Source organism: Pipistrellus hanaki (genome assembly GCF_964339955.1).
Source record: "Pipistrellus hanaki genome assembly, chromosome: 3".
NCBI lineage: Eukaryota > Metazoa > Chordata > Mammalia > Chiroptera > Vespertilionidae > Pipistrellus > Pipistrellus hanaki.
The window spans coordinates 170,787,732-170,901,558 of NC_140505.1; the positions used below are offsets into that span (position 1 = coordinate 170,787,732).

General features: G+C 48.2%; 4 protein-coding genes across 8 annotated transcripts; 2 read left to right on the plus strand and 2 right to left on the minus strand.

Annotated features, from left to right (window-relative positions):
• Positions 1-26,601: 26,601 nt before the first annotated feature.
• Positions 26,602-33,549, minus strand: LTBR (lymphotoxin beta receptor). 2 transcript variants are annotated; one of them, XM_084879276.1, is made up of 10 exons: positions 33,255-33,549; positions 33,032-33,128; positions 32,655-32,780; positions 32,416-32,568; positions 31,984-32,080; positions 31,743-31,834; positions 29,355-29,462; positions 29,006-29,031; positions 27,930-28,158; positions 26,602-27,602 (listed from the first exon to the last, which is right to left on the minus strand). In XM_084879276.1, exons 1-10 carry the CDS (start codon positions 33,345-33,347, stop codon positions 27,361-27,363), a joined length of 1,263 nt encoding a protein of 420 aa, XP_084735402.1. In that variant the 5' UTR covers positions 33,348-33,549; the 3' UTR covers positions 26,602-27,360. The 2 variants fall into 2 exon arrangements, with proteins under 2 accessions (XP_084735402.1, XP_084735403.1); XM_084879277.1 differs by having other exon boundaries at positions 33,235-33,531.
• Positions 33,550-40,874: 7,325 nt separating this feature from the next.
• SCNN1A (sodium channel epithelial 1 subunit alpha) lies at positions 40,875-63,992 on the plus strand. 3 transcript variants are annotated; one of them, XM_084879274.1, is made up of 14 exons: positions 40,983-41,428; positions 41,591-41,951; positions 50,421-50,688; positions 51,605-51,795; positions 56,902-57,005; positions 57,404-57,567; positions 58,039-58,137; positions 58,358-58,475; positions 61,531-61,609; positions 61,740-61,797; positions 61,917-61,972; positions 62,132-62,207; positions 62,567-62,986; positions 63,058-63,992. In XM_084879274.1, the coding sequence occupies exons 1-13, from the start codon at positions 41,308-41,310 to the stop codon at positions 62,945-62,947; spliced, it is 2,076 nt and encodes a 691-aa protein (XP_084735400.1). In that variant the 5' UTR covers positions 40,983-41,307; the 3' UTR covers positions 62,948-62,986; positions 63,058-63,992. The 3 variants fall into 3 exon arrangements, with proteins under 3 accessions (XP_084735401.1, XP_084735400.1, XP_084735399.1); XM_084879275.1 differs by lacking the exon at positions 40,983-41,428 and adding an exon at positions 40,875-40,921 and having other exon boundaries at positions 62,567-63,992; XM_084879273.1 differs by having other exon boundaries at positions 62,567-63,992.
• A 4,472-nt stretch (positions 63,993-68,464) lies between these two features.
• Positions 68,465-82,804, plus strand: TNFRSF1A (TNF receptor superfamily member 1A). 2 transcript variants are annotated; one of them, XM_084878030.1, is made up of 10 exons: positions 68,465-68,813; positions 77,152-77,305; positions 77,510-77,638; positions 77,821-77,970; positions 78,190-78,268; positions 80,584-80,663; positions 80,752-80,883; positions 81,185-81,213; positions 81,515-81,755; positions 81,888-82,804. In XM_084878030.1, the coding sequence occupies exons 1-10, from the start codon at positions 68,775-68,777 to the stop codon at positions 82,193-82,195; spliced, it is 1,341 nt and encodes a 446-aa protein (XP_084734156.1). In that variant the 5' UTR covers positions 68,465-68,774; the 3' UTR covers positions 82,196-82,804. The 2 variants fall into 2 exon arrangements, with proteins under 2 accessions (XP_084734156.1, XP_084734157.1); XM_084878031.1 differs by having other exon boundaries at positions 80,779-80,883.
• A 128-nt stretch (positions 82,805-82,932) lies between these two features.
• PLEKHG6 (pleckstrin homology and RhoGEF domain containing G6) lies at positions 82,933-102,130 on the minus strand. Its single transcript, XM_084877973.1, has 16 exons — positions 102,020-102,130; positions 100,658-100,863; positions 99,172-99,327; positions 98,485-98,649; positions 97,102-97,197; positions 96,777-96,827; positions 96,328-96,477; positions 95,331-95,441; positions 95,028-95,177; positions 94,447-94,584; positions 94,014-94,133; positions 93,463-93,595; positions 93,229-93,344; positions 84,978-85,123; positions 83,413-84,096; positions 82,933-83,221 (listed from the first exon to the last, which is right to left on the minus strand). The coding sequence occupies exons 2-16, from the start codon at positions 100,793-100,795 to the stop codon at positions 83,212-83,214; spliced, it is 2,364 nt and encodes a 787-aa protein (XP_084734099.1). The 5' UTR covers positions 100,796-100,863; positions 102,020-102,130; the 3' UTR covers positions 82,933-83,211.
• Positions 102,131-113,827: the final 11,697 nt, after the last annotated feature.

Here is a 113,827-nt window from a genome sequence, read left to right on the forward strand (position 1 = left end):
TGTACCATCCTTGCATTACCCTAATATCAAAACCAGATAAAGACAACACAATGAAAGAGAATTACAGGCCAATATCCCTTATGAACATAGATGCCAAAATCCTCAACAAAATTCTAGCAAATCGGATCCAGCAGTACATCAGAAAGATAATACACCATGACCAAGTAGGATTCATCCTGGGGATGCAAGGATGGTACAATATTCGCAAGTCAATATTGTACATACCACACATAAACAAATTGAGAGATAAAAGCCACATAGTTATATCAATTGATGCAGATTCTCTGCTTGCATATTCTTGTTCTTAACGGTCCTTTTCACCCCCGAGATTGATCCTCAAAGACAAATGTAAAGTTATTAGTAAAGGTCATAATTCAGCATTTTACCCTACAAAGCAGTAAAGGCACTGACCATCTTGCTGACATCTCTCTCTTCTTCTTCCTTCTTTTTTTTTTTTTGTCCCAGACTAATTTTCAGAAATCTGTCAGGTATCTCATCTCTCTTCAGCCCCTAATCCCAAAATCAATCTTGGCTCTTTATAAATCTATAGCCAGAATCAAAATACTCCACGGAACTAAACTCTCTTAAAGATTTTTTCTTAGAAGGAAATTCTGTTATATTACATAGATGTTAGAAATCACTGTTTGAGATCCTTATCAAACAAACCCTTTAGTTTTTCTAGCTTTCTTTGTCTCTCACTCCCATTTCTTATTTCTCCATTCCTACTTTCTTTTATGACCCCCCAGCCTCTCCCCTACTGCTTTAGATCCTTCTTCCCAGATACCCTTTAGAGAACAGCTGGACAGGAAAGTTGGGTGGACTGATTAACAAGAGTCTGGTTACTCACATCCCCATTCTGTAATTTGCATTCCTGGGACTCCCCAGTCTGGGTCTCAGCTGTGGGCATTTCTTTCCATCTCTGATCACTTTTCAGCCCTAGCTCCTAGTATCTCCTAGCATGTAAGGCACTCATTATATATTGGATGGTCTAGTCTTAGTCTTGTTCCTAAACAGTTCTATCCATATTATAAAATTGAAATTTCAGGGATCCCAGGGCCACATTGACCTCCTAAATTCTACTTCTCATTCACTTGACAAGTATTTGTTGCACATCCATTCTGTACTAGGTGCCAATTAAGTAATAGGACACAAAGGTGAAAAAAAACAAAACACGTGATTTCTGTCCTCATGGAGTTGAGACAACAATGAGAGAGTCAAACACTGATAAAATAATCTCAAAGACAAATGTAAAGTTATTAGTAATGGTCATTATTTAGCACCATGAAGGGGAGAATCAGGGTGCAATATATGTCCATTAACAGGGGGTTCAGTGCTTCAACCAGGAAGCAAAGTTTAGCTCAGAGATATTTATTATTTATTTATTTATTTTTTAATATATATTTTATTGATTTTTTACAGAGAGGAAGGGAGAGAGCTAGAGAGCTAGAAATGTCGATGAGAGAGAAACATCAACCAGCCGCCTCTTGCACACCCCCTACCGGGGATGTGCCTGCAACCAAGGTACATGCCCTTGACTGGAATCGAACCCGGGACCCTTCAGTCCGCAGACCAACGCTCTACCACTGAGCCAAACCGGTTTCGGCAGCTCAGAGATATTTAGATCTGACAGCTCTCACCTTCTGGAAAATTGTTTCTTCCTTTGGTTTCTAGATATCACCCTATTCTTCCTTTGACCACTTCTATTTTTTGATCAATGATAATTTTTCTCATATACAGATTTCACAAAATAGGGATGATCTCTTCCTTCAAGGCCTGGTATGTGTGTGTGTGTGTGTGTGTGTGTGTGTGTGAGTATTTTGAGTGTAGATTTTTTCACTGCTGATTATTCTAGAGTCAGTTTTGGTAGGTTATATTTTACCAGGAAACTGTCCATTAAATTTGTTTCATATTTATGGGCATAAATGTTTAAAGATATCACAAGATCTGCAGTTATTTCCTCCTTTTCACTTCCAATATTACTCTATAATAAAAGGGTAATATGCAAATTGACTGAATGGCGGAACCACCTGAATACCCGTGGCCCCTCACTCCAGCTAGCCCCACCCGAGGTCCCTTGCCTCAACTGGCCCACTCCTGATGGTCCCCATTGGGGTGGGCTGGTTGGACTCCACCAGTGCACGAATTTGTGCACCAGACCTCAAGTTTATTTATAATTTTCTCATTTTTACTTGATACATTTTCCCAGAAATATGAATAATTTATTAATTGCTTCAAAGAACCACCTTTTGATTTTGTGTTTCCCTATTATTTCCTTCTTTTCTGTATTATTTTACACTTTGATCTAATTTTTAAATTATTTTCTTCCTTTTACTGCCTTAGATTTATCTGCATTCTTTTTCTAACTTTCTTTTAAAAATACATTTTATTGATTTTTTACAGAGAGGAAGGGAAAAGGATAGAGAGTTAGAAACATTGATGAGAGAGAAACATCAGTCAGCTGCCTTCTGCACACTCCCTACTGGTTATGTGCCTGCAAACAAGATACATGCCCTTGACTGGAATCTAATCTGGGACCCTTAAGTCCGCAGGTCGACACTCTAGCTACTGAGCCAAACCAGTGAAGGCCTTTTTCTAACTTCTTGAATTGGATGCTTGGTTCATTAATTAAATTTTTTCTTTTGAATATATACATTTAAGGCCATAAACTTCCCTCTAAGAACTACTTTAGTTATATCTCATAAGTTTTGCTATATTGTGTTTTTATTATTTTCCTTTTATCTTTTTTCCCATTATATTATTATTATTTTAAGTATTCTTTTAAAATATATGTTTTTATTCATTTGAGAGAGAGAGGGAAAGGGAGAGGGAGATAGAAAGAGAAACATCAATCAACTATCTCCTGCATGCCCCCTCCTGGGGATTGAGTCTGCAACCCAGGCATGTACCCATGACCAGGAATCAAATCGGAGACCTCTGGTTACATGGGACAATGCTCAATTTATAGTCAGCGCTTTCTTCAAAATGCAGAAAAGTGATTTTTGTAAGGGGTATGGGATGTTTTCTCTTACAGTGGACTCCTGGGCCCTAGCATTTCCTACTTGCTCTTTTCCTGAGTGATTCTTTTTGCCCACCCAAATTAGTAAAGACTGTATACAGGGACATTCCCTGCAGGGGGGAGAAAACTCTGATTTCTCCAAATTTACCCTGAGTCTAAAGCACTGTGACTCCTGTGAGTAATTTGCCTTTATTTCCCCTTCTGGCCTCTGAGGGTGTCATTTGAACTCTAACTCTCTTTTTTAAAACATTTTATTGATTTCAGAGAGGAAGGGAGAGACAGAAACATCAATGAGAGAGAATCATTGATCGGTTGCCTCCTGCATGCCCCACACTGGAGATGGAGCCTGCAACCTGGGCATATGCCCTGACCGGGAATGGAACCATGACCTCCTGGTTCATAGGTGGACACTCAATCACTGAGCCACAGCTGCTGGGCTTACCCACCTCTTTTATACCTAAGATGATTGACAGCAAGAACATTTATTTATTTATTTATTTATTTATTTATTTACTTACTTATTTATTTATTTATTTATTTTTGACAGCAAGAATATTTAACTTAACTTTCCCTTTCTTATTTGGGACATGGTAAGTTGCTTATGTTCTCCAAAAGAAATATTAACACAGGTCTGCAGTGATCTAACACAAAGCAAGAAGTAAAGCCTAGGGAACAAATGATGCATTGGCTCTCTCTGCTTGTTAAAAAATTAGCCTTTGGCCCTAGCAGGTTTGACTCAGTGCATGGAGTGTCGGTCTGTGGACAGAAGGATCCTGGTTCGATTCATGTCAAGGGCATGAACCTCAGTTGCAGGCTCCTCCCTGATGGGGCCCTGATTGGGGCATGTGCAGAAGGCAACCAATCTATGTGTTTCTCTCATATCGATATTTCTCTCTGTCTTTCTCTCTCTCTTCCATTCTCTTTAAAAATTAATGGAAAAATATCCTTGGGTGAGGATGAAAAAAATTATCTTTTGGAAATGGCAATTCCATGTTTTTTTCCTCCTTTAATTTTACTTTTTTAAATTGATTTGACAAAGAGAGATTTGTTATTTCACTTATTTATGCATTCATTGGTTGATTCTTGTATGTGCCCTAACCTGGGATCAAACCTGCAATCTTAGTATACCCGGACAATGTTCTAACCAACCGAGAATTCTCCACGGGCCCCAGCACATTTGTATTTTCCCCCCCATAAATGATATACGTATATATAGTATACTACTATATCCTTTTAGAATTTGCTTTTTGCTTTTTAAATCCAACAATATGTCTTTGGAGATTATTTTATGTTATACAGATAGAACTGCTCATTTTGTTAAATAGAGAATGGGTGAACGTAGGCTTTTTAGCCATTCTCCTATTCATGAATTCATGAATAATTAGGTTTTCCCCAACGTTTCATTATTACAAACAGTGTCACATACAAAACTTAGATTTCCCTGTGCATGTGGGAGCGTCGCTTTAGAGTAAATAGTAGGCCTTGGGATCGCTGAGTCATAGGGTATGCACATTTTAAATTTTATTAGATGCTGGCAAGTTGCCCTCCAAAGTGGCTCTCCACTTGACAGAGCGGTGGAACAAGAGCACATATTTTCTCACATCCTGCCAACCACTCACATTAGCTAACCAGTTTTGACAAGCTACATGAAGAAAGATGCTGCCTCATTGTTTCAGGGTACATTCCTCTGACGACCTGTAAGGCTGAGCATCTTTCCGTGATCACTGGTGGTTTGTATTTTCTCCTTTGTGACAAATGTCTTTTCACCCTTGTGCACCACCAGTGAGCTAAGTCTACTCTTGTCTCTTCTCTATGAAATTCCTCTGTCTTGTGACTCAGCCTGCAGGGCCTCTGCCCAGCCTGTGGGTCCCAGCCTGTGGCCATCGGCTCCAGGGGCTGGGGAAAGCCTCCTGTGGCAGGGGAGGCATTCCTGTCGCCTTTCTGCAGACTCAGAAGACCTCAGACCTGTCCCTCACCTCATTGTGAAATGGCATTTGGGACTTGAGTGTCCTCTAGACTCCTCTGCTTCAGCACTGAATGCTCAAGACTACACTGGCCTCCAGCCCAGACTGAAGGGGCTCTGTGGTGCCTGTGGACTTTTAAAATTGAGATAAGATTCAACATTTTAGCCATTTTATAATGTACAATTCAGTGGCTTTTAGTATTTTCACAAAATTGTGCAAATATCAGCCACCATCTATTATAATACCAGAACATTATGATCTTCTCTAAAAGAAACCTCATACCTAAAAGTTATCACACCCCTCCCCCGCCCCTCCCCCAACCCCGCTAATCTATTTTCTGTCTTTGTAAAGTGGCCTATTCTTGGTATTTCATATAAATGGAGTCATATAATATGTGACTATTTTCGTCTGGCTTCTTTCAATTCAGCATAGTATCTTTAAGGTTTATCAATATTATAGCATGTATTATCAGTATTTCAATCCTTTATGTGGCTGAATAATATTGTATGGATATATCACATCTGGTTATCTGGTTATCAACTGATAGATGTTTGGGTTGTTTCCACTTTTTGGCTGTTATGAATAATGTTGCTATTAACACTCCTATACAAGTTTTGTGTGAACCTATGTTTAGAATTCTCTTCAGTATGTGCCAACCAGTGGAATTGCTGGGTCATATGAAAACTATGTGTTTAACTTATTGAGGAACTGAGAAACTGTTCCATTTTGCCATCAAAGGTATATAAAGGTTCTAGATTGTCTGTGTGATTAACCAACACACATTAATTTTTATAAAAAATTGTAGCCAACCAAGTTGGTATGAAGTGGTATTTCCTTGTGCTTTTGATTTGCATTTCCCAAAGACCAATGGTGCTGAGCAGCTATGTTTATTTAAAATTGACATTTGAGAGAGAGAAAGAAACATCGATTTGTTCCACATATTTATGCATTTATTGGTAGATTCTTATATGTGCCCTGACTGGGGATGGAACCCATATCCTGGCATATTGGGATGATGCTCCAACCAACTGAGCTACCACCTGCCCAGGACCTAAGCATCTATCTTTCCAAGTATGTAGTGTCCATTTATATATCTTCTTTGAGAAATGTCTGTTCAAATCACTTGCCCATATTTAAATGGGATTATTTGTTCCCCCTTCCCCCCTTATTTTGAATTGTAAGAGTTCTTTATATATTCTGGATACTAAATCCTTATCAGAAACATGATTTGCAAACATTTCCCTATTCTATGGGCTATTTTTTCATTTTCTTTTTTTATCTTTTGGTTAATCCTCAGCTAAGGATATTTTCCATTGATTTTTAGAGAACGGAAGGGGAAGGGACAGACAGAGAGAAACATTCATGTGAGAGAGACACATCGATTGGTTGCCTCCTACACACACCCCAGCCAGGGCCAGAAGCCTGCAACTGAAATTTGTGTCCTTGACTGGAATCGAACCCAGGCCCCTTCAGTCCACAAACCAACAACTCTATTCACTGAGCTAAACCAGCTAGGGCTGTTTTTTAATTTTTTAATTTTTTTAATTGATTTTCAGAGAGGAAGGGAGAGGGAAGTGGGATAGAAACATCAATGATGCGAGAGAATTATTGATTATCTGCCTCCTGCATGCCCCCTACTAGGGATCGATCCTCAACCTAGGCATATGACCTTGATTGGAATCAATCCAGGGATCTTTCAGTTCACAGGTCGACACTATTCACTGAGCCAAACGGGTTAGGACAACTTTTTCATTTTCTTGATAATGTCCTTCGATATACAAAGTTTTAAATTTTAATAAAATCTAATTTTTTAATATTTTTTTGCTGCTTGTGATTTTGATGTCGTAATAAATTGTTGCTTAATCCAAGGTTACATAGATTTATTTCTGTTCTTTTTTAACAATTTTATAATGTTAGCTCTTAGATTTCTTTTGAGTTACTTTTTTGTATATAATTTGAGTCGGGATCTAATATCATTAATACCAGTACCACAATATTTTTTTTTAAATATAAATTTTATTGATTTTTAGAGAAAGATGAAGGGAGAGGGATAGAGAGAGAAACATTGATATGAGAGAGAAATATCAATTGGTTGCCTGCTACACACTCCCTGACCGGAACCCGGACTGGGGAATCAAAATCTGTGACTCTTCGGTGCATGAGACTATGCTCAACCAACTGAGCCACACTGGCCAGGACAGTACTACACTGTTTTAAAAAAATGTTTTTATTGATTTTAGAAAGAGGAAGGGAGAGCGGGAGAGATATAGAAACATCAGTGATGAGAGAGAATCATTGATCGGCTGCCTCCTCATGCTCCACATGGGGATTGAGCCTGCAACCTGGGAATGTGCCCTGACCGGGAATTGAAGTGTGACCTCCTGATTCACAGGTCGATGCTCAACCACTGAGCCATGAGGGTCAGGCTGCATTTTATTCTTTTTGATGGTTATAAATGGAATTGTTTTCTCAGTTTCATTTCAAAGTGTTCATTGTTCATCTAACACAGTGATTCCCAAAGTGGTCTATATCGACCCCCAGGGGTCTATGACAACCTGCAAGGGGTCTACGTCAGCGAAAAAAAAATTTGGGGGTCCAAGAAATGAAAATGGGGGTCCACGATAGTGGATCTCAACATACACTGATAGTACCTATTTACTTACATCATATTATCTTATAATATAAAAACATATAAATTATTTATAAAAGTACCTATGAAGTAAAAAATTTATTATATATGTTTATAAAATTGTGTAAGTTGTAGGATAAAAACCTGCACATAATGATATACCAGTATCATCTTGTTACAAGCATACGCGCAGTAAACATTCTTGCCAATTTTTGTCTCAAAGCTTCGCGAACTTGCACCGACTTGTTCAATTCGTCACTCTATAAATATGAATGTGAGAAAAATACGTTCATTCGTTTCCTGAATCTTGAATAGGAATGTGCTGAGAAAATATTTAAAAAAATATAAACTGGTAGTTTATCATACAAATTATAGTGAATCAGTGTTATTTTGTTTGAGAATGCCGGAGAAAAGTAGGTACATTATTTTTTATTAAATTTTAACACTAAACTTCACTACAGTTAGAAATTTACAAAAAAATCAATATCAGGTAAGTAGGGGGTCTACCCAAAACCGAAAAACATGGCAAGGGGTCTACGATACAAACAAGTTTGGGAACCTCTGATCTAACACGTTGGCTTTTGAAGGAGGCAGTTGTTTACTCCTTAGAGTTGGAAGGTGATGCCGTTGGGTGTAGGTGTGTTGCTGTCACATCCTGTGGGCCATCGCTTAAGCTTACCTGGGACTTCTCTGAAGTCACAGATATAGAGTTTGACTCAATGGCACAAAGGGAAACATGTCTGACTCATCTTTCCCATGCTCACTTTACTTCTGATGGCTCCTTCATTGGGAGAGGAAGCGAATGGGTTGGTGGCAGGGGCCTCCTTCTCTCACAGCTGCATCCCTTGATCCCTCCATTCTGCAGGGCTTGGGGGGCACCTCTGAAGGCATTCCTGAAGGCAGGGCTGAAGGCAGTGGCAATCTTCTCTTACTTGCAAGTTGGGCCAGAATCCTCCCTCTTTTTATGAACATCATGCCACAGAGCAGCAATTTTCAATCTGTGTGCAATGGCACACTGGTGTGCCATAAGAATGTTTAACCATGTAATACCTGACTATTTGGTTAGGAGAATTGACCTGTTTTCCCTTAGATTGTCAAATAAAAAATTGACAACAGACAACAAAACAATAGCAGTTCAGTGTGAATGAATCAAAATTATACCTACATTTTTGAACATTTTTATTTTATTGATTTTAGAGAGAGGAAGGTTGGGGGGGTGGGGAGAAAGAGAGAGAGAGAGAGAGAGAGAGAGAGAGAGAGAGAGAGAGAGAGAGAGAGATTTATTTGTTGTTCTTATTTATGTATTCATTGGTTGATTCTAGTGTGTGCCATGACTGGGGATTGAATCCGAAACCTTGCTATATCAGGATGATGCTCTAACCCAGTGTTTCCCAAACTTTTGACACATGTGTACCCCTTCTATAATTTTCGTAACGCTGAGTACCCCTCGTACTCATGAGAACATAGAATTAGGCGCAGCTAAGCACGGTGCAGTGCATATCCCCACCAAACTCTGGCGCAATGTGTACTCCCACCAAATTCTTCCTGTAGCCCTGGTGGTACGCATACCACACCTTGGGAAACACAAATAGGGATATACCTTTTTTTTTTTTTTTTTTTTTGTCAGGTAGGCAAAAAATATACTTCTTGGTATGCCACAGAATTTTACTAATTAGTTTATGTACCATGAGATGAAAAAGGTTGAAAATCACTGCCACAGAGCAATATTGAGAGTGACAGGTTCAGGCAGGGTCTTGGGGCTGGTGGAGTGAGAGGAGTCGGGATGGAGTATAAGGATCAACCACATGGTAAAAATCAGAGAAGTGGAGGGCCATTCAAGGTAATTATGTACTGCCTGGACCATGTTCGAGGCCATCTCTCTGGTTGATCCCTTGTTAGCAGGGCCAGTTGCTCAAGCTGCGATTTTTCACTGCAACATGGGGATGAGGGAACTTAGCTCGCAGGGTGGATGTGAGCAGTAACATGTACAGCGGAACACTCTGTAAAGAGCTTGACCCAGAAGGTGCCAGTTAATGTTCCTGGGAGTATGAGTTGATCATTAAGCTCTTTTCCTACTTGGGGTTTGGGCAGTGTGAGAGTTCAGGATTGCTGAAGTGGCATAGAGTTCATAATGGAATGGAAAGAGTGGGGAAAATCACCAGGAGGAGGTATATGGGAGACATATGGGACAGATCTCACCTTTATTAGAGCTCAGAGTTAGCAATTCAGATGGGCAGTGTGGTGGCTCTGGGGCTGAGGGGACCCCATAACATTTTTACGCCAAAGGAATGGAATAGCCTATTGCAAGTTTATGTGTTTTGATATTTGAGGGCACAGAAAAAAAGTCTACGCATAGTTAGGGTATTTAAATTTTAGATACTAAATTATTAAAATAATCAATGCCAAAATCTAGTTTTCCTTATGTTTTTAAGTTCAAATTACAAGTTGTCATTCTATTTTGAATCTAATAAAAATTTGAAAATTTACTTGCTTTTTTTTAAAATTCCAACCTATAGATTTTGTTTGACTACTTACAGTAAAACAAATAAAATAATCTTTACTTTTTGGGTGACATTTTTTATTATGGTGAAGTACACATAAACCTGACCATCTTAACCATTATATTCAGTTCAGGGGTATTAAATATTCATATTGTTGTCCTATTTTAAGTTTGCTGATTCTCTTTTCTGGATGCTCAAAAGTGCCTCTGAATTTCTCTAGTGAAAATTTCATTTCAGTTAGTGTGATTTTCAGCTCTAGAATTTTGTTGTTGTTTCTTTTTAGATTTTCTATTTCTTTACTGATATTTCCATTTTGTTCTCCCTAGGGAGAGGACTGAAAGCAGCAAGAACCATACACAAACTTTGCACTAAAAAGAGCATTGAGGACCCTTAGAGGACAGTGGGTGTGGCTAGAGGGCTTTGGGGCAGACTGTAATACCAGGAGCTTCAAGCATTGGTTCCCTGTCTAGTCTCCAGTCACAGGCTTGATTTGAGTGGAGGCAGGATGCTTAGTGTCCCATCTGTCTGGGCTTTGAGTGCCCCCTTGTGGCAGATGTGATTCTTGTTTTCAGAGGGTCTGTGCCCTCTCAGGAACCCAATCTTCTGTCTCTCCAAGGCCATTAACATGTTTTCCCGAAAATAAGACAGTGTCTTATATTAATTTTTTCTCCCAAAGTTGCGCTAGGTCTTATTTTCAGGGGATGTCTTATCTTTCAATGCGCTAGGTCTTATTTTCGGAGGATGTCTTATTTTCGGGGAAACACGATACTATCGGGTCTAGTAATAATTAATGTCGTTTTTAAACATTCATTTAAAATCTTGCTTGGCGTTGACTTGTATTGACATAACCTTCAAACACGTGGTATCTACAGAACGTGTGATGTGCAATTAACAAGTTTTGCTTGAAAAAGTTTGTGTTTGGTTTGGTTTTTGTTGCAGAACTAGGGCTAAGAAGATGGCGGATGAAGAGCATATTTGGCACTGCATGCTTTACGAGTTCCAATGAGGAAGAAAAGCAAGTGAGGCTGCAAAAAACATCTGTAGTGCTCTTGGTCAAGATGCAGTTAGCGCCAGAAAATGCCAGCGGTTGGTTTGAGAAATTTCGCGAGGGAAATTTTTCGTTAGATGACAAGAGTGGTCGAGGCCGTGTGTCCAATTTTGATCAAGAAGCTCTTCAAGCTCTTTTGGTGCAAAATCCTCAAATTACCCAACAAGAGCTTGCGACAACTTTAAATTGTTCACAAAAAACAATTTCCAATCAATTGCGTGCACTTGGCAAAGTCCAAAAGTTTGGAAAATGGGTTCCTCATGAGTTGACCGACAACAACCGTAATCAAAGAGTCACAATTTGCAGTTCGCTCCTCTCTCGTCAAAACCGTTTGCCGTTTTTAGAGCAAATTGTTACCGGAGATGAAAAATGGGTGCTGTATGTTAATTTGAAAAGGCGGCCTCAATGGTTGGACAAAAATGAGGCTCCGCAGCCCATGCCAAAACCTGACTTGCATGCGAAAAAAGTGATGTTGTGTGTTTGGTGGAATTTTAAAGGAATTCTTCATTATGAACTTTTACCATCTAACCAAACCATTACAAGTGCAGTGTATAGTGCCCAATTGGAAAGGTTAGCCCAAGCTTTAAGAGAAAAAGAACCCGCGCTGATTAATCAGAAGGGCGTAATTCTTCACCAGGATAACGCACGACCGCATACTGCAAGAATCACTGCTGAAAAACTGCGCCAGTTGGAATGGGAAGTTCTCCCTCAACCTGCATATTCTCCTGATATTGCCCCTTCCGATTACCATTTGTTTCGTTCTTTGCAAAACTTTCTTCTTGGAAAAAAATTTAATAATGAAGAATGCCTCAAAAATGCATTGACCGAATTTTTTGCATCAAAATCACAAGAATTTTACAACAGAGGGATTAAAATGCTTCCTGAGCATTGGGCACAAGTAGTAGAAAACAACGACAACTATATTGTTGATTAAATTTTGTTGTATTGTTTAAATAAATTCGATTAAAAAACAAAAAGGTATTAGAAAACGACATTAATTATTACTAGACCTAATACTATTGAAGCATAAGGGTAGAGATGTCACACCTCCGACCCCCCCCAAAACAAACAAACAAACAAACAAACCAACAAAACAAAACAAAAAACAAAAAACTTTCCTGTATCTGCAGAGCAGGCTGGATTTCAGCAAGTCCAAGGAATTTGGGGAAGTCCTTAGGGAAGACCATTGTATGGGCAGAGGGACTCAGTCCCAAGGACTCCCTTCCGTGGCTAGTGAGGAGTCCTTTTTAGTATAACCCAAATAATACAGCAGAGCATTATCTGATCTTATTAGCAAAGCCCCTGTACTTTTCAGGCTATTTTAGCCCAGACTCTAGACCACTGGTTCTTTCTTAGCTTTTTTTGGAGTCAAGGGGCTCCTTTGAGAAGCTGAAGAAATTTGTTCATCTTCCTTTAGAAAATACACATGCACACAATAGTGTGTATGGAATTCCAGGGAAATAACAGGCTCTTTGGGGATCCAAGGACCCATATAGTTTGTAAAAGTGCTCGCTCTAGGTCACTACTTCCATTGGACTCAGAAACTTGCTACCCTTGAATAGATTGGCTGCCCTTCAGAGGAGACTGACAATGTCCTTTCAGGGACAATATCTCTGGAGAGGGAGGGAGAACACAGGGTAGAATTTCTTCTCACGAGAGAAGTAACTTTAGCCTCTTCCAACCTAAAAAGCTTCCTTGTGTTGAAAATAGTCATCTCTTTTGGGAAAACATCTAAGAAAGACAAATGACAGAACCAGGTCATCCACATAATGAGGTGAAAGGTGAGCCATTCTCTGGAAGGCTTTCCTAAAGCAACTCTTCTTAAACTCTGTGTCAGGTGGTCGGACGTGTCTGTAAGAAGTTTCCAGAGGCAAAGCAAAATATAGGAGATTAAAAAAACGCCTACTGCCTTACTTCTAGGAGAAAACTTAAACAAATGGACTCATGTCCCTTTAAGACACACCTTTAAAGGGACCTTTCTTTTGGTTGGGTGTGCTTTGTTTGTCCATTAAATGTTTATTTAATGTGTATTGGGAAAGAGAATGTTAGAGTCAGCAGGAATTTCAGGCATCTCTTAATTTGATTCCTTTATTCTCAGACAAGCAACACGAGGACCAGAGAGGTAAAATGTCACTCATTCATTCATCCACTCATTCAAGCGTATCAATCACTTCCTATGTGTCAGGATCTGGGCTTTGTTTGAGAAATAAAAGAAGAAAAACACTGATGAAAATAACCTAATAGGGTAGAGAGGTATGTCGGCAAATAACCGTAATTCAATAAAGATAATTGCTTTAATGGAGGCTATTCAAAAACTAGGGGAAGCTTAGCAGGGAAACCAAATGCATCCGCTAGAGCAAAATGACTTAACAGAGGAGGTAGCATTTGAGCTGTGACATGATGCATGACAAGGGGTTTGCTAGGTGGGCTAGTTGAATTTGTTCCAGGTTTTGGAAATGGTATGCAGGCTGGTCAATGCAATATGGTGTTAGGCCAAGGGATGAGTGGGGCCAGAAATTTAGCTGCATTCCACAGGGTGGAAGAGGCATCTTTCCTTAAATTTTTTTTATTTACTCATTTGAGAGAGAGAGAGAGAGAGAAAGAGAGAGAGAGAGAGAGAGAGAGAGAGAGAGAGAGAGAGATTGATTTGTTGTTCCACTTATTTATGCATTCATTGGTTGATATTTGTATGTACCTTCATGGAGATCAAACCAGCAACTTTGGGTCAAACGCTCTCACCAACTGAGCTACCTGGCCAGGGCCATCTTTTCCTAATTTGTATATAGTCTACCATCCTGAATGGGGACAAAGGCATAGAAATGTACAAGAGCAAGGTGTGTTCTGAAAGCTATTAGTTCTGACAACCTTTATCTCAGAATTCCCAGTGTAAAAGCACAGAGTGAGGTGATGAGTAGGGATAGTGAGGCCAGGTCCTGAAGGGCTTTGTCTATGACCATAATGTTAGTAGTGGTGATGTTGGGAATGGAACCTTGGTGTCTTCCTTTCAGACGGTTCCTCATTCTGCAGCACCACATTGCCTCTAACTAGATACTGAGCTGTGTGCTGGATCCTGGTGGGGACACAGTGAAGAATATGCACAGGCAGTACACTGGGTTTATAATCAAGGAAGAGTACACCACCTATGGACAAAGAGTAATAATAGGAAAATGCGTTAAGTAGCAATAGAGGGAGAAGAAGGAACATAGAGCACGAACTGAGCACCCAAAGTGGTATAGCCACTTTGGAAGGTGGTTTTGGACATTGCAGATGTGATTTGCCTTAGGCCACGTGCTTTAAGCCAGGATTCAAGGTTAGGGGGTCTGACTTCAAGGCCCTAAAAATGCCTACACTCTCCAATTCAACAAGTCTACTTCTAGGAATCTATTCTAGAGAAATAAATGAAGATATATGCAAATACTTAGCTATAATGATGGTCTATGAAAATTTTTTTTTATAACAGCACTTTTTTTTTTAAAGAAACAAAATGCCCAACAAAAGAGATCGGATAGGTGTATTGTTTTATAAAAGATGGAATAAAAAATAGCTATTAAAATAATTTAAAAAGTATATTTATTAGTGGAAAAAAGTTAGATATCTTATTAAATAAAAAAAATTAAACCACATACTGCATAGTTCTGTTTTTATAAATGTACTAGAGGCCCGATGCACAAATATTTGTGCAAGAGTAGGCCTTCCTTCTACTGGCTGCCGGCACCAGCTTCCCTCCGGCACCTGGGGCTTGGGCTCTGCTCCAGCCACAGGTTCGTCTGGAATGACGTCCAAAGGATGCCTGGTCTAATTAGCATATTACCCTTTTATTATTATAGATTGAAGAATTTATACCTGGTAGATCATAGTAGTAGTTAACTTAAAGAGATGTGATGATGGATGACTTTTATATTTTTTGCTAACCTGAATCTTCCAATTTTTTCCTATAATGAATAGGTCTTACTTTTGCGACAACAAAGTCATAACAGAGTATTTACAAAGAGTTTCTGTAAGATGGGGAAAATTAGAATTAAATAATATAAGGTAGCCTGGCCGGGGCTACCTCCTGTAATCAGAAGGTCCTGGTTAGATTAGATTCCTGGTCAGGGCACATGCCCACGTTGCATGCTCGATCCCCAGTAGGGGGCGTGCAGGAGGCAGCCGATCATTGATTCTCATCATAGATGTTTCTTTCCTCCCTTCCTCTCTGAAATCAATGTAAAAAAAACCAAAACAATAAAGCATTTAAACATTCAGTTCAGGGCCTGAAAATAGTTAAGTGTCATTAAATACAAGCTACTGATGCTACTATTATATAATATTATAACAACTGCCACTACTCTAATTACTAGTTCTATTGCAACAACAGCACTACTCCTACACCATGACTTTCACCACGTTACTCTTACTGGCTGTGGTTCAGGGCCAAAGCTTGAAACCAGGAAAGGGACAGGCTGGGGCTATAATTCTGGTTTCCAATGGAAAAGGCTGGGGCTATAATTCCCATTTGAATGGGAGGCAGCATTAGAGATTAGAAAGTGAACTAGAGAATCAGTTATCAGTCCAGGACCTGGCGTCTGGGCACTACTATCCTGTCATCAATGAAAATGGTGCTTCCTGAGGCATCCTAGGAAGGGCACCTTCTGGAGTTGTGCCATGTGGTAGCCCTGCTGACCTCCAATAGAACCTTCATCTCCCTCAGTCCCATCTCTTCATTGGACCTACTCTTGCTAAGGTCAATGACTCCAATTTAATAAATCCAATGGACAAGTTTCAGTCTTCATCTTATTTGACCTCTCAGCAGCATTTGACATAGTTGACCACTTCCTTTTTCTTTTTTTAATCTTCATCCGAGGATATTTTTCTTTTTTTCTTTCTCTCTCTCCCCCACCTTTTTCTTTCTTTCTACTTTTCTTAAAAAAAAAAAATCTTTATTGTTTAAAGTATTACATATGTCTCCTTTTCCCCACATTGACCTTTTTCCTGCCGTTCCACCCCCCAACACATGCCCTCACCCTTCTACTGTCTATGTCCATGGGTTATGCTTAAATGCACTCATACAAGTCCTTTGGTTGATCTCTTATCCCGTCTCTCCTGTCCCTCCTCTGAGGTTTGACCGTCTGTTAGATGCTTCTATGTCTTTGGATCTATTTTTGTTCATCAGTTTATGTTGTTCATTATGTTCCACAAATGAGTGAGATCATGCAATATTTATCTTTCTCTGACTGGCTAATTTCACTTAGCACTGTAAATAGTAAGAGTTCCTTCTTCTTCTTCTTCTTTTTTTTATTTTTATAGCAGAGTAGTATTTCATTGTTTTTTAATCCACTCATCTGCTGATGGGCATTTAGGCTGTTTCCAAATCTTAACTGTTGTAAATTGTGCTGCTTTGAACATAGGGGTGCTTATGTCCTTTCTCATTTCTTGGAATATATTCCTAAAAGTGGGATTATTGGGTCAAATGGAAGTTCCATTTTTAATTAGTTTAGTTTTTTAAACTTTATGAATCATACTGTTTTCTTTTGAAAAAGTTTAGAGAGATGAAGGGGGTGGAGAGGGGAGGGGAAGAGAGAGAGAGAGGCATTGATTTGTTGTTCCACTTATTCATGCATTCATTGGTTGAGGCTTGTATGTGTCCTGACCAGAGATAGAACCTGCAACCTTGGTGTATCAGGACAATGCTCTAACCAACTGAGCTACCTGGCCTGGGCACACTGTATGTTTTATTTTCTGTCTCTTTCTCAACAAAATGATTTTGAGATTCATGCTTATTGCCAAGTCTCACTATAGTTCACCCACTTTCACTGTTATTTAGCAACTAGAGGCCCAGTGCATGAAATTCATGCATGGGTAGGGTCCCTAGTGGCTACCAGCTGCTGGCCGGGGTGTCTCCCTTCCCCTGGCTGCCTACTGTTACTGCTGGCTGGGGGGCCTCCCTTCTACCGCTGCCTGCTGGCACCACCTCCTCCCCCATCCCCTGGTCAAGCTCCTGGTTGAACTCCCAGTCGAGAAGACAATTTGCATGTTAGGCTTTTATTATATAGGATGATGTGACTATACCATTATTCATGATAATGAATATTCAATTTATTTCCAGTTTTGGGACCCACTATTATGAGCACTGTTTTTATTGACCCTATTTTACATGTATCCTGGTAATTGTATGCATGCATTTTTCTAAGTATGTACCTAGGGGTAGACTGGCTGGACCATAGAGCATTGTCAGATAGTGGACACTGGTTTCCGAGGCAATTGAACCAATTTACACTTCCTGGGCATTATGTGAGACTCCTGTCTGCTCCACACATATATCAACATTTAGTATTGTGTGCTCTCAGAGTTTTGATCTGTTGCCAATCTGGTGGATGTGGTTTTATTTGTATTTCTCTGATGTCTGTTGAGGGTGAGCACTTTTTATGTGTTTATTGGCCATTTGGATTTCCTTTTTGGCAAAGTGAGAGTTTAGCTTTTGCCACCTGTATGTCTGGATACTCACTGTCTCTCAGATTTTTTTTTTTCTGGGTAATTCCTTAGTGTCTTGTATCTCTGGTACTTTTTGCATGATTTTAAAAATAAAAAAGTATCCATTATTTTAAGTTGCTTTCAGCCAGAGGTTTGGGCTGAAAAAACCTAGTCTGTTATTACTAGAACCTATAAGTTCTCTCCATTGTTTTCTCCCCCCACCTCTCTTATTAATTAATTAATTAATTAATTAAAAAATAAATATTTATTGTTCAGATTATTACAGGTGTTTCACTCCCCCTCCCCCATAACTCTCTTTTATTTTCATTTTGGGACTCTCTTTTACTTTCATATTATCAATAACAACAACCAAGGATCTGTATGTTTAGCCTGCCTCCTTTCATTTTTCATTTACTTACATATCCAATATAATAATCAAAGAGAGTACTGGGTCAGACCTTAGTGCTTGACCAAACACAGATTTGAGAGGTTAGGATCCTCTTGGTCTGAACTCCAGCTGGGGATCCACGACCATATGCACATGTGTGGATAAAATGGCCGGGGTGTGGGTGGGGAGAGACTTTTCTGGGACTCCTTGACGCAAGACCCAATGCATGGTGATTCCAACATCTGCTGGTAAACTCTTAATGGGGGTAGGTTTACATTAGATTAGGAGAATATGCAGATGCAATGGTTGATGGAATTAAGGTGAAAGTTTGGATGAAAATTGATGATAGTTCCAAGATAAATGGACAGCATCCTGTATGGAAAGCTGCTGCAGTAAGACTGTTAGATGGAGGACTGACTGAAACAGTCCATCTCTCAATGGGCTGAATTGCATGCTGTTTTTTTTTAGCAGTGATGAGAGAATTGAAAAATGGTAAAACAACAATAACAACAAACCACCTCAAAATCCTATGTTTGGGTTTTTAATAGACTCGTGGGCAATAACCAATGGCCTAGCCATATGGTTAAGGTAGATGGATGATGGAAAACTGGACTATTAAGGGGATGCCTGTATGGGGCATGGCCTTATAAAATTCACTCTGGGAATTTAAGGGGTCTGTTAAAGTAGGACATGTCGATGCCCATCAGAGGAACCTTCTTCCAGATTCAGAAGGTGATTGAAATTGTCAAGTGGACCTTACGGTGCACTCTTTCGAGATAACACTTAGACTCATGAAATGAGTGGATATGTGGGTGCTGCAATAATGCAGAAATGGGCTGAATATAAATATGCTCTCTTGTACCCTTTCAAGCTCAAAACTGCCAACAAGAACTGTTCTTTCAATAAGAGAGACAAAGACTGGCTCTTGGGTGTGGGGGTGGAGGAGGCCCTGCTAGCTGGCAAGTGGATTACATTGGACCAATGCTGGTAGCCCCAGGCTCCTGACAGGGATAGACATTCTGGACTTTCCATACCTGGTGGTAGACGCAGTTAAAAAATAAACAACATACCCAAAATGGAGTCACTGTGGTAAGCCTAACTTAATTGCAGTTTCAGCCTCTCCCAGGAGTGGAATTTTAAACCAGTCAGTCTAGAATTTTCTGGTCAGCACTAGGGAGGTAATCTGTCTGATAAGACCCCTTGCCTTCTCCTAAGGGAAGATGACTTTGCTTGAAATCATCCACTCTTTTAACTTCTTTGTCCCACCCTGTTTCAGCCTATAGAAACTTTCCACCCTGTGCAGCTCCTGAGAACACCTTTCAGTTTACTAGATGGGATGCTGCCTGCTTCATGAATCATTGTATAAAGCCAATTAGAAGAAAAAAAAATAAAGCCAATTAGATCTTAAATTTACTTGGTTGAATTTTTGTTCTTTAACAACACAGATGCTCAAAATACTACAAAAAGATTGGTATATTAGTAGAAGATACTGTACCAAATTGGGCCTCTGAGTTAATGTTTCTTTAGACCAAAAGATGCATACTATGTATAGCCCATAGTGCCCAACAGTAGGCAAAGAGATATCATATTAAATGGACAAATCATGTTGCATATCATCCTCAGAGCAATGGTCTAACAGAGAATTGGAATGGGCACTTGAAACAATTGCTGTCTAAAATGGGGAGAGATAGTCCTGGCCTAGTACTTTAGCTGGTTAGAGTATTGTCCCAATACGCTGAGGTTATGGGTTTGATCTCTGGTCAGGGTATATATAAGAATCAACCAATGAATGCATAAATAAGTGGAACTACAAATCTCTCTCTCTCTCTCTTTCTCTCTCTCTCTCTCTCTCTCTCTCTCTCTCTCTCTCTCTCTCTCTCTCTCATAAATCAATAAAAAGTTAAAATGGGGAAGATAAAAACAAGAGAGACTAGCTTGCATGCCTTTCCAAGTGTTGCTCCCACTCAACACGGGAGGGGGGGGGCGCTAAGTGGGTTCCTCCTGGATAGATTCCTCCAGTTTTCTGGAGAATATGGGAAAGAGGGGGTTAGGGAGAATGCTGGTGTAACTATACAGGTCTTCCCCACATCATTTCAACTTTCGTTTTTCCTACCTGATGCAGTGGTCCCAGGATCAAGGGTGTAACAGTGCTGGAAGCAGGGAGGCTTCCTAAGAAAGTAACTGTAATCATACCTTTAAACCTTCATGCCAGAATTCCTGAGGACCTGATAGGGTGGACCGTGATCTGTCAAAGTCAGGGTTAACAGTGATTTCTGCTGTGTTGCCTAGTGGTTGGGTCAGCCCACTAGTTCCATCCCTTTATGATTGGGAGTTGACTATCAGGGAGGGACTTGCTAAACTAGTACTGCTGCCAGTAATCTGGACCAGCACAGTGGCTGAACTAATGTACTTTCCAAAGGTAGAAATGTTAGAGGGGGAGGGAAATAAATGGTGAAAAAGAGAAATAATAGCTGAGTGTAAAGGAATAAGTGGGTTATGCAATGAGGGAAATCAAACATAGTATTAAAAATGCTCAGAGCAAGAGAATAATATTATCTCTTAGATAATTATACCAGATGCCTAGAAAGGGGAAAGTTATGTTTGCTGAGAAAACCTCTGCCTTTGTAACCTGAAAAGGCTCCCATAGCAGCCTGAGTGGACATTGCTCTAGGAGACAACCTGCTCATAAGACATGATGGTGAATTACACCACCTGAAAAAGACTAGGTGGAACTCCAGTAATATGCCAGTATCTCTCCTCCACCCCCACCACCAATCTGACTTTCTTTATTCCCACATTAGCAGGGCTTATCTGTAAGAGCTGTTCCCTGAAAATTCCTCTTCGGCTCCTTTTCCCACATCATTTTTACCATCTTTAAAAAAAACCCCATTTTTATTGATTTCAGAGAGGAAGAGAGAGGGAGAGAGAAACATCAATGATGAGAGAGAATCATTGCTTGGCTGTCTCCTGCATGCCCCGCACTGGAGATCGAGCCCTTAACTTGGGCATGTGCCCTGACCAGGAATCCAACTGTGACCTCCTGAGCATCCATATGAATGAATGAACTTAACAAGAAATACTCAAGATCTATATTTTAAAAAATTAAAATACTATTGAGGGACACAAAAGGAATCAACAAATAGAAAGGAAAACTATGTTCTTGAAAGGAAGACTAACACTAGGAAGATGTCAGTTCTCTCTAAGTAATCTAAAACTGAAATGCAATCTCAATACAAATACCAATAGGAGTTCTTTGGTGGGGGGAAGGGAGTACTAGTTAAGCTGATCTTAAAGTTCATGTGGAATAAGAAATAAGAAAACATAGTTAGGAAAATTTTGAAAAAGAAGATTAAAAGGAGCTCAAATAGATATTAAAATAAAAAAAGCCAAACTGTGGTGCTAACAAATTAAAAAGACAGAGGGAAGAGAATGGAAAAATTCAGAAGTAAATTCAAATTCATACACAAGTTTGATTTATAATGGTAGCATTTCAAATGAGTGAAGAAAAATTATTGTCCAATAAATAATTTGGGATAAGATTACATTAGAAAATTTTCCAGTAAAAAATAGTAAGCGATATAGTTAGTGAAAAATAAATTACAAATGACTTTAACATGAAAATGTTCACTCACAGTGAAAAAAATACTTCCCTCACAATAAGAAATGCAAATAAAGATTACACTGAGATAACATTTTTCACCTTTCAGATTGACAAAGATCAAAATGTTAGATAGCACAGAAATGTTGGTGTTTATATGGAGGACAATTTGGTAATATTTATCAAAATAAAATATATGTACCCTTGACACACAATTTCATTTCTAGCAAAATTTTGATAGCAATACTCCTACATGTGCAAAACTACATAGTGTATTAGTATAGAATGTAATAGATTGGAAATGAATTTAAAATCATCCAAGGGATCTAATTAAATGGTGGAGCCATATAAATGAGATACTATGCTGACATAAAAATTTAGAAGTTTTGTGATAGTGATATGGTATTATGGCCAAGCTATTTTAAAAAAAATTTATATATATATATATATATATATATATATATATATATATATTGATTTCATAGAGGAAGGGAGAAGAAGAGATAGAAACATCAATGATTCATTGATTGTCTACCTTCTGCATGCCCACCACTGGAGATCAAGCCCACAACCCTAGCATGTGTCCTTGACCAGAATCAAACCTGGGACCCTTCAATCCACAGGCTGAGGCTCTATCCACTGAGCTAAACCAGCTAGAGCTGGCCAACTATTTTGATAAATGAAAAAGGCAAGGGGAAAAAATACAGAGAATTTGCTACCATTTGTGTGTGTGTGTGTGAAATATGGAGGGAGAAGAACGAAATATATATGTAAATATATTCTGGAATGTGCATAACTTACCTCCAGAAAAGCATCAGAAACAGTCACATTGGTTGTTTCAAAGGAGAGGACTATGGTAGTTGAGGGACAAGACTGAAAAGACATTCCACTGTTTACTCTTGGATACTTTTTGGATTTTGAACCATGTCAATAAATTACTTGACCAAAAAAAGGAAACAGCCCTAGCTGGTTTTGCTCAGTGGATAGAGCTGCGGCCTGCAGACTGAAGGGTCTTGGGTTTGATTCTGGTCAAGGGCACATGCCCAGGTTATGGGCTCAATCCCCATTAGGGGGCATGCAGGAGGCAGCTGATCAATAATTCTCTTTCATCATTGATGTTTCTATCTTTCTCTTCCTCTCCTTTCCTCTCTGAAATCAATAAAAAAATATTTTTTTTTTTAAAAAGGGAAACATATAAAATTAAACCTAAAAAGGTGAGAGAAAGTTGACTTACTGTGATTTACACAAATGAGTTTGCTTTTCTCTCATAAAAGGAAGCCCAAACTGACTTGTTCAGCTGCTCAAAGATGCCTCGTTCTTTCTTTCCTTCCAGGACCGCTATCTCAGAGGATTGGCTTTTTATCTCCATTGCTATTTCCTCGTGCCAGTAAGATAACTGCGGCAGCTCAGGCTTCATGTCTTCAAACAAACATCCCCCAAACAAGAAAAAAAGAACAAAAACAACAAGAAATCCCACTGTATGGGAGAATATATTTGCAAATGTTATCACCGATAAAGGTTTAACCTCCAACATCTATAGACAGCTTATACAACTAAATAAAAGGAAAATGAATGATCCAATGAAAAAATGGGCAATGGATCTAAATAGAATATTTTCAAAAGAAGACAGAAAGAAGGCCAAGAGGCACATGAAAACATGCTCAAAGTCACTAATTATCCGAGAGATGCAAATCAAAACAACAATGCGGTACCATCTCACACCTGTCAGAATGGCCAACATCAACAAATCAACAAACGACAAGTGTTGGCGAGGTTGCAGAGAAAAAGGAACCCTTGTGCACTGCTGGTGGGAATGCAGACTGGTGCAACCACTGTGGAGAACAGTATGGAGTTTCCTCAAAAAACTGAAAATGGAACTCCCATTTGACCCAGTAATCCCACTCCTAGGATTATATCCCAAGAAACTAGAAACACCAATCAGAAAGAATATATGCACCCCTATGTTCATAGAAGCACAATCTACAATAGCTAGGATTTGGAAACAGCCTAGGTGCCCGTCAGCAGATGATTGGATCAAAAAACTATGTTATATCTACACAATGGAATACTATGCTGCCATAAAAAAGAAGGAATTCTCATCATTTGCAGCAACCTGGATGGCGTTGGAGAACATCATGCTGAGTGAATAAGCCAGTCAATGAAAGAGAAATACCACATGACCTCACTCATTTATGAATAATAAAGAACATTATAAACTGATGAACCAAAAGATAGATATAGAGACAGTAAAGCAACAAGCAGACTGTCAAATTACAGCGGGGAGGGTAGGGAGATCTGGGGAGATAGGAGATCAACCGAAGGACTTGTATACATGCATATAAGTACAACCAATGGACACAAAACTCTGGGGAGGGAGGATATGTATGGGGGGGGCAATGGTAAGATATGTACACAGATAATAATTTAATAAAAAAAAAAAGGAAAAAAAAAGGACAAGGAAAACAAAAACTTTTCCCTAGTGATGCTTCTTGTCCTAAGAATGAGACTTTTCTGAACTGTCATTGGCCTGAAATGAATCCTAGGTCCCATCCTTAACCAATTCCTGGAAAAGGGGAATGTTTTTTCACTGGCTCCTGGGACTAGAGGAAGGGTGTCCCCTCCTGACATCGTGGAATGTCTGTATTGGGACAGAATAGGGGTTCTGTTGCTAGGGAAGGTGTGGAAATCTGCTGGGTAGGTTGCAGAAAGACTCCATTACAGCTGCCAATGTGAACCACTCCATCTTCTGAAAAAGAAATTCTTAGTTACCAGGCCTGTCTGCCCCGACATGTCCCACTGCTGCCACTTACACAATTATATTCATCTCTCTCCTGGACTGCTGGCGTGGCCTCCTCTCTGGCCTCCCCGTACCCATGTTCACATTGCTTGCACTCAGTATTGGCTTTCTCCTCCCTGTGATAATGGAGTGGGGTTCTCAAAATTAATATATATATGAGAGGCTACCTAGATTCAGGCTTAATGATCCCATTATTAACTACTATTGTATTAGGTCCCATCTTTCTAAGGCCATCTATCAAGAGGTGGTCTTCACTGTTTTTTGTTTTTGTTTTTTAATGTATTTTATTGATTTTTTACCGAGAGGAAGAGAGAGAGATAGAGAGTCAGAAACATCGATGAGAGAGAAACATCGACCAGCTGCCTCCTGCACATGCCCTACTGGGGATGTGCCTGCAACCAAGGTACATGCCCTTGACTGGAATCTAACCTGGGACCTTTCAGTCCAGAGGCTGACGCTCTATTCACTGAGCCAAACTGGTTTTGGCTTCACTGGTTTTCTATTAGCTTTCATTCTAGACAGGAGCTCCTCAGTCTAAAGCGTGCTTCTGGAGTCTATGTGGACTCCACACTGGCAAGACTGGCATGGGCAGAGTGATGGGCTGAGTTGTATCTCCCACAATTCACATGTTAAAGTCCTAACCTTCAGTGCCTCAGACGGTGACTGTATTTGGAGATAGGGTTTTTAAAGAGAAAATTAAATGTAGGTGAGGTCATTAGTGTGGGCCCTAATCCAGTATGACTGGTTTCCTTATAAGAGGAGGAGGTTAGGACACCAGTACACACAGAGGGAAGACCTTGTGAAGATGCACGGAGAAGACGACCATCAGCAAGCCAAGGAGAGAAGCCTCAGAAGAAACCAATTCTGCTGACACCTTGATCTTGGACTTCTAGCCTCCAGAACTGTGAGAAAATCATTTTTTTAAAAATATTTTTTATTAAATTATTATTTTTGTACATATACCATTGCTCCCCCCTCCCGTACATACCCTCCCTCCCCAGAGTTTTGTGTCCATTGGTTGTACTTATATGCATGTATACAAGTCCTTCAGTTGATCTCTTATCTAAGCCTCCCAATCTGTGGTACTTTGTCATAGCAATCCTAACAGATTAATATAGGAAGGTATGATCTTAAATTTGATGGTGTCACTTAGGACTCTATCTTCGCACCACTTTCTAAAAACGTTTTTCCTTTTATATTGTTGACAATGTATAAGATTTGTTTTTTATCTGATCACATGGGAACAATGATTAAGGATTCATTTTGTCGGGCTGTAGCGTACTGCAAAGCAGGAGGAGGATTTAACTATCTAACCGTATAGCTCAGCATTGTTGACTTCTCAACCAAGGAAGATGGATGGAATACTTTCATGAGGTCAACCTTAAATAACCCATGCCCTCACTTGGATCAGATGGCTCCTGTAGTACGTGTTTTAGAGCCGCCCGATCTTGATGAACCCCAGCCACAGAGTTCTTAACATGAGACCCAGATGGTGGCCTTTTATGGAAGGAGCAGTCAGCTGGCAGCCGTTCCCTTTACAATCCTTCAAGCTAAGATCGTCTCTGTCGGGCAGCATGGTAAATAAATTCTGGGGGCCCAAACACTTACTAAGAGAGCTTGAGAAGATTTCAACTTCTTTCGGGCAAAAGATAAAATGAGACGAAAAGAAATAAACAAAATAAAAATCACGAGTGCTCCTTCTGAGTGACAGGAGGTCAGCCTAAATCTCCACACCAACAGAATGTGAACGTGGCCTCTCGCATTTTATGCCTCAAGTCGTATTTTCCCCTTCAGTCAACCCTGCAGAACATGTGTTCACTCTGCATTGTGGCGGCGAGGATTCATGCCTCTGGAACATGCAGGAGGTCTGGTTCCCTGAGAAAACCAGCCCATTTGACCCTTGCAGAGAAATTCTGGAAGGGTGTGGTACGTAGAGTTGTTACTCCAGGCCCCTAGAACCAGGCTAACTGGGTGCAAATCCCAGTTTTGCCATTTGCAGTTGAATTGGGCAAGTGACTTACCCCCTCTGTGCGTCGGTGTCCTCAGGCGTTAAGTGGGAATAGTATCATAGTAGTATCCAGCTCATGGGGATGTTGTGAGGATTGCATAAATTGTTATTGCAAAGCATTTCAGCACTGCCTGGCACATTGTCAGTGGTCACTGGCTAATACTGTTATTAACAGAATTACATATACCAGGCCCTTATAGACATACCTCTGTGGGATTATATTTTAATGACCTTTGCCTTTGACATTGCCCAGTGGCGTAGTGTTTCTATATGACTCCCCAGAAAATAAATGATCTAGGTCTCAATCTCACTTTATTTGCATGTGGTTACAACTTATAAATACACTTGCTATTTTACTTCCCTTCCGAAACTCTCCTTTTACCTAGCAACCCTACCCAACCCCCCCAGTTTTCAAGGACTCCCTTTCTTCTCCAGAGGAGAGGGGTGGTGCTCCATGTAACCCCATCTTCACATAGGGTCTACCTCAGTCCATGTGAAGTGCAGGTCCTGAAGGGGTCTCTGGAGCTTGGGATGCGTGCCACGGGTCTGTCAGAGGTCCCAGTGATGTCCTTGCAAGTGACAGGAGCTGGCTTCCTTCTGTGCCATGCTTTGGGTGCGGAGCGCCATGGTGGGCAGCAGCAGGCATCATGTGTGCTGTCTGCCTGAAGCTGAGCTGGTGCAGCTCCAGTGGCCAGGGGATCTGCAACGAAGTCTCAGGCCTGTTCAGGCAGTAGTGAGAGTCCTGTGGCGGGCACCGTACCCAGCCAGTGCCCGTCCCTGCTCTCGGAGGCGTCTGAGGCCTGGCCTCTTAAGGCTTGCCTCTCAGGGGCCCTACCCAGGCCCCCCTGTCAATTCTGTGTGGGCGGAGCAGCCTCGGGGAGAAGGTGCTCTTGTGCTTCCCTTCTCCTGGCTTCTTCCAGACGCCATGAGGCATGGGTGACAGATTGAGTCCTTGGTCCTGTCAGAGGTCTTGGCATCCCAGTGTCTCTGTCTCGGCCAGGTGCCAAGCTTTGCCATCTTCCTGGTAAGGTGCAGAGAGCCTGGGAGGACCAGGGGCACCCTCTTCAGGAATGGGGTATGGAGGCTCCGGGGGCGCAGGGGGGTCTCCAGGGCCTCGTGCTCCCCCCACTACTGGTCCATTGTAGATGTAGATATTGCCAGTGACAGTCACAGACCCGCCGTTGACATGGAAGCCATTGGTACCTGCGGGAAGGGAAGCAGAGTGAGAGGGGCTGAGGGTCACTGTGGGGGAAGGAAAGCCTGTGTACCCCTGCATTGGTACCCCTACATCCTGAATGCCCTCACTCTTCTGCCTTCTCCATTTCCTCTCTGGTCCCACTCCCATTTGCTCTTGGTGTCTTGAGTTCTGCATTCATGTCTGTTTCTGGGTTTTTCAGTCTCTTCCTTTCTCTCTAGTTGGGACATTCTGGCTAGCTCTGTCTCTGTCTTGCCTCGCACTTTCTCTCCCTGCCCACCATCCTTCCCACCACATTCCCTACCCCCACACTCCCCTCCCTGCAGCCTGCTCACCATGGGCCACCTGGCCTTGCTCTGGGAGCTCAGCTTCCAGCTCCCGGGCCTGGCTCAGAGGACTCTGCTGCTGTAGCACCTCTTGCTCCACAACTGGAAGTGGTGGGGGCCAGGCTGAGGCCACGGGCAAGTCTCTAGGCATGGGCAGAAGTGGCTTTACCAGGTCAGGGATATGTGGGTTGATGTTTGAGGGCTGCCAGTTTCCATCAGCAATATTGGATTCCTCTCCCTGCAGGAGAGAAGCAGAGAATCAACCAATGATGTGGGCCTCAGACCCCCTCTTTCTTCAATTCCCACATCCCACCCCAGCTTAAGCAGCCCTCCTTTGCTCTTCCTCAAGCTCCCTGCCTCAGGCCTTTGCCCTTGACAATTGCTTCTTGGAGCATTTCCCCAGGCATCAGAGATCTCTGCTCAAAGATTGACTCATCAGAGAGGCCCTCTGTCCACTGTCTAAGGCAGCGTTTTTCAACCGCTGTTCCGCGGCACACTAGTGTGCCGCAAGATGTTGCCTGGTGTGCCATAGGTGCAGACAAGACAAGAATTTTATAATTTTTCACTATTTTGTTTACTTAATATTTCATAATAAAGTAATTATAAAATACTTTCTTTGTGTTTATTTGATTCCTATTCAAGAGAATTACTTTATATATAGTCAATATAGGCACAGAGTTAAATTTTTTAACATTTTCTAATGGTGGTGTGCCTCGTGATTTTTTTCATGAAACAAGTATGCCTTTGCCCAAAAAAGGTTGAAAAACACTGGTCTAAGGTAATACACCCCCATCCTCTACCACTGTCATTCATTGTTCCCCTATCCTGCTTCATTTGTCAGTTATCAGGACCTGATACTTATTTATTCTTGCTCCACTGGTATGTGACTCCAGGAGGGGAGTTACTTTGTTCACTCACTGCTGTATCCAATGTGCCTAGAACAGTGCTGGGCATATGGCATGCTCAAAAGTTATTTGTTGAATGCATGAATGTTGAGGCCTGCAAACTCTTTTCCTGCCTACCCCCCACATTGTTCCCTCTCACTTCCTGCCCCTCCTTGCTGCCTTCTCAGCTTCCCTCATTACCTCTGGACGGCTCTTGAGCAGGGATCCTGCAAAGAAAATGAAATGGATGTAGTGCTTCTGGCAGACCTCAGACTCCCAGCCTTTCACCCTCCACACCCCACCATGATGTGTTGCCGCCCACCCTGGGGTCCCTGAAGGAACAGGCTATCATGACCCTTCTCTCTAGGCTCAGAACGGGGCGGGGGAGGGGCTAGAGGGAGATGATGTCTACTTATGTTGGGAGCAGGCATTGGGAGTCTTGAGCCTGTGGAAGGGTTGTACTGGGGAAGATGAAAATTCCCTCCCACCCCCTCCTTCATCCAGGTGGGGACTGACAACCACATCGCAGCCTGTGTCCAGCCCTTCCTACCCAGCTTTCTGCAGAGAGACGGGTGGCTCTTCCAGGTGCAGGCGAGGATGGTAGAGATGAAGAGCAGGGAGACCAGGGGCAGCAGGATGGCCAGCATCAGCATAGTTCCTGCCAGGACAGCAGACAGCATGCATCATGATGGGGGGAGAAGGGCAGAGGGGAAGGAAGTTCATGAATAGCTTTTCAATTCTCTGGGCCACCCAGACAAAAAAACAAGTTCCTAAAGGCAGAATTAGAGTCCGACACTTCCTTGGGCGGCAGAGAAAGGGAACTCAGTTGGACTTGGGGGGCCCTCCTGTCAGCCAGGAGAACATGTGGGAAATGGAGATGTTTGGGGAGGTGCAGTCCCAGAGGCCAGAGGCAGTTGATTTTCAAGGGCTGGAAGTGGTGGTGAGAGGGCGGGGCTTAGGGCTATAAGCAGACTCAGGCCACAGGGTTGAGACATGTTTCTGTGGACTTGGCCGTCTTACAGAGAGGCCACCGCAGGAACTGAGAGTGCCCCTCTGTGGGGCGTTCACAGAGGTGGGAGAGTCGGGGAGCCTCACTTCTGGATTCTGCCTGTGGTTGCCTGGGAGACTAGGGGTTGCAAGGTCTTCACCTGCTTGCAGGTTCCAGGAGGGAATGGGAATGGGGGGCTGGGTGTCCAGTTCCCCAGGACCTGATGTGGGCAGTGGATAGCTTCTGTCTTTCTATGGGTCTCAGTGCTGCTATCCACAGCCTGGAGTCTGTGGTGCCCCTCAACCACGCCTGAGGAGGGTCAGGAAGACTTGAACATTTGCACCTGGGTGGTGGCTCTCTCTAGTCCACCTGGATCTGTGGCTGAAGGGAGTACAGGAGGGAAGCATGGGAAGAAATAGACCTGAAGTCTTGAACATCTGGGCTTCCAAGCTATGTGACCTTTTAAGTCAGTCCACTTCTCTGAGCATCAAATTTTTTTTCTTCATATCCTATCTAATAAAGAGGGAATATGCTAATTGACCCTCATGCCATCACAAAAGATGGTGATGCCCACAGCCAATAAGGAGGGAATATGCTAATCGACTGCCACACCCTGAAAGATGGTGGTGCCCATAGCCACAAAATGGTGGCGCCCAGTCCCCTCAGCCCTGCTGTGTACCTGCCTCCAGAGTCCCCCAGTCCCCTCAGCCTCCCAGCCATTTAGGGCCACCCGAGGCTCAGGTAACCAGGGCTGGCCGAGGTTTGTGCTGCCAGCAGTGGCAACAGCAGAGGTGTGATGGGGCATTGCCTTCCCCTGATTGCCGGGTAACCTCTCGTCCCTAGGGGCTCCTGGACTGTGAGAGGAGACAGGCTGGGATGAGGAACCCGCCCTTCTAGTGCATAAATTTTCATGCACCAGGCCTCTAGTATAAAATAAGGGGATTAGACTCTCTAAAATGCCACAGTTAAAAATTAACAAGAGGACATGGAAAATATTTATGATATAGTTGAATGAAAAGCCAGGTTACAAAATATTCAAATGACTCCGCTTTTAGGAAAAAATTATAAATATAGACATGCATAGAAAAATGTTTGGGAAGATATATAAAAAATGTTAAACAGTGGCTCTTCTAGGTAATGGTTCTGAAGGTGATGATTAATTTCTATGTGCCTGAATTTTATAATTTTTTATAGTGTGCATGCATCAAAAAGTAAATGACCCGAGTAAAGGCCTTTATAACACCCGTTACCACATGGGTGATCGTAGCACGTCACTCAACATCTGAGCCTCCTGTGAGGCGGGTAATAGAGCTACTTGATAGGATCAATGAGAGGATTAAAATGATTCGTGAATGTTAAGTATTTGGAGAGTGCCTGACACCCTTGCTCTGAGCAAACGGAAGCTAAGATTATAAATATTTGCTAATTTTCAAAAGCTAATAAAATAAACTCTTTCCCAATGAATAATGATCCCAGCCATTAGAAACATCCTGCCTTTGTCTATGAGGCTAGGACACCAATAATGCCACCAAGAAAACCCCAAAAGAGTCAAATGTGGAATTACCTCTCTAACAGTGAACAATCTAATAAAGTGTTCAATCTAATAAAGAGGCACTTCGTCTTGTAAATGGATTATATGATGGCGGCAAGTACAAAATGGTGACAGCCATGTCAGTTACAGTGACAGCGCCTTAGCCTCATATTACACGTATAATATGTACCGGTAACGTAAAAAGGGTGTGCACATGTGTATGAGCATGTGCATAAGTAAGCTGGCTTGGGAACACTCCAATTTCTCTTTAAGGAACTTTTCTTCTTGACCTCATCCTGAGAGAGAAGGATTCACCTTTCCCCTGGTTTTTTTTTTTTTTTTTTTTTTTTCCAGATGGGAGGAATGAAGGTATTTTCCCAGATACCCCCACCCCATGTGCCCCACCCCTGGCCCCTCACCTGGCATCTCAGCGGTTTCTAGTGGATTTCTGCAGCTGGTGTCAGCTTGGGCAGTGCCTGGCGCTGCTTCTACCAGGCCCTGGTCCTCACACCTGTGGAGGAAAGAAAGGCCAAATTCAAGAGGGTACGCGGCTGGAAGTGGCAAGGGGCAAGGAGGGTCCTCCAGAGTTGAGCACGGCGGAGGTGGGGTTGTCAGCAGCTGGGGCTTCTGGGAGGGAGGGAGGAACATGGGCACACTCACCTGGTGTGGGGCAGGCAGCGGGCATCTGGGGAGGAGGTGTTCTGGAAGTGCCCTGCCTTACAGGGCACACAGTGGTGATCAGCCTCCCCAACGTCACCTGGCAAGAGAGAGGCAAGGCCAGCTAGGATGAGTGGGCAAGAGCTGCAACCTTCCTTTATGCCCACTGGATGGCCCCTCCCTGTGTACCTACCCTGATCTCACCCTTGCCGAGTTTCCCTAGTGCTGAGGGGTATCCCCTCCCCGCCCCCCCCCCCCCCCCCCGCAACCATCCCTGTGCCTGTCCCAGTTCCATTTCTCTGCAGGCAGAGGCTTTTTATGCCAAAGAGAGCTACCTAGAGGCTCACCATGCACACGGTACCATGCTTCCTGCCCCCATGCAAGATCACCAGCACCCAGCCTCCTCCCTGCCTTCTGCCCTTAGTGACCTCTGACCTTTGAGCTCTGCTTCAGTGCCCGGTGGGCAGTCAGAGAGTGGCTCGCAGTGCATGCACTCGTGGATCCAAAGAGTGCAGTACATTCCTGGCTGGCAGTGGCACTGGGTTTTCTGTTTGCTAGTGCAAGGTGCAGTCTCCTGGAAGCCCAGGACTTGTGGGGAGACAAGACAGCTCGGTTAGGGGGGGGGGGGACTGCTCTCCGGGGGATCCCGCCCTCCCCAGGCACACCTCACTCACCATGGTCACAGGGGCGGCACAGCTGGCAGTTAAGCAGATGGTTCCAGTGCTCGTTGTAGGAGTTTTCAGGGCACGTGGCACAAACTGTGTCCTGAACACGGCTACATTCAGTGGCGATGTGAGTGCCTGGAATGTGAGTGGGCCGTAGGAGCGTCAGGGGACCAGGGTTCCACCCTTACTTCTGCCGCCTGCTGTGTGACCCTGGGCCTGTCCCTCTCGGTGCCTGCACAGGACGGATAGCCGGTGCCTCTCACTGTCTTTGCCAGCTTGTTTTCCGGGGAGACGGTGTCTCCCTGCCTGCGGAGGCAGCGAGGTGGACAGCAGTCCCCTGGAACCCGCCTCCCTGTCCCAGGCTTCCTCTGGCCAGTGCCTCTCACCTGGGGGGCAGCGGGAGCAGCAGGCCTGATGCTTGGGTTCGTAGTATTCCTTTTCCTGGTCCGGGCAGGTTTGGTTCTCCGAGTGGTATGGGGGCAACTTCAAGGGGAGATGGATACGGGGGAAGAATTATTCAGGGGCCAGCTGGGGAGGGCAGAGAGGCCAGGGAAGGAGGCTGCCCTTATCCAAACCAGCACCCACCCACCTGCATGGCCCCTCCCTCACCAGTCGGGGCTGGGATGCTGTCAGGAGCCCACAGAGGCCTAGTACGAGCGGCCCCCAGGCCAGGCCGCAGGGGGAGGCCCGCAGCGGGCGCATGGCCGCCAGTCCAGCCGGGTGGAGGCCTGGGGGTAAGGTGAGAGGCCTGGCCCTTGGGGCAGTGGGGACAGCAGCCTCCGGAGCCCCTGCCTGGGGCAGGACTCAGGCCGAACTGCCCTGGGGGGCCAGAGCAGCGGGGCTGGCCTGGCCTCCAGGGCTCCAGCGTCAGGCTCAGGAAGTGGGAGTGGAGCTAGCCGGCCACGGGGCGGGGACAAGGAGCGCTGGGAGCTGAGGCCTCTGTCGCAATCGGGAAGAGGAACAGGCTTGGCTGCCCTGCTGCAGGGCGGGAGGGGGCAGCCGGGAAAGCACGTGAGGGCAGCCGGGGCCGGAACCGACCTCCTCCCTTCTTCGGAAGCCCGGCTGGGAGACGGCTGCAGAGGCAGGCCCAGCTGGAGGGAGAGGGGCAGCAGAGCCAGTGGACAGTCCTCAGATGGGCCTCAAGAGGCTGGCTGGGGCAGAGCTGACCAGAAGCGATGGAGTTCTGGGTGCCAGATCTGAAAAAATGGAGTGCCTGGGACTGCCAGACACAGAGGGTGCAGAGCCCCCCGGACTGCCCGCTGCACAGCCAGCCAGACACGCAGCATCTGGGAACCAGAAGTCCTGGATGCAGACTGTCTGGACGCCTGGGTTCCTGCCCTGTTGTGTGGCTTTTTAAGATAAATTACAAAGGAATAACAAACTAGCCAGTCCTCCCCTCCCCTGATCCAGCCAATCCCCACATTGATGGGCACAGGTCACCTACAAGACAGTGCAGAGGGCGCAGCCCCAGCTCCCCTGTCCTCAGAGGAGGGAGAGGACAGGAGACAGATCCTCAGGAGCAGGGCAGCGTGGGAACCTTTGAATCCCTTTGAACAGGAAGGAGCTGAGGGTGCACCCAGTCCAGCCCCCTCACCTAACGGATGAAGACTGAGGCTCAGGTGGAAGAGACCAGGACTCCGGTAGGGCTTAGTCCAGTGCTGTCCCTTTTCTTTCTCACCACAAACAGTGTCCCTGGAGTGACTTGCAGTAGCCCGCCCTCTGCCCCCTATGTCAGGCTTTCTGTCTCCGAGCTTCTGTGCTCCGGGCTAAGTCCCACCTGTACTTGAGGTTCCCGGGGCTCTGGGCAGCATGCCCATTCCAAGCTGCACAGCTCCACTCAGGCTGCTCGCTGTGACCTGGCTTACCACTTACGGCGGGCCCTGCAGCGGCCTGGGCGGGATCTTTACGTCTGGGTTCCCAGTGTTTAGTCTGACACCCCACGTGTCCAGTACATATTTATGGGCGAAGGAATGAGGCCTTGCCCATGTCACATAGCCAGCCCTAGAGTCCAGGACTACCGATGTCTGGGCCCCAGCTCATTCTAGCAACCGCACTGCCTCCTTGTGACGCAGACTGCCGCTCTTCCTGTGAGGGGCTGACTTCCTCTCTTGAGGTAGGTCACCTGGGCACTGTCCCCGCCCTCCACCCTGGAGAGCCCAGTTCAGGGCTTATCATATACCCTGGTTGATCTGAGTGGCTGGACAGGCTGTAGGGGATGGACCTGAGAAGTCCTGGTGCAAGAGTGCGCCTGAGGGGGAGGGTTCACACAGGGTGAGGGGGTAGGGGTGGGGGGAGGAAGACTCACAGGCTGAAGGGTTTGCCTGAATTTAGACACTTCACCCTCCTCTCTTGGTGCAGGACTGGGCCCGCACTCTGCTGCGTTTGTACAATAGTGCAAGGCCCCCTGGAGAGGGAAGAAATGCCAGAACAGCATGCACTGCTCAGGGTGCAGTTACTTCCAGGTCAAGAGAATTGGGGGCCCCGACCAGGATTATCCACTGAGCTCTTAAGTGTGTGAAAGCATATGTGTGTAGTGGCCTTAGATTCTTTTTTCATTTTACTTTTTATTGTGGAAATCCACACATAAATATACATATACAAAAAGAGAGAACAATGGCATTGTGAACTCCCAGCTTCAACTCAGGGCCAGTCTTATTCTTCCATATAATTCTCCCCCACTCATCTGATCTCCCCCTTAATTATTTTGAAGCAAATCCCAGACATATGCGTCATTTTGTTTGAAATTACTTCAGGATTTTACTCTAAAAGACAGTAATTCTTTTTTCTTACGTATGCAGATCAAAGACCTACACTTTTCCATATCCCATGTATCTCCCCAGAATGTTTTCTGCATGTCCTTTCTGGTCAATGCTCCCCGCTTCACAGGAGGCACTATCCAGCTGGCTGAACTTCATCCTTCTTTCTGCTGCCAATCTCATGCTCTCACTTCAGCCTGCAATGACTCTCTGCATCCAAAGGAAAGAGCCCTAAGAGATGAACTTTAATCCTGGCCTCTTCACTTCACCTCTCTGAGGCTCTTTTATTTGTTCTACTCAATGGCTGGTTTCCTTGCAGATCTGTTCTCCCCCCTTGCCCTGTTCTGAGTTGTATCACTACTGGGAACTACATTTCCCAGACTCCTTTTCCCCCCTCGCTGCTGGATAGGGTCAGCCAATAGGAAGACAGGTAGGTGGAGGACAGGTGGGTGGGGAGAGAGAAGAAGCCAGGCTCTTTCTCCACCACCCTCATCCCACATTTGCTTTCTAACATTGCCTGCAGTTGGCTGAGTTTCTTCCTTCTCTTCTTCCATAATCCTATGTCCTACCAGGCAGCCCCTACTGTTTAGTTCCTGGCAAATAGCTCTGGAGGCTTTTGGGTCTATAATGTGACATTAATTACCCTGTTGTCTTTCCAGCCCTCGAGATGATAGCTGCTTCCTGCCTTGCTGTTTTCTAGGTTGCCTCACTGTCTCCTGTTGGCTCCTCCATCAGCCGTACCAGTTCCCTGTGTTAAATTTCCTTTGTTTGAAAGATTAGAGTGTTTCCTGTTTCCCGGCTAGACCATGATTGACGAATCTTATCAATACATGCTTTTTATGCCTACCCAACCTTCTTCAAGAGGATGAAGGGAGACTCACAGTAGTGAGGAATCCATGAATTATTTGTAACCAGGGCATTGTCTCTGCTTCTTCTCTTTCATGCTCTTCACCCGTTTCCTTGAAGTGTTACTGGTTTCCACTGGGCAACATCAGCCTCAGACTAAGGGCCCCATAGACCCGCAGAATGCGGGTGGGTGGGTGGGTGGGGCACTTCTCCCAAGCCTTCTTTGGAGGAGATTGCTGAGCGAATCTTCTTCCCACAAGCCCATGAAGAATCCAAAAAGGAGTTGGTGAGAATTAATTCAGACCCAAGGGTCTGTAAACACTGAAAAATGTGTAATTGATTAGCGTTGTCCTTCTCTATAGCATTTCCGCTTACACTGGGGACAATCCCTTAGCCCAGTCATCTCAACTAGGGTGACTTTGCCCCCCAGAAGACATCTGGAAAGGTTGATTGTCACAATTCAGAGGTTACTATGGCATCTAGTAGGTAGAGGCCAGGGATGCTGCTAAGCATCCTATAGTGCACAGGACAGTACTTTCTATGATTATGAATTGTCTAAATGTCAATAGAGCCAAGGTTGAAAATTCCCACCTTCACCCAAAGGAATAAGCTTGTAATGGTGAACTTCTATGCATCCTTCCAGGTGACTGTACTAGGAGTGGCTAGAAGGGATTTTCTGGGGCATCATTTTAGATTAAAGAGAAATTCACCCTATATAAGTGCAGATAAAAGGACCACTTTCCCCCACACTGGGGTGGCCACTGTGGAGAGGCTACTTATCTCTAAGTTTTAAAACTAAAGAGTTGCACTTCAATGAATGACACATTTTTACCCAAGGAAGGATACAGGCTGAAATGGAAAAAGTGAATAAAATGTAGATAAATTAATAGACCACAAATGAATGGCTTACCAGAGGAAATTAAGATGTCATATATGTCACTCTCAGTCAAAAATGAACCTGGGGCCTTAGCCCAGATGCTAATTCTGGTGTCTTTTGCACAGTGGGTCAGCAAGTAGGGCCACCAAGATAAAAATGCCTGGTGCCTGACTTCAGAGAACTCAGAATATGACCCATGCATGAGTAGATGCACAAACGCACACACCAGGACAATAACAGTATGCAGACGTAAGTGCTGCAATCGTGTTTTAAAGAAGGCTCTGTCTGGAAGTGTGGTGGAGAAAGTGGTTTCTTCTATAGTCTCCTGTTCCCCAGAGAACAAGAGGCAGGAAGACCCTTTGAACTCATAACCCTCATCCCACTATAGACCCTGTTGTTTCACTTCTCTCCCTGTAGCCTGTGCACATTTTATGGCCACACCACAGGGTTAGAGTATGGCTGGTGTTGGGTGGGGGGAGGCAGCCCTGCAGGAAGGGAAGGGCTAGAGCTCTGAGAGAGGCTGGGGTAGCTTCCAAAACAAAGTCTGCAAGCCCCCAGGTCCCCACAGAGCAAGACTCCGCTTCTCCGGAAGTTAGGGGAGCGGCACTGAGCTTGGTGAGGGGAGGCTCGGCTCTCAATCTGGCCCCACTGAAACCCCTGGGTGACTGTGGGCAAGTTGCTTTGCTTCTCTGGGCTTTTCAGTTCCCTCATGTGTGAAGCAAGCAGCTAGTTGCAGAGTCAGCTGGGAAGGGCCTTTGCAACCGTCTGGGCTGCCTTATCCGCCCATTCCTGCCATTTTGTTTTTCAGAGAGGTCAAGTGTCATTTTCAAAGTCACATACAAAATACACATGCGTGTGCATGCACACACACACACACAGAGACACACACTATTGATTTCAGAGAGGAAGGCAGAGGGAGAGAGAGAAAAACATCAATGATGAGAGAATCATGGATCAGCTGCCTCCTGCCCTGCCCCTACTGGGGATTGAGCCCACAACCTGGGCATGTGCCCTGACTGGGAATCAAACCCAGGACCCTTCAATTCACATGACCAACGCTCTATCTGCTGAGCCAAACCAGCTAGGACCACACACAGAGTTTAAGGGCAAAAATGGAACTCAGAATATATGAGTGCATGGTAGAGGGAGGGATCAATGGGGGAAAAACGAGGGCATCTGTAATACTTTCAACAATAAAGGTAAGTTTTAAAAAATACATGTAAGTCTGTACAGGCACAAAAAAGATAGAGATGGATACACCAATTACACTGGCTTCCCTTGGCTGAGGGGTGGGAAAGGAATGGACCAAAGAGAAGCTTTCGTTGTTCTGCTCAGTTAGGCATTATTGGAAAATCGTATTGCCACAAAAAAATGTACTTGGGTGTTTTTGCACTTGGAAAGATAACATTTGAAATGGAGCTATGACAAAAGTGCAGGTTTCATATTTCTGTTTTTCTCCTAACAACAAGCTCGCTCTGGCCAGTTCCAGATCTGGGCTGCTGCGGTCTCTGAGCTGCCACCCTGTCCCTGGCAGGCGGCTGCAGGGACACCGCACTCCCGCTCAGCCCAGACCCAGCCCTTGCAGTTCTCCTCCCAGAGCTCTTGAGAGGAAAACTATTTGTTTGTGCTTCCCTAGCCAGCGGCTGGGGTTTCAGGCAGCACATGGGAAAGGCAGGGGGTGTCTCTCAGAACCTTTGAGATCAAACAGGCAGGATACAGCCATCCCATCAGTAGATGGGATTGTCCCTACGTTAAGGACCTGGGTTGAGGGAGAATGGAGCTTCTGGGGGTGTCATGGGAAGGTGGGGACGAGGTAGAGAGCTTTTTACAGGGCCAGGCAGGTGACCCAGGACCAGCCTGCTGGTGAATCCATGGACTGTGTGTGAGTGTGGGAACCTCCCTGGCTTTCAAAACCAGGGCCAGGGTAGCCCGGAGTCTGTGGCTAGTCCATCTTGGGGAGTAAATGGCAAAAGCCCTAAGTAGACAAGCCCTGAGGAGGAGGAGACTTCAGATTCTGTTTCCCCTCGGTTGCTATTTTGTTTTGTGTCCTCACACAACTGGCTTATTTCTGTGGAGGGTCAGTTGATTCATCGGGAAAATGAAGAAAAAGCCAGCCTTTCCCTTCTCAGCTGGGTGTCCCGAGCAGGCATCAGAGGGAAAAATGGGACTGGGTTTAGAATCCTGGTTGACAGTAGCTCTCGCTTTAAGAGGCCACAAGAAACTGCCCAGACAGAAAGCAGCCTGGTTGTACCCTGAGCCTAGACTTCCCCGCTTCCCTCTTCTTTGCCTGCTGAAGTCCCTGTTGTTCCTTACGACACTCAGCTGAGATGCCACCTTCTCCAGAAAGTCTTCCTGACTCTCTCCAGGCTAGATCCTCTCCTTTCCTCCCCAGGCTCACTAAGCCCAGGGCTTTTATCTCTGCTACTGGAATCCTCATCTTACTATATTGCAGGCCTGTCTTCTCCCACCTGTATCAGTGCCTGTGCTGAGCACATCGGAGGGATGCCCGTGCCTGCTCCTCTGAGGGAGCAAGGAGGAAGGAGAAGCCAGGGAGCACACTCGGGGCTGCCTGCTGAGGGTCCACAAGGGGCCAACCTCTTGCTGTCACAGGGGGCCTGGGCTGTGTGGATGGGTGTCCTGTGCCTGTTTGGACCCTCTCACTGGGCCTGATTCTCTGACCCTTCCCTCTCTGCTTGGCATTTTGCTGTTTATGCTCTTGCTGGATTCAGTTTGGGCAGAGACTTTGGAGGAAAAGCCCCTACAATGAGCACTTCCTTCCTTCCTTCCAGGGCTGGTGTAGACTTGGCCATGTCTGCCCTCTTCCTCACAGACGCCCCATGCTACTCACATCCGTCCCTGCCCCCTCAGTGCCTGCTGTCCCTGGGCTCCAGGTCCCTGGCCTAAGTGCCCCTGCCTGTCCCCTACCTGCCTCTCAGTGCCCACATTCCTGCAACCCCGTGACCACAACAGGGGACATTACACATTCCTGGTCTGGCAGCCAATGGTGTAAAAAAGAACAGAATGTCCCAGGGCCCCGCCTAGACCCCAGCTTCACCTGGGCCCCACCCTGGCCTGGACAAGGTAGGGGGTGATGGCGAGGAGGCAGGAGGGAAGAGGATAAGCCAGGGGGGAGAGGCAGAGAGGAGCTTCGTGCTGAGTGCCAGGAGGTACTCCCATAGAGTCCTCTCCACCACCTGGGGGGTGAGGCTGACCTGCGGGTGCCCTTGGAGGGACTCCCCGGGGAGGGGACCCAGCTCCTGAAAGCCCACTTGAGGCTCCCTCCATTGCTCTCCTGTAGGGGAGGGGAGAGTCCCTTTGGGGCTGGCTCCCTCCTCTTCACCTTCCTCTCTCTGCCTCTCCTCCATGCCCCCTCCCAGTCCCTCATTCTGTCCTGCGTGTGTTCCCTTTTTCTGCCTTCCCTGCTCTCCTGGTCTCTCTCCCTTAGTCTCACTGTCCTGGCTTGTCCTTTTTCCTCGTTTCTGCCCTCCTGGCTTTGTGTTCAGGATCCTTCTCCCCGGTCAAGATTTCTGACTCTCCCTTGCCGTTCTGTTTCTTGCCTGCCAGCTTCCTATCACTCCCCAGGCTGACTCTGCTTCTCTGTCCCTACTCCCAGGTCAGCCCTCGGGAGTCCTCCTCCTTCTGGTTCTCGCAGCTCGGACTCCTCCTCTGACCGGCCCCTCCTCCCCCCCCCCCCCGCCCCCTGCCCTGCTCACCTTTAATTGAGATGCTAATGAGGCTTCTGTTGCTTCCACCCCGGCCAGCGGGCAGGCTCCCAGGCCGGTCTCTGCACCTGTCAGGTGAGGGGGAGGAGAGGCTCTCGGCTGCCAGATTCAACTAGAAAGGAACCAGTCCCGGTCCAGTCACACTTGGGAGTGGGGAGCAGGTGGCAGCCAGGACTCCTGGAGTCCTGCCATCCTTGGGAACCTGGGACAGAGGGAGTCAGGACACAGCGAGTCAGGACACAGCCCAGGAGCAGGACAGGAGACTGGAGGAGAGAGCCTGGACTGAGAGGGGAGACGGGGGAGAACGAGGAAGAGAGGCAGGATCAGAGAGCTTGGCACACAGAGGAGCTGGGTGAGGAAGGAGAGAGTAGGGAAAGAAACCCAAGAGAAAGAGAGAGAGAGGGGAGGAAAGGAGAGAGAGAGAGAGACCAAGAACGGGACGGACTACTAAGCAGAGGCTGATGGCTGAGGAGACGAAAAGGGAGGTCCTGGGACTGAAACCAAAAGGTGACCTTATCAGGGAAGCAGAGGAGAGGCCACTCCAGCGAAGCCCAGCTCCAGCTCTGGCCCTGGCTCCAGCAGGTCAGCTGGCTCCTGGGCAGGTGTGGGGAGGGAGGAGTGGGATGTGGGCATGGCTTGGAGCAGCCTCTCCCTGGGGTCAGGCTGATGATGGGAAGGGCACTTGGAGCCCAGAGCTCTGCCCTGACCCTGACCCTGACCCTGACCCTTCACAACTCACCCAAGGGCTCATGAAGGGAGACAAGTGTGAGGAGCCGGGGCCGGCCCCCAAGTCCGCGGCCCCCCAGCAGCCCACGGAGGAGGAGGAGGCCCTGATCGAGTTCCACCGCTCCTACCGAGACCTGTTCCAGTTCTTCTGCAACAACACCACCATCCACGGCGCCATCCGCCTGGTGTGCTCCCAGCACAACCGCATGAAGACGGCCTTCTGGGCCGTGCTCTGGCTCTGCACCTTTGGCATGATGTACTGGCAGTTCGCCCTGCTGTTCGAAGAGTACTTCAGCTACCCCGTCAGCCTCAACATCAACCTCAACTCTGACAAGCTGGTCTTCCCCGCTGTGACCGTCTGCACCCTCAATCCCTACAGGTCAGTTGCGACCGCCCCCTTCCCCCCCACACCACTTTCTGGTGCCTGCCAGGGTAGCGCAGAGGGTACCGAGGTGCCCACTGGGCAGGCAGACCCTCAGGCCCAGGGGTAGAAGCCAAAACTGTCCCCAGGCAGGCCTCCCTTGGGGCAAGATTGGGAGCTCCCCACTTACTGGGCTGGCGGTTCATTCTGGTAGAGCTTTCCTAGTGCCCACCGCTTATTCTAAGTGTGGTTGTTGGACCACCAGTGCCATCCTCTTCCCTTTCTCCCGCAAACAGTAGGGGGCGCAGGTGAGGTCAAGATGCTGCTGATAACTTCCCAAAGGGCAGGTTGGAGGTCATCCCCATTCTTTCCCTGGAGGGAGAGGAGAGCAAAGACCAGGGCCTCCTCCTCCAGAGAAGAACCTGTCTCAGGTGCTATGGCATGGGTGGTGGGAGCGGGCAGGGCCTAGACTCTGCTACGTCTGTTTTGGGTCAGACGGGGAGTTGGTGTTGGAGAAAGCAAAATGAGGGATGGCGGCAAAGCAATGGTGAGCCTTGGGATTGGGGGTGGAGAGTTAGGGAGTGATTAGGAGAATGGGACAGGATAGCTGTTCCCCTGTCCCCTAGTCCAGCTGGTCGCCCAGAGACCCAGGCGAAAACGGGGAGGTGACCCCTGCCCAGGAACCTGGGTGTGTCCTCAAGTTTTGGGTTTCACCAGTGCTATTTGCCAACGTTTGGTCTGGAGGCCAGAGGGGGTGGTAAAGTGTGGAGAAGAAAGGAGGGTGCGGCTGGGTGTTTGTTTGTACCTTGTATTTGTGGTCACTCAGTCATGCAGCACAGTGGGAACCCCTGCCACCAGCCATTCACAGCGCGAGGCACCTGGCAAATGGGCTTCTTAATAACTCGTACCATTTTCGTGGAAGGCCAGGTAATTTGCTGGGTCCTGGGAAAGAGAAAACGGCAGCGCTGGGCGTATAGACAGATGCCTGCAGCGCACTGTGCTAGTTATAGTAAAAATTGTGTGAAGTCTAGTCTCTACCTTCAAGGAGTGGAAGATTTATGGGTGCGTGTGTTAGCAATTGTGTGAGTGTCTGGATGTGGGTGAGCAAACACGTTGGGTATGCGTGCAATGGAGGACTGGGTTTGGTCACATGTTGGTGGTGAAGGTCCCCATATATTCTGTTGTATCCAAAGGTGTGTCTTGGGCTAATAAGGGTTGGGATGTCCTGTCCTGCAGAGAAAAAACAGCTGGGCTGTTTGTAGAGCGTCCGGGGTAAGGGGCCATTTCCTATGGAGCTGCTTTTACTACTGAGTCCTCTGCAGGCCCTTCCTTTAATTTTCCTAACGATCCTCCAAAGCAGGTACGACTAATACCCCACTGTACACTTGAGGAAACGGAGGCAAAAAGAAACAGCTCACAGGGCCACAGAGATAGTAACTGAGCTGTGACTGACCCTCTGTTTGCCTGATCACAAACCCCTACCTCTTCTCAATTCCTAAGATGTGGGATGTAGAATAAATGAAGTTTCCTGAGATGTTTACATGCCTTTTCCCAGTTCTTTATTATTCCTCCCCCAGGCTCGTTTCTTGTCCCTAGCTTTGCTCTTCTTCTTCTTGGCTCCCTGTCGCTCTCCTGACCTAACCCTTCCCCCATTTTCCCCACCCCTCATGCCTCTGGCCTCGGTGGAGAGGAGGGACACTGGACTGCTCTGAGCCAGCAGGGAGGAAAGGGCTAGCAAGCAGGAGGGACAACAGGCAGAGTAGTAGGGGCTCCACAAATATTGTGGTTGAAAGATATAGGTAAGAAATGGAGAGGGCAGGGGAGAATCTGTTGAGGTAGGTCTGCATATTTTCTAAGGTTCTGTTGGGTGCAGGCCCTGGACAGTCCAAGAAAAAGGCTCAGAGAATGAAAACCAGAGCCTCTGACGCCATGTGCCTGAAGGCTGGGAGACAGGCACCCATGCAGAATGAATCCCTTGTGCCCCACCGGTGTGGCTCAGTGGTTGAGCACTGACCTATAAACCAAGAGGTCACGGTTTAGTTCCCGGTTAGAGCACATGCCCAGGATGCAGGCTTGATCCCCAGTAGGGTTCATACTAAAGGCAGCCCATCAGTGATTCTCTTTCATCATTGAGGTTTCTATCTCTCTCTCCCTCACCTTTCTTCTCTGAAATCAATTTTTAAAAAAAAAAGATAAAAAGAAAAAAAATCCCTCGTGCACGATGGTCTGGGCTGCTGCAGGGCCTAGTGGAGAGAGCACCCAGGAAGGGAGGAGAGTCAGGGAAAGCTCCTCAGTGCAGGGGAAGGTTATTGAATACCTAGTATGTGCTCAACCTGATACTGGATGCTTTGCAAGCACTATCTCAGTTAATCCCGACAAGCCCAAGGAGGCAGGCATTATTATTATTTCCATTTTGCAGATGAGGAAATGGAGGAGAAACAATTGAGCAAGGTCACTCAGCAAATAAAGCAACAACAAGAGTTAAAACTTATATAGACTTAATATGTGCCAAATTAAATTCAACATTCATTATTTAATCTTCACCACAGACTTCTGAAGTAGGTACCAGTATTACTCTCATTTTATAGAAGAGGAAACTGAGGTTAAATAACTCAAGTTAACACAGGAAGCAGGTAGTAAACCTGGGATTAAAAAACAATCCTCCCGCCCCCATCCCCAGAAGCCAGTGCCTCCCAGATTAGCAGCTGAGTAATAAACCAGTTTGATTTCAAAGCTCTTTCTTCCATTGCACTTTAAGGAGGGGCCAGGTAGAGGCATCCAGTGGGGGGTGAGGGGGGTGTGGAGGAGGATGGGCGGCTGGTGAGAGTCCCTGGGGAAGAGCAGCAGTAAGAGGAGGGGTTACTAGTCAGGAGTACAGGAGGGAGGGTTCTGGCTTCTGTTCAAGGAGAGAGGCAGGAGTGGGTGGATGAGTTAATGCAGCCTGGTAGGTAGTGACCCAAGTGTGAATCATGCTGGTGGCAGGTGCAGGAGGCATAGATGAGGTGAATGGCTCCTACAGGGGAAGAAGGGAGGAGGCGGAAATCAGTAGACAAGGTAATCAAATGAGGCAAAATCAGATCAGGGATGCCCACTTGGCAGCTGGGTGGGGCCCGCAGAGAGGGAGGAAGGAGGAGGAGGTGCAGGATTCTGTGCTGCTTCGTAACTTCCAGGAAGGGGGATAAAGGCTAAAGACCTACCACTCTAAGCAAGGATGTTCTAAGAGTCCAAGGTAAAGGGTCAGCCACGGTGGCTCCATTCTTTCTGGCCAACACAGGAGAGGGTTTTGTTTACCCAAGAGGCAGGGCCAGTCTTCCCATCAATGGAAAACAGAGAACATAATTTTTCATCCAATTCTTAGAAGGACTTAGGCTTGACCTATGGGAGGATTCGAGGTTCTTAACAATGAAGGAGGTCATGGAATCTCCCAGCAGGAGGCAGGGCAGCAGGAATGAGGTGAGGAGGGGGACAGTTCCCCAAAGGGAGAAGCTGCAGGGAGGGCGGGCAGGGATCTGAGCTGGGTCTTCCTGTCCCTACCTGGTGGGGAGACCTGCCCTTTCTGCAGGACCCAGAAACCAGTCTGGGGTGGCAGGCCTACCAGGGACAGAAACCCAGACCTTTAAAGCCGAATCCTCCCACTGTCCTCTCAGTGATGGGCTCAGGAACCTCACTCTCTCTGGGAAGCTGCTGTAAGAAAGTTCTTCCTCAGTTAAAGCTGCAGCTGATCTCATGATAGCAACTACCTTCTGGTCTCGGTCCTGTCTCTTTGAAGCAACCCTAGAGACATCGCCTCCTTTTTTACCCAGCAGTCATCGACTCCGGTGCCCCTAGGAGAGCAGAAACTGTGCTGCAGCTTGCAAAGTCCACTATTGCTTTCTTTTTGATCCTCGTAACCAGCTTGTTAGGTGAGGAGGGAAATATCACCCTCGAGTCAGATGAGAAAAAGGAGGCTCTGACATCACCTCGCTGCTAAGTGGAGGGGTCAGAATTGGAATCTGGTCTTAGGCCCCACTTTTGTTAAGACCAGAGTCACATGATAGATGCCTGGCAGGCAGTGCTCCCGTGCCTCCTTAGCGTTTTCTTCTCAATCGTAGCAATGGTAACAGAAATGATAATTAAAACAACAGTTGCAATTGTACAGTACCTCCTCAGCCGGGTGTTTTGAGCTGTACTCTTCACGAGTTAGCTCATTTCATCCCATGCAGCAGGTCCTATCAATACCCCCATGTGTATAGATGGTGAAACAGAGGCACAGAGAATAAGTAACTTCTCCAAGGCTAACCAGCTAATGTGGCAAGGCAATGAGCCTGGTTAGAACGTAGCTCCTGTGTCTTTCCTCTGGATGGAATAGTTTCTAGAGCTCTCACTACCCTAGTCTTCAATCCTCTGAATAATCTTTGGTTTGTGAGCATCTATTACTCTTTTTTTTTTAAAAATATATTTTATTGATTTTTCACAGAGAGGAAGAGAGAGAGACAGAGAGCTAGAAACATCGATGAGAGAGAAACATCGATCAGCTGCCTCCTGCACACCCCCCACTGGGGACGCGCCCGCCACCAAGGTACATGCCCCTGACCGGAATCGAACCCGGGACCCTTCAGTCCCCAAGCTGACGCTCTATCCACTGAGCCAAACCGGTCTCGGCAGCATCTATTACTCTTAAAATGTCATAGCCAGGCCTGCTTCCACATATGATCTGAGAGCTCAGAACCAACTCTGGACTGTCCGCAGGGGGCTCACAGGTGAGGAGATACTGTGAACACAGGGGTGCAGGCTGAGTTCATATAGGGGCCATGGTGGAGGGAGCATGTCTCCCGACCTGGGAGACAGGTTGGAGGTGCTGAGATGTGGGGGAGAATGGAGCTGGGGAAGGGGCCAAAGAAAGGGAAGTGAAGACTTCTAGGTGATCCCTGGAGGAAGGAGGGAGTGTGCTAAGTCCCCAGATGCACATGGCAGGGGAGGAAGCTGGTGAGTTTCCGGTGCCCAGTCCTGTCTCGTACTTCCACAATGCTGACTGAGAGTGCTCAACTAGGGGCTGCCTGGTGGGCGGGTTGTGGGATGAGGGTTTGGGCTAACCCCAAGGTTGCCTGTTGAGCATGAGGATCATGTGAGAGGAGATCATCCAGGGGGAAGAGGAAGGGAGGAGGAGACACAGATAGGAAGAGAACAGGGTATCAGCCCCAAGTTTCCCAGTGTCCCTGACCCTGTCAGTATGTCCTGGTGGAGAAGAAGGGCTGGAGGAGAGATGGCCAGTTGCCAGGAAAGATTTTGCTGCCCAGTCTTAAGTGTTTCCAAGCCCCAAGGCAGAGTAGTAAAACAGTTGGGGTCATGGAGTCCAAAAAAGCTGGGGTCATGTATTACTCCCTGTACGTCCTAGCTGAGTGACCTTGGGGGAAGTTGCCTGGTTGATGGGCCTCAGGCCCCTCAAGTGTAAAATGGAGATAGTAATGCCTGCCTGATCGAACTGTGCAATGGTTTACACCCCCCTCCCCAGCGTAGAGCTGCCAGATCAGGTGAGAATGAGGGTGGTGACCCATGACCTGGGTAGGAGGTCAAGGTTAGAAGGGCTGGACTGTCTTGCTGAAGCCCTCTTGTCTGCATTCTACCTCCCTCAACCCTGGTTACTTCTCACCTGGGTCCTTCTTCTTGCAGGACATGATCTGATGTAATCAGTGGTGTTTGCTCAGTGGGCAGTTTTTTTAGTGCTAGGTGTTAACTGAAAGGGAGGGAGAGTTTCTTTATTGAAGGGCTGATATGGGAACACTTCTTGCTGCCTCAAGCTAAATAAGGAGAGAGAAGTAGACGCTGGGGAGTGGTGGCATTCTGTACTGAGTCTGGGAGCCTTGTCACAGGTGGGAGTCCAGGGGCTGGTCAGCAAAGGCCTCTATGGAAGAGACAGGAGGAAGGTGAGTATGAGGAGGACCACTGATGGGTGAGCCTGGCGTAGGCAGAGCATGGGCTCAATGGAGAAGAGAGATGATGCTGGAGAAGTGAGAGCCTGGTGGTGATTAGAATGAGGGAGGTGCAGGAGGCTGGAGAGGAGCACAAGGGGACTTGAGACAGGTTGGGATGGGGGCCCAGGCAGGGATGTGAGGCTCATGTTAAGGAAATAACTCCAGCTAAGTTGGGGCACCTGGATTCTTGCTATGTGACTACAAGGAAGACATTTGGGCTTCTGGGTCCGGCCTGGGTCTTGCTGATATTTGATGGCCTCTTCACTTTGTGTCACTATTTTCTCATTTAACCTCTGAAAGCTTCATATGTAGGCAGATTTAGTGTTAGGCCCATTTTACAGATGAGGAAAGAGGTTGGATTCAGAAAGGGTCCTTACCAACATCACACAGTTAGAAAGTGCAATTGAGACACCAGGACCCACATCCAGCCGACTAACTCTGGCTTCCTTCTGGGGCATCTTTACACCTTCCTAAAATAGCCAGAGCTAGTAAAGTGAAGGGCAGTGTGATGGTTAGAGAGCTTTCTGACCCACGTCTGCATTGTGTGACCTTGAACAAGTCACCTGCCTCAGGTTTTTCATCTGTAAAAGGGAATGGCGATAGTATTAGCTAACAGTGGCTAATAGTATGCTGCATTATTCTGAAGATTACATTAAATAATGTACATTCTAATACCACAGTGCCTATCTTAATAAGTACTAGCTATTACAGCTATTCTTTTAATTACCAGTAACAAAAATCTCTCAGAATATCAAACACACACCTTTAACCTGAGCTACATTTTTTCCTATAAAGGGATGAGGCTGCAGCTGGAGCTGCCAGAAGTTAAAGACTTCTGGCATACTTTAAATATACTTTAAATATAAAGTATTTCAGGAACTGTTCTTCCTTAGATATTTATTCCCCAAATGTCTGTCTGCTTATCCCAAGGTCATGAAGAGTAGAGTATATATATATTCTCCCTCTCTCTCTCTCTCTCTCTCTCTCTCTCCTAGAGTCTTTATGGTTCTGAATTTTATGCTTAGGTCTATAACTTAATTTTTGTGTATGGACTGAGGTAGAGGTTGAAGTTCATCTCCCCCCACCCCCCCGCCTGCCCCCGTACAGTATACAAATTGTTCCAGCACCAAATGTTTAAAAAAAAATTATTTTACTGCTTCATCTGGTGTGGCTCAGTTGGTTGAGCGTCATTCCATTCACCAAAAGGTCACTGGTTCCATTCCTGGACAGGGCACTTACCTAGGTTTTGGGTTCCATCCCAGGTTGGTGTGCGTGCAGGAGGCAACTGATCTATTGCATTGATGTTTCTCCCTCTCCCTCTCCCTTCCTCTCTCTCAAAAATCAATAAACACACACACACACACACACACAAATTTTCCCCATTGAGGACTTTATTCTGTTCTATTGATCTACTGTCTATCCTTACATAAGTATTACACTATTTTGATTATTGTGGTTTTATAGTAAGTCTTAGAGTCAGGAAGAGTAAGTACTTCAATTCTGCTCTTCTTTTCTAAAATTTGTTTTGGCTTTCTGAATTCTTTCCATTTTCATGTAAGTCTTAGGACCAGCCTGTCAATTTCTTTAAAAAATATTTGCTGAAGTTTTTATAGGGATTGTGTTGAATCTAAAGATATATTTGGGAGACATCTTAACTCTAGTGAGTTTCTGATCCATCAACATATATAATTCCATTTTTCTTTTTGGTCTTTGCACTCAGTAGAATTTTTAGTGTAGAGGTTGGTCTTGCACATCTTTTATTAAATTTATTCCTAGTATTTGATGTTGTTTAAGCTATTTAATATGGTGCTTTTATTTCATTTCGCAGTTTTTTGTTGATAGTATGTAGAAATATGATCAATTTTTGTGTGTTGATGTTGTATCTTGCAACCTTGTTTAATCTATTAGATCTAGGTGTGTGTGCATGTGTGTGTTTTGTTTTGGAAGTTTCTATCCCTAAGGCCCTGCTGCTCTGTAGTTTCACGATAGAGATGGTAAGAGGACCAGTATTAGGAAGGAATGTGATTATTTATACTGCAGTGTTTAACTTATGGAGTTTGGGCCCCACCCAAAACTCATTAAAATCTAACCCTGGTTGGGAGGGGCAGCTAGTGGGCAGCGCTGGTATTTTTTGAAGTTCCTCAGTAGAAGTGCAATTGAGAGGCCCTTGTTTAGAAGGTGCCACCCTCCCCTGAAGGGATCCGGGTGGGATGAGAGACGGGCCCAGGTCAAGCCCACCCCCTCCTCTGTCTTGGGAAAGGGTACACAGTTCCGGGTTCTCTTCTAGGCCGCAGCGAGTGGGAGGACAGCGCCGCCCGCCTCTCCCTTTCAATAAACAGGACACTGGCCGCCATAAATGCCGTCACCGCTGGGGCTCACCTTCGCCTCCGCTAACCCTGGCGGACACACCTGTCCACCCCCCTCTCGCCCCCGCTTCCTTGCAGTTTCAGACGAGGAAACTGAGGCTCAAAGGCCGCGCGAGGCCGCCCCCCACCCCCCTCCACCTAGTCCGACCCTTTCCCCATCGCCCCTCCAGGTACACGCAAATCAAAGGGGAGCTGGAGGAGCTGGACCGCATCACGGCGAAGACGCTCTTCGACCTGTACAAATACAACTCTTTTAACACCCTCGGGGGCCATCCCCGCGGCCGCCGCGGCCTCCGGGAGGCCCTGCCGCACCCTCTGCAGCTCCTGGGGGACCCGGACTCGCCCCCCGCGGCCCGCAGAGCCCGCAGTGCGGCCTCCAGCATGCGGGACAACAACCCCCAGGTGAACTGGAAGGACTGGAAGATCGGCTTCAAGCTGGTAAGGCCCCGCCCCCGGTCGCAGCAGGCCCCGCCCTCTACGTCATCAGACCCCGCCCACACCGTCAACAGGCCCCGCCCCGTCATGCGCAGCCCAGGCCCTTCCGCTTCCGCCCACGCCCTGGACCGCGCGCCCTTTCCCAACCCGCCTCTGTAAGCTTGTGACGAGGTGGTGATTCGTCAGCTTGATGTCAAAAGGAACACGTTTTGAAAAAATAAAACGAAATGACATCTCTCTGAGCGCCAGCTCGTGGGGGTTTCTCCTCTCTGGGGGCTTCTGTGGGAGCGTTTAGGTGGGCGGAAGTCAAATCTGCTATGGAAAATGCCCCTTTCTGAAATACAGGTCCCACCCGTGGGACTTAATTTGGGTACCTCCAGTGTGATAGGGAACCGGGGTATTGCAGGTCTCAGGCAGAGAATACGGAGACAGTGAAAACGCAGACTTGATTTGTTTTAATAAAAAAAAATTAAAAATTCATCATCCTGAATGCGCCCAGATCTCTTCTCTACAAAAGAAAATAAAAAGAAGAGAGGAAAAAAAAGAGAGAGAGAGAGAGGAAGTGGGGTAGGAAGGAGAAGCTTCCTTTAATCATAGCTAGCAAGGCCTAACTCTATTGTTGGGACAAACCTGTTGATCCCTCAGCCTTCCCATCAGTGAAATGGGGAGAAGTCCTTGCAGAGACTGTATAAATGCTAGCTCCTGGTCTCCTCGGCCCCCGACTCCCTTAATCCCATGCCCTCTGGTCCACTCTCCTCCGGGCTACTGCTCCTCTCTGCCTTCTGTTCTGGTCTACACTTGGCTCCCCACTCCGGCCTGTCAGTCCTCAGGACCCCAGGCCATTCAGTCCTTGATCTTGGCCCTGCCTTGCTGCCTGACCCCTGCTGCTGGCCCTCTGACGTGCGGTCTCTGTTTCCAGTGTAACCAGAACAAATCCGACTGCTTCTACCAGACATACTCATCAGGGGTGGATGCGGTGAGGGAGTGGTATCGCTTCCACTACATCAACATTCTGTCGAGACTGCCAGACTCCTTTACGTCCCTGGAGGAGGACAAGCTGGGCAACTTCATCTTCAGCTGTCGCTTCAACCAGGCCTCCTGCAGCCAGGCGTGAGTCTGTCTTGCCTGCCTCTGTGCTACCCACCCACCATGTCTCCCTCCCAGAGCCAGCCTGAGGCCCAGCATGAGTGGCACCAGGAAATGCTTGTTGACTAAATAAATGCCTGTAAAGAGGAGGAGATGCATTGATTTCAGGTCCAAACCTCTGTCCCAGGATCATTCTGCAGGACTTCTGCTACTCCCTGCAGGGCTGGGTCTGAGTGAGGTAGCCTCAGATAGCTGCCCTGGGAAGGTTGGGGTTGAGGTTCAGCTTTGAGAAACCAAGGGCTGGAGGCATGGTTCCCTGTCTGTCTAAGGCCTTTTTCTCACTAGCATCAACCTCAAATAGCCCAGAAGGTTGTCTGGTTCCATCCCCCACTTTCTCAGATGAGATGGGCAGTAGTGTGGTGGACAGAGCATGGATTGGGTGAGGGGTTAAACCTGAGTTTCCGCTTTGACTCTGTTACTTCCTGACCAGGTGACTCTGGGCATTTCAAATCACTCTTCAGAACTTGTTTCTTTGTTTGTAAAATGGGCTGAAAATTAGATTTATTCAATGTTCATGCAACAAATACAGTAGTTTTGACGATGTAGGCTATGTGTCAGTCACTGGTCTAGGCATTTGGGATGCATCAAAGAAGAAAATATATATATAATCCTTGCCCTTTTGGCATGTTTACTCCAGTGATGAAGATGGTGATGACATACATCTCCAAGTGAATGAGATGTCAAATTCTAGGGAACTTAATAAACTACAATGAATGTTGGGTCTTATTACTCTGTACTCAAGCAGGAGAAGGGACTTGCCCTAGGCCACCAGGCCAGCCCTAGTTCAGGGATTCTTTTCCCCAGGGATTCTTTCTGTGAAGATTCCTGTCATGCCAGGACCGGTTTGGCTCTGTGGATAGAGCGTCTGCCTGGGGACTGAAGGGTCCCGGGTTCGATTCCAGTCAAAGGCATGTACTCTGGTTGCGGGCACATCCCCAGTTGGGCGTGTGCAGGAGGCAGCTGATCGATGTTTCTCTCTCATCGATGTTTCTAGCTCTCTATCCCTCTCTCTTCCTCTCTGTGAAAAATCAATAAAATATATTAAAAAACAAAACAAAACTATCATCTTACTATTTTCTAAAAAAAAAAAAAAAAAAAAAAGATTCCTGTCATAATGACCTTGTAAAGAGGTCATGGCAGCTGCTGGCTCTCTGAAGGCTGGGAGAGGAAAGGAGAAAGGGAAGTTTCCTTCTGTAGTCCTGGCTCCTCCTACCCCCCACTTTTCCCTCCCTGATTCGGATCTTAATTTTCAGGTGCCATCATCTCCTTGCCTCTGCCTGCCTGAGGAAGGGTGTTGAGGCAGCCTCTCCACTCTACAGGGAGCCCTTCTCTGCCATGTCGCTGCTGAGTGGCAGCAGGGCCAGGTGTCACCTGCTTCTGCTTCCACCCCTCACCTGGCACACACACTCTGCCCAGCACACGATTTTGTTCCTGCCTCTAGTCTTGTGTTTGTTTGAGGACAGGAGCTACCAGCTGGGAAGTGAGACAGTAGCAGCACCTGAGTCTGGGTAGCTCACAACTGCCACCCAGTCTCTCTGTCTGTCACCTTCCCACTGATCCTTTCACTCTGCCTGTCCTATGCTCCTACCTGCCTGTCAATGGAAAGACCAAAGTTCATCTCAGTCCTGATGCTTAGGTCACTTCCTTAGCTCAGAGCCTCATTATTTCTCACCTAGGTTATTATCACCACCATCACCACCCCCTCCCAATTTGTCTTTCTGCCTCTATATCCTCTCTTCATTCTGTAGTCACCGGAAGCTTTATACCTCACTGTTCTTACTTCAATTCACTGTACTTAACTGTACCAGTTAGTGCTGTTTGATTTCCTTCAACATCTCTCATGGCCTTCAGAATCAATTGAAGCTCTTTATCATGTTCTCACCCAACTCTTCTCCCCTATGTCAGGCACACTTTCCCCTTCTCTCAATATTTTTTTCTTTATATATTTTTTTATTGATTTCAGAGGGGAAGAAGACAGAGAGATAGATAGAAACATCAATGATGAGAGAGAATCATTGATCAGCTGCCTCCTGCATGCCCCCCATTGGGGATTGAGTCCATAACCCAGGTATGTGTCCTTGAATGAATGGAACCCTGAGACCCTTCACTTTGAAGGCTGATGCTCTACCCACTGAGCCAAACTGGCCAGGGCCATTACCACTAATTTTAGAACATCTTCACCCCAAAAAGAAACCCTGTACTTATTAGCAGTAATTCCCTATTCCCTCCTCTTCTCTAAGCCCTGGAAACCACTAGTCTGCTTTCTGTGTGTATAGATTTTCCTACTGTAGATATGTCATTTAAATGTATCATACATGTGTTCTTTTGTATCTGGCTTCTTTCACTTAGCACAAAGTCTTCAAGGTTCATCTATGTTGCAGCATGTATCAGTACTTAATTCCTTTCTGTAGCTGAATAATATTCCATTGTATGAATATACCACATTTTGTTTATTCCTTTTTTTAAAAATATATTTTTATTGATTTTTTATAGAGAGGAAGGGAGAGGGATAGATAGCTAGAAACGTCGATGAGCGAGAAACACCGACCAGCTGCCTCCTGCACACCCCCCACCGGGGGTGTGCCCGCAACCAACGTACATGCCCCTGACCAGAATTGAACCCGGGACCCCTCAGTCTGCAGACTGAGCCAAACCGGTTTCGGCTGTTTATTCCTTAACTGATGGACTTTTTGTCCCTCCCACCCCCACTTTCTGGTTATTATAAATAATGCTGCTATGAACATTCCTGTATAGGTTTTTGTATGGATATGTTTTTATTTCTTTTAGGTATATATCTAGGAGTGAGATTGCTGGGTCAAATGGTAATTCTATGTTTAACATTTTGAGGAACTGCCAGACTGTTGTGCAAGTGGTGGTGCCATTTTACATTCCCACCAGCAATATATGAGAGTTCTAAATTCTTCACATCCTCCATTTTGTTATTGTCTGTCTTTTGTCTTCTGTTTTTTTTGTTTTGTTTGTTTTTTAATTGATTTAAAGGGAAGGGAAAGGGGATGGGGGAGAGAGAGAGAGAGAGAGAGAGAGAGAGAGAGAGAGAGAGAGAGAGAGAAATTTGTTGTTCCACTTATTATGAAGGCACTTGTTGATTCTTGTATATGTCCTGACTGGGGATCAAATGACAATCTAACCAACTGAGCTACCTGGCCAGGGCTGACTTTCGCCATTTTAATAAATCCCTATAATGCTAATAGTAAACTTATATAGCTCTTCCTAAGTGCTAAGCACTGTTCTGAGAGTAATTTAATCCTCTTAACACCCCTGTGAAGTAAGTAATATTCCATTTTACAGATAAGAAACAGAGAGATAAAGTGATTTTTGTTGTTCCCACAGCTAATACTTGTTAGAGCTATGATTCAAATATAAGTCATTTAGTTCTGGAGTCTGTGCTCTTCATGTTATGCTGCTTCTCATATATTCTTACAATGTATTAATATTAGTGTGTATCTTTTTGTATCTGTTTTTGTACAATGTGTATGTAACATAAATGGTGTGTTGTAGATCTCATTTAACCTCTTACTATTTTTCTCTTTTTACTAAGCTCTCATTTTAAGATCTATCCATGTTGCTCCATCTGTTTTGTTACCTGCTGCATAGAGTCCCTAGTGTGCATCCACCACATGGAACCTGTTCCCTCTACCGTTGAGCAAGGCTCACAGGCCCTTCAGCGCTGGCCTCTGCTCTCTTTCATAGTTTCCTCTTCTGTCCCTCCCTGAATCCACTCTTTGCTCTGGAAATGTTGACTTTCTAGTGCTTCCCAGAATGTGCACCAATATTTCATTCTTCAAGGCCAACGGGATATTCCAGATCACCTTGTTCCAATCTCCTTATTTTACAACTAGAGGCCCAATGCACAAAATCTGTGCAAGAGCAGGCCTTCCTTCCCCTGGCTGCCAACACCAGCTTCCCTCTGGCACCGGGACCAGGGCTTCCCTTGTAGCCCCACCTTCATCTGCAAGGACATCTGGTGTAATTAGCACATTATGCTTTTATTATTATAAACTAGAGGCCCAGTGCATGAAATTCTTGCACAGGGTTGAAGGGTTGAAGGGGGAAGGTGCCCCTCAGCCCAGCCTGCACCCTCTTGTAATATGGGACCCCTTGGGGGACATCCCTCTCACAAGTTGGAACCACTGGCTTCTAACTGCCTGCCTGCCTGCCTGATTGCCCCTAACCATCTTTGACTGCCTGCCTGCCTGATCGCCCCTAACCCCCTTTGCCTGCCTGCTTGATCGCCCCTAACTACCTTTGCCTGCCTGCCTGCCTGATCGCCCCTAACCACCTTTGCCTGCCTGCCTAATTGCCCCTAACCACTCACCTGCCTGCCTGATCACCCCTAACCTCCTCTGCCTTGGCCCCCGCCACCATGGATTAGTCTGGAAGGATGTCCGAATGACATCCAGAAGGTTGTTTGGCTGTCCGGTCTAATTAGCATATTACACTTTTATTATTATAGATAAGAAGAATAAGCTTAGAAAAATTGACCTGCTCAGAGCCATGCAACCAGAACCCTACTCATTTTTGCCTTGGGATCTGATCTTCCTCTTCTCAACTCCATGCTCACTATTGGCCTTACTCTCTGCTGTTCCCTTCCCTTCCATTTCATTCATTCATTTATTAATTATTTACTAATTATCTCCTATATGCCAAGAACTATGCAGTTAACCCAGAGATGATACAGAAATGATTGGGATCTGGCTCCAGTCCTTAAGGAGATCAGAATCCAGACGGTGAACTAAGATTTAGACATGCAAGAAGCTAGGGACTCTGCAGGAGTCTCCAAATGCAACAGAGTGACCTCAAGAGAGGTCACAAGGCCAGGCAGGTCAGGTGGCCTGCTGGGAGAAATCTGGGCTAGAAGGTAAATGACCTGGTTTGAGTCCCAAGTTTGTCATTACTGTTTTGCCCCATCTTCTTCCTCTTTTGTGCTGTGGAGATGATGCCCTTGCAGGCTATTGGCACATAGTAGATGACCAGGAAACAAAAGGTGCTCAAAGTCCTCCATCCTGGTCCCTTTTCTCTGTGACCCTACTCTCTCTCCCTCCTGAATAGGAATTACTCTCACTTTCACCACCCGATATATGGAAACTGCTACACGTTCAATGGCGAGAACAACTCCAACCTCTGGATGTCTTCTATGCCTGGGGTCAACAACGGTGAGCAACACCCCATACTCTCAGTCCCTGACCTCTGCCTCAGCCCTTGCTGCTTCCCTGCTCACCCACATTTACCCACCTTGAGCTCCATCCTAGAGATGCCGTGAACCTCTGGGCATTGCTATAATGTGCCTATCTCAGTCCAGGAAGGAGTTTTCCCTGTTCTTTCTCCACTATGGGTACCATGCTGTCCATTCCAGGTGTGATAGGAACCCTGACCCAGTCCTTTCAGCCCGCCCCCAGAATCCAGCTCAGGGGTTGTTGCCACATCCATTTGTAGGTCTCCCTGCTTTGCTCTCCTTGGAGCATTAGGAACTGGGCAGGGTGGGAGGGTATTTTCCATCCCTTAATGCTTTTCCAAGATCTTCTCCCAACTCTGCTTCCTCTGCACACGCCAGGTCTATCTCTGACACTGCGCACAGAGCAGAATGACTTCATCCCGCTGCTGTCCACAGTGACCGGGGCCAGGGTCACGGTGCACGGGCAGGATGAGCCTGCCTTCATGGATGACGGTGGCTTTAACTTGCGACCTGGTGTGGAGACCTCCATCAGCATGAGGAAGGCAAGAGTGCTGCCTGAGAAGCCTGGGAGGAGAGCCCTAGACAGGCGAGGGGCAAGGGAGAGGGCATGGGAGGTGGACTCGACAGCCAGAGGCTGAGGAGGGGGGTCATTCAGGCAGGGCCTTGAGCATGTGGAGGTCTACAGGAGCAGAAACCAGGGTCGAGGGGCTGGGAGAGTGGACACCAGGAAGAAGGGACCAGAGGAGTGGGCCTTGGATGAGAGTGCTGAGAAGGGATTCAGAACATGCCTAGGATTCCCAGGGAATCTGTGGGCCTGGTGTCCTTGAAAGTGGCCCTGAGATGGATGTTGGGCCACTGGGAGCATGTTTTGAAATAGGGAGGCAGACAGGTGAGGCTGGCAGGATAGGAGATGCAACCTAAGACAGAGGGAAAACAGAGGGTTCAGGAGGAGGCCTGGGCCACGTGCTCTGCTCTGTGACCTCTGACATCTTGGTGTGTGTGTGCACTCACAGGAAGCCCTGGACAGACTCGGGGGCAACTATGGAGACTGTACCTATAATGGCAGTGATGTCCCTGTCAAGAACCTTTACCATTCCAAGTACACACAGCAGGTGAGTCCAGTCTGTGGCAACTATCTCCCAGGCCTGCGCTATTGGTCAGTCAAAATGGAAAGGTGTGTGTGTGTGTGTGTGTGTGTGTGTGTGTGTAAACTGTGGATGAGGGATAGATGTGCAGCACAGAGAATTGTTTGTCCTTCCCCTTCTCTGTCTCTTATGGGCTGTTTGTGGGTGAGAGCAGGCCTGACCTCCCCCCTCACTCTCCTCCCTGTAGGTGTGCATTCACTCTTGCTTCCAGGAGAGGATGGTCAAGGAGTGTGGCTGTGCCTACATCTTCTATCCACGGCCAGACCATGTGGAGTACTGTGACTACAGGAAGCATGATTCCTGGGGTGAGAGTCCAGGAGGGAGCCCCTGGGCTGCCCATTGACCAGGCCTTTCCTGGGAGCCCTCTCCTTTCAGCACCCTCTGTCTGTGGGGCTGCTTCTGCCTCTCACTATCCCTGATGAATTCTCCCTGTCTCTTGTTTTCCAGTCCTTAGACTGGCCTCTCTCAGTTTTCTGTGCACTATCTATGTCCCTCCCTCACAGTTTCTCCCCTGCTGTTTTGGCTTCTGTGTGTTTATAAAAGAACTAGAGTCCCAGTGCACAAAATTCATGCAAGGGGCTTGGCCCTCGCAGCTGCCTCGAGGCCCCACCCCCCTCCCACTGGTCATTCTGGGAGGTCGTTCCTAAAGGTCCACCCGGAAGATTGTTCTGCTGTCTGGTCTAATTAGCATGTTAGCTCTTTATTATATAGGATGGCTCTATTTAAAAATAACTTGCAGCGTAAGGTAGGAAGAATGTGAGAGAAAATCTCCCTGTTCCCTCCGGGGCCTGCTGAGGTTTCTGTGCACACTCTGCCCATAGCTTCCTTGTCTCACTCAAGGCTCCAGGCCAGGCACTGGGATGACTCACTGGGTGCAGGGAGAAAATACTAGAAGTTAAATGTATCTCTATCATTTATTTATTTATTTATTTATTTATTTATTTATTTATTTATATTTTATTGATTTTACGCAGAGAGGAATTGAGAGGGACAGAGAGTTAGAAATGTCGATGAGAGAGAAACATCGACCAGCCGCATCTTGCACACCCCCCACAGGGGATGTGCCTGCAACCAAGGTACATGCCCTTGACTGGAATCGAACCCGGGACCTTTCAGTCCGCAGACTGACGCTCTATCCACTGAGCCAAACCGGTCCCAGCCTCTATCATTTATTACACATTCCATTTTGTGTATGTTTTATAATGTACATAATGTGTCAATTCAATAGTAGCAGGTGTGTGCTTTATAAACCAAATGCATATACTGGAGTTGCTTATTTAAGAAGTTTTTACCTATGGGAGAGCATAATCAAAGAGGTTTTGAGAGTCCTGGCATCTCCTCCTCATCCTAGTCTGGGAGTAGACAGATTCCCTTTTCTTTTCACACAGCTGGGCTACTCAGCAGGGAAGCTGTGTACTGGGTAGCTGAGAGAGAGAAAACCCTAAACAGGAAACCATGGAAACAGAGGGTTGGCTTTCCTGGTGCACATGCTCTTATCTGTCCCAGCTGGCTGGTCCTCCAGGGTCTCCTTCTCCCCAGTTCCACTTCTCCCCTGTGGGTGGGTGGCTGGCCATTGATGGATGACACACACCTTCACACCTCTCAGATGAGTCAGGGGCCCTGCAGACCCCGGAGTTCCATGTCTGCCTGTCTCGGCTCTGTCTGGGTGATCTTTCGGCCTCCTTCCTTCCCTGGGTCTGCTCCACTCAGCTCTCTCCCCTGCTGGACTTTGTAATGGTGGCCTCACTTCCCGTGTCTCTGACCTTAGGAAAATCATAGTGCAGCCGAGCGGGAGTGTATCCTCCTGGCCTCACCTTCTCCTTAAGCAAGCTGAGACCCTGAGGGGAGACATGGCTCCCTGCCCACTGCTCCCCTCGGCCCCCAAACAGTGATTTCTAAGTGTTTGTGAGTTTGAAGATCTGTGGGAGAAAAATAACAATACCCATTGCTGAGAAGCTGTGAGAATGAGGGAAAAAAACTAGGTTAAAAATTCAGATTGTTGCGTTTCCTAAGGACTGCTCACTCCCCAGAGAAAAGGGCCCCACTGTTTCTCAGACTTCCTAATTAAAGATCCCCAGTCCTGGTAGACTGAGACATTTGGGTCAGAAATGAAGGAGGACTGGGTGACTAAAAGTAGAAAGAAGGACAAAATAACCTTATTTAGACTTTGGCAAATGGGGGAGAAAGGGAATCTATAGACCTACTATTTTCTTTCTTTCTTTCTTTCTTTCTTTCTTTCTTTCTTTCTTTCTTTCTTTCTTTCTTTCTTTCTTTCTTTCTCTTTTTCTTCCTTTCTCTCTCCCTCCCCCCTCTTGTAACAGCTTTTTGAGATAATTCAACCAATTTAAAGTGTACAATTCAATTTTAAGATAGTTTTAGATTTTAGTATAGTCACAGAGTTGTGCAACAATGGCCACAGCCATTTTTATCACACTACAAAGAAAGAAACTTTGTACCCATAGCACTCTTCCAGTTCCCCATTCCCTGTGCCCATAGTGCCCTTCTCCCTCCCCACCCCCTACACCCTTGGCAAGCACTAGTCTGCTTTCTGTCTCTAGATGGCCTCTTCTGTACATTTCATATATGTAGGATCATATAACATATGGTCCTTTGTGACCGGGATATTTTCAAGATTCATCCACCTTGTAGCATGTGCAAGAACTTCTTTCCTCTTTATAGCTGAATAATGTCCCATTGTATGGACAAACCACATTTGTTTTATTCATTCATCAGTTTATGGGCATTTGGTTTTTTTTTTTTTTGTACTTTTTATTTTTTACTATTGTGACTTTGAACATCTTGTAGAAGTTTTTGTGTGAACATATGTTTTGAAGACTCTTGGGTATATACCTAGGAGTGGAATTTCTGAGTCAGATCCTAACTGTACGTTTAAAATTCTGCCAGACTATTTTGCAAAGTGGCCACACCATTTTACATGCTCAACAGCAATGTAGGAGTTTCCAGTTTCTCTACAGTAACACTCGCTATTGTCTTTTTTAAATTGAATTGATTGGGGTGACATTGGTCTTTTGTTCAATTATAGCCATTCTAGTGGGTATGAAGTGATACCTCATTGTGGTTTCATCTCATTATTTGACACAATTGTTCCCACTCTTCTTTCTGACTTTCTAATTTTTGTTCAAATCCTACACATCTTTACATAGGTGTAGTGCGCTCCCCGCTCTCCCCCTCCCCCCCTTCGACACACAAGTTAGCTTAATTTCTTAAACTATTTTTGGTGCAGCCACTCAGGAGACATCACTGTAATCTGATACTCTTGTGAAGGGGGTGCTCCGGGATCTTTAGAGGCCTCTTGGGTGTGGGGAAGAGAAGGTTGAGGTGTCCACTCTGCACCCACAGGCTACTGCTACTATAAGCTCCAGGGTGCCTTCGCCTCAGATCGCCTGGGCTGTTTCACCAAGTGCCTGAAACCGTGCAGGTGAGTGTCCCCTTCGCCTGGGCACAGGTTGGGCAGCGGGCTGCTTGGCTGGGTGGAATATAGGTATTCAGCTAAGCCTTTGAGTGGGAGAGCCCCACTCCCATTACTGAGTGCCTCTCTCCATTCCTAGTGTGACCAGTTACAAGCTCTCTGCAGGTTACTCGCGATGGCCCTCTGTGACATCCCAGGTAAAGTGGGGAAGAGGAAGGACAGGGGATGTGTGTATGACACTGTGGTCTTCTCTGGGTATATGTATAGTAATCCTGAAGAATATGGGTGGTCCCTTGATACTCCAATTCTTTCCCAGGACTGGGTCTTCCGGATGTTATCCCTACAGAATAATTACACCATCAAAAACAAAAGGTCAGTCCTACCCTGGTCCCAGCCCCAAGAAAAGAATCCTTGGGAGGGAAATCAAATCTGGAAAGAAGGAATGGTACAGTTGATTGGAGGAGGGTGTTTGTGAGGTTCTGAGAAGTTAATCCTCTGCCATTTCTTCCCATCCTCTCCCCTACTCCACAGAAATGGAGTTGCCAAACTCAATGTCTTCTTTAAGGAGCTGAACTACAAAACCAATTCTGAGTCTCCCTCCGTCACGGTACGTCCTGCTTCACTGAGCCTGTGATTTTCTGGGGGGTCAGGGAAAACAAGGGATTGCCTTTGTTGGGCCAGAGTGTCTGGGCCTTGAAGGTAGGGGCCCAAGGAGAGGGGTGAGTGGTGAGGGTGAGGTTGAGAGGGTTGGAAGAAGGGGGACTTGGCTGGGGGATGAAGCCTCTTGGGGCAGTGAGAGGGAAGGGTGTGCCAGGTGGGTATGACTTGGAAAGAAGGGGTTCAGGGGGCCACTGAGAGGCTGAGAGGGGTGGCTGAGGACCTCAGTTAAGGAGGGATGGGGCTCTTCTGCTGGAGCCCACCCTGGGCCCTCTGCCCCAGTGGTCAGTGTGCCTTTCGCCCTCACAGATGGTCACCCTCCTGTCCAACCTGGGCAGCCAGTGGAGCCTGTGGTTCGGCTCCTCGGTGCTGTCTGTGGTGGAGATGGCGGAGCTCATCTTTGACCTCATGGTCATTACATTCCTCATGCTGCTGCGGAGGTTCAGAAGCCGATACTGGTCTCCAGGCCGAGGGGGCAGAGGTGCCCAGGAGGTGGCTTCCACTCCAGCTTCCTCCCTCCCTTCCAGTGTTTGCCCCCAGCTCCCCTCCTCGGCCTCATCCCTGGCAACCCCTGATACTTCCCCAACCTTGACTGCCCCTCCACCGGCCTATGCCACCCTGGCCGCCTGCCCAGCTCCATCCAGCTTGGCAGGGGCCAGCTCCTCTGTCTTCACTCTGGAGGAGCCCTGAGAAGAAACCTGAGAAGAAAGGAGAGTGTCAGCCCCCAAGGCAAGCAGCTTCCCTTGGTGGGTGGGGACAAACCTTGGCAGGATTAAAGAATGTTTTGGGCTTGTTCTCAGCTGCCCCAACTGCCTTTGGTGTGGAGGAGGAAAGCAGCATGAACGAGGGGCTACAGAAATTGCTTGGAAAACAGGGGCCATAGAAGCTGCCCAGAATTGCCCCTGGCTCCTGCCCAGTACCTCCTGGTCCTGCCTCTAGAACACTCTGGCTTCCTCATGCAAGCGGAGAGAAATCTCCTTTTCCCTTGGATCAACCCAGTCAGACTTGGAGCTTTTACAAGGAACGTTCCTAGGAAACAAATGACGACAAGAGCAAAACAAGAGCAAACAAAGGCATGCCCAGGTTTCCTACCCAAGGATGACTGAAGCCAGCTCCGGACTGGCCCGGCCACACTGCTTTCCAGTGACACAGACATTTGCTCCTCTTCTTGAAGTTGAGTGGGGAAGCCCACCCAAAAACCCCCTTAGTTAGTTCTTGGGCAAGCCCCCTTCCATGACTCCCCAGAGTAGGGGCTGGAGCAGACCAGTGTAGTAAAGGCTTGGCGTTTCCAGTTGGACCCAGGACTCTTCCAGCCTCATCTACCCCCCACCCGCCCCTTCGCACTCCCCAGCCCATCCTAGAACTCTGCCTGTATCCTTCACACCTCTGCAAGTCATCTAAACTATTTCCTAAACCTGGAAGCTTTCCCCACCATTGGCTGGAGAACTATGCATTCCTTAGAACCCTACGCAGACACAACTACTTCTATGAAGGCTTCTGCCCCATCTTGTCTTCCCCAGAATTGATCATTCCCCTCTTTCCTGGACTCCCATAGTGCACCATAACGTTGGTTGGAATACTGATTTTGCATTTTTCCTGTGCATTTGTGTCTGCTTCCCCAACTAGACTGTGAGCTCCTTGTGGTCTGGGACTGTTGTTCATTTATGTAACCTCAGGGTCTAGCCCAGTGTCCGACTTGGAGCAAGTAGGCAGGCACTTAATAAATATTTGTTGCAAAAAAAAAAAAAAAAAAAATGTCTGAAGAGTTGAACCGGGTGCCCTGAGGGGGTAGGGAGTGGATCTGAGTCTCTGGGTGTCTGCTCAAGCTCCTAGCAGGTCCTGGGGTGGGGGTGAGGGAGACAGACTCCTACCGCTCAGCTTCACTATGGAAATGACCATTCTTCCGGGGCCTCAGGAGTGACAAGCTGTCCTGCTAGTTCCTCCATGGACATGTGCATCTGTTATATGCCCATCACCATGTTAGGGTGGGAGGGTGAAGACGTGGGCATTCCTCTCAGACCTACTAGGCAGTGCTTGGGATAATTCCCCCACCTCTCCCACCTCCCCCACCGCCCCTCCCCCATACTTCCCACCTCCCCTCCCTCTCCCACCCCCATATTCCCCCACCTTCCCCACCTCCATATTCCCCCACCTTCCCCACCTCCATACTCCCCCACCTTCCCCACCTCCCTTACTCCCCCACCCCCATACTTCCTCATCCGTCCATTGTCCATTGTCTGAACTTACTTTTTCTCTCAAGTTTAGTTACCATCATCAGTAATCTTTCACTCCATTTGCTAAGCACCCACCACTCACCAGCCAACATAACATCCTCATCTGCTCCCTCCCCATCAACTGCACAGTTGTGGTGGAGGAGGATGAGACTCAGGCCACATTCTTCTGGACCCTCAGAGCCTGTGTATTCTCATTCTTGTATCACCCTAGACTCTAGGACCTAGAGTGAGAGCAGTAGGAATCCTCCCAGGTTATTTCTTAAAACTGTGTTGTTATTGTTGTTTTTAATTGATTTCAGAGAGAGGAAGGGAGAGGGAGAGAGAGAAACATCAAAGATGAGAGAGAATCATTGATCAACTGCCTCCTGCAGGCCCTCAACTGGGGATCGAGCCCATATCCTGGGCATGTGCCCTGACTGGGAATCAAACCGGGACCTCCGGGTTCATGGGTCAATGCTCAACCACTGAATCACACTAGCCAGGCCCTTCCAGGTTTTAATAGAGGAGAGACAGGGATGTCTGAGTGGAGCCCGGGTTTTCAAGCCCCTGGTTCCTCCCCACCACTGCAGCATGACACTTGGAACCTAGAAGTTATCCTTCTTTGTCACTTTGTGGACCTTTTCCTAACTGCCCTGGTCTTACTCCCCTCAATTACAGTCTCCCTGTCCTGAGGAGCCAAGTGAATCTTAGGGAAAGAGGCAGAGATGGTGAAGGGAGTGGAGAGATGGATAAGGTTGTGACCAGGAACTGATGCGGTGCTTTCCGACTTCCCTTTCCTAGACTCAAGTTGATGAGAAGGAAATGGTGGTGTTACAACAATCTCTTCCGTCAGAGCCCTCAGGTTCAGTTCGCCCTTGTGTGCTCTCTGCCACAGCTCAGCCTTACCCCTTCTGTCTCCAGCAGCCTGTCCCCAGCTGACCTGTTACAGATAATGGTAATTAGCTCCTCCCCACGTGTTGTTGTCTTGGCCTGCGGAGTTTTCACTCTGTGGGGTTTCCTTCTCTCCATCTCCTATCTATATGCTGCCCCTGGACCTTAGGGTTAGGGGTTAGAATCTGAGTATTAAGGAGGATCCAGTTAAGTTACCTTTTCCTTATTGAGGTTATTAGGTGACATGACTTGCTAAAGTTCATGATTCTTACAGAACCAGCCTGGAACCTGAGTCTCCTTCTATGACCCACAGAGTCAGAATGGCAGGGCTGCGGCTGCAGCCCACGTCATCCTCACCTGGAGTCCAGTGCCCTTTGGATCACTCTGTACTGCTGTAGAGTGTGTGCATGTGTGTTTGTGTGTGTGTGTGTGTGTGTTTGTGTGTGTGTGTGTGTGTTTGTGTGTGTGTGTGTGTGTGAGAGAGAGAGAGAGAGAGAGAGAGAGATGGATGATGGAGGCGGAAGGACTCTGCCATCTGAAGCTCTCTATCCTTTGCTCCATAGTCCCTAACAACCAATTCTGTCATCCCCTAATTTGCTCCTCTTCTATCTCTCCATCTATCCCATTCTCTCTCTCACAATTATTCCATCTTCTTTCCCTGGAAGAAATTTCTCCATGAAATTAGTTAGCTTTTCATATTCCTAGGTCTATCTACCTCTCACCATGTTTTTAAAAACAATTTTATTGAGCCCTGGCAAGTTTGCTCAGTAGTTAGAGCATCAGTCCTTGGACCAAAGGGTCGTGGGTTAAATTCTGGGTCAAGGGCACATACCTGGGTGGCAGGTTGATCCCCAGCCCTGGTTGGGGCAGGTACAGGAGGCAACCAATCAATGTGTCTCTCTCATATTGATGTTTCTCTCCCTCCTTCCCTTCCACTCCCTGGGATTAAAAAAATAAAAAATAAAAAATAAAAAATTATAAAATAAAACAATTTAATCAAATAATTTAATACCACATTTCTCAAAACTTTAAACTTATTGAGCAAATTAGCATTTATCCTGAACAATGATATTCTCTTTTTCTACCCAGTATGTGTAATGGCTTAAACAGTTGGCACAAACTATTAAAATTCCTTGTAACGTTAAAACTAGGACATTAAAGTCATTATTAATTATTAACACAAACGGTTAATATTGCTACTGCTTATTGAATCCTTGGTCTCCAGCAAACACTTTATATGCATTTACTTATCAGTGCCTATGACGTGAGGATACTGGGGTGTTCCCCGTTTTGTAGATGAGGAACCTGTGGCCCTTCTTGCTTCTTCACAGTGAAACTGGGCTTTCTGACTCTTGCACTTGATTCCAATGACCTGCTTTGAGAGCCCTGCTTCCGGTCCACTGTACTATCTTTGGAGGCTCCCTGTGTGTTGGTAAAAGTGAGCTCCTCTGAGTCCAGCTTCAACTCTCCAGTTCTTCAGAGGCTGGGGGGTGGGGTGGAGTGATGTCAGCCCAAGGTGGGGACATCCAAGCTCCATTCTCACCTATGGATGCTCTGCCCTTAGGATCAGAGAGGGGAGGCCAGGAAAAGCCAGGCAGGGTGGACTGGGATAGGGGTCTGAGCTGCTGGATCAAGGGGAGAAGGAACCAGGAGCTCTGATTCCAAGTCACAAAGCCCTGGGACCTCACTCCTCTGGTCTTCCTGCATTTCTAGCAAACTCAGCCGCCAGAGGACCACAGGCCTGGGCTGGATGGAGGGAAGGTCATTTTGCTCAGAGGACATGTGAGTGAGCATGGTACCCTTGTGTGATTCCTTTTGGAGATGTACTGCACGAAGTGGGGTGACATAAAACACCCAGAGTCAGGGAGTGGGGTCTGAATCACAGTGACAGACAGGAAAGTGGCCATATGTCTAACGTAGTAAAATGGGCCCTTGGGTTTCGGGGTCTTAGGGAACATGCTCTGGGTGTCTCCGGCTCTCAGTTTCCTCATCTACAAAATAAGAAGGCGCAGTAGGTTATCTCTGAGGTCGCTTTGGACTGAAATACAGAATAATATTTGGGAAAAGGGCGCTGGGAACATACTAGTACTATCTGATTGAAATATCTGGAATTCCCAAAGTGTTTTCACAGATATGATCTCATTAATGCTCATGACCCCGCTTTCCTGTGTTGGTGGGATAGGCATTGTTCCTCTCACTTAGTAACGAGGAGCCAAGACCCAGGGGAGGTCCCACCAATGTTTGGTGGCAGAGCCAGGCTCAGCAGCTTTGAGACCCAGCCAAGCACAGGCTCGATGAGAACCAGATTGGGGGGGAGGGTGTGAAGGCCCAAGCCAGGGCAGAAAACTGGGGTTAGCATTCACTCGGAGGTTTATTTATTTTATTTTATTTTTTATTTTTAACTATACTTTTTATTGATTTTTTATAGAGGGAGGGAGAGGGATAGAGAGTCAGAAACATCGATCAGTGCCTCCTGCACACCCCCTGCTGGGGATGTGCCCACAACCAAGGTACATGCCCTTGACCAGAATTGAACCTGGGATCTTTCAGTCCGGAGGCCAACGCTCTATCTACTGAACCAAACCAGTCAGGGCTACTTGGAGGTTTAGATCGGAGGGTAAATTCCTAAGAAAACAGGAGATGAGGGTGTCAGTGGAGAACTCTGGGAGAAAGGGAAGAGTTACTGACGAACTCCAAACCCTTGTCATGTATCAGACACACATCTGCCTTTTCAATAAATTCTTATAGCAACCACATGAAATGGGGTCTTACCATTTGGCACGTTGGAAAGCAGGCTCAGAAAGTTCAGATAGTTTGTCCAAGACCACCCAGCTAAAAAGCAGAGGACTCTGAACTGTACCCCAGGGAATTTGAACCCAAAGCCCTGGGTCTTTCTATTGCTATTCAATTGGGAGAAGCCAGGGGGTAGGGGTTGAGGAGGGAGGGGGCTTAGTGCCCGTGGGTGTTTGGTTGGAAGGGTCAGGTTGGTGGATCCAGGACTGTGGAGCCTCTCACTGTGCTACAAAGAGTTAAAAAAAAAACAACAAACCTTTGCCCCCTCCTCCCGCCTCTTCCCGCCTCCTCCAGCCTCCTCCCCCAAGTCCTTCCTGTCTTGGTGTTGCAACACCCATCAGCCTCTCTCCCTTCCCCTCCCACCTCCTCTTTGCTTTAATGTTCTCATAGTTCAGACTCAGGCCTGGGTTCTGGCCTTCGGGGTTTGAGGCCCCTGGGACTGGAGCCTGATCTTCATCCCAAGTTCAACCCTTCACCCCTTCACCTAAGGCCAGGGCTCCACTGACCCGCCCATCCCGGGAACTCAGGGACTCCGTCGCTGCCACTTTGCCTGCCGCCACCGCTGCTGTCTCCGCTGCCTGAGCCCTGATGGGGGAGTGAGAGGCCACAGCTGGCCGGACATGGGCCTCCCCACCGTGCCTGGCCTGCTGCTGCCACTGGTGAGACCAGGGACCAGGGCGGGGTGGGCTGGTGGGCGCAGGGTGCTGCCGGCGGCCTGGAAGGAGCCCTTGCCAGGGAGAGGGCCCCTGGACTGACCTTAGCCAGAAGCCCAGGTTTCCCTGAATCAGGGGCAGGGGAGAAGTTTGAAAGATGGGGAATAAAAGGGAGCTCTGGCCCATGACAGCCAAGGAAGTTCACTGGGGTTAAGGGGTGTTTGAAAATGTGGGGACGAGTGATGGCTGAGGGTGGGGCAGATTTAGTAGGAAAGGAAAAGAGTGGGGGAAGAAGTCAGTCCCTCAGATTCCAGATGATTCAGAACTCTGGCCCGGCCCTCTGGTCAGCTGGCCGGCCCTCTGGTCAGCTGGCCGGCCCAGGAGTGTGTTGGGGTGTGGAGGTGCAGCTGCCAGTGGCCAGTGGGAGAGCAAACCCTGCTCAAGGACAGGAGTTGGGTGATTGTGAAGTGGGGAAACAGAGTCTGGGAGGAGGGGTCAGTGGGTGTGGTGAGTTTGGGGTGCCATATGGTGGGAGGTCTGTGGGAATGGAGTGGGAACTGGCATGGGCCTCCGGTGGAAAGCATGTCCTGTGTTCCCCCAGGCTGAGGCTTCTCACTGGGGACGTTCTTGTTTGTTTGTTTTGAGAAGCCACAAGTACAATGGTAAATCTGGCACCAACGGGGGCATTCTTCAACCTCTGCCTCTGTCTCAGTTTCCAGGCAGGTGGCCTCCGCTGGACTGCCCCTCTTAGGTAGCTAGCACCAGCTCCACCTGGACATTGTCTCTCTGCCCACCCGCCGGCCCCTCCCCACAGCCCTGGACTACAATCCCTTGGTTTCTTCTATAGTCAGTTTGAGGAAGTTGGAAGAAAGTTGTTTTCGTCACTGGAAAATGTCCCTTTCTCTTGCGTTGGTCTTATGTGAAGGTATCCCTTATCACTCTCCGTGTCTGGAGGAGTCACCCTGTGCAGATGCCCCGAGTCCCCCGCCACCCCTCACACCCCTCCCACCCCCCAGGCTGGGTGCATTTCCCACCTGTGATGCCCAGTTTCTTCTGAGTCCCTGCCCACCCATGGCTCCTTCCTCTCCTTCCTCAGGGTGTTAATTTTCTCTTCCAGAAATGTCCTCAGACTTCTCAGAGTCTCCTTTTGGAAATTCTTTCGCTTGAGTTCCCTCCCTCTCGCTCTCTTTTCCATATTTCTAGACCTTAGTGTCCCACACAACCTCTCTCTACCCTAATCTTCGGGTTCTCCCACCTCCTGTCTCCCAGCCCCATCTCTCCCCTTCTTTAAAGGCTGGCCTCCCAGGTCACCCCAACCGGCTGCTCTGCTATCTTCTCTCCTCTTTTTGGCAGTAGATCCAGCTCTACTCACATGCTAGTTGCCTAAACTTGAGCAGGTTATGCAACCCCTCCATGCCATGGTTTCCTTATCTCTAACGTGAACCCATAATGTTGTTTGGAAGATTAAGTAGATTGGTATATTTTAAATATTCAATTTATTAAGTGTCTGCTCTGTGCTAGAGACACTGTTTTAGGGGTTGGGACTACGGAACACACAAAATCATTGCCCTCAGAGAGTCTACATTCTAGAAGAGGGATAGGGTGGAACAAATAGAAAGTGCTCAGTAAATGCTAGCTTTTACATTGTTAGTGTTAGGAATACATAGGAAAGTACAGTAGTTATTCCTTGATGGCTACTGCTTTTGGAAAACAGGTGACAGTAGCCCAAAAGATAAAAGGAAAGTGTCTGGGGGCTGTGGCTGGGGCTGATCCGATCCAGCCCAGGTGAGAGTCTGACACCAGCTCAGCCTGGAGTTGGAGGAGAAACGGGGAGTATGCAAGGTCTGGATAAGGCTGTCCATGAACTTTCCAGTTGCTCACCACTCAATGGGCAATTCAGAGCACACAGTGTGTGTGTGTGTGTGTATGTGTGTGTTGGGGAGGGACTGGGAAAGAATACAGGAGAGAGTGTGATAAGCAAACAGGATGTTGCTACTCTCAAAGAGCTTACAGTCTAGGAGCCAAGACAGCTTTCAGCAAAAATATGATTTTGGAACAGTCTGGAAGGAAATCTTCACAAAAGCATCCTGACGTGATGCCCTGGGACATTAATCGAGTGTTGTCCAGGTGCCTTTTCTTGGGTAGCAGATCTCAGCTCCAGGAGCACACCTTGCACAGACCGCAGAGTCTTCCAGTGGCTCTCTGCAACCCATGGAGAACGCACGAGAGCATGAGCGGTGTTGTTTCATCTCTGCCTCCTTGGCGCATAGATTTTGAAAAAATATATGTTTTATTGATTTTTTTTTTTTTTTTTTTTTTTTTTTTTTTTTTAGGGAGAGAGGAAGGGAGAGGGAGAGAAACACTGAGCAGTTGATTCTGACCAGGGATCGAGCCCACACCCTGGGTATGTGCCCTGACCAGGAATCAAACTGGGGACCGTTTTGTGCATGGGACAGGTGGATGGATGCTCAACCATCTGAGCCACACCGGTCAGGGCCCTGATGCATAGATTGATTCTCCTTAACTATTTGTTGAATGAATAAAGAAGCAAAAGATTGGTTAGATGGGATGAGGTTGGGAAAACCTTGTAGAAAAGTGGATTTGCCCTGGCTGGATGGTTGAGTTGGTTAGAATGTCATCCCATACACAGAAAAGGTTTCAGGTTTGATTCTCGGTCAGGGCACATACCTAAGGTTGCAGTTCCATCCTGGTCAGGGCATGGGGTGCGGTCAGGGTGTGGGGTGCATATGGGAGATCCATGTTTCTCTCTTTCTCATCCTTCCTCTCTCTCTAAAAATCAATGAACATATATCCTGGGATGATGAGAAAAAAGAGAAAGAAAAAGTGGATTTAGAGCTGAGATTCGAAGTCACTGACTGGCATGATGGCTAGAAAGAAGGGAGACTGGTTGAGGAAAATTAGAGAAGGGAGAGAGGGGTTTTTGTGCTGGGAGGTGGTGGCAGGAAGCTGAACACCCTGGCTGGAGTGGAAGACCATTTTGAGCAGTGGTTCTCAACCTTTCTAATGCCTCGACCCTTTAATACAGTTCCTCATGTTGTGGTGACCCCCAACCATAAAATTATTTTCGTTGCTACTGTTAATGAATCGTAATGTAAATATCTGTGTTTTCGACCCTGCTATCGGTTCTCAACCTGTGGGTCTCGACCCACAGGTTGAGGACCGCTGCTTTCGAGCCTAAGACCATCGGAAAACACAGATATTTACATTATGATTCATAATAGTAGCAAAATTACAGTTATGAAGTAGCAACGAAAATAATTTTATTTTTTAGCAAGGTCGCATAAGACCATCAGAAAACACAGATATTTACATTACGATTCATTAACAGTAGCAACGAAAATAATTTTATGGTTGGGGGCCACCACAACATGAGGAACTGTATTAAAGGGTTGCGGCATTAGAAAGGTTGGGAACCACTGATGTTGAGGAACAATAAATGAGAATGAACCTTGGCTGATATGGCTTAGTTGGTTGAGTGTTGTCCCATGCACTGAGAGGTCACCAATTCGATTCCTAGCCAGGGCACATGTCTGGATTGCAGGCTCAGTACCCCAATCAATGGTTTTCTCAACAATGTTTCCCTCTCTCTCTTTTCCCCTTCCTTCCTCTCTAAAATCAATAATAAAATTTAAAAAAATATTAAAATTTTTAAAAAAGAAAAAAATTAGCCCTAGTGGGTTTGGCTCAGTGAATAGAGTATTGGCCTACAGAGTGAAGGGTCCTGGTTTGATTCCAGTCACGAGCATTTACCTTGGTTGCAGGCTCCTTCCCTGGCCAGGACTCAAGCCTGAGTCAACCAATCAATGTGTTTCTCTCACATTGATATTTCTTTCTGACTTTCCCTTCTCTTCCACTCTCTTTAAAAATCAGTGGAAAAATATCTTCAGGTAAGGATTAACTTAATTAATTAATAAGAAAATTGGAGGGAGTATGGGAAGGGATGAAAAGAGAATCTTGAACCGTGGTCCCAGGTACAGGAATTCATTCATTCATTCATTCATTCATTCATTCATTCAGAAAGGGTTCTCTGAGGCCCACTGTCCAGGAATGTGTTCAGGATAGTAGTGGGACACCTCTGCTATTCTCAGGATAGCAGTGACCTGTGGAAACGATGTCGAGGTCAGGCTCTGGAGAGGAAGATTCCCACACATGTGGGTGCACGTTAAAGCATGAATGCAGATAAGAAAGTCTGTGGGATGGGTTGGAGCAGGAAAGGGGCCGGGCAGTCTGCTGGATGACAGTTGCAGGAATTCAGGTGTGAGGCAACCATGGACATGGAGAGGGCCCCGGGATCACAGAGAAGGACTAGCAAGAGGAATGACAAACTGGATGGCAGCAGGGATGGGGAGGGCCCTGAAGAGAGATGGGTGGCAGAGGTCTCAGCATTGGTGCCGAGAAGTTGGTGGTGCGACACTTCTCTAGGGCAGGAGATGATGGGTTTAATTTGGGGCATGCTAGGGGTCCGGAGAATAGCCAAGCGAAGTACGTGTCTTAACAAGCCAGAGCGGAGGTTCTCAAACTCTTATCAGCCTCTGTATCATCCGTAGGTGCTGCTTTTACTCACCAGTGACTCTCAAAGGGAGAGGGAGGGAACACTTACCACAATCTCCAGTGAGGGTGTGCATGTGTGGGATGGAGGCGGGTTCTTTAAGAACTCTCCCCTGGAGATAAATATATTCCTAAGGGGAGGGGGGGGGACACTGACTCACTACTCCCCTCTTTGGAAATCATTGGCCTCACCTGGAGTGGAGGACAGGTCAGCCATTAGGTCAGCCTTGTGTGTGTGTGTGTTTTTGCCCCTCCCCCCAGTTCTGGGTGCCGAGAAGATACCCAAGAAGATAGGCTACTATCTCTGACCAAGATGCCCTCTCTGGTCTCTTAGAGAGTTTATGGTCTAGTGGGAAGATCGTATCTATTCACCCAAGATAATTCTATTACGATAAAGCGCCAAGAATACGTAAAGTTAATTCGTGTTATTAAAGTTCACAGGGGGCTGAACATCTAATGAGCTTGGGTAAGGGAAGCCTCATTAACGGAGGGCTTCAGGGCAGGGAGGTGGGGTTGCAACGGGGCTTTGGAGAAGCTTCTTGAGCTCCTCCAAGGTTCTGACGTTCAGTGAACAAACACAACGCGATGGACAAATTCTAGCCCGTGTGGCTCAGCTGGTTGGGCATCATCCTGTGCACCGAACGGTTGCTGGTTCAGTTCCTGGTCCGGGCACACGCCTGAGTTGCGGGCTCGATCCCTGGTAGGGAATGTGCAGGAGGCAGCTGATCCATGTTTCCCTCTGATATTTCTCTCTTTTCTTCTTTTTCTAAGTGAAAGTCTTAAAAATCCTTACTGGGGAAGGGGACAGCTGAGCAGCCTGGTGAGGTAGCTGGGTCAGAGTAGACCACAGGGTCGCTTTCCAACCCCTGCTGCAGCCCCAGCAGGAAGCCACACTTTAAAGCCTGCCCACACGGAAGTTGTGGGGGAGTTGGAGGGGTGCTGGGCCACCCCCTCAGCCGTCTCTCCACAGGCACCCCCGGCTTCCTGCCCTTCCCCTGCTCCAAGTCACAGCTACACAAGCTGGGGTCTGGGTGCTCTGAGCTCACCTGCTTCTGCTGCTTTGCTGCAAGATGCAGCTGCTGAGGACGGTGCTCACTGGAGCCAGCCAGTGCTAACCAAGGGCGCTGCTGCTGGGGGCCACAGGGGACCTGGGCGATGGCACTGACTGTCTGGCGTCCCTTCTTGTGTGCTCGCTCCTGGAAGTGGGTATCCAGGGCTCCGGAGCTTTTCCTGTGCTGCCAGCGTGTTTGGGGAGGGGCTGAGGAGGAGGCAGAACTGGCCTTATTTCTTAAGGATTGTCTGGGACCCCAAACAAGTCCCCAGACTCAACCTAACTGGCCAGAGCCAGCTAGGCTGTGGGAATGCAGCAAATCTGGTGTGTGTGTGGAGGGGCAGCCTTAGTTGGCTTCCTTCTGGAACTGGGGTCCTGGGAGAGAACTGCAGGGGTGGGGCTTATCTACAGGGGTTGGGTGAGCTGGGAGGAGGAGCCAGGATGGGGCCTAGTCTAAAGGAAGGATACTGAGGGGTGGGAAGGAATTGGGGAAGGGATTGAGTGGCTCTCAGGGAGGGGTGGGTAGTGACTTGGCGGGAGGAAGCCAGAGGTCCAGGGAGACTTCCCTTTGGGATGGAGTGGGAGAGGGGGCCACTTCCCGAAATAGAGGGGCCCAGTGGGACAGGGGTCCGTTGCCTGGCTCTTTTGAGAAGGAGGGGAGGGAGGAAAGGGGGTGCACAGGAGGAAGAGATCCGGTGCTACCATCTGCTGGCTGGCCCTTTGGTCTTTCTGCTGACTCATGAACCCAGAGGAGCTGGGGAACGGCTGGTTCCCTCTCCCCTCCCCCAGGCCCTCTCCCTCCCTCTGGCCTGAGTCACTGGGCGGTGCTTCTGGGAAAAGATTTCCCTTTCCCGGATTTGACTTAACCCCCAAAGTGCTGTCCAAGGAGCAGACACGTGGCGGAGGGTGCTTCCCTCCCTCCCGCCTTCCTGGGAAGTTAATTCCTCACAGGCTAGAGGTCCTTGAGAAGCTCCCCCCCACCCCCCCAGCCTGTCCAGGAACTGAAAGCCCTCCCCCCCTGACTCCTCCACCCCCACCTTCTCCCCCAGTTCATCCTGGCTCTGCCTCTGTCTGTTGGCTTAGCGCCCAGCCTCCCTGGATGGAATGCCAAGTGCCCACGACCTTAGGTGCTGTTTTCTCTCCTTCGGGAAAAGCTCTTCTTTCGGGATCGGGAAGTTCTTGTCATTAACTTCTCACACTCTTCCTGTTGCCCTGGAAGCCCCAGTCCTGCTCAGGGGAAATGGTGCAGGCGCCCCTCACCCCCGGAGTGGGCCAGGAGGGGCGGCTGCCCTCTGAGGAGGGGGGCATGCGTCTTTGGGAGCTGCTCAGGTTTGCTGCCGTGTTTCTGAGTGTGGCTTCCCTTGGGGGTGCCCCAGGCCCTGGCATTGGGGTTGCTGCAGTGTCTCCCAAGGGGTGACTGAGGTGCACGAGCTGCCTGTTGATATGCGGGGCCACTGGGACTGCGGGCTGCTAGGCCCTCCTGTCTGGGCCGAGGTTTCCGTGATCTGATGAGTCTGTGGCTCCCCATCATTTAGTGTATTTGAGGACATCCTCTTTTCTTCACATAAACAGCTCTTACAGCAGAGAAACAAAAACCGAGAACTAGGAAAGCCAGCAAGAGGCTGAGCAAGGAGCAAAGTCTGGATTTGATAGAGCACTGACCCTGGCTTTGCCGTCCAGGTACCTAAGCCAGAAATGGGCCAGTGAGTCAGCTGCAATGGGCTTGGCCCACGGCTTCCTTGGGACTCCCTGGCGCGCGCCCCCCCCCCCCCCCCCCATACTCCCCTTCGCTCCTGACTTGATTGAAACTTGAGCTTGGATCCCCAGCCTCTGGCCACTACATGCCTTTGCCTACTCTTGTCTCCATGGGAATTTTGTCACCCCTGACCCATCCTTGACCATGAACTTTCCCTTTAACTCCCCTCTCCCTGGCCCTGGCCGACCTGGAGTATTTGTGCAGATTAGGTGGTGGGAGGGGTGTGGCATGGAGTCTGGGGGTGGGATTCTGAGTGAGTTTTTGATACAAATTTATTAAGAAACCCATGCTGTCCTAACCAGTTTGGCTCAGTGGATAGAACATCTGCCTACAGACTCAAATTCCGGTCAAGGGCATGTACCTTGGTTGTGGGCATATCCCCAGTAGGAGGTGTGCAGGAGGAAGATGTTTCTCTCTCATTGCTGTTTCTAACTCTCTCTCCCTCTTTCTTCCTCTCTGTAAAAAAACAATAAAATATATTAAAAAGAAAAGAAAGAAACGAAACTCATGCTTCTGCCCAGAAACCATGCCCACAGGGACAGTACTTACCTCCATTCCACTGGGATCTGACTAAGAGCCTCATTGCTGGTATCACATAATATAGAAACAGTGATCCCACTGGCCACCTCTGTGAACGCTCGCTTTGTGGTCACACAGCGCTCAGAGAAACAACCTCAATCGTTGGGGCTGCTGATTGGGAGGGAAGGGGCAGCATAGAGGTGACATGTCAGTTTCTAATTAAAAACAACAACACGTTCTTGAACATCTGCCCTGTGTCCGACACAGTTGTTGGCCATGGGGAAATAAGGATAAGATACAACTGGGCCAGGGGTCTCCCAGGCTTGAGTTGAAGGGACATAGGACATTACTACACAGGACAACTGGAGGACAGTTATGCGCTAGATTGCACGGTGCCAACTGTTCAAGCTCAGGTCCTGATGGGATCTCCTCTGCTGTTTCTTCCCCAGGTGCTCCTGGCACTGTTGGTGGAAATATTCCCTTCAGGGGTCATTGGACTGGTCCCACGCTCCAGGAACCGGGAGAAGAGAGACAGCCAGTGTCCCCAGGGAAAATACAAACACCCTCAAAACAGCTCCATTTGCTGTACAAAGTGCCATAAAGGTAGGATAACAGTGACTCTCCTCCTTGTGGGCCCTGCTACTTTCTTTCCTTTTGTCCCCAAGTCTCCTGACGTAGCTGCTTCTCTTTGGCTGAGATTTTCTCCCTCCTTTCCTCTCCGAAGAGCGGCCCGGGCTACTCTCCCTAGCACGGGGTTCCTTCCCTGAGCTCTCTGCTGCTGCCTAACCCAGACCCTCCCAATCACAGGGACCTACCGATACAATGACTGCCCAGCCCCAGGGCAGGACACAGTCTGCAAGGAGTGTGAAAAGGGCACCTATACTGCAGTTGAGAACTTCCTCCATCGATGCCTCTCCTGCTCCAAATGCCGGAAAGGTGAGTCTCAGGGGAGGGCAAGGGCTCTAAGTAGGATGGGCCAGATGGGCATGGAGAGGGGTGTGCATGTCTGTGCTGCTGGGTGTGGGCAGAAGTGCGTGTGCCTGTGTGATAGAGTGTGTGGGTGGGCAAGAATGCTTGCCACCGAGAGAGGCTCCTACCCCAACTCTTCCCCTCACCAGAAATGGACCAGGTGGAGCTTTCTCCTTGCATGGTAAACCAGAACACGGTGTGTGGCTGCAGGAAGAACCAGTACCAGGAGTCTTTGGATGGCGATCTTTTCCGGTGCCGGGACTGCAGCCCCTGCCTCAACGGCACGGTGCACATCCCCTGTGAGCATGGCCCTCCTGACCCCAGCCCCATCCTCATTGCAGGGGTGGGCCCTGTCTTAGGGGGAGGGTCTCCCATTTGAGCACCCCTTTCCTAAGAGACAGCATTTTCCAACTTTCCCACTCCTGCAGACTGTGGGGACACCTCCACTCAGGCCATCTATCCTGGCCCCCTCCCAGCTCCCCCTCTGCTCCTCTAACAGTGCTGCCCTCTCCCCACAGGCAGTGCGAAGCAGAACACCGTGTGCATTTGCCATGCAAAGTTCTTCCTAAAAGACAACAAGTGCATCTCCTGTGATTAGTGAGTATCTCCCAGCTGCTGGGCCCTGGGTCAGGGGGCACGGGGTGGCTGTGGTGAGAGCCACCAGCAGGACAAGGGGGACCCCCCAGGTGCTCTGGCTCCCATTGGTTGGTTGAGTGGGAGACACTTCATGTCAAGACAGCAGGTGGACCTTCTCCTTTCCTCCAGTTTATTGGTCAAATCTTAAGAAGTCTTTAGGGACAGACTCAGACACCAGGGACTTATAGTTCTAACTCGGGCATTCAGATTCTTCTTTTTCTGACATTAAAATTCTTGGGTGACAGTGTCTCTAATTAATTCACATCTCTGAAATCAGACTGCATCTTACAACAATGGATGATGTAGCATGGTTTAACTTGTAGCTCTAGGTGAGTGTTTTATGCAAGTAACGGTGCCTCCTACTGTTGATGGTATTGTAGTATTTCCTCCCCAGTCCCTTTGACCAGGCCTCCGCACTTCTGGCTCTACAGAGGCTGTTCTTGAATACTTGCTTGCAAAGAAGAAACTCTGAGGGCTCTAAAGTTGAACTGACCGGGGTTTAAATCTCAACTTAGCCATTTATTGGCTGTGCAACTTTGGGCAAGTGATGTAACATCTCTAAGCCTTAATTTTTTTTAAATTTTTTTTATTTTTATTTTTATTTTACCATTATGGGTAATGCCTGGCAGGTGTGGCTCAGTGACTGAGCATTTGCCCATGAACCAGGAGGTCACGATTCCATTCCTGGTCAGGGCACATGCCTGGCTTGCAGGTTCCATCCCCAGTAGGGGGCGTGCAGAAGGCAGCTGATCAATGATTCTCTCTCATCATTGATGTTTCTCTCTCTCTCTTTCTCTCTCCCTCCTTCTCCCTTTCCCTCCCCCTCTCCCCTCCTCTCTCTAAAAATCAATAAAATATGTTACAAAAAATAAAGTAAGGATAATAATGATATCCACTTGGCGAAATTGTAAGAACCACGATCTATGGCTACAAAATGTCTGATAACAAACTCTTTTCTTTTTCCCCCAGCTAAGTTTTGTCTCTGCTCGAAAAAGCTTCACACCCATCCCATAGGGTTCCCATCATGAGCTTGTGAATCTGAATCTTCCTGCTTTCAGATTCCTGGTGAGAACTCACTTTCTCAAGATCATTCCAGGCCTGCCATGTAGTTCTCATCACTCCATGCTGTCCAGTGACCACTCCCAACATGGGAAGATGTGCTTGTTCTAGAGTGCTCTCTGGTGCTGGCCAGCAACGTGTATTTTTAAATTTTTCACATGCACGTTTGACCCCTCCCTCAAAGTCAGGTATTGTCTAGATGCAGTGTTTTCCAAACTTTTGACATATGTGTACCCCTTCTATAATTTTCATAACTCTGAGTACCCCTCGTACTCATGAGAACGTAGAATTAGGCGCAGCTAAGCACGGTGCAGTGCATATCCCCACCAAACTCCGATGCAACGCGTACCCCCACCAAATTCTTCCTGTACCCCTGGGGGTACACGTACCACACTTTGGGAAACACTGGTCTAAAGCAATGCCATCTTGAGAAAAGGCTCTATAACCTCTCTTTGCCACAGGATTCTCTTCAGCAGAACAATGATAAAGTAACAATTCAATGACAGCTACCACTTGTTGAGCACATACTTTATGGCAGGCAGGATTTTCTCACTCAGTCCTCAATCCTGATAGGTGGGTAGGATCCCTGTTTTCCTGATGAGGAAACAGAGACTTACAGGTTACATGACTTGCTTGGAGTCACACTGCTAGCCAATGACTGGGCTGGAATTTAAACCCCAAACCCTGACTGCTTTTAACTGTTTTCCTACACAGCCTCTTCAAGATAAGTTTTAAATTATTTAAAAAATATTTTTGATTGATTTCAGAGAGGGAGAGAGAGTAGAACATCAATGATGAGAGAGAATCACTGATTGGCTACCTCCTGCACGCCCCCTGCTGGAAACTGAGCCCACAACCCAGACATGTGCTCTTGACCGTAATCAAACCCCGGACCCTTCAGTCTGCAGGCTGACGCTCTATCCACCGAGACAAACCAGCTAGGGCTAACTTAGATGATGATTTTGTGTTCATTTATTTCATTCCTGTGCATCAGTTCCCAAGCTAGTTTTAAGTTTCACTCTTTTTTCAAGAGATAGTTAAAATACTTGTAAAGCAGAGAATTCCCAACAATGTGGTTTTTTTTTTCCTTTTCTTTCTTTCTTTCTTTCTTTCTTTCTTTCTTTCTTTCTTTCTTTCTTTCTTTCTTTTCTTTTTTTTTTTTAAACCTGTATTCCTATGGTAGGGTCCCTACTCACCTGTGCAATTTCCTCTTTCAGTTGTGAGAAAAACTCGGAGTGCACGAAGTTGTGCCCATACACAGATAACCTGAAGGCTCCTGGGAGACCTCTGGACTCAGGTGAGGAGAAATGACCCAGAGCCCATGCTCACCTGCCTTGTCCCAACCGTGCCCCGCACCCACCCATCAGCTCTACTTCCTCCTGCAGCCCGCCCTCAATCTGCTTTGTCTCCAGTGCTGTTGTCCCTGGTGATCTTCCTTGGTTTTTGCCTTTTATGCCTCCTCTTCATGGGCTTAACGTGCCACTTCAAACGGTGGAAGCCCAAGCTCCAGTCCATCGGTGAGTGGGGCCGCTGGGAGGGGAGGGGGTGCCAGTGGGGGAACTGAGAGGAGGCGGGGTGGCAAGACGCACCAGCGCGGAGGGAGTGAGCATCCCCCCAGTTGGCTTCGGAAGGCTCCCTTGGTGGAGGCGGCCCTGGGTGGTGGTAAGAGGTCACCCTGCATCAGTAGCTCTCTCATCCCTGGGACCACAGAGGCCCTGAAGCTTGCCACCACAAGTCCCCGGGGCCAGCCCCAGTACGGGGCGCCAGGGCTGAGAGAGGAAGTGAAATTTGTGACATATTGTTTCTTTTTTTTCTCAGTTTGTGGGAAATCGACACCTGTAAAGGAGGTAAGATGAAACCAGAGATCCTCCCCATCCCCTTTTCCCACTTTCCTGACTGTCCATTGTAATCTTGTAAGAACCAAATCAGGTATTGTAACCCCTGACCCTCAGGATCCCCTAACTCCCTCTAGTCCCAACCCCATCCAGAATAGAATAGAGGGCCAGGTTCTTTTTACTCTCGACCCCACGAATGCTGTACATCGTCTCCAGGATCCCTAACTCCCTTTAGTCCCAACCCCATCCAGAACAGAGAAGGCCGGGCTGTTTTTACTCTCCCCCCACGAATGCTGTACCTCGTCCCTTTCAGGGGGTGCCGCCGGAGCTCCGGGCCTCCGCCCCAGGCTTCAGTCCCGTCCCCAACTCCACGCCAAGCTCCACCTCCACCCCTGGTGAGTGGTCCGACTACAGAGCTGCACCGCAGCCACCCAGAGAGATGGCCCCGTCCCACCAGGGGGCCGGCCCTCTGCTCACCGCGACTCCAGCCTCCACCCCCAGCGCCATCCTGCTTCCCAATTGGGAGGGCAGCACCTACGCGCAGCGCCCAGATGGTGAGCACCCATCCGTCCAGGAATCCGGTTGGGGTTGCAGGCGGGCGGGGCTCCAAGAGAGCGTGTGCATGAGCCGGGGCGGGCCTGGGAGCCACAGTTCCAGGGCTTACCCCACCCCCCTCTTTCCTGCAGCGGACCCCGCGACGCTGTACGCCGTGGTGGACGGCGTGCCCCCGTCGCGCTGGAAGGAGTTCATGCGGCGCCTGGGGCTGAGCGAGCACGAGATTGAGCGGCTGGAGCTGCAGAACGGCCGCTGCCTGCGCGAGGCGCACTACAGCATGCTGGCGGCCTGGCGGCAGCGCACGCCCCGGCGCGAGGCCACGCTGGAGCTGCTGAGCGTCGTGCTCCGCGACATGGACCTTCTGGGCTGCCTGGAGGACATCCTGGCGGCGCTGGGCAGCCCCGCTTCCCACCCCCTGCAGCCCCACCTGTCCCGGTGAGGCCACGCCCCCGGGAGGGGCCTGCTCGGAGCACGGCGATTTCCTGCCCCCAGGACCTCGGGAGGACTTCGCAAGGGACCCTCTCCTCTGGACCTCCTTTTTTTGGCCTTGGAGGGGCAGGCACGAGCTGGCAGCCACTTCCTTGGTGCTACTCCCTCGGTGCTCAGAGCTCCCTGAGCTGTCTGAGCACTGCCGGAGGGTCAGCTGTGCGTGTGCATGTGCGTGTATGTGTGAGTGAGTGAGAAAGAGGGAGGGGGAGAATGTAGATGGATAGATGTGGTGTGTGCGGTTGTGAGAGTCTGAGTGTGCCCAGAGCCCAAGCGGGTGGTTGTTGGGGGGCTATGCCTGGTCCCTGTTTCCGGCCTGGAGGACCCATCAAGGCCCGTTAGCAGCTCTGGTTGGTCCCGGCCCTTTTCCACACACACAAACAATCCGTATCAACGATGCCATGCTAATGGAACCTGGCACCCCTTGGTTTCCTGCCTGGACAAGCACAGAGTCAGCTGAGCTGTCCCCGGCAGGGGCAAGCACACACCGTGGAGCCTCCCGCTGGAGCTGTGGACTTGTGTAAATACACTAAACCTGGAGAATTAAAGCTCTGCTCCTGGACGGGGTGCGCCTTCTGAGTGGTGGTGGGAGCCCAGGCAGGGCCTGGGTCCTGCTGGGTGGGATGGTGACAAGTCCACCCGGGCCAGGTACCCCGCCGTCCTCCAGCCCGCTGCCGGAGGAGCAGCCTGTGTGCACTGCCGCCCCCGCGGGTTCTTCCCACCCTCGGCGCTGACCGGGCAGGCAGTTTTATGCACAACTTTATGTGGGCTCCGGTGCCTATGGTACACAATGTACAGCGCGATCCGCAGAGTTCTTAGAGCAGGAAGGCCCGGTATCGCGGGCCAGGCTTCTTCCTGGGGAGTGTGGGCCTTGAGGTGCAGTCCTGGGGAGGCAGGGGGTGGTGACCAGCACTCTTGGGGAGAGATTTCCTCGGGCAGCAATGCCAAACCAAAGGTCCCGCGTGTTCCTCACACCTCTCTGCAAAGACGGGGTGAAGAGTGAGGCTCAGGACCCGGCCCTGCCATGGCCCCTGCTCTGGGTCTGCCCTTCTATACCGACCCCTCCCCACCGACCTCTTACTCTGACACTTCCCCCTCCCTGTCCACTCCATCCTGGCCTGCCTTCCTCCCCTCTGCTCCCTCCCAGCCCACCTTCCCTTCAGCACTTACGATGCGGACAGGGGGGTGTCCAGCCGTATGATGTGGGGCCCACGCATCCTCTGCAATTGGACCCGAGTCAGCTTCCGAGGCCCGCTGTCCCCGGGCTCCGGGACGCCCTCGATCCTTTGGCTGGCCAGCTCCTCCCGGATCTCTCTGAGCATGTCCTCAGCACTGAGGGGGCCAGGGGGTCTTCGGAAGAAGGGCCCCTCTTCTTCCTCGTCCTCTGAGGACGCCCAGGAGCTTTCCCCAGCAGAGTCCGCGTGGGTCGGGGAGTGTGGGAGCTGCCCCCGAAGCTGGGCCCTATGCAAGGTCTCCACTACCACGTTCCCGCCCACCGAGGTCCCTTCTTCTTCCTCGGACCAGGTGGGCGTCTCTCCCCTGGGAAGGCTGCTTCCTCTTCGGATAACGTCCCCCGGCAGTTCAGGGGTGCTTCGGCGCTGGAGAGCTTGGGGGTCAGGATGCTGAGGGCGCAAGGTAACATCCCGGAGGTCCAGGGCGGAGAGGGTGATGCCGGGGTGCCGCCGAAGGGCCCACGGGCGCAGCCGGCTCAGAGGGGAGTGGGGCTCCTTGGGGGAGACGGGGATCAGAGTGCCGTAGCCGGAGTCTGAGGTGTCATCTGGCACCGAGGGGATGTCTTCATCTGTGTCATCCGTCACCACCAGTTGGGGGATGATCGTGCAGAACTCAGAATTCCTACAAACGAATGAATGGTCAGAGTCTGATGCTAAAAGGGGTCAAGTTCAAGCCGAGACCGGTTTGGCTCAGTGGATAGAGCGTCGGCTTGGGGACTGAAGGGCCCCGGGTTCGATTCCGGTCAAGGGCATGTATCTTGTTTGCGGGCATATCCCCAGTAGGGGGTGTGCAAGAGGCAGCTGATCGATGACTCTCTCTCATCGATGTTTCTAGCTCTCTATCTCTCTCTCTCTTCCTCTCTGTACAAACTCAATAAAATATATTTAAAAAAAATAAAATAAAAGGGGTCAAGTTCAAATCCAGGAAGTATCCCTTGACCGATCCATTAAGAAAATGGTCCCTCCTCCAAATTTAATTTGGTGTCGCCTTTGCACTGTTTTGTCATCTCTGGTTGGACTGGAAGCTCACAACACTAGGTCCAGGTCCTTGTGTCAAGTAGGTGCTCAGCTATTTTCTGGGAGGTTCCTGAGATCCGAGGTTACCCCCGTGATGGCTCTTTTTTTTCTCCACCCATGCTGCTGAACAGCTGTGTTTAAGGTTGAACCTTTCACACTCTGGGAATTTGGACTAAGGTGGTCCCTACAGCTCGGACTTTCTGCCAATCCCTACAGGCCTTCACTCCACCCCCAGGCAGTTCGCACTTCTTGTGTTTATTTCTTTCAGCCTGCGCCAACCCTAGGCTGGCTACCCACCTAGGCTGCCCCAGGAGGCCCTTCACATGGCTGATGCCAACCTGTTCTCCAACCTGCAGCCTGGGTTCCCCAGTGTATTCCTAATTCACCCCGAGCGCTGTCATATCATTGTTCAGCCTTTCCTCGTCTCTCCCTCTTTACCTGCAGCCTCCTTCCTGTGGGAGAGCTTATGGGCCCTGTGGGTCTTACCTCCCCTCCACGCTGCTCTGAGAGCCCTCTGGGGAAGGCGTGGAGGGCCTGGTGCTCAGCGACTCCTGGTCCCGGTCCCTGTAGAGGGCCAGGAGTTCCCTCTTCTGTTGGACGTATTCCTCTGCCTTCAGCTTTTGCAGGGTGACCTGGGATGGGAATACTTCCATTAAGATCCTTGATTATTGTTGGTTAGAGTGTTGTCCTGATGTGCCAAGGTTGCAGGTTCGATCCCCCCTCAGGGCACACACAAGAATCAACCAATGAGTGTATAAATTAGTGGAACAATAAATCAATATCTATCTCTAATACATTTTAAAAATATTTAAAATTCTAAAAAAAAAAATCCTCTGTTATTGAGCATTTGCTGTATGCCAAGCACTGGGCTAAGTGCTTTACGTACATTATCTCCTTTAGTCTTCACAACAATGAGGCAGATATTATTTTTTTACTCCTACTTTGCTACTGAGAAATAGAGATGAGGTTAGTGACTGCCAAGATCAGGAAGTAGGAAGTGGGATAGAACCAGGATTTGAACTCTCGAGCAGAAGACCCCCTTTCTTCCATATACAATTCTTCCTGTTTCTCATGCCCCTTGGCAAGCTCTCTCTCTCTCTCTCTCTCTCTCTCTCTCTCTCTGTCTCTCTCTCCTGCCTCCTCCTCCAGGAAGCCCTCCCTGATTGGCAGTGATGGTGGTATAAGTCCTGTGTCTTCAGGTTACCCTTCCTCCTGCCACCAGTTTGGGTAGAGGCAGGCTTTGTCCTGGGTTGAGGACTCTACTATTCTTCAGAGATGAAAACAAGACTGTCTCAGAGGTTTGGAAGGAGGATACATTATGTTTTCTGTCTTCCTGCCTTAACGTTTTCATCGAGAGTCGTCATCAGAATAACATAGTGACATCTGAGAAGTGGTTTACAGAGCACCTCCACATGCACAGTCCTTTGAGACACACCATCACCCTTCAGGGTGGAAAAGCATGGATATTAGCCCATTTTACAGATGAGAAAACAAGACTTTGAGAGATGAAGGGATTGCTCAAGGTCGCACAGTAGAGAGAAACAGCACTGGGACTGGGCCTTTCCCTGAGTCCTAGGGCAGTCAGTAATCAAGGGCAGCAGAAAGGGTTCAGAGTTGTGAAAGGATAACATCTGTTGGGGGAGGAGGAGGGAAGGCCGCAGAACCGAGGAAAGGCTGAAGGAGGAGGCTTGGTGAAGGGGACTGGAGGCTGCTGGAGGAAAGGCTGAAGGAGGAGGCTTGGTGAAGGGGACTGGAGGCTGCTGGGGGCAGCGCTGATGTCAGTACTCACTGGATGGCCCATCGTTGTTAAAATACTCAAGTACTTCCATGCTGGTAAGCTAAAGGGTGCTGTCTGAGCCTTCTGTCTCCCTTCCTAGGACTACCCTGCCTCCCAAAATCCAGCAACTGCAGGGGAATTAGCATCCCTGCACTGCAGTGGACCTCTAAGACCCACCGCCTTCCCAATGCTCCACTCTGATTGGTTGGTGCCCATGCCATTCTGGTTGATAAGCATTTGACTATCTTCCCACTTCAGGTATATCAGGTATATGAACCAGCAACTATTGGGTGCCTGGACCTCCCTAAAGCTTCTCAGGAACACAGTGGTTAGGGAGATCAGTACAAGAGGCGTATTGGAGAATGGTGAACAGGAATAGGAAAATGACATCAACGACTTGAGCTTCTATTTCCAATTCTCCTTGCCCTGGCTCTCCAGTCACAGTCTCCAGAGGGAGAAAGCATTGCGAGGATTCTAAGCGGTCTCATAAGATTTGGTCTGTTGGCCAGAGCAAGGGATGATGGTTCCCGGGAGCAGGAACCCAGCACACCAGGCCAGGGCCTGGGACCTCTCCCTGTCCCTAGCTGTGATGAGGGTGGGAGGGGCCATTCTGGGGCCTGGGAGCGGCTGGGACAGCCAGCTTGTCCAGCTAAGATGCCATGTCCTTTTACCCTACGAGACCCAAGTTCAGTGTTGTGTTTGGGACGTTCAGGATAAGGACAGTGTGTGGAAGAAAAGAACTGGACATGGGGGTGGGGTGTCTGTAAGGAACGTCCAATACCAGCATCTCCACTAACCTTGACCCTGGCCCTGCCCCAGGAAGAAGCAGGGAGGCAGGGACCTCAGCCCCCAGGGGCTGGGGCTGTTTGAAGGCCCCCCCTACGCCGCCGCCCCCCCCCCCCCCCCCCCCCACGCTACCTTAAAGCCTCTCCAGTAACCCAGAGGTTTTCTCATCAGGGATAACAGGAAAGACATGCTGGGGGCGGGGTGGGAAAGGAAGAGGAAATTGGCGCTTGAGCCAGACTGTGACACCCCAGCAGCCGGGAACTGGACGGGGGGTGGGGGGGGGGTGGGGGCTCCCTCAGCACACTCTTTTTCCCTCGCCTGGGCGGGGGCCTGACGCCTTGAGAGGAAATGCCTCCTGTCCCGCTGTCCCTGGGCGGCTTCCAGACCCACCCACTCTCCTTCCAAAGGCCCCCCAGATGTTGAGGCAGCTCCCCAGTCAGAATGAGTCTCCAGCACCCCTGACCACCCTTCTCTTGATGACAATAACAAGCATTAATGGAGCGCCCATTTGGGGCTGGGCTTCGGGCCAAACAGTTTACAAACATAATTCTCTGTCCATCCTGCGTGGCAGTTCCCATTGTCACGGCAGTTCCCCCGAGAAACGAAACGACTCCAGCGAGAACACAGATAACCCGAGCGGGGCTCCGCCCCTCCTCTCATTTCTTGGCCTTCTCCTCTTTCTGTTCCTGTCACTGGTGTCTTTTCCTCTTCTCATCCCCTAAATATGGGCATTTCCCAAGATTCAGTCTGTCTTTCCCTTGAGAAGCTCTTTTTCTCCAAAAGCTTAAGCCACTGTCGGTAGACTCGTCAGGAATAAATCTCCATCTGCATTTCTGTGCGGGGGTGGGGGTGGGGTGTGGAGGGGTTGGGGGTGGTGTGTGTGTGTGTGTGTGTGTGTGTGTGTGGGGAGGGGGGGTTGCTGTAGATACTCTACTGCCCTCTGCAGTTTACAGTGACTGATGGGGATAGAGAGTGAAGGCCGTGTGTGTGTGTGTGTGTGTGTGTGTGTGTGTGTGTGTGTGTTCTCTGAGAATCTGCTGTGAGATAACAGCAGGACAAATTAGTTTCAAAGCTTCCGGTCTTTGTTTTGCAAAGGGAGGCCAGAGTTTTAGGCATCAGAAGTGACCTCCTTTCCTCTATTAGTCAGTAGTGAGACTACCAGGGCGCTAAATTATTTAGATAATAAAATGACAGCACTCTTTGGTGGTCCCTTGGGGGTTCTTAAAGGAGAAGGGGTGGTAGTATTGTCCTGGGACTAGGAACCAAAGGAAAAGGAGAAGGTCCTGCTGGTGGGGCTGGTAAAGAAGGGAGGCTGCCTGCAGGTGAGGGCCCCACCTGCGGTCCTGACAGGCTGGGCTTGCCTCCAGTTTTGTCCTCAGCTCCACTCCTATCCGGCCTTCAGTACAACTGGACTGGCCACTGGAATGGTGCCGGTTGTCGGCCAGTCCAGCCATGTAGACACTGTGTTTGAGCTGGGAGAGTGGGATAGAGAGAAGGACCCCGTCACACAGAGAGAGGGAAGTATGAGGGGGCCTGAGGCAGGGCAGCCAGAGACCCAACCCTGTCCCCTACCTCTGCCTTGCTGAGGACTGTCACCATCTTGTTAGGTATTTAAGGAAGTTGCAGCCCACAGGGCTGGAGGACACAATGTCTTGAGGTTCCTCCTTTCACCCTTAATTCATTCTTCTTCTTTTTTTTAAATGGCAAAAAAAACCACCCATATTTATTTTTTTACTCTCCCAATTCAGAATTTTTAATAAGGTATTTAAACCGAGACTAAGCTCTGGTTTTTCTTTCCTCAAATAATCTCTCCATATTATGATATGATATCATAAATACGATTGCAGAAAGAAGGCTTAAAATTATTTAAAGAACAGACTCTTCACATATTCTCAGAAGTTTCAGAAGCCCTAACTGCCTAATGTGCTAATGACAAACCATTGTTATCTATTCATTACAGCAAACTCTATGAGGAACACTAATTTGACTTAAATACCTTAAAAATAATAAAGTTGCATTCTTCAGAAATAATCTACAATAAGATTTCTTTCCTGGTTCAAAATGCCTCTTCTGTTTTTAAAATTGAGGTATAATTGATATATAACATGGTATTAATTTCAAGGGTACAAGGTAACGACTTAATATATATAAATATATATTTATATATAAACTAGAGGCCTGGTGCACGAAATTTGTGCACTGGAGTTGGGGGGTTCACTCAGCCCATATTGCGAGAGGGCAAAGGCCTGGCAAAGAGAGCCCACTGGAGCAGGATCAGGGCCAGGATGGGACACAAGAGGTTGGCCAGCAAGGAAGGGACTGTGAGAAGGCTCCAGGGCATGTCTGGCTCAAATCACTCAGTCCCAATCAGCTGGACCCCAGCAGCAAGCTAATCTAACCATTAGAGCATCTGCCCCCAGTGGTCAGTGCACGTCATAAGGAGCAGTTGAGTGGCCTTAGCATATTATGCTTTGATTGGTTGAATGGCCAACTGGATGAGCAGACAATTAGCATATTAGGCTTTTATGTAGGATCTACACCAGGGGTCTTCAAACTACGGCCCGCGGGCCACATGCGGCCCACAGAGGAGTCTGATCCGGCCCGCCAGGCTTTTTGGGCAGTGAGCGCAGCCGAGGTGTTATAGTAGGAATTAGTAGTTCATATTGTCCGGCCCTCCAGCTCTCTGAGGGACCGTGATCTGGCCCCCACTTTAAAAAGTTTGAGGACCCCTGATCTACACTAATGAAAGAGAAACATGCTAGTTGACCATCACTTCGAGACACCCATCAGCCATTCAGAAATGAGTATGCAAATTAGCAGGACAAAGATGATGGTGGCCACAGACCAGCCAGATTGAGCGGGAGGCTTGGATTGCTCCTGGCAATGAAGGAAACCAAATTTCCCACCTGCCCAGGCTGGCCGCTGAAGGAGAGTCCTGTGGGTAGAGGACATGGAGTTGGCATGGGCACGTGGGAGTCTTGGGTCACCGTCACCTGGGCTGACTGCTGAGTGAGGGGCCTGCAAACAGCCATCAGCCCCTCACCCAGACTGGCCAGGGGGACCCCCCAACCGAAAGGGGGCATGGCTGGCCTGCAAACTGCCCCAGCCCCTAACCCAGGCCAGCACCCCAATAGAGGCGTGGTAGGCCTGCAAACCACCACAGGCCCCTTGCCCAGGCCACCCCGCCCCCCAAGGGAACCCTACCCTGATCCGAGACACCCTTCAGGGTAAAACAGCCGGCCCCCATCCGTGTACCAGGCCTCTTTACTAATAAAAGGATAATATGCTAATTAGATTGGGAGACCTTCCAGGAGACCTTCCAGACATTCTTCTGGACAAAGCCATGGTGGCAGGGCTGAGGTAGAGGTGGTTAGGGGTCAAGAGGGGAGGGCATTGTAGGTGATCAGACTGGTGGGGGTGGTGGGTAATTGGAGGTGAGCAGGCCAGTAGGCAGAGTGGTTAGAGGCAATCAGGCAGGCAGGCAGGCAGGCAGGCAGGTGAGCGGTTAGGAGACAGCAGTCAGACATGCCTTGAGGGGTCCCAGATTGGAGAGGGTGCAGGCCGGACTGAGGACCCCCTCCTATATACAAATTTCGTGCACCAGGCCACTAGTATATAATGAAATGACCACCACACTAAGTCTAGTTAACATCCATCACCATACAGTGTTAGAAAAAATTTCTTCTTGTGGTAAGAACTTTTAAGATTCACTCTCTTAGCAACTTTCATAGTTCACCCTCATTTCTCACCTGAACTCAGGTCTGCGTTTCCATATTTCCACAAGCCTCCAAGATGACTCCCCTTGGCTGTCTCCCACTGACACATTTCCAAAGTGCTTCTGTTTAAAACTGAATAATGCTACCCTAGGAAACAACTCCCAGGAAACAATAACTAAATAAACAGGTTTCCCTTTCTAAGAATTCATTTCTGCCAGGGGCACCATGGCCAAAGCAGTCTTCCCTACGGGAACCTCGGGGAGCAACCGTCCTTGGTCTCTGAAGAAGGGTTACAGGGCTGTGACCATGCATTTGCTTAATCGGAATGACCTCTGAATCTCCTCCGTGAAGCCAGGACTGCCAACAGTAATAACAGTATATCCATTTGCAGTCAAAGAAATGGAAGCTCACCTAAGATGACTCAGCTGGTGAGAGGTAGAACTGGTGTTTGAGCCTAGATGTTCATGCATTCAGTGTAGGCTTTTCGCCAGTCTCCCTAAGGCTCATCTGTTTCTTCTTCTTTAGCTCCTTTCTTCCTCTCTTCCTTCCCCCACTTCTTTCTTTCTTTCTTTCCTTCCTTCTTTCTTCCTTCCTTCCTTCCTTCCTTCCTTCCTTTCTTTCTTTCTTTCTTTCTTTCTTTCTTTCTTTCTTTCTTTCTTTCTTTCTTTCTTCCTTCCTTCCTCCCTCCCTCCCTCCCTCCCTCCCTCCCTCCCTCCCTCCCTCCCTCCCTCCCTCCCTTTCTTTCTTTCTTTCTTTCTTTCTTTCTTTCTTTCTTTCTTTCTTTCTTTCTTTCTTCCTTTCTTTCACAACGTGTCCCAAAGATCAAGGCATTAAATAAACCTCAATATTTCACACCCAAACTAGCAAAGTAAATCTCCTGCCACCAATCTTCCCCTCCCCCAGCCCACCTGTCACTGTCACCTTACAATTCAAGACAAAGACAAAACACACTGATTTCACCTTGGCATTCCTGGCTCAAGAACCTATGGTGGTTTTCTCTCATCAACCCAATTCAGTTCAGTCTTGTCCAGTCCACCCTCTTCTGTAGCTCTTGGGGATGCAGTAGTGCGTGGCCTCCCAATCACCAGCTCACATAAACCCTTTGCTCCAGGCTCAGACACACAAGTCACTGCCCCCAAACAAATCCCACCCAAATGCTCCCTTGATTCTTCTGCTCACGATCTTCCCTGTCCTTTAAGTCCTGCTCCACTCCTCACACTACTTTGGTCATTCTGCTCCTGCAGTGGGTTGGACAGTAGCCCAGGAAGATCTGTCTAGGTCCTGGGAAAGAGGGTGCAAAGATCCTAAGTTAAGGACCATCCTGGATTTAGGGTGGGCTCTAAATGTGATGGCTGGTGTCTTCATGAGAGACAGGAGAGGGAAATTTGGACAGAGGCAGAGACTAGAGAAGCTAAGGAACAGCTGGAAGCTGGAAGGAGCAAGGAAGGGTTGTCCTCTAGAACCTTGGAGAGGAAGTGTGACCCCTTGGTTTCCAACTTCTGGCCTCCAGAACTGGGAAAGAACACATTTCTGCTACCTTAAGTAGCCCCATTTGTGGTCCCAGAACAGCTCCATTTGGCTCTGCCTTCTGAACTCTTCTAGCTTTAATCACCTACATCTGCCCACGTCACTTTCCGTACCTCCACTGGTTCTCTGTCACCTGAAGGACAAAGTTCAAGTTCCTTACGTGGCATGGGAGATGGACAAGCTGGCGGGGCCTGCCTCCCAGCCTCTCTGCCGCTGTGCCTGCCTGTGCTTTATGTCCTGGTGATACGAACTCCCAGGCTGGTGCGTCTCTCAACACACACAGCTGTTTCATATCTCCGACCTTTGCACATTCCGTGTGTCCATTTGAAATACCTTCCCTTCCCACCCTGTTTCCCTGAACACTCCTAGATATTCCTAGATATTTCCCCAAACAGAGCTCAGATAAGGGTTCCTCTGTGAAGGCTTCTCAGCGCACCCTCCCCCTCATCCGTTCCCTTCCTAACCGACCCACCAGGCAGAACGAATTGTTCCCTTCTGGGCTGAGTTCCATTATGTATGCATGTTTCTATCGTCATACACTAACTTGTCTAGCTAGGCTGCGGTGTACATTCCTTGAGGGCAGGAACGGTGTTTTACTGCTTTCTGATTGCCCAGCACCGAGCTGGTGCTTGCAGACAGCAAGGGTCCCAATAACGTCTGTTGAAGTTCAGAAGTAAATTGTTTCAAGGTGTAGAAACTTCTAGGGGATGCCATCTTGGGATCTCTGGGGGACTGGCACACACAGCAAGTGGCTTAAGAGGCTCTTCCCTCCTTTTATGATGGTCAAGAATGGTCAAGGCTGTGTCTCCCTCCTGAGGACAGTCTGAGTCTCCATCAGCTCCAGCCTTTCTCTCTTCCTCCTCCCCTCTGTGCTCCAGTTTCTGAGTTCCAGGGGCCCCATCCCTCCCTCCCACACCTGGCTCTCACATACCTGGGCCTGCTGGGTCTTCTCCAGCCACTGGATACAGTCTGCAGGGCTGGGACAGTGCACGATGAGGGCATTGGAGACGCACTGGAAGTCAGTGAGGTGGATCACCAGGAAGCTGTCTGGGTGGGGGAGAAGGCCTGCTTCAAGGGCTGGACTGTCTTGGAACCCCATCCTGACTCCTCTTTCCCCCTGCCAAGAGGAAAGGGGAGGGACAAAGTCCCCAAAGGGGAGACATACTAGGGTCCCGGAGTCGTTGGCACACAAGCTTCTCCAGCATGAAGGGGGGGCGGATAACCTTGGCTTTGTCCACCCTGCGTTGAGGCTTGGTCACCAGGAGCACATCAGAGAAGAGGAACAGGTACACATCCAGCTTGGGGCGTATGTAGAAGAAAGAGGCCAGGTGAGTGGAGCAGGGGGAAGGGCGGGACAGGGACTGGACTCATGCATGAGTGTGCACATGTGGGTGCACACATACACAGGGACAAGTGCACATTGGGGAATTCTAGGGCTGGAGGGGGTGTCAGCTTGGCCTCTTCTCTCACTTTACAGAAAGGGAAAGTGGCTGATTCGGGGTCATACAAACAATCAGAGCTGTAGCCAGAACCATGTCCTCTTCCCCATACACACACACAGAAGTGACCCAGTCACACACACACACACACACACACACACACACACACACCTTTCTCCCATTTCCATCTTACATGACTCTTACCCTACCTCCCATTATCTCTCCCTTCTCTTCAATCCATTTCTCATCTTCTCTGCTCCCATCCATGCTCCCTCACCTTCCCTTCTCGCCCCTCCTTCACTTTCGCAGGCCCCTCCAGCAGCAGCTGCCTGGTGTGATCAGGAGCAACCCCCAGGATGGGGGACATCAGGTCCAGGTTGGAGAAAGGACGCAGGTTCTGAGGGACACAGAGAGGAGAGGGTCAGGGGACTGGATAGGGCTCCTGTGTACCTCCTGGCCAAGATGGGTCTTTGTTCCGTCACCAGCACTGGCTCTTTCCATCTGTATTCCATCCTCCGCTTGGAGGGAGAGGGAGCATTTCAGGGCCTTTTTTCTATTCTTTTGAATTCTGCCCCTGGGATCCGCCCCAACAGTAAAGAATGATGGGCACACCTATCTGTGTGGCACCTCTATCCCTTCCCCTCCCAGGCCTCCACTGCATCTGCTTTCCTGGGGGCCTTGCTTTCTCCGAGCCTCCTTCCCTCTCTCACCTTCTCCATCTCCTCACTGGATGGCTCCAGCACCTCATAGGGCCCAATGCGCTGGGCTGCTGCCACCAAGTTCTCCTGATCTTCGCCCTGGCGGACCTGCTTATTGATGTGTCGCAGGAAGGACTCCACAGCTGTTATCTAGGTGAGGGTGAGGTGTGGCAGGAGGAGCAGCTCAGCTCCAGATCCTGGGCATCGCACCCAACCAATGGCAACCACAGCCTGTATGGAGGCTGGCTGGTCAGTGCCACACTGTCACATACATTTAAGAAAAGAAACCCTTGCCCTAGCTGGTTTGGCTCAGTGGATAGAGCGTCAGCCTGTGGACTGAAGGGTCCCAGGTTCGATTCCAGTCAAGGGCACATGCCTGGGTTGTGGGCTCGATCCCCAGTAGGGGGTGTGCAGAAGGCAGCTGATCAATGATTCTCATTATTGATGTTTCTATCTCTCTCTCCGTCTCCCTTCCTCTCTGAAATCAATAAAAATCTATGAAAAAGAAAAAGAGACCCTCAAGAATTCCTGGAGGGCAGCTGCCCCACACCAGCCTCCAACTCCCGGGGTACTGGCCCTGCCAGGCCACCTACCATGTCGTTCAGAGCCTGGCGGGCTTGTGCCTGAGGGGTCCTCTTGAGCACGGCCTGCAGCAGCAGTGGGTACTTGGTGATGCGCTGGTGGGGCTTGATGAGTAAGTCACCCAGCATCTGCCTCCCTGAGCGCTTGTGCTTCTCACACCACTGCCGGGGAAGGTGGGCAGGGGGTCAGCAGTCTGCCCCATCCTAGTTGATGGACTCAGCCTTGGGCCCAGCTGAAGATCGGGGGTGGTGGGTAGAGGGGAATCCAGTTGTGTAGGGTCCACCCATCTCCCTTCCTGCCACCCCCTCTCCCACCTGCACGAAGGTACGGAAGAGAGGGTTCTTGTCTTGCTGCTCCCGGGCGTAAGCCATGGTCTGCTTCACTCTCAGGCAGTACTGGACATAGGGCTGGAACCTCTGGCTGATCTAGAGGGACGGGGGGACGGGAGTGAGCAGGCAGGGAAAGAAGGTCATGAGATACAGGCTTTGGCTGCAGAGCATGGGGATCAGGGTGTACTGGTGAGGGTGGGGATAGCGAAAGCCTCTCATAGACCCGTAGTCCAGCTCCTGCCAATCCCTACCTCTCATGACTGCCAGCCCTTCTCTCTGGATTCCAAGGAGGAGGTGAGGACCCGAGAGGCCGACCTACTGCTGCTCTCTGAGCTCCTGTCCACAGCCCCTGCCTGCCCTGCTGCTCTGAATTCACTCCTGCCATCAATAATTCATCTGGAACGTTTTCAGGACATGCAGATCCCATTTCACCCGGCAGGGGTGGTGGTGATCTGAGGCTGGCCCGGAAGCCCTGTCCTGTGGAAGGGGGCTACCTATGGCTCCCAGGAGATTGTCTCCCCAACTCACTACCCTATTCCTTCCAACTCTGCAAGGCCCACATCTTCCTGGTTGGAGAAAACTGGGAAGGCCTAATCCTGGGACTCTTTCTTTCTCTTGTCATACTTCTCCAGGTACCCTGGTGGCCTTTTACACCCCTCACCCAGGCCCCATTCTTACTCCCAGCTGTTTGTCAGTGGATCTTTGTCTAAGAAGTGAGATGTTATAGTTGATAAGAGCTTAGGTGTAACTGTTTCCCGAGACAGCTGCATTTTCACGTCATACATAAGGGTCTCCAGAAGGCCAAAGAACCTTTGGGTCAGAGGTCATACTTGTCAAGTGAAAGGCAGGGGGTGAAGTGATATTTTGGGGAAGGGGTTGTGCCCTAGGTCATGGGAGAACTCCAGTTGTGTAGACATGCCCTGCAGACAGGACCCTTGGGCTCCTCAGCCCCCCTTTCATCCAACCCTTCACCATGCCTCACCGCCAGGAAGCCATCCTGCAGGCTGACAGGGTCCAGAGGCTGGCCAGAGGCTCGAGTCTTCTCCAGGGTAGGCCCCAGCACCTCTTCCCAAAAGCTCCGGTGGGCTCGAATCAGGCTGGGGACATTTCCAAACAGGGCCTCAGCTGACACCTGGAATAGGGAGAAGGATTTAGCAGCATGCCTTGGCAGGTCACCGACAGGCAGCATTGGCCATGGACAAGCAAGAACTGCTAAGCTTGGACGTGGGGAGTGGGATGGGACCTATGGCCTGCTTGGTGTCTAGACCAAGAAGGGGAGTAGGGAGGTCAGGTGGTGTCCTAGAAAATGGGGCAGTGGAAATTCCGACCGGGCAGCCTAGAGGGCTCTCGGTGACCCCTCCAACCCTACCCCGCACTCCTCGGGCTCAGAGCTCGGGATGTACCAGACTCCCCTCCTGAGCTCCCACGTACTTCTGTCAGCAGTCCTACTCGTTGCAAGTTCAGCAAACCAGCGGCTAGGAGCTAGATGAAGGGAGAGATGAGGGTCTCAGTACCTGGCCTCTTTCTCTCAGTACCCCAGCCTAGCCCTTTAATGCATCCCCACCCCCCAACTTCAGTACTGCCAGCCTCTCTCCCAGGATCCTGGGAAGGTCTCAAATCAGGGGAATCTCTTGGTATCCTGCCCCTCCTTCCCCCAGCAACCCTGCTCCTCTGGTCTGGGAGGATCAGAGAAAATGTAAGGGAGATGGGTATATGGCTGAGGATGGGGCCAGGGCTGGGACTGTGGGGGGCTCACATCGGTCATGATCTTGAGCTTTCGTATGTAGATCAGTTCTGTGGTCAGTAGCTCCCAGAGTGCTTCCTGTTGGTGGCAAAGCTCCTGGCTCATCTCCTGGGATGGGAGTGGGGCTGGTTCAGTTGGGAAACAGTGAAAAGAACAGAATAGCAGCTACCACTTGCTACTGCATCTACTTCATAGATGACTTTTTTTTGTTGTTGTTAATCCTCACTTGAGTATATTTTTCCCCACTGAATTTTAGAGAGAGTGGAAGGGAAGGAAGGGGAGATAGAGAGAGAAGCATGAATATGAGAGATATTGGTTGCCTCCTGCACACAGCCTGACTGGAGCCAAGAATTGAAGCTGCAATCCAGGTACATGCCCTTGACTGGGAATTGAACCCAAGATCCTTCAGTGCATGGGTCTATGCTTTAAACCAAACCTCCAGTGTAAAGGTGTCATCCCCATTTTACAGATGAGGCGACTAAGGCTCAGTGAGGTTTGCTGTCATGACCAAGGTCTCACTAGTAAGTGACAGAGTTGGATTTGAACCTAGGGCAGTGATTCCCAACTTTTTTTTTGGCCATGCCCCACCTAACCATCTCTAAAATCCTGATTCCCATCCCCCCATGACATATAATTCTTATTATTCAAAAAGTGAATTTCTATTTACGTGGAGGAAGCTTAAAAGGCCATTATCTTGGTCTAAGCAAGTTTCCAGAGAACATGGCATCCATGAAAGAAAAAAATAAAAGAACAAAAGGACAGATGAAGTACTGAGGAAGAAATCATTAAGAAATAGTTTTAAAAAATGTAGTGATATGAAAAAATAGCAAATAAAGTTTCAAAACATATAATAGACAACTGAAATGCATAAATATGTCACTATATAGTTATTTTTTAATTTTTAAAAATATATTTTTATTGATTTCAGAGAGGAAGGAAGAGGGAGAAAGAGATAGAAACATAAATGATGAGAGAGAAACATCAATGATGCATCTCCAGTGTGAGGCTGCCTCCTGCACGCCTCACACTGGGGATCCAGCCCACAGCCTGGGCATGTGCTGGCTGGGAATCGAACCACGACCTCCTGGTTCATAGGTTGATGCTCAACCACTGAGCCATGCCAGTCGGGCTCACTATATATTTACATACTGTAGACGAAGCCCCTAGAACCACAAGAGATGCGAAAAATTCATGTTAATAACTCATTCTCAAATTGCCCCCCTTAAAAATCAAATTGTCCCCCTGTGGGGCGTGGGGCCCACGTTGGGAACCGCTGACCTAGAATAAGATCTCTCCAAACACTTTCCCCACATGACCCTGGGGAAGAGACAGAGGTGAGATGTGTGTACTTGTGTCTGTAACCCCATGGGGACAGACGTTACGTTACAGGCCCACCTTGTGCCCAGGCACCAGTTCCTTCCAGGACTTCTCAATGGTCAGGTCGCTGTCGCTGCCCTTTCCTATCTCCCAGTGCTGCCGGTCCTCAGGGGGCAGGCGGGGCATCCCAAACATGCTGAATGTATGCAGCCTCCTCTGTAGCTCATTGGCTTTGTCGACTTCCTGGTGGAATTGAGAAAGGGATTAGTTGTGGCCACAGCCCAACAGCCCAGGGAGGGCTGTGTGTGTGTGTGTATGTGTGTGTGTGTGTGTGTGTGTGTGTAAGCCTAGGGGACAAGGATCAACCCCTGCTAGGCTTACAGGGGCAAGGGTGCTCTGGCACATGGATGGAGAGGCACTTTGCATTACAGAAAGGTCCCTGGACAGAGGGGTCTGACCTGGGCTCCCTAACCATAAAGGTGCCTTTCAGGGGTCTCTTGAGACAGAACCCTTTAGCGGGACCTTCAGGGGGAGACCAGAACAGGACTTAGGAAACCAGAGGTCTCAGGCAGCATTTTGACATTTGCCCATAATGTGGACATTTTCATGAGGCAGCATAGCTTAGAGATGTATCCCTGGGAAGGACTCCATACAGGGCCAGTGGCTTATTGGAGGGTCTGCCCGAGCTCTCGGCTCTCATATCTCTGGAGGACACCACAGCTCGGGTTGTGAGCATGGCAATGGGAAAAGAGAGGGACTCTTTACCTTGAGTTTGGGGGAGTGAGGTGGGCCAGCCCCAAAGGGGCTTCCAAGCCTTTTCTCAAACTCTGGTTCTCGAAATCTCCTGGGAGACAGGATTCGGGTCTGGCCGGAGCCCTTGGCGGAGGAAACATAGTCCTGGAAGCGTAGGCGACTGGGCTCCTGGGGGAAGAGCAAGGAAAGGTCAGGGGTTGTCTCCCTTCCCCCAGAAGTCCTAGGGAGGGAGTGGGGGCCAGGCCCTCACCTGTGCAAGCTGAACTGACTCACTGCTCCCCTCAAACCAGTTTGGTGTGAGCCGCTCCTGCCCTGAGTCACAGTGGCTGCTGCCAGGGAGGCCAAGTGGGTTGGGCAGAGACATGCCAAGCTGGCTCCCTGAGTGAGCCCAGGGCAGAAGTAGAACCTCCTGCAGAGCAGCACACAGGTGCGCACATGCCTGGGCTCTGGTGTGTGTCCCCCCGCATGTCTGCCTACTCATGTGTGCGCTCCCCGCACCTTAGGCTTGCATGCACAATGCACAGTGCACACTACATTTGGGTCCCTCACAGCTTCTCTGGTTTGGGAACAGCCTCCCTGACACGTGGGGATGAGGGCACACACATGGGTGGCTCCTCCCCAGGGGCATGTGGCCTGGGTCCCATCCAGTGGGGGCAACTGCCCTTCCTTGTGAGAGGCTAAGGCTGTGGCCACAAGTCTCCTCCTGGACAGGCCCGGTCACATTCCTCGTTTGGCCTGTGGTTGGATTTACTCCACAGACTTCCTATTCTGCCTTCCCACCCTCAGCCTGGGAGAACCCCCCGCTGTCCTCCCTGCATCCTAGGGCACATCTTCCTCCAGGAAGGCTGGGGATACCCCCAACGGGAAGCAGAAGTGCTCTCAGGGTGGAGGGAATCGGGGAGGAGGAGGGAAAGACCGCTGGCCGCCACACCCCTTTCCTTGGTCAGCACTGGAGGCAGGCCAGGAGGGTGGAGCCAGGGTGGAGCTCAGGAGCCCCCACACCCCTCCCCACTTTCAGAGTAGGGGCACTCTGAACCTTTGCTCTTTCTCCAGCCCTGACTCAGAGCCCACAGGCTCCTCCCAGGAGAAGTGGGTGTCTGGGAGGTGCCATCCCCAGGGCTTGGCAATGTTCTTCAGCTCCGGGACTCGGACCTGTCTAACAGCACCTCCTCCGAGGGCCTGGCACCCCTGGCTCTCTGCCTCGAGCGCCCCATCTGTCTGGGATGAGCGCCCCATCTGTCTGGGATGAGCGCCCCATCTGTCTGGGATGAGCGCCCCATCTGTCTGGGATGAGCGCCCCATCTGTCTGGGATGGGCGTAGAGTCCTGGGAATCTGGCCCAGCACTGCCTTCCTGTCTTTCCCAACCCCAGGAGAGAAGGTAGGGCGAGGCATCGGAAGAGAGCAGCCCACGAGCCGGTGAAAGGCAGAGGCCTGAAAGCCTGGGCATCCTCCCATCTGCCCCACCCAGGTCACCTTTGGGGCGTGACCTGGACTCACCAGCATGAGGCCTCTTCGGGCATAGAGGCTGCTGCCCGTACTCTGGGCAGAAGCCCGATGCTGGCCCCCATAAGCCTCAATGCGGGACTCCACAAGTCCTCGGAGGGGACGCTCATCTGGAGGACCAAAAGATTGCATCCCTTCTCTCCTGGGTCACCTCCAAAGGTTCATAGTTCCAAGGTCCAGGAGAAAGGGGTCCCCTGAGTCTGCAAAGAGAAAATGAATGGAAGGGCCAGGCTTGATCAGTGGGCGGCACTAGACCTGAGACCAAGGGGATGGAGGTGGGGAGGAGGGGAGGATGGAGGGGGTCAAGGGCTTGGTCACTTGTTGGGAGAGCGTGTCTTCGTCATCTCTGACTTGCTGGGGGTGGGGAATGCCCCCCTCGCTGGTTAGAAAGCCCCTGGGAACCATACTTCCTCCACACGTGGGCATGTTTGGCGTCTAAGCTCCCACACTGGCCTCGGACGAGGCTGTGGTTCTGAGAGGAGTTGGGAGCCAGGGCGCGACAGACAAGTCCCCCGTTTCCCAGATGGCCCCAGGTGGGGGGATTCCCCTTGCACCCGGTTACAGCTTCCCTTTCCCCATACGCAGCCTGCAGGGAGGTCATGTGAGAGAGGACAGGAGACTGCCTGGACCTGTCACCTGTTTTTGTACAACCTGCCAGCTAAGAATGTTTTTAAATAGTTGTGGGGGAGGGGGGGATTAAAAATACGATTTCACTACAGAGAAAACATCTATACAATTCACATTTCAGTTTCATTGGGACACAGCCACAGTTACCCGTTTACGGATGATCCCTGACTGCTTTCCAGCTAGTTTCGATAGAGATCGTATATACTAGTAGACTTGGAAATCTAAAATATTTACTATCTGGCCCTTTGCTGACGAGTTTGCCCACCCCTTCTCTGGATGCTCCTGGCTACAGACACGGTGTGAGGGAGGAGCGGCTATGGAGCCCTCGGCCTTAGAGATGAGCAGAGCAGAAGCAAGGTCTCTTTGGTCTCGGGGTATATTGGGTCTTCCCCAGTTTCTATGGACATGTCTATGCAGCAGGGGGCCAGGTGTGGGGCTCCATCCCTCCCCCCTCCACCTGGATAGAGCACCCTCCCTCTGAGTAGCTAGGGCTTGCATACAAGAGGTGTCTTTAGCAGCTGCTGGCCCCTCTCCGGGTGGGCCTGGGCCCCCTCCCCTTACCTTTCCCCCCCTGATTTATGAGCCGGGAAGAAAAGCGGTCACTGTCTCCCAAGCCCCTCCCAGCAGTTCTCCCTCCAAGGGCTCTGTCTCCCTCTGGCTGCCTTCCTACCGGGCTTCCCTGCGTCTCCCGCCCCGCGCCCCTGGCCCGCGCCGCCCCCATCCGCTCACCTGTGCCTGCAGGTGTCCCCGCGCCGGCGGCTCGCGCGGCCGGCCCCGGCCCGCGGGGCTCCCGCCAGCGGACGGCTCCCCCCGCGATGCCAGCCCCACAGCCGGGCCTGGGTCTGGGACCGAGCGGCCCGCAGGACCCGGGCAGCGCAGCGCAGGGCCGGGCGGAGGGAAGGTGGCAGGACAGGGGCGGGGACCGGGCAGGCACCGCCCTCTCCCCGTGGGCGCCGGACCGACGGCGCAGGGAGGACGCCCAGGGAGCCTTGGGGACCGAGGAGCCCCTGTCTGGGACGCAGCCACCACCCTCCGGGGAAGAAAAGCTCGTTTTGCAGGGTCCCCATTTGTCTCTTCCCTTTGCACCTGAGCTCACCACCCACCGGCCGGAGCGGAAGGGCTGGAGCCGCGCGCCACCTTCAGGCGCTCGCTCCCCTCTGAGCCGAACCTCGGGACCCCCGGATACCCGGACCCCAGACCCCCGGAGGCTCGCAAGTGATGAGGCTTATTGAGGAGGCGGCGAGTGACCCGCGGCAGGTGCCACCTCGCTTTCTGGGTGCAGTGAGTGACCGGGTATCCCTTCCTCCCCCTGCCTCCTCATCTTTTTTTTTTTTTTTTTTTTTTTTTTTTTTTTTTTTAACCAGGCAGGGGAGCGGCACAGCCAGCAGAAGGAATGTAGGGGCTCAGGGATCCTGGGGCCCTCGTGGGGCTTTCTGGAGTGGAGTCCAAAGTGTGACCCTTATCTCTCACTGCCCTGGCCATCTGTGGAAGGCTGGACTTTGCCTTTGCTCCAAGGACCGCACCTGGGGCCGGGTCCCTGGCCCGACATCTCTCCCATCATCACCTGAACTGGGGTGGGAGGACAGGAGCTGCCGCTGATGGGGGTACCTTTGTGCTCCATGGCAAACAGGCGCCCTCCAGGTTTCACACCTACAGCAGCTGCTCAAACAGACCTGATCCATAGAAGGACTACATTTTCACATCCATAGACCATGGCGCGTTGTCTGACAGAAGGGGGTGGATTTGGGGAACCAGAAGTGTCCATGGAGGGGTGATCATTATAATCTTACAGCCATGAAGCCAAAGACCCTGTAATGGGAGCAGGGGCAGGTTTGAATGCCCCACCACCACCACCACCACCCCATCCTGGGTCTTTCTGCTATGCAGGGACCGATAGGACTTCTTGCATTTGTAGAGCATTCTGAAATTTACAAAGCACGTTCACAAGCATAATCTCTAGATCTTTCTCCCCTTTGCTCTCCTGTCTGGCAAATTAAACACCTCAATGATCTGAAGTGTTCTCATCCTCACTCCGAGGACTCTATTTTGTTTGGAGAGGAATCTTTATCATCCTTTGTCTTTTTTTTTTTTTTTAATTTAAGTGTCAAACAGCTTTATTAAGCAATATACATAATTTAAAGTTGTGATACAAAAATTAAACATACAAAAAATGTAACTAATAGTATAATGAGCCCCATATACCCAGATTCAACAACTATCAATTTTTGCCATGTTTATTTATGCTATTCATTTTTTTTCTTTTTACTATTTTTTAAACTTTATTTTCATTGTTGACACTATTATAGATGTCCCATTCCTGCTCCCCCCCCCCCACCCCCACACACTTTGCCTCCCTCCACCCAGCCTCTACCTGCCTCCTTCCCTCTTGCCATCCCACATTCATTCACTGGTTTCTAGTTTTGGTTCCTTCCTCATAATTGCCCTTCGATACTCTCTTTTTCTGAGCTTGCTGTTATGTGATTGCTCTATTGGTTCAGAAGAGTTCTTTGTGCCTCTAGCCCCCGCATGCTACTTCCTGCTTCCTGCCTCCCAGTGGGTCAGAGGGTTTTAGGGCATTAATTACAGTGGAGAGAAGCCCCTTTCTCTTCCCATTCACAGTGTATGTGTGTGTGTGTGTGGTCTATGATCACTACCCTGTTTATGTGTTTAATATATATATATATATATATATATATATATATATATATATATATATATATATTATTGATTTCAGAGAGGAAGGGAGAGATAGAGATAGAAACATCAATTATGAGAGAGGATTGTTGATCAGCTGCCTCCTGCATGCCCCACACTGGAGATAGAGCCTACAACTGGGGCATATGCCCTTTCGACTGAGGATTGGACTGTGTTGACCTCCTGGTTCATAGGTCGATGCTCAACCACTGAGTGTTGTTCACACACAGAGAGATCAATTGATCCAGGAATGACAAGAGTAGCCATGAGGGAAGAGAGCTAATAATAAACCAGGGGATGGCGATTACTGGCAGCATTAAATGACACCCCAGGGATAGCGGGTGCCAAGGGTCCCTCGCTTCTCCTTCCAGTGCCTCCCAGAAGGAGGTGGAAGGAGGAGTAAGAGGGAAATTGAAATTTAGAGAACACCAGACATAAACCTGGGCTTACAGCACTCGGGTGAGATAGCTAGACTGGCCCAATGGACATGGGGAAAACTAACCCTTTCACTTCCCTGAAGACTGGAATCCAATCTCCATCTATTGCCTGCCCCAGGGCCTGTCTCCAGCCTTCTGGAAGGAGAGGCTCCCAGGAAAACTGGAGTCTTAAAGCTGGAGGTGTGGCAGGTCACTACACAGGCTGGGAGGTGGGATCCCTGTGTTCTAATTGGTCTATTCTGGCCTTCTTGTCAGGTTGTTGTTCTCACAACCTCCATTTCCCCTAGCCCTTCTGTGTGGTGGAGAGAAGACACATGAATGAAGCCTGAAGAATTTGGAGGTTGAAGGATTGGCCCCTACTGAGTGGTGCTGGGGAGCACCTGACCTTTGGCCCAGGGAGAGGACCTGGGTACTTGTCTTTCTTTTGGGCTGGCCCCAGTCTTGCCTTACATCTTTAGCTTGAGTCCTATCCCTTCTTCATGCCTCATTTCTCCCCCAGTGCAGATACCCCTCGTTCGGCCCCCAGCTCAATTCCACAGCTGATGAGTGGGTATCTGTCCAAGATCAGAGCTCTGAGGGTCAGAAACTTCCACCTGATACAGCAGGAGGGTAACTTTCTGGGGCTGGCATAGGGGGACCCAAACCTCTTCTCCCCTTCTTCACAGGCAGGAAGGTCAAGGAGACTCACTGGAGCTGGGAACTCTGCCCAGTTCCCACCTCTCAGGGCAGAGTGGAGCCATCTGGGTTAATGAGCATCTGGGTAGGTGCTAAAGGAGGCAACTGATAGGAAGGGTGTCCTCCTTGGCCCAGAGTGGAAGAGAGGGGAAGCTGAGGGCTCATTCTGGCAGGCACCAGGTCATGTGAGGCAGGTAAGACTGGGGGGCTGGGCCACTGGGCACAGGTGCCAGTGACTTAGATCAGAACTGATGCCCTCTTCCTTTCCTTTTTAATTCATCCCTCCATCCCTTCCTTCCACACTATTGGCTGTGTGCAAGATATGAGGGATAGTCCTATTCCTAGAATAAGAGACAGTCCCTGGCCCCCAAGAGATTTCAGACTAATATGGGAGACAGACAGACTAATGGTGAACAGAACATTGACATGCAAGTCATACTTATAAAGAATGCACCAAGCTCTGGGAGCACTTGGGAGAGACTAATAACTGCATAAGGGAGTCAGAAAGGCTTCATAAAAGAGGTGAACTTTGTGCTGGGACTTTAAGGTGAGTAGGAATTTGTTGGGCAAAATAGAAAGGAAGGGCATTTCTGGAGGAGGGAACAGCATGAGCAAAGACACAAAGATATAGAGGAACAAGGTTAAAAAGAAAGGGGGAAAGGGCAGGCTTTCTCTAAGGCCTCCTGAGAGTCGGCCTGATGGATTCCTGGGGACATCCCATCCTCCAGCAGCTGATCTCTGAGTGGTGACTTTTTCCACACTCTCTTCCTTCAAGGTCCTTCCCATGGGCTGCTTCACTTCAGGAATCTTTTCCTGATGACCCCCCAACCAGAGTGATCACTTTGTGTCCTATTTTCAATGGCCTTGGCCACTGTGTTTCTTTAAAAGGCATCACTCCTACTCTGCCCAGTACATAGATGTCCATGTTCCTTACTACATTCCAAGCTCCTTGAGGGAAGGGAAAAGCTACTAGTGGGCGCTGGGCACCTCATCCCGAGGGTGACCAAAAGTATATGACATAAGGAAGTTTAAGGCTGAGGGTCAGTGTTTGTGGCGTTGAGCTGCATTGACTTGATAGAATCAGATAGAATCGACATTTAGGTAGACTTGCCTACTCTGTCCTCTCTATTCCTATCTTTGCTTTTTAAATACCTGACATTCTTCTATAACTTCAGGTCCACATTCCTGGTTCATTACTGTAGCTTCAACATTTCTTTGGTGCTCCTTCTAAAGGTTTCTGACCCTATAGAACAAACACACAGGTAGGTTTTACCTTGCTTGCATGTAGTGGTTTCTCTAGAACAGTGTTTCCCAAAGTGTGGTATGCGTACCTCCAGGCGTACGGGAAGAGTTTAGTGGGGGTATGCGTTGCACCGGAGTTTGGTGGGGATGTGCACTGCACCGTGCTTACCTGCGCCTAATTCTATGTTCTCATGAGTACAAGGAGTACTCAGCGTTACTAAAATTATAGAAGGGGTACACATATGTCAAAAGTTTGGGAAACACTGCTCTAGAATACTATGTTAAGGGATTCTGTGGATTATTGGAGGGGAGCTCAGAAGAAAGAGTGCTGAAATGGTTTAGCAACGCCTGCCTTGTGGCAAGGGAGGGGACTCCCTCTGCCTTCAAGTAAAGAGATTAGTTTATCAAGTACTTTTCTTGCCTTAAGCCAAGATTGGGGCACATGAGGTCACAGGGCCATTGCCTCTGGTGGAAGCTGAGGGGGAAAGTGAATAAAAGAGGAGGTGAGGGCTCCAAATTCCTTCTTGAAATTTCTTGGTGCTGAGCTTTGAGTCAGGTGTCTGAATGTCCAGGTCTGTGCTCTGACCAAGCTCCTTCCTGCTCTTGACATGATTAGTCCCCAGGGAGGCTGTGGCATCTTAGCCAGGCCAATAGGGCCTACGTGGCTCAGGAATCCCTGGCAGGTTCCTTAGCAGGTGAGGCTGAGGCGATGACACTGAGTCTCCCACCTGTGAGAACGTTCCCCACTTCTCCTCCCATGCAGTTCAAGACTTCAAGAACGACAAGCACATAATAAAAGCAAATGATCTCTAGAGAGAGTTTGTTTCATGGCAGTCTACCTTTGCCCATTGCACCTGAGAGGTATAGTCTCCCCCAGTGGCAGCCCCTGGAAATGCAATGAAATTTCACTTGGTTTCTGGAACCAGAAGTGGACAGGCCCCCCAGTCCTGGCCTTTCCCAATTGAATAGGATCCATATGACCTTGCAGCTCAACATTCTTCCTCCCCATGCAGAAATGCTGGTTGAGGTCCTTGGCAGATGACTCCTGCCTCTGCCTGACAACCTCCAGTGATGCTGTTCTCAGAGGGTGTCTTTCTTCAGGTGGCTCTGATCAGTGACAGTGTGGTCCCTTCCTTCAGGCCCTCTTAGCTCCAAGCAATCATTTCATTTTCTCTCTCAGGTCTTTACTGACATTGGGTCTCTATCTCCTCAGCCTGGGGTGAGCAAAAGTACATGTAATTAAGATGAAGGCTCTGGGTCAGTTTTCAAAATTAGAACAGCCCCACTCCTTACAATAGTCAACTGCTACTAGCTCCAGGGATACAGAGAGCCCTTGCTTCTGGCACACGCATTTCGTGGCTGACTGTCTCAGCCCACCTCATTATGACACATCGTGCCCAGCCCAGGAAGACGGGCAGATATTTTACTCTTAGAGTAGATGCTGACACAAAGATCCTAAATCATTATTTCTAATATCATTTGACAACCCTGATTTTCAGGAAGTTCTTTTGCGTGTCTTACCCAAATGCCTCCAGCTCAAGCTTAAAGTAATTTACTCATGCTCTGGAGAATATCCCTCTCTGTATCATGAACCCTTTCTTGGATAATTGAACTGCAATTTGGGTCATTAGCAAGATCCAGAACCTGATCCTTCAGAGACTCGGGTTCGAAGTTTGGGTTCATATAGGCAGGCACTTGAGACCAGACACTGTGCTGGATGCTCTGTTTGCACTAATCAACCCAATGAAACAGGTACTCCTGGTATCACCCTTTTTGATAGATGCAAGACTGAATCTCTGAGGTAAGGTAACTTGGTTAAGATCACAAAGTGACTTATGGGCCTGGCCAGGTAGCTCAGTTGTTTAGAGTATGGTCCTGATATGCCGAGGTTTTGGATTCAATTCCCGGTCAGGACACATATAAGAATCAATTAATGAATGCATCAATAAGTGGAAACAAAAATTGATATTCTTTTCTCTCTCTCTAAAATCAATCAATAAATAAAAATTAAAAAACAAAACAAAGCCAGCATGTGAAACAGCTGAGATCAAATCGGACTTTTGCGCGAGCATTTGTTCCAACCACTGGCCTCCAAATAGGAGGCCTCTTTGAGCATTTAGTCCTGCTGTCTTCCTCTTTTATTGTTGGTCTCCACCCTAATTTTGCATTAATCCTTCTTGTTCTTCAGTCATGGACTTATGCCTTCCAACTGTTCTTTGTTCCATGTCAGGGTCTTTATTCAAAGGAAAGCCCTTCACAAGGGTTTTGGGGAAAGGTTGATTTGATTTCTCTAAGTCTTCATCCTTATAAGTAAAATGAGGATAATAATACCAAATTTTAGGATCATGATAATAATACCAGCTACCTCCTTAATGAAGCAATTACTATGTGCAAGCATAATTAAGCACTTGACACATTTCATTTCATTTAATCCTCACAAAACCCTGAGTTAGACATTATTCTCCTATAACAGATAAAGAACAGGCTCAGAGAGGTTACATTCCATATTCAAAATGACGAAGTTAGTAAGAAGCAAGGTCAGGATTTAAACTCAAATTGTCTTACTCCAAAGCCATTATCCTATAGGGGAAAAATTTGCTTGCTACCGGTATGAGTAAGCCTGCTATATGGCAAGAAAACCAAAGAAAAGTGACTTCCTTGTTTCTATCCTAAGAGTCATCTCAGCATTCAAAGAAACAGAAATATAAAGAAAACCAAAGAAAACTGACTTCCTTGTTTCTATTCTAAGGGTCATCTCAGCATTCAAAGAAACAGAAATATAATTTCCAAAGCCTTGAGAAATGGCATTGGTCTTTGCTAAAGGCTCTTGACCTGGAGCATAGGGTCCTGCAGCTTACCACGTTGAGACATTTCCTAAAAAGGTGTCTTCACACGTCACTCCCTGTCCTCAAAACATCACTCCTCATCACATCTGTTCAGACCTCCCCTACTCTCCTCTGTCTCCTTCCAAGCCCTCTACCTGATCGCTCCCCTTGGTAGCTGTATTTCCTTTCCTTTATAGAGCCATCTACTCTTGTCCTCCCTTTGAGAGTGCTGTTTACCCTTCTGCTCGGCAAATCCCAAGATTTTTCTGAGAACCCACTATGTTAAAAAAGGGGGTAGTAAACCTATATAAGAGTTGAATATGATTGTCTGTGGCATGTTGGGCACTCAATACAAGTCCAAGGCAGGTAGAAGGAAATCCTAAGGGGTTGAGTAGTCAACTGAGAGAGGAATTAGAAAAATGCTTTCCTCCTGGGTTCCCCATTCCATCTCTCTTTTCCTTCCCCTTCTGTCAGTTCCCTGGCGAGGGAAGGAGAAATGAAGTTATTTGTCCCTCTTTACCATCTGACTTAATTCTGCACACTTTACAAGACCCAGATCAATCCCTGCCGGCCCTCCCAACTCTCCAGTCCACAATATCCTTTCCTACCTTTGAATCCTGTTGCTACTATTTGTCTTGATTTTGTTGTTACCAAACTTGCCATGTTGAGTACCTTGTCTCCTTAGCTATGTTGTAAGCTCTTTGAAAGGAGGACCTTGTCCCTTCACAGTGTCCATTAAGGTGCTGGGCACATAAATTGAGGGAACTTGAAATAGATACTAATAAAAGATTAGCTAAGGAGATGGCTGTGGAATAATGGTTAAGAATCTGGCTCTTAAGAGTCTGCTTTGTGGTTCCATCTCTGTTGTATATTGGTCCTGGGTTTCCATGCCTCTGTGGATCTGTGCCATCTTCCCACGGTCACTCTGGTCTTGGCCTGGTATTGCTTTGGCCAATTGTGTGGAAGAAATGAAGATGTATTGGCTCCAATTTTTGGCTCCAAAGGCTCTGGGTATTTCATACTCTCTCAGAATCTTTCCATCATCATGACAAGCCCACGGCAGCTTTCTGGAGGATGAGAGAGCATGTGGAGGACAGCCAAGTCATCCCAGCTGAGGCCATTCTAGGGTAGGCAGAATAGAGCTGACCTATGGCCATAAATGCATGCATGAGCCCAGCTGAAGTCAACCTAGCCTGGCCCAAGTCAGCAGAACCTCCTAGCTGACCTACAGACTCATGCACAAAAGTAAATAATTATTATTAGCCTGTTATTAAAGGTTTTATGGATGTTTATTATGCAGCATTTATGTGGCAATAGATAGCTGGTACAACCATTTACCAGTTGTATGACCTTGGGAAAACTATATAATCTCTATGTACCTCAACTTTCTTGACTGTAAAATGGGGACTTAGTGGACACTGGTAACAGCTCACAGCCTACTCTCTCCTTCCAGTGATTGCTTCATCGGAAGAGCTGCCTCACTCAAGGTTCTATCTTCTTCCCTGAGGCAGCCTGCTAATGTGGAAGTATGAAGTTCTAGCCCTCTTGTACCAGTTTGGGACAATTCTACAGGGCCATCCTAATTCCAGAGTTGCCTGTGGGATCAGCTAAAGTCTTTGTTGTGACAGCATCATCTCTCTACTTCTCCCTCTGCCGAATCTTGCTTTATTTCTTCTCTACAGGGGTTGAATCCAAGAGTGCTTCCAAAAATTCTCTAATCTCCATCTTAGAAATTGATTTTTTGAAATTCATCTGTGAAATAGGATGCAAATGACCTCGTGACAAGTTCTGGCCAATGGGGTGAAAGCAAAAGAGTCACATAGTGGTTTCCTAAATGTTCTTTAAGACTGCTGTTTTCAAACTTTGTTTTTGTTACAATATCCAAAAGAATTTTGGAAAACTGTATTCATCCTTGCATATTTTTATATCTAAAAATTTCCTAATGGTTTTAATTGTAACTTTTAAGCATGTAATCAATATTAACATTCAAAATAAAACTATTCATTTATATTTTAACTTTATTAAAAAATTAAAATCTGTAAAATATTTTAAAAAAATATAGTGACTTTAAAAAAAAGATATTTTTATTGATTTTTTACAGAGAGGAAGGGAGAGGGCTAGAGAGTTAGAAACATCAATGAGAGAGAAACATCAATCAGTTGCCTCCTGCATAACTCCTACGGGGGATGTGCCCAAAACCAAGGTACATGCCCTTGACTAGAATCGAACCTGGGACCTTTCAGTTCGCAGGCTAACGCTCTATTCACTGAGCCAAACCGGTTTAGACTACAGTGACTTTTTGTATTCCCTTTTCCTAGACTCATTCATTATCAGTATGCTGCCCCCACGTGAACTCTCTCACACTCACTATATAGCTTTAGAATTGTTATTAGCATACAATTAATAAAAATATTTTAAATTTATGTTAAATTTAAAAGGGAACATTTTATTGGTATTGTACTTCCCTTATAAAATAGGTAGAACATCCCCTTGACTTCCCTAAGTTTTTTCAGAAAGACAGTGTAGTGTAGTCTCTAAAAAATATATCCTGCTGAAACCGGATATATATTCCTCACCTGAGGATATTTTTCCATTGATTTTTAGAAAGAGTGGAAGAGAGAGGGAAAGACAGAAAGAAATATATATTGGTTGCCTCCTGCTTGAACCCTGACCAACACTCTATCCACTGAGCCAAACTGGCTAGGGCCAGGCAGCCTTGATTTGAATCCTGGTTCTGCCACTCTTTAGCTGTGTGGCTTGGGCAAGTTATTTAATCTCCCTGTATCTCAAACTCTTCCTAATATTAGTTAGTATCTATCTCATATGGTCATGGTGAGGGCCAAATAAGTTAGTACTCTAAAGTGCTTGGAACATTCCTTGATATATTATAAGCACAATTTATGTTTATGATATAAATAGGTGCATCAATGAACAAATATTTATTGTTAGCATAACAATTTATGTTAAAAAAAAAGAATGTGATTTTCCATTATCCAATAATTTGGGGGTGAAAGTTAATGAAACAAAATTTTTTTCTACAAGTCTGTAAATGTTTGCAAAAATATAAACCACTAAAATGCTTCTGATATATGTTCCTTTTATTTCAAAATGTCATGTTCATCTGTTGAAAGTAAATGTGAAACTTTCACTTCCTCTTCCTTGAAGTCATGCAAATATACAAAGGAGAACAGACACAGACAGGATCGTTCAGGGTCCTGGCCACACTCTTTCTAACCACTGAGCACTGAGCAAGGGCACTGAGCGCACTTAATGGCTGATAGACATTGACCAGATGCTTTTTAAGAATCATGAATGTTTTTAAGATTAGGCATAGAGCTCTGTCATGAGTTTGTCACCTCCATACTATAAGGTACAATCACTTTCAGCATTTCACTGCTTTGTGCTCAAGGGATTTTTCACTCAGGAAGCAGGCATTTTTGGACACTTTGGAGCCCATGAAAATTAATACCATCTTCCCCACTCTATATCTGAATCCAGAACATTTCAACATGAGCCAAAATATCTTATTTTAAATTTCACCTTGTACCCATAACAAATATATATACATGACAGAAAAAACATGAAGAACTGTTACATGTCTGTGACATTTCATCAAAAAAGGATTCATCCTAGTTGGTTTGGCTCAGTGGCTAGAGCATGGACCTGTGGACTGAACCGTCCCAGGTTCCATTCTGGTCAAGGTTGCAGACTTGATCCCCAGTAGGGGGCATGTAGGATGCAGAAGATCAATGATTCTCTCTTATCATTGATGTTTATATATCTCTCCCTCTCCCTTCCTCTCTGAAATCAATATATCTATACCTATACCTATACCTATACCTATACCTATACCTATACCTATACCTATATCTATCTATATCTATCTATATCTATCTATATCTCTATCTATATCTCTATCTATCTATCTATCTATCTATCTATCTATCTATCTATATCTCTATCTATCTATATCTCTATCAATCTATCTATCTATCTATCTATCTATCTATCTATCTATCTATCTATCTATCTATCTAAAAGGCTAATATGTTAAGTGTCCAACTGTCCAACCAGTCGCTATGATGCACACTGACCACCAGGGCGCAGATGCTCAACACAGGAACTACTGTGACACACACTGGCCATTTACAGAAAAACAGTGGACCTGGCGCTGACAGAGCAACATTTGGCTTCCCCCAAATGGGACACAGGTCCTGCCACCACCCTGGAGCAACAGCCCACCAAATTGCACCCAATGCTGCCAAGATCCCATGACACAAATGTGGCCCACAGCCAGTTCAGCCTAGAAACAGTGGCTGTGGGTGCTGGATAATGCTATCATGTAGCAACACCTGGCTTCCTCTCCCTAGTGACTAGTCTCCTTGAAGTTTCTTCAACCCAGGAACACGACTTGCTTTATAGCCAGGTAGAAACATTTTCACTTTAAATGTCTGTGAAGCATTTTCCCGTGCCTCTGCCTCATCTCATTTGATCCTCATAGAAATCCTGGAGTAGGTCAACGATAGGAGACTCAATGGAATCCTATTTTCTTTTCATTAGCTGGGAAGTGGAGATTTAGAAAGTTTAGAAATCTGACCTGACTGAAAGGAAGTAAAAAATGGTGCACTTTGAAAATGACTTCAGATTTTCTTACTGCGCAGAAT

Bases quoted from the DNA above. Each gene is read 5' to 3' on its own strand.
- TNFRSF1A (XM_084878030.1), top strand. From the start codon at position 68,775: ATGGGCCTCCCCACCGTGCCTGGCCTGCTGCTGCCACTG. The intron at 77,639-77,820 runs GTGAGTCTCAGG...TCCCCTCACCAG, and splicing joins CTGCTCCAAATGCCGGAAAG to AAATGGACCAGGTGGAGCTT. The intron at 81,214-81,514 runs GTAAGATGAAAC...CGTCCCTTTCAG, and splicing joins AATCGACACCTGTAAAGGAG to GGGGTGCCGCCGGAGCTCCG.
- SCNN1A (XM_084879273.1), top strand. From the start codon at position 41,308: ATGGCTGAGGAGACGAAAAGGGAGGTCCTGGGACTGAAACCAAAAGGT. The intron at 41,429-41,590 runs GTCAGCTGGCTC...AACTCACCCAAG, and splicing joins TCTGGCCCTGGCTCCAGCAG to GGCTCATGAAGGGAGACAAG. The intron at 62,208-62,566 runs GTACGTCCTGCT...TCGCCCTCACAG, and splicing joins CTGAGTCTCCCTCCGTCACG to ATGGTCACCCTCCTGTCCAA.
- LTBR (XM_084879276.1), bottom strand. From the start codon at position 33,347: ATGCGCCCGCTGCGGGCCTCCCCCTGCGGCCTGGCCTGGGGGCCGCTC. The intron at 31,835-31,983 runs GTGAGTGTGCCC...TTTCCTCCACAG, and splicing joins CGCTGCCTGCCCCACACCAG to GTGTGAGGACCAGGGCCTGG. The intron at 27,603-27,929 runs GTGAGCAGGCTG...CCCTTCCCGCAG, and splicing joins GCAAGGCCAGGTGGCCCATG to GTACCAATGGCTTCCATGTC.
- PLEKHG6 (XM_084877973.1), bottom strand. From the start codon at position 100,795: ATGCAATCTTTTGGTCCTCCAGATGAGCGTCCCCTCCGAGGACTTGTG. The intron at 96,828-97,101 runs GTGAGCCCCCCA...CCCTTCATCTAG, and splicing joins AGCTCAAGATCATGACCGAT to CTCCTAGCCGCTGGTTTGCT. The intron at 93,596-94,013 runs GTGAGGGAGCAT...ATACGCCCCAAG, and splicing joins AGGAGGGGCGAGAAGGGAAG to CTGGATGTGTACCTGTTCCT.